At 36.3% G+C, this 144,179-nt stretch overlaps 6 protein-coding genes and 1 long non-coding RNA gene across 21 annotated transcripts in view; 5 read left to right on the forward strand and 2 right to left on the reverse strand.

Annotated features, from left to right (window-relative positions):
* LOC122307064 (MADS-box protein AGL42-like) overlaps window positions 1–13,899 on the forward strand; it is a 17,676-nt gene extending 3,777 nt beyond the window's left edge. The window contains exons 3-8 of the mRNA XM_043119685.1: window positions 11,060–11,141; window positions 12,569–12,630; window positions 12,734–12,833; window positions 12,980–13,021; window positions 13,116–13,157; window positions 13,525–13,899. Of these exons, the coding sequence (XP_042975619.1) occupies window positions 11,060–11,141; window positions 12,569–12,630; window positions 12,734–12,833; window positions 12,980–13,021; window positions 13,116–13,157; window positions 13,525–13,638 (442 nt within the window). The 3' untranslated portion in view covers window positions 13,639–13,899. The remainder of the gene's footprint in view (window positions 1–11,059; window positions 11,142–12,568; window positions 12,631–12,733; window positions 12,834–12,979; window positions 13,022–13,115; window positions 13,158–13,524) is intronic.
* A 12,321-nt stretch (window positions 13,900–26,220) lies between these two features.
* LOC122307065 (peroxidase 66) lies at window positions 26,221–36,398 on the forward strand. Its single transcript, XM_043119686.1, is given in 4 exon segments — window positions 26,221–31,402; window positions 34,361–34,503; window positions 34,589–34,777; window positions 35,730–36,398. Coding segments are annotated over 4 exon segments (1,017 nt in total). The 5' UTR covers window positions 26,221–31,302; the 3' UTR covers window positions 36,315–36,398.
* Window positions 36,399–40,700: 4,302 nt separating this feature from the next.
* On the forward strand, window positions 40,701–63,224 carry LOC122307062 (MADS-box protein AGL42-like). 9 transcript variants are annotated; one of them, XM_043119682.1, is made up of 9 exons: window positions 40,701–40,777; window positions 41,140–41,205; window positions 41,312–41,498; window positions 60,381–60,462; window positions 61,875–61,936; window positions 62,040–62,139; window positions 62,253–62,327; window positions 62,422–62,550; window positions 62,827–63,224. In XM_043119682.1, the coding sequence occupies exons 3-9, from the start codon at window positions 41,317–41,319 to the stop codon at window positions 62,938–62,940; spliced, it is 744 nt and encodes a 247-aa protein (XP_042975616.1). In that variant the 5' UTR covers window positions 40,701–40,777; window positions 41,140–41,205; window positions 41,312–41,316; the 3' UTR covers window positions 62,941–63,224. The 9 variants fall into 9 exon arrangements, with proteins under 9 accessions (XP_042975616.1, XP_042975609.1, XP_042975611.1 ...); XM_043119675.1 differs by lacking the exon at window positions 40,701–40,777 and adding an exon at window positions 40,784–40,954; XM_043119677.1 differs by lacking the exon at window positions 40,701–40,777 and adding an exon at window positions 40,784–40,954 and having other exon boundaries at window positions 62,422–62,463.
* LOC122307067 lies at window positions 61,751–71,589 on the reverse strand. 2 transcript variants are annotated; one of them, XR_006241629.1, is made up of 4 exons: window positions 70,793–71,589; window positions 68,894–68,995; window positions 64,842–65,018; window positions 61,751–62,194 (listed from the first exon to the last, which is right to left on the reverse strand). It is a non-coding gene; the product is annotated as an uncharacterized LOC122307067 (long non-coding RNA). The 2 variants fall into 2 exon arrangements; XR_006241628.1 differs by lacking the exon at window positions 61,751–62,194 and having other exon boundaries at window positions 64,621–65,018.
* Window positions 71,590–71,842: 253 nt separating this feature from the next.
* LOC122307297 (MADS-box protein AGL42-like) lies at window positions 71,843–102,829 on the forward strand. Of its 6 annotated transcripts, none has more exons than XM_043120079.1 (8): window positions 71,843–72,309; window positions 72,397–72,583; window positions 92,596–92,677; window positions 101,401–101,462; window positions 101,563–101,662; window positions 101,882–101,923; window positions 102,016–102,057; window positions 102,404–102,829. In XM_043120079.1, exons 2-8 carry the CDS (start codon window positions 72,402–72,404, stop codon window positions 102,467–102,469), a joined length of 576 nt encoding a protein of 191 aa, XP_042976013.1. In that variant the 5' UTR covers window positions 71,843–72,309; window positions 72,397–72,401; the 3' UTR covers window positions 102,470–102,829. The 6 variants fall into 6 exon arrangements, 5 of the variants coding, with proteins under 5 accessions (XP_042976013.1, XP_042976014.1, XP_042976011.1 ...); XM_043120080.1 differs by having other exon boundaries at window positions 102,021–102,057; XM_043120077.1 differs by having other exon boundaries at window positions 102,021–102,829.
* An 11,038-nt stretch (window positions 102,830–113,867) lies between these two features.
* LOC122306192 (uncharacterized mitochondrial protein AtMg00810-like) lies at window positions 113,868–114,596 on the reverse strand. The gene has a single exon (XM_043118631.1). The coding sequence runs from the start codon at window positions 114,594–114,596 to the stop codon at window positions 113,868–113,870; it is 729 nt and encodes a 242-aa protein (XP_042974565.1).
* A 27,511-nt stretch (window positions 114,597–142,107) lies between these two features.
* On the forward strand, window positions 142,108–144,052 carry LOC122307758 (gibberellin 20 oxidase 1-like). The gene is made up of 3 exons (XM_043120840.1): window positions 142,108–142,822; window positions 142,902–143,220; window positions 143,347–144,052. Exons 1-3 carry the CDS (start codon window positions 142,266–142,268, stop codon window positions 143,611–143,613), a joined length of 1,143 nt encoding a protein of 380 aa, XP_042976774.1. The 5' UTR covers window positions 142,108–142,265; the 3' UTR covers window positions 143,614–144,052.
* The last annotated feature ends 127 nt before the right edge of the window (window positions 144,053–144,179 follow it).

Consider the following 144,179-nt stretch of genomic DNA (forward strand, 5'->3'; position numbering starts at 1 on the left):
AATGGCATTGCCTAAGAAACATCAACTCTTCTGAAAATCTCATTCCACAATGTTCTTGTCACCTCACAATGTAATAATAAGTGATGCACTGATTTTCCATTTTTTTGCACAAGTAACACCAGTCTATCACAATGAGTCACCTCCTCCTTAAGTTGTCCGTGGTCAGGATGTTTCCAAGAGCTGTCCATACAAAAAAAGCTACTTTGGAAGGTACGCAAGACTCTAGATACTTTTCCATGGGAAAGACACAATACCTAGTGACTCGAGCATTTTGTAAAATGCCTTAACTGTGAACTTCTTGCTGCTTGTGGATCTGCATTGCATCCTATCCCCCTGTGCTGTTATCCTTCATGTGGAGTAAAGAACTCTAAAAAATTCTGCAACAGTATGCAATTCCCAATCATGATTATTCCTATTAAATAGGACATTCCACTTGCGAGAGCCATTAGAAAAAGCGAGTAGATCTGCCACTGATGCCTTCCTGTTGGTTGCAATGCTATAGAGGGCCGGGAAAGCTCTTTCAAGAGCATGCTTTCCACACCGAACATTATGCCAAAATCTGATTCTAGTGCCCTCTCCGGCTACAAAGCGGATGGGGTTTTCAAAACACGATAAGCCCCTCTTGATAAATTTCCACAAGCCTACACCCCCTCACTATTCTGGAACACCCGCCCCCCCCCCCCCCCCCCCCCCCCCCCCCCCCACCAAGCACTTCCGTATCGAGAGTCAATAACTTCCTTCCATAGCGAAACCTCCTCCGAACAGTTACCTCCAAAGCCATTTTCTCAATAAAGTTTTATTGAAAATCCTCAAATTGCGCACTCCCAAATCTCCACCTGAGATTGGGGAGCAAACTTTATTCCGCTTTGACAAGATGGAATTTTGTTTTCTCCCCATCCCACCCCACAAAAAAGTCCGGAATAACTTCTCATTTCTATTTGCCGCTTCTGTAGACAATGGAAATAGAGTTAAAAAAATATGTCGGAAGGTTAGAAAGAGTGCTCTTAATCAGAGTAAGGCAACCCCCTTTCAACAAATACATCCGTTTCCAGCCCGCCAATCTTTTCTCTACTTTCTCAAGAACCCCATCCCATATAGCTTTGGCTTTAAAAGTTGTCCCCAACGGAAGACCCAAATATTTCATGGGTAGAGAAGACACTTTACATCTCAAGAGAATCACCAGCCTGCTAATTCTAGGCACCACACCCACCACTACGATCTCATATTTACCAAGATTTACTTTAAGCCTCAACACGGTTTCAAAACATAACAAGAGTGCTCTTAAGGCTTGAATTTGCTCACGAGGGTTTGGGTGAGGATAAACTTGCACGGGCTCCCCTCGCCTCGCACTTGAACTGCTATCTCTGGCAGCAACTTAGCCATTGGCCTCTATGACTGTAGGCAAGGTCACATGAGCCTTCATTGGCACCGATGGCTCGTGCCCAGATGCCGATGGGCCAACAACAGCCTGCATACATCTCCTCCAGGCAGGGCCTCTCTGCTGATAGGGCTCGGGCTTCCCTCTGGGCTTGGATCCAACAGTTGGGCCCAAGAATTTTTCCTTCCCCTTAGGCCCACTTGACTGACCCTGGCCCAACAGCTTATCATTAAGCTGTGTCTTGCCATTGCCCTGAACCTTGGGCCCACCATAATGTGCATTTGCTTCTTTATCAACTTGGCCTAGCACCGCTTTCTCCTTAGCATGGCATATAAGCCATTTGACTTTATCAGTCAATTCATCCAGTTGGCTTTTCATCTCAGACAACAATTCCAACTCCATATCCTCATTAAGGTCGATAGCTCCCTTGCCACCTCCCTCACTTCGCTGAGCACCCGCTGAAAGAGTGGTGCCCCCTAACCTTTGCAAACCTACCTCTCCTGGTTCTCAAGGCAGCACCAGTGCCTCCTTGTACGACCGAGAAGCCATAGAAGCCGTCGCTACTGGTGGCAACCGAGTAGAACCACCTTCTCCTCCAGCTTCCTTCAATACTGCAGCTAGCTTCCTCTAGCCCATGCCTTTCCTATCCCCTGGAATAAAAATGAGATTCTGACGGCCTCCCTCACCATACTCCACCAGAACCACGTAAACGCCGTGGGGATTAGAAAAACGCTGGGCAATGAAGCCCCTAACCCCTTCCCGAAAAGCAAAGTAAAACTCCTTACCCCCAGCCTTTGCGCACACTCCAAAGCTCTAGAGAACCATCTAACTGTAGCAATCCCCAAGCTCATCTCCTTAATGCCTTTTCATCCTTTCTCAGTCAAAAGTACATAACATCCCTCCCTTGAAGCCTCAAACTACTTAGATTCGATTACCACACGTTTCGAAGAGGACATTTTTCTTCCAAAACAGCCAAAAACCCTGCTGTTAAACACCCACAAACACCATTGCTTACAAAAATGAAAGTGTACGGATGAGTATAGTACAGAGGGAGAAAGTTAAGAGAGAGAACCACTGTACATCCTATTTGTTAAAAGCAATGAATTATTTTGAACGTTAAGGGTCATTGTTTAAACCTAGTGTTGATGAATTTAGAAGTTATAATGGTGCTAACGACTAAGGGCTCGTTTGGGGAGTGAGATGTGATGAGAATTTTGTAAATAGTAGTAAGATAATTTGTGAATAGTTGTGAAATAGTTTGAATTGAATATTTTTTAGATTGTGGAAAAGGAGAGAAAAAGTCGAATAAAAAATACTATAAAGTTAAAATATTGTTAAAATATAGTTTTATAATATTATTTTTGTTTGGAGATTTGAAAAAGTTGAATTATTTTTTATTTTTTGTTTGAAAATTTGGGAAAGTTGTAGTGATTAATTTGAAATTTTTATATTTGAATTATATTTGGGAATGAGATGTGATGAGATGAGATGATATGAGAATTTTGGGATGATATCTATTTCCAAACAAGCTCTAAGAGACTTATACATCTTTATATCCACTCCTTCGTTTACGAACACGTAGCTCCAAGAACTACCTTTCCCAATCCTCCTACACAATCCTATACTCCTCTCTCTAGGTTTATTGAAGTGATACTAGAGTATTTAGTATTTAATCTAACATGGGACAATGAGGAGATCTTTACGGGTATATCAAAGGAAGCTGCTAAGTAAGGGCAGTTGTGAAGGGACATGCGTCCTTCCATGTGTTCCATAAAGTGTGCTCATTTCCATATTTTTTTAAAAGGAAGGGTGATGCCCCTCTTTTAGTCTACTAGAGCATTTGTATATATCCATATATAGGAACAAGTTCTTCGAATTTTAGTGATCATTGTCTCAACTAAATTTTTGATCGCCTAGCTAGCTAAATGTACTAACTAGGTTGAATTACCTACTTGAGTGTATAAAGTAATGATCACGTTCTAGTTAATCATTTGTTGATAAATTTCATCTATTGAATAATATCTAAACATATGCTCTAATGTTGGGGGTTACATTAATAACAAATTACCCAGCTACACGACCAACACTACATGTTAAGAGCACTTTGAGGGCTAAAACTAACCGCAACCAGCAAAATGTTATGAAGCCAGAAAAAACAATAAATAAAAAAAATAAAATCTCATTGAATTGTAAACCATGGTCATCCGGTTCAAGTCTATGACTCTCTTAGGGGATGCTTGGAAAATAAGATGAGATGAGAATTTTGAAAATATTAGTAAGATAGTTTGTGAATAGTAGTGAGATTGTTTGAATTAAGTGTTTATGGAGTTTTGAAAAATGAGAGAAAAAGTTGAATAAAAAATATTATAGAGTTAAAATATTGTTAAAATATAATTTTCTATAATTTGTATTTTGAAATTTGAAAAAGTTGATTTTTTTTTTATTTGAAAGTTTGGAAAAGTTGTAATGATTAGTTTGCAAGTGTTTGTGTTTGAATGATGTTTGGGAAGTAAATGAGATAGGATGGGATGTAAATTCTTTCCAAACGTCCCCCTTAACTTCTTCCTTCAATTCTCATTGCTACCACTACCATTCTCTTCCCTCAACTTCTCAAAAACTCCATTGTCAATTCGCCTCACCTCTCCGCACCATCATGACTAACACTCTTTCCTGTAATTAGATCTAACTCCAGACTTAAATCAATCCTTGGCACCATTTTGTCACAACTCAAGGAAATGCCAATCATACCTACGTTATACCCAAGGGATTACCATCATTCTCACACAAATCTTTGACTATTTTGTCGGGATTCATATTATAATGTGATCATGTGATATTAGAACATTATAATATGGATCCTGACACAAAGGTTTGCTAAGATATAAAATAAATAATAAAATCTACATTTTCCTATTTGTTTAAACTTTTAGGACATATAGTGATTTCACATAGTATACACCAATCTAATGAACATCAACCTCTCATGAGACAACACCATCAAGTTCAAGGCATAAGTCTTGGTCATTGCACCCCCACATGACTTCTTGTCACTGCTTGAAAAATCAGAATCAGGCTCGGAATCGGGTAGGTAGTGATTCATGACAATTTTGAATCGGCTACTTTCATGTTGATAAAAAAGAACTAAAAATCATATACAATGCAATTCAAGCATTTAATATTATGTATAAACTGTATAAAATATAAATTATTGACTAGTTTCAATAAAAATATGATATAAATCTAAATGGTATCTATGAATATGTAATTTATGTATTTAACTTAAGTTGTCGACATTTTTTGCCTTGTACGAAAAAGATAAAGACCGCTAACTTATAAGCACATAACAAATGTAGTACTTTATGCACAACCACAAATTGAATACAAAACACGATTCATCTACTAATCTTTTTGTTCAACTAAAAAAAATAAAGAATACATGTTTTATCTTTCAATTTTTATGTTAATACATATTTAGTTCTATCATATTTTTGTACAACAAATTAAAAAAAAACCCCAGTTGTTAGACAATGCAACTTAAAAATAACTATAGTTTTGAATTGGTTGGAATTGGTTCAAATCAGTCTTTAAGTCATTCGATTTTAGTAGTTCTGTGAATGATTAAAAAAATTTACTAAAATGGGTTCGGTTTCTGACCAGTTCAGCTGAATTGACCTGAATCGAACCGTTTCTTCGAGCCTTGCTTCTTGTTGATGCCATCGCATTCATTGTTTGGTCTGTCATTAAATCACTAGCGCATTCTTTATCCCTTTTTCAATAACAAAATCTGAAAGATTTATTCCTGAGGCGCTTATCTTGAGTTTTGTATTTTCTACTCACATTATTGTTTTTACCATCATTTTCATTTGGATTTATAAGAAGATATAACATATTTTGGATTCTTTGTAAACCGGCATGCATTTTTTATCCACCTAAATTTGAACTCTATGAGTTGCATATTTGAAATCTGATTTGCATTGCAAACAACCATGGTTTTCTGTTCTAATGTTTTACTCAGTTTTTCAAATCATACTTCAAAGGATTCCTCTGCAATTGCAGAAGTGTGTTGTCGGATGATTCATAAACTTGAATAGTTTATTGCCTTTTGGTAGTAGAAGAATAGATGGTAAGAAACCTCAATCTGATCTTAATTTAACTATAAGCCATGTGAATGAAAACAACTTGTCTTACCTGTACTTTTTCAAAATGCATTGTACTTTGTTTTATCTGGATGTTCCAGATTATGGAAGTTCTCCTGCTTTAACTTCTTTCAGCCTTACTAGTATCAAATCTTAAACAATAAGCTAAGCCCCTCGAAGGATGTTTTAAGTTATACTGTAATTACTAACATGATTAATAGAAATGAAATGAAATGAAAAAAAGTGGTCATGGCACTATTATGCTGGATTTGTACAGGAGATGGACTAAAACTAACAGAGTACTAAATTAAAAGAAGGCTGGTAGGCCAAGAAAGAGGAAAGGTAAAATTAGCAAAGTGTCTTAATCCAAACATTCCACAAATGAAAATTTTACTTAATGCGTTATCACCTCACTCCCATCTCACAATGTTGATGTTAAATTGTCCATCAACTTTTGACTGTTTTTCAACTGTTCATCCAAAAGTCAATGGATATTAGTACTTTCAGTTTAGCATTTGAGATGGAAACTAATAGGATAGGGTGTAGCATACATAACTCTTCCACAAAACACCTACTTAATTCTTTGTTAACCCTCCTATATATAAGCTTCTTAACGGTTACCTTTTTTAAGGTGAGTAATAATAATTTAATAGTATATGAGGAATAAATTAGAACCTGATAGCTAGGTCTACAATACCAAGGTAAAGAAACCGATTATTTTCAACAAATAAAGCCAATAATAAACTTCTGATATATTCATGTCAGAAAATTTCTAGTTACACCTATCGCAAAGTCTGCCTAGTTCTAGCTTTGGTGTCAAAATAATGGGCTCAAACAAATGCCTCCGTATTCATGCTATAATCCTTGTATTCTAAACCCCAAGGGGTTAGTCCAAGTGGTGAAGGTCTTGGTTTTGGAGTCTCACTCCCTTCAAAGTCCAAGGATCAACACTTCATGGGTGTAAACAATCCTTTGGAGCCATACTCCTGGTGAAAAGCCAGTGATTTAACCAGTTCCATATAGAGAAACTTTTGAGGATGTGGCGCACGGGACTGGATTTTACTCTGCAGGGGTAGTCCAAAGGACCCTGCCTTGAGGGGATCCCTGACATAAAAAAAAAAAAAAAATTAATAATAATCCTTGTATTCTAAACTTTTATGTCACACATATGTGTATTTTCTTCTGGACACGGAGATAAAATAAAAGAAAACAAATCTAATGCTATCATGAGATTTCGAGCTCAAATTTTTCCTCTCTCAGAACTCTAGAGCTCGGTTAAGTTTCTAGATTTCAACAACAGTTGCACCTATCGTCATTCATGAGTCCATCTTGTTTCGATTTTCTTGCTCTTTTTTATAATTCAAAAATAATTGTTAAGTTTTAACTTCCTAGAATTCCCTATTTTGTGTCATATATTTTTTATTTTTTTAATCATCTTTTGCAATATGATTCCTTCCTTCAGTTTGATACCTTTCAATTTGATTTCTATAAAACTTCTCTACTCTCATGACTGGTAAGAAAGCAACCTAATTAGGTATAAGTACTGAAGTCCCATTTCAACCGGTACGCTTAAAGGCATCAAATGCTACCACTTTGTCTAGGAGATGTCTAATTTTCAACATATTAAAGGAGCTTTTACACCAAAAGATTAATTAGCAGGTTAATCGATCCTTTTTTCCCACTAGGTAGAAGAAAGATATTTTTTATTGTTAGGAGGCACGTAGTAAGTAAAAGTGCAAGGTGCATGCATATTTCTATTACATTTCATAATCGTGAGTGTGCATATTTCTATTACACTTCATTTATTTTTCTTGATCTTCTCATGGGTGTGCGATGCACCTATCACTTGCCATATGAATTCGAAGACTTAATTTTTCCTTTTATTTGTCTATCCCTCCCACCCACGTTAATGACTCCATGCAGCTATGGTGTTTCAGATCTGAATTGAGACATGTCAAGTGTATCATTTAGATCTCACCAACAAGATACTATCTTTTGGCATCAGCGATATATGATTAACTAGTCTGAGTTATTGATTGGAAAATGCTATTATCAGCTAGGTTTTTTTCCCTTGGCTCATGTTTGGTCTAGGGAAACTTAATGTATGCTTTGTTTGTCATACATTCATTTGGATTGCAAACAAGTATGGAAAAGAAGATAGGACAAAACTATCGCACAAGAAAGTAAGATTTACATTGTTTGGCATGAAAGCCTAAGTTTATGACCAAAGACAAGGAAGAATGTTGATAAAAATCTACCCCCGTCCCAAACCTTAATAAACCAAAAGCTCCATTTTCTCACAATAGGAAAACTCAATCTCTCTGTGTGATGAACCAATGGTGTTAGCCACTTCTGTATATGCTAGATTCTAAAAGAGTTAGTGAAAGTTGAATATTATAGTTTCTTAGAATTACTTGTAAAGCCCGGTTCCGGACACCTATTAATTAAATATTCAATACGAAATTGTGCAATGCCTTTGCAAATTCACCCTCCAAATATGGGTCTCAAATGATTCAAAGTTGGACAAGTTGTCTCACCCAAATCTCTGATTTCTCATCAGGACCTACATTGCATTCAATCCTAGTTGTACATACTATTGTTAAGTTGGCTTTGATATATACCAAGAAATTGTTGTAACCGTAGAAAGCATTTGTCACATCTTCACTATAATCCACAATGACTGATCAAAGTAACAGTTGAAGCATTTTAACCTAAAAAAAACCAGCGTGAAGCTAAGTACACGTACAGTGTCATCACAATTCTTCAACTCTATGAGGGATGTCATAACAATTTGAGGCCTATAATATTCCCCACTCAAATACTTTACACACGAACCATCTTTCTATAATATCTTGAAAAATTCTATACATCACACTACAATTTCTCTTTCATCCCACTATGTAAGATGTGACATATTTATCACCATTGGATGATCTTTTATTGGATGATTCTTAGTGATAAATATGCCATATCTTACATAGTATGATGAAAATGAGATGGTGTAGTGTATAACATTACTCATAATATCTTAGTGTCTTGTGCAATTACTGGGTCAATTGTGGCCGCACCCCTTTACCATTACCTAGGAAAAAGCATTAGCACATCCCTGTTATATTTCGAAAAGAACAACACAAGCTTATAGTTGAAGATCTCTAGAATCACTTATATAGTCTGTTACAACTTGGTATTGCAATCATCCAATCCAAAGTGAACCTTAATCTTAATTTGGAGAATTACAATCACCCTTTCTTGAGTCATTTATATTCTCTTTAGGTAATACATCATGCTGCAATTTGATACCATTAATCACAACCCAAAGAAGTACTAGCCACATCTGCATTGAGGAAAAAGAAAGGGACTCATAAGGGCCCATGGCCCCTATCCCTCAATCCCTCACCCTCTAAATTTCTAGATCAATTTGTTTTGGTCCCCAAAATCAACTAGTCCCACAAAGCTTGTCTTTATAATTATAAGTCTTCTTCAAGTAGGGATTATAGACAATATTTTACATATTTATTAATATGGATTAAATTATTCTTCAAAACTAGGTTTAGTAATACTATGTGGGGACTTGGACACTGTAGTTTTACATGGGCCATGACAAGAAAAGTAACAATCTCCCTACTACACCCCTATTTATGTGTATATATCGTATACGCATGTCTGCATGTAGGAAAGTTATGTATATGTATGTGTACGTGAATCTTACATCTTAATTTCAACTATTTCATTTTCTAGATTTGTATTTGAAAATTCAGTGGAACATATCCCAAATACATCTAGAGAGAATGAATTAGTCTTTGAAAAAAAAAACAATGGAATAATTATCAACTTAAAAAGCTAATAGAAAAACATGTATAAGCAATCACAGATATAAAAATCAAAATCAAAGAAAGTAGTAAAAATAGTGAATATAAAGATTTTGGTTATGAGAGGAAAATTTTATAAAGATTTCTTCAAAAGATAAACTAAAACTCGATCTGGGTGCTCAGTTTTCGCCTATAAATCCACTATAGAAGAATATATTAAGTACAATCAATTTAAGATGTTGCAAAACATTGCAGACTCAAACGCCAAACTATAATCCTCGTAAATGATCCATTCGATCTTTGCCTGCAACATTTATCTGTCATAGAAAAATGTTCCCAAACAATATAATTCCAAAATATTCTCAACCAAACAAAACCAACATAGACTTCTAAAGAAATTCGTGGGCCTAATTCATCTTATAAAACCGGTTCAATAAGAGGGTTGCTTATTATCATGCCCAAGATTTTATCCATAGGTAATGTGAGATTTATTTCTTAACACCCCCGTTGTGCAGGCCAGTGTTTTTTTTTTTTGTCCTTGTTACGGGGTAAGTAGTGTGGGCTCCAATTCTTTCTGTGGTAGGTTCCGATACTATGAAGAAATTCATAGCCCTAACTCATCTCATAAAACCGGTTCAATAAGAGAGGTTGTTTGTTGCCTATAAACATGCCCAATACCTTGCCCACAGGCAATGTGAGATTTATTCCTCAACAATATCTGATTACAGGAGAAAGCATAACAAACCTACTCCATAACTGAGGCAAACTATAACCAGTAGGATCATTTTGGTAGAAAAACAAAAATCATATCATTGAAGCAATTCAACCCTGCATTTTAACTCAATAACAGCACAAAAAGCAGACCATAGAACACTACATCCAGCACAGTTGCTGTGGTAGACCTTGCCATTGAAGCGCTCAATATACTTTTTATAGTTAAGTAGCTAGAGTTCAATTGGACATTTAGTACTCAATCGGGACACATTGTGGTGAGATTGACCTTCATATATATATATATATATTTTTTCTCTCAATTCTTTTAAGTTCTTCTAACTTAACCCTTTCTTGTGCCATGATATGTGATAAAGTTGCTTTTACTAGATTTCCTTGAAGTGATATATATCAGTACAGTTTGAAATCCTCAATGCGAGGAGAATTTGCCTGAAATGTCCGAGGCATGTAAATACTTGAGGCTTTCATCTTTTTTTCCCTGATAGGAGGGTTCCACTAAATTTATGAAGATAACTGTTGTGGGTCAAGTTGAATTCTAACAAGGCATCCATGCAAATATAAAAAATGATCATGACTATCTGCTCTATGCATAAAAAAATATTTTACATTTATTAGCAATTGATTCGTAAGTAAATTATATGCTAAAAAAAGTAATAGCATTTGAAACCAGTAAGTAGAACGTTTTATGCACTATTGTTTGGATAACATTATAAGTGGATTAGAGGAACACATTTCATTTACATGGGATTCTTAATTGCCTAAATTTAACCCATTAATTGTGAAGAACTATAAACTAGATTTGAATTTTAGCCACTATTACAGTGATACAGTACAGAAAACTTCTCTGGTGAATTCGTTCCAACTTGGAAGCTCACATGTCCTATTTCATCTATGGACATATGGGTGCAATTTAGTTACATAATGTTACAGAGTTCCTCTTTTTCCTCCTTTAACAAATAAGTTACTTGTAATGATCATGATATCTTTTGCTTTTGGAACTTCAGCATTCAAGAGGTGATAGGACGATACTTTAACCAGGCAAGAGGTGGGCAAGGGAACTACATTGCAGTGGAACAATACATGCTGGTAGGTCTTCTTCTCGCACTTAGATATTAGGTGTCTTATTATTATTTAAAAATAATGGTATTGGTTGCTAAATAATGACATTATAAACTCCTAGGAGTTGACTCAAGTGGTAAAAGTCTTGGGATTGGGGGTATGCTCCCCTGGTCCAAGGTTTAAATCATTTTGGGAGCAAACAATCTCTAGGGGCTATTGGATTGAAGGATTTTCTCATTGAATTATTTGAGGTGAATTTAAGGGAAACTTCTTGCCGATAATTTATGCACTTTCGGGATTAGTCATAACGTTGTTCTTGGACACCTGATGCGAATAAGAAAATGACGATATTATAAATTATGAAAATATTGTTTAGGCATGTGCTAAAGCCCGCATGCATTGTTAGGTTGAATTGAGCTTAAATTAAAAATGATTTCAAGAAACTCCAATATAAATGAAAGTCTTTTGGAGGAATCATATTAATGATTACAGGTGGTTCCCGTTGTTACCATGGATGGCTCTTTTAGGATATCATGCACATGCACATGTGATGGTGCGTTTCCAAATCACAAAAATTTAAGCCACGTGAAGAGTGAGACAACGAGAGAATGTGGAAGCATATCCTTCTTTTGTAGACTCTAGCAGAAGGTGACGTAATGAGAGACTGATTGTACCTTAAGGCTGATTGGAAATCTGCTGACATTCCTTTAAAGGGTAGCCGGTTGCACTTTGGTAAAATTATGTTTGCTGGTTTGTTCTCGTGGAAGAAATGATTCGGGTAACTACATATGCTTAATGTTCAAGGAAAAAGTCACTGATTCTGATAACTTCCAAATACTTTTCTACTGGAATTGTTTATCTGAGGTTAAAGTTTATCATCTACGGAATTTAATGACTCGGGGAAAGGGAAGGAGCGTGTTTTAGGGTTGCTAGGGGGTGATAAAAGGCAAATTCATGGTGCTGTGAACAGTGTCTGGGTGAAGGAGATGTAGGGTTCATTTCTAAACCAAAAAAGTGAATTACTCAACATATTTCAAATGATCAAGTTTGTATCTTTATATTTTTGGCAACCATATGCCTTCACACCTCGGGAGTGACGAGCTGGAGTATATTTAGGCTTGACTTCGTGACCATGAATTTTGAAAGGAAGTATGCCGATGCTTCATCTCTAGCTATTAGAAATAGAGCAGAAGGATAAAGATGGTAATATCAATTTTGTCTTTATGTATAAAAACATTAAATATATAGTACAGAACAGTTCGTTAATTGCTAAGACAGATGTGTCTAGAATTATGATGCCAAATCAGCTCACCGTTCTATGAAAATTATGTTGCAATTTGGATGCTTGAGCTTGATGTCAAATTTAACTCAGACCTTATGACTACTCAATCCCATGAACAACACAAATCAGTTGCTCGCTTAGTCCTATTGTGACAAAAAGTTCCCATATGCAGCAATTGAAGCGTGGCAGTGCCAGCATGGCAAAGCAGATTGAGCTTCTTGATGCTTCTCAAAGGTTATTCTCCTGCTTTGAAGCTACTCCCTGCTGGATTTGTTACTTGGAATGTTAGTCTCGGTCTGATCTGGAATTTCAACACTTTCAAAATTGCTTGTCATAGGAAGCTTTTGGGACATGGTTTAAGTTCATGTACTTCTGAGGAACTTCAAGAGACCGAGAGTCAGCTGGTGCGAAGCTTATCCCTTATCAGGGGAAAAAAGGTACGTGGATTACAACCTGAACTGAACATGGCTTTCTTCTTGTCCTTACACTTCCCTGCATCTTGAAATTCCCAACAACCAAATATATAATTAGAAAATGAATATTTTGAAACCTAACAAGCAGAAAGAAATGGCCTAAATTACAGGCTCAGTTATGGACGGATGAAATAGAGCATCTAAAAGAGAAGGTATACTTTCCATGAAGATCAATAAATATGTTCTATTTTAACTATCGTCGCCTATATGTCTTAACTAAATTTAATGCCTTCTGTTGAAATTCAGGAGAGACTTCTGTTAGAGGAAAATGCAAGGTTAATCGAAAAGGTAAGGCTTCAAGGATTCTTGATCTGCTCAAACCTTCCACAACTTTTGAAAATGTTCGCTATCAGTTTACTTTTAACTTGTTTTAACATAATTGCATTTTTTAATTGGCTTCCATTGTGGGATATAAACATGAACAAAATTTCCTAGACCAAAAATGTTTTCTACCCCTTCATGCTTTCCGGGGCTAACTAGAACTAAAAGTACTTTATGTCTGTGGAAAGATAGCCTTTCCGATAGGCATCCCATCTAGCAAATCAGAAATCATGATGATTGATATATATACATATATATATATAAATATAAATATATAGTGTTTAGTATTTCCCAACTTTATAACAAGTACTGTGGTGCAAAAACTCAATGGCAGTTACCATCTCAAGAGAAAGGTATTGCACCCTACAGAAGCAAAAGTAGCCAGGCTTCAGACATAGATGCGGAGACTGAATTGTTCATCGGACTGCGAGAAATGCGCTGCTCATGAAAGAAGTTTTGGCATCTGCTCATGACCATGTTCTCCCAAAAATTCGAAGATTTCTCAAAATAAGAGGAAATAATAAACAAATGCATTATGATTGTATATTCCATGTGCAAGTTCATAAATATTACTGTAGCTTCCTATATATGGTGTTACCTAAAATTTGTCAGCTAGTTGTATGAAAATAATCGTATTAATGTTAGCTATGATTTCAGTACTGTAATATATTTAATCGTGGGAATCATCAATCTTAATCATTTTCGTTCATTATGTTAATTAGTCAGCTTAGTGCTGATTGAGACAAATTAGCATACATTAGTATCTTTTTCTTGTTTTAGTTTTTATTGCGTTACATTGGAAAATAATACTAGGGAAAATGTTATAAAAAATGAGGGAAAACTGATTACAATTTGGAAAAGAAAATGATAATATGACTAATAAATATGTCCACTTATATATTTTTAATTTTTTTTAATAGTTAAAGAAGTGATTTTTAGTAAATTTATATATATTTTTTAATAGTTAAGGATGTTTAAAAAATAATAATAATAATTTTTATCTGTACTAGCAGCCACTCTTGGCAATCATCTTAACATTGTTGGGAACAATGTAAATTACTAAATGGAGCTGGCCATCTCAAATATTTGCACAACTTCTGCCACGTACTCCTGAGATAAGTCTGACCATTACGTATTTTGACAACGGTAGACAATTAAACATGCAGACACAGAGAGCACGTTCGGTCCGCACATTAGACTCGTGAATGAATGAATTAATACCTTTTGGTTGGCTTTTTGCATTTGTGAAGGAGAAATATGAAAGATGAGAGTAATACTAATTATCTTTAGGATAGAAAATTTAGGGAAAAAAAAAAAAAAAAACCCTCTATCTTTTCATAATTGATTTCTTCAAAGAGTAACCACCTCCTAGACAGGTTACCCTCTTGCAACCCCAAGGTATAAAATTTCGTGTGTTGCCCACAAAGAGAAAAAAAAGAACCAGCCCTACTTACGTACTCTTAATTAGTACATCTGGACAATGTATATCCGTGCATAAAATGCTGAATCAAATGTTTGTAAACCTTTAAAACGTGTTAAATCGGTTCCAGCAGTCAACATAATTTCATTTTAATAAATAAAAAATGTGATAAAATATATGCTCCCCCTCTCCCAACACCAAAAATGGAAAAAAGATACAAAGAGGCCTTGGAATAGAGAGACCTCCATTATGGATATATTGAACATCAATTCTATACATAACATGATAACAGCTTTAATATAGCAGTAGTCATCCTATCCTTGGATACTAAAAACAAAGAGATATTTGCTTTTTCTGCACTTCCAGTTCCAGTTATGTATCTTTCAATTCAACCCAAAATGTGTTTCGACTTTTCATAGACCAGCTCCTTAAACTCACGAGAGAAAAAAGTAGGACAAAGCCAGGTTAACTTGGAAGTACTTTTGGGGTTGGGTTCCTACTCCGATAGCATCAGAATCCAACATGGCAAACTCTAACCCCCCAACTTCTACTTCAAGACTCCCTGAATCCAGCTTTGTTTCTCCTTCTTGGAGTCAGAATTCATTGTTAAAGCTTTCATTTGTTTACCAATTAACAGGTATCAAATGGAGATCTCTTTCACGTATCTAAACACAAGCAAATAAGGAAAAACCAAACAAATTCATCAAAATATCAATATACATCTATTCCAGAAACCATAACTGATCCTTAAATTAACATTTGAATGTTTAACAAACTAATAGCACTACACTAATTTACTAAAAAAGAGCAAAGATTCTATAATTTCTGTAATTTACCAAAAATCCACTCCAGCTTAAGTTCATATATTGAATGAAAAGTAAGAGAATCGTGAAGATTTACATGAAGGAGAAATTGCGGCCAGAATCAAAGCTTTCTAATTAACTCATTGTCGAAGTCTTCAAGCCAACTAGCAGTAACTTTTTCGTTGAAGCGGCATCTAAGCATTCAGCTTCGATTTGATGAGCTCGGCAACGTTGCCGGTTTGATTGAAGCAGTATGTGACTACCTAGCTACCACCTGTGATTGCAACTTGTGATCGTGGGAGAGGAAAAGTCAATGAATCTAGAGAGACAGAGGGATAATATTCATGGCTTTCTTGTACTCTGAAACAATCATGCATAGTTGTTGCTCTTATATATTTTCAGTGTACTTGGAATTATGCCTACTTCCTATCATCAATAAAATTAAAATGAGAAAATCTATTTATAAGTTTTATTTTTTCCACACCTAACACACCACTAATATAAAAGCTTTCCACATCAGCTATATTAGAAATAATTAATCTTTTGATTTTTTATTTGTCGATAAAAAGGTTAAATGGTGCTGTTTAGATGCGTAAAAAACGAGGCTTGAAAAATAACAGACTCGGCTTAAAGAAGCTCAAACTCACGACCTTGAATTATTTCAAATATGTGTTACCAACTGAGATTTACACCCTTGATCACTAGATCGGCCCTTTTAATAAAAACTGGAAAAATATACAAATAAAACATATGTAAATAATTAGCATATACTTTTGAGTAATATACAATATATAAAATCTTTAAACGATCTTTGATGGTAGTATCTTGATTTCATCAAGGTTTAGTTGAGCATCTTTGTCTTCTCTCTTCTTACTCTCATTAGGTTTTATGTTATAATTATGCAATAAATAAAATCTTTAAGGCCCCATTTTGGACAATGAGTTAGTTTGATCTTATTTTAACATCAAAACACTACTCAAACACAAATACTTTTTAATTTTAAATCTTAATTTTTTTTATCTAATCATTACTTAATCATTACAACTTATCCCAACTTCTAAACAAAATAAAAAAAATAATTCAATTTTTCTAAATTCCAAAACAAAAATAATATTAAAAAATTATATTCTAATAATATTTTTATTCAACTTTTTCTCTCATTTCCCAAAACACCATAAAACATCTTTAACTTAAAATCATTTCACCATTATTCACAGAATTCTCATCTCATCTCAACATCTAAACGAGGCCTAAGGGAAGGTTTGGTAAACATGTCTCAACTTAAAATTCTCATCTCATCATTACAACTTTTTCAAATTCCCACACAAAATATAATATACAATTCAACTTTTTCAAATCTCAATTCAACATTTTTAAATCCCAAAACAATAATAATATTCAAAAATAATATTTTAAACTTTCATCTCAATTCAAAATTCTCATCTTATTTACCAAATTTGCCCAGAGTGTCGATATTAGCATCTTCATTAACAAAATTTGCTTAAATAGAGTGATAAACCAAGAACTCCTTATATATGACAAAATGAGTGCCACCTGCCGCAAAACGCCATACCCCAAACCCAGGCCTCACCTAGGCAGGGTTTCCTTTTTTTCCCCAGTACCCATCCTTGTTGAATGGATAGGCAGGTTATCAAGCTCACCTTCCAACCCCAGAAACCAATTTCACATCATAAAAACCATCTCAAATCCAAATAGCTTTAAGAACCAAATCGATCGCTATCGAACAACCCTAAGAAATAAAAAAGGGACCCGAAATCTACAACCAACAGTCTAGAACCTTCGATACCCTTAGCCATGTCCATGGTAGGGCTGTGCAAAGCTTCTAGCAGCTCCAATTCCGGTCGGCGTCCACTCCAACTCCCGACGGAGTCGAAAAATTTGAAGTTTGGAGCCAAACTTGTGTCGAAAATTTTGGTCAGAGTCGGAGTCGAAGCTGATTTAGACTTCGACATCCGATATTTACACTTTATATATTTAACGTTGTAGTATAAATAATAGCCACTTGAGTGGCCTAATGGTGCACGTAGGCGTTTTGCAACACATTGACCTGCGTTCGAGCGCCCCATGTACGAGATAGTGTTTTTTACAATTTTTTTTCTAAGAAACTCTTAAAATGACCTCCTATAAATTCATCTTTTCTTTTAGCTAAACCTACGCATTTCCTCAGCTGACACTTGACAAAAAGTTTGTTTTCCCTCTTGAACTCTTACTCCGTTTTCTCTCTTTGTTCTACTTTGTCAATTGTGAAATCATTTCATTGAAATTTTACTCACAACACATACCACTACACTCTCTTCTACTACCTACTTATCTCTTGACACACTCTCCACCCAATCTAGATCTTGTCTCTGTCGCAAAACTTCCTTTTCAATCCATCCCTTTCTAGATCCCCCGTTTCAACTTAGTTTCTGAAGCCAGATTACGACTATTCAAAGATCATGTAGTGGAATTATTTTGATTTGTTTTTCTTTTTCTTTTGGCATGCTTTGCGAAACTCAATAATGGTGTTGACTCGAGAGTTAAGTCTTTTGATTTGTTTTTGTTTTTGTTTTTGTTTTGTTTTGTTTTGTTTTTTTATATGCTTTGTCTTGTTTGGAATTTTTGGATGTTGTTTGGATGTTAAGAAAGTGGTAAGAAAATTGAGAAAAAAAGCCTAACACTGAACAACCCTCCGACCTCCGACTTTGGCAACTCTGATAGGAGTCGGAGTCCACTCCTGATCAAAGTGAGAGCCCAACTTTTGTCGGAGTTGGAGTTGGAGTTGAAGTTGGACTTTCCGACTATGTCGGAGTCTGCTCCTGATCGGAGTGGGAGCCCAACTTTGCCTCCAAATTTTGTCGGAGTTGGGGTTGGAGTTGGACTTTTTGACTACATCGGAGTTAGAGCCTAGCCCTAGTCTGCAAGTCAAGAAGCTTCTAGACCCACGGCCCACGGCCAAGCCATGGTCTTGAAAATTTGAGGCAATGCATTGAGAATTTGAGAGCCATGGGTTGAGCTTTTGACTTTGAAAGAAACGAGAGGATGAAAGAAAGAGAAGATAACTCAGTGAGAAGGAGAGAAAGAGAGAAGAAGAGAGAAGAGGGAACGTGGAGGGAGGGAGTGAGAGAGCAGGCAAGTGAAATGTGCAAATTAGGGTTTTATTTTATATATCTGGATGCAGTGGGTGGGTGTGTAGTCCACTCGCCATGGGCCCCTTTAAAAGGTGTTTACTCTTGATCTGCCCACCCACTTGCCTAATAAACTGTGGTGTTGGGGGGATGTGTTGAATGGGCTAAGTATGGGGGCCCACCAAGCACCCCTAATGACTCAATAACTCTAGATAATCTTTATATTACTTTTTATTTAATGAAATGGATGAAAATGGACAATGTGGCTAAATAGAAGTAAAACTTCATTCAGTAGAATGGAAAGGTCTCGTTTCTTGGATTGCATGGAGAGAACTAAAAGGTCATTTTCTGCATTGGATGGAGAACTGAAGAGTCCTCCTTTTCTTTGAATTGGACAAATAATTGAATTAGGATCTTTAAATTGGATTGGATAAATAATTTAATGATTTTTTAATGCTTAAATTATAATGTTTATAAGAGAATGTGACAGTGTTATAGATATGCTCTTTAATAATTTCATTAAATTAAAAGTGGATTTGGGCTTAGTACTTGGAATTCTGCTGGAAGACTCCAAAGTTCCAAACTCCAACTCTTTTCTTTTTTTTTTTTTTGTCATAAATAAATATAATAATGATATATATATATATATGGTGAAAAATAACTTCAAAAACCAAAACCATATCGAAATGGACATGTCCATCCCCATAGCTGTTGCAGAAAGTTCTATTATTTGAAAAAAAAAAAAAAACACACGACCATGCTATGAAATCTATTGTATATGACATTAACTGACCATCAAATAACAGAAAATCTAAGCAATCGAAAACTACAGGGTTTAATCCAAGCCATTGACTTAATATTAAATTAAAAAATAGAAATAATATGAAAACTCATGAGAGGAACAGATGGGAAGGCTCTATTGTTTACAAGACTTCTAGTCACCTTTTAAATTCCTCCAGTATAAAAAAATGTGTTGCTGCAGCATGCTTTCTTGATCTATCAGAGGTAATAATGTGAAAAAAGAAAAACTTTCAAACAATAACCATTCACATACCCATGAAGCAGATATATACATCAATTGGATCAAGCGATCTTCACATAGCTTCTGCTCAATTGCTTCCTCGTCCTGCACACCCTGTAATCTTGCTTCCCATGTCTGCAGTACATAAAATAGAAGAACAATCTCATCGACTGAATAGGGACTCTTTAAGACAGCAATATGTACCCTACGTATATGAATCAAATTTCTCTCAGTTTCAGTATGGCCAAAGACCTTTTTGCTGTGAATATACGTCTTCATCCTCCCCGAAGTATTTTTACCGTTCAAAGCAGTGCTGTTAAAAGCACGAGTAAAGCCTACTCAACCTCCCAAACCTCTACACACCACATTATTTTAAGCTTTTAAATTTTTTAATATTTTTTTAAAAAAAAATTTGAGTTTATTCTTCTTAAACTAATTGAATTCTTTCATTCATTATCCATATATTAAATATTTGATAAAAAAAAAATTAAAAAAAGCGTGGTGTATGAAGGTTGTGTGAATAGTAGGAGGTTGTGTAACTTTTTTTCTAAAATCACTAGGTCCACTTAAGTTCAAATACTGTCTAGAGCCAAGGCTCACGCCTCACTGATGTAAAGCACATATTTCCAAAGTTAATGTATGCTAACAAAAACCCACAAAATACAAGAAAAAAAAGTTAAAACAGCGAGACGGTAATATCTTTGGCCAATTAACTCAAATATTATTCGATTAATCAATATGAAAATCAAAGTACTAAACTAATTACATAGATTCAGAAAATCTTGATCAAACACGCTTTTGCTATTGAGTATTTAGGTTTAATTAAAGATCCTGTACATTTTGTATGACTAATGTTCTGCAGTACATAAAATAGAAGAACAATCTCATCGACTGAATAGGGACTCTTTAAGACAGCAATATGTACCCTACGTATATGAATCAAATTTCTCTCAGTTTCAGTATGGCCAAAGACCTTTTTGTTGTGAACATACGTCTTCATCCTCCCCGAAGTATTTTTACCATTCAAAGCAGTGCTGCTAAAAGCACGAGTAAAGCCTACTCAACCTCCCAAACCTCTACACACCACATTATTTTAAGCTTTTAAATTTTTTAATATTTTTTTAAAAAAAATTTTGAGTTTATTCTTCTTAAACTAATTGAATTCTTTCATTCATTATCCATATATTAAATATTTGATAAAAAAAAAATTAAAAAAAGCGTGGTGTATGAAGATTGTGTGAATAGTAGGAGGTTGTGTAACTTTTTTTCTAAAATCACTAGGTCCACTTAAGTTCAAATACTGTCTAGAGCCAAGGCTCACGCCTCACTGATGTAAAGCACATATTTCCAAAGTTAATGTATGCTAACAAAAACCCACAAAATACAAGAAAAAAAAGTTAAAACAGCGAGACGGTAATATCTTTGGCCAATTAACTCAAATATTATTCGATTAATCAATATGAAAATCAAAGTACTAAACTAATTACATAGATTCAGAAAATCTTGATCAAACACGCTTTTGCTATTTAGTATTTAGGTTTAATTAAAGATCCTGTACATTTTGTATGACTAGAGTTGATTAGAAAGAGGACCCTTTGCTAATTTTTCATCCATCAATGTTAATTGAAAACACGTGGCAATTTCACAGATTGCCATGTGCCAATTTTAACTTTTTGAATAACTAAATTTTTTGTAAAAAAAAAAATAATAATAAATAAACTTTTTATAAGAACATATTTTTACTTGATATACACATATATGATATGTACAGCCAATCGTTAAGAAAAAAATTTTTGATAGTCATAATCAAATCGTTAACAAAAATTTTTTTGATAGTCATAATCAAATCCAGTACATGCTTAATCAAATTATACCAAAATGGTCATGATAAAAAATGCTTAAGAATTATAGTTATTGACTTCTACGCTAACATAAGCAATCAAATATCATTCCATCTAGATAACCAATTTGGACTATTATATAGCTCAGTTAAAAGCATATGTATCACATATGACATCATGTGGAGCTATGGTATGTAAATGATTTTCAGTATCATCTAGATACATAAGAATAGTTGTTTACATCATTTTCTGGGTCTTAAAAATGACAATTTATAGGTATAAAAAAAAATATGACATTTTATAAATTTTTTTTAAAACAACAAAAAATCCCAAAAAGTGCGCTTGGCTGTGTTTGCTTGGTTAAGTAATCTCAACCTATCTCAAATCAATTATTGATGGAGGACACAATACTTTTTCAATTTCTCAAAAAAATTTAAATCCATTTCAACCTATTTCATATATTTACACGCATATAATTTCAACATATTTACATTAAACACATCTCTATAGGTATTTGTACTAACGTAAATGATGTCAAAACGGTATTTGTACCATCGAAAGCGTATATATAAGTTTATTCTAGCATTAAATTAACAAACCTTTCGTGATTGTCCTCCCTTCAACTGGGCAAAGAGAATTCTCTCCTTTGGCATTCTATTCGGAATAAAACTTCTGAGAACTACCCTAAATGTTCTGCTCCAAATATAACCTTGTTAATGGAAATCTCCATAAATTTGAGGTCATCTGGGCATTTTAACAAACATCTTCAATGGCTTCATACGAATTCCACCAAGTACCTAAGCCCCGACAAGAGTATCAGAACGTTAGGCAGGCAAACAGAAGGGAACAGAAGCAAGATTGAAAGCAAAGGATATCCCCAATGCCAACACTCGGACGACAAACAAAAACAGCCTCCCCTACGTGGATGGTGACGCTGAGCCTCTTCCCCCATGGAGCTCTTCGAAGAAAAAAATTCCAAAATCCACCCAGTTACCAGTCCATGGTCACCGATCTGAGACCGGAGAAATGATCCGATGACCAATATCTGCCGTCAAGGAGGTAGTGGAGAACAGCCACGACGCACACTCCACTTCCAGAAACATCTTATCGAACAATGGAGGCCTTAAAACTAATGCAGGTCTTCGATTAAGGCCAAGGAGTCGAGTCCGTTACTGCACTCACTATTTCCACCTTCCCAACGGTTGTTCCCAATTTGTTTATCAGAAAACTGAGGGAAAGTGAGAGACTTCGATAAGAAAGGAGAAGAACTAACGTTGGGAGAAGAGACCAGCAATGTGTTTTCCTTCTAACCATAAGATTTCCAGCTTAAAGGCACCAAAGTCGCCATCGCCAACGGCATAATCCCTTCCGCAGAAGAACCTACTTGACCATAAAAGGAAATAAATAAATCTTTTAAAAAATACAAATATAAATGAAAAAAGAAAAAAAGAATGTGACCTGACCATCGTATAATCGAACCACGTGACGTGGTCGACATCCATTGGCTAAGAATCAGAGCTGCCGTCGTGTCTGCATATGACTGGGTGTTTGCGCACGTCACTGTACGATGATGTCGAGGTGGTGCTCTGACTAAACTTTTCTTTATGTCCGCAATTAATGAATTGGCAAGAACTTCGCTTCTTTACAAAAATAAAAACAATTACTTCTTATTTTCTTTGTTCTTTTGGTGGGTCAAGAACATAACTTGATGAGGGAGAATCTCGTCTTTGAAGACAGGGACCGATGAAACAGATGAATACATCCAAAGTTACGAAGAACCTCATCTCTTTTGTTTCTGCTCTCGGAATCTTTCTAGGTTTCCTAGGTTTCCAACTTTTTAACACTTATGATATATAGCTGGGTTTAATTTGCTTTCTAAATCTCGCCGGGGTCCACGTGTTCTGATCGCTTCTACCCGAAATTTCTATCGAGATACTCTCTTCCGGGTTTTGGTGATCTGTTCCTTTTGTAAATCTTTCTGGGCTTTTGGAGTTAGTTTTCAACAAAACCTTGACAAATTAGTTTTTATCCAGTTTCCTTTCGATTCTGGGTCCTCACAGTTTCTGGTTAAGTTGTAACCGTCATAAGCGCGCGTTTTCGGAAATTTCCCTAGAACTTGGTGAGATTCGGAATTATTTCATGTTGAATATCCCCTTTTAAGCCTTTTGATTAGTATGAAGCAGTTTTTTGTTCTTGTAATTTATAGAGGAGATGGTGAGAGGGAAGATTCAGGTGAAGCGAATCGAAAACGCGACGAGCAGGCAAGTCACCTTCTCGAAGCGCCGAAATGGGCTGCTAAATAAGGCTTACGAGCTCTCAGTTCTTTGCGAGGCCGAAGTCGCCGCGATCATCTTTTCACAGAAAGGCAGGCTCTCTGAGTTTTCAAGCTCTGAGTATGTAATTCTTTCATCGCCAAATATAAATTACACAAATCCTTTATAGTTTGTTTGTTTCAGTTTTCTTATGCTGCTTAATTCGATACCTGTATTCATATATTTTTGTGCACTTGTGCTCTTTTTTTGCCTTTTATATATATATATATATATATATACACATAAAAGAATTTTCACGGTTATGAAATACTTATGACTACTGAGTGATGTAGCAACAACGGTCTGGTAAATTGTAATAAAGGCCTAGTGTACGAGGAACTTGGCTGGACTTTCAGTAGTTTCTGTATTTCTGATTGATCTTTTGTTTCATCTCTTTTGGCTTGGTTGATAGCGAGCTATCTGCTTATACCTTCGGAATTCGGTTCATATTCGAAAACAAAATCCTCGTTGAAGTACTCCTCGATCTGACTCCCAGACATTCAGGCGATTGAGCTGGGTATATCTATATTTAGGAGGAAAAACAGCTATATCGAGTCATTTCCATGTTAATTACCGTTTTCTTTCCTTGCATCTTCAAGTGCCTGGAAAATTCTTGGTGGGTCTGATGATCTTTCTCTTTCTCTCACTACTGGTTTTGTGCCTCTTTTCATCTTTAGTGAATTTCCTGAACTGTACCTCTTAAATTGTCATGTTATGCAAGTTTTCATTAATTAGGGTTTCTCAAAGTTTGATGAAACTTGGTGTATATACAGCCAGCCAATTTGATTTTAGAACTGGGGGGTCAGCAGCTTGGCGTTGGTCCTTCTGCTTCATCCAATGGGATTTTCCCTAGACGGCATTTCAAATGCAAAATCTAAAACCTTTCCGCCTAACATTTTATGATAACAACTTCGATTACCATAACAGACTACGTGCGAGAATTGCATTCACGCATTTATATGCTGCCAGGAAATGTTGCTCGAGTCTAATTTTTGTCCTTTTTCTTTTAGCTGGGGCCGTATGACTGTAACTAAAAATAATTATTAGGGAATCTCAAAACGTAGTGGTCTCATCCTATTATACTATACTATGCCATGTCATTAAAACTAATTAATTCTTATATATGTGAATTTAAAAGCATACGTGACATTTTATGATAGGATGAAAGTGTAACGTGAGTTATAGTACTTTAGAGGTACCTAATAATATTTTTACAACTATAACCTTATAAGAGTATTGGCATTGGTTTTTCTATATGCATATGCAAAATGACCTCTTTTAAAGATTGATTTTGCCATTCAAGAAAAACTCCTATGTTGGATTATGCATCTTTGAGCCACAATAGTAATAAAAAATATTATTATTTTTTATTATTAATTTTTTACCTAAAATTATTATTATGATTATTTTTATAGATTTTGCAATTAGCATCCACTACAGATTCTATTATCTAACCTGTGTTAAAAAAACCAATTTCATGTGTACAAATTTTATCAATTTCATATATCAAAATGACCAAATTTATATATACACAAATTTCATCAACAAATATTAACATGTGCTAAAAAACATATCATCAACTTAATACAAATTTTATGTAGCAAAATCAACTTAATACAAGTTCCAAAAAGTTGATTTTGATACGAATTCATACACTTGATACAAATTTGTCCTAGTTGTCTAGAATACAAATTTCTAGTACCAAAACCAATATCAAGCAGTCAAAACAAGCAGAAACTCTACCAAAATGGAATACAAGGAGCAGCTCCAGCACACTTTCAACATAAGCAGTAGCTTCACCAAAATTTCCACCACCAATACCAAGCAATAGCTCCACTAGTTTGCAGTAGCTACAAGTCTTCCAGCAGCTCCACCGCACCAGCAAGCAGTAGCTCCACTAGCAACTAGCAACAACAAAATTGACCTAATCAAAACCCACTAGCAATCAACAACCATCAAAATACAGTTCCATCAAGAGGAACAAAAACTAATTTCCATTTGATAGCAACCAGCAGTACAACAATGCCCAAAACAGGTCACCACACAGTCAAAAAATTACAAAATACCAAAAACTAAGCATACAATTATGTATGCGATATGGTCTTATTCCTTTATTCCTCAATGATTTCCATTTGAAAATTATGGAAATACTCTTGCCGTACAGAATTTATGGAATCAATATCCAATTTCATAATTTTTATATCATTTTTTCTCTTCTTGAGAGCTACTAATTCAAATCTTTCTTCTTGAACCTTAATTTCCATTTCAAGTTTTTTCTTCTTAACAAGTAGTAACTTAGATCTATCATTGCAAAACTTTAATATTGATTCTCTTCTCTCTATCATACAAGTCTTTCTATCATCTTTCATTTGCCTTAAGACCTTATTAAATTTATTATCTTATGTTTCCTTACATTTTCATTATTTCTCTTTCTTTTTCAGCTTTCTTGCCCGGAGGTCTTTCACAATCCACGGGTACATTTTCCATGTCTTCTCCTAATCGTATTGAGTTTGGAGTAATACCTGAATGTGAGACATTGTCTTTTCTTCTTATGAGTTCCATGTGTGCTTGCCATTTCGGTTGGTGCCTTAAAACATTCCAACAATGATCCATGTTGAAGTTAGTTTTTTAAGGCTATTGGTATAAAAAAAATTTCCTTATCAATCTACAAAATAGTGGAACAATCAGCACGCTATGTTATTACAAATACTTAATAATTAGAACAATAAAATATTGAAAAAACCATTATACCTTGTCTAGATGGTCGCATTGTTTGGATGCATTCCTTCAACTTAGGCCATGGAACCACAAAATTTATTGATACAATTTTTAATGGTTGACCACCGATTGGTCAGAGAGGGTACAGATCGTTCTTAACCGTTAGGTTTTTTATAGGTGGAGTAATAATCATAAACTTTACTCCACAAATGTATGGAGGTTTGGTCAGTCTCTTGTATGGAGTCTATACTAATGTTAAGCCAAGCTGAAACAAGGAGAGCATCTTCCTCTATATTAAATGATACACCCCGCTGGGATTTTTGTTTAGGTGCCATTTTTTTCCCATTGGCGTTGTGTCACTTGGATATCAACATTTGCAGTATCCCTAAGGGGGTTGTTAATACCACCTTCATAACATTCCAACAATGAGGTGAAGAAGGGATTCTTATCAATTAAAGTGTTAATCCTTCAACAAAATGTTACTAAAACAGCACATTAAACAGTACCATTGTATTGAAGCACAAAGTGTTCAGCCTTTAACAGTATAAAGAGTGTACTCATAATCATATTGAAAATTAAATCAGCACATTATAATAGAAGATTAGCAAAACTAACAACAAACTACAATCAAACATCTTCAAAATAGTAACTGAAAAACCTCAAGATTAAAACAGTTTCCTAACAGCAACTCTAAACCAATTAAAACAGGCCAAACATTGTGATGATACACCAGACATTTATGAAGGAATCACATGCTAATTAGATGACAACAAGTGTACCAAATTTCCCCTTTAAGACATTCATTTGAAATTATATCCATACATGATTTCCAGAGAGCCCCATAAGTAAGTTAAAAATATTTACATATGTGCACAAACACACCAAGAGTGGTCAAAATAGCTATATGATCTTTGATTATTTCTGACTAGTTAGACTTTAGTTGTACTTATTAATCTAAACATCATAGTACAAATACATAATAGTAGCATAATCGAAACCCTAATCTAAAACTAAGAACGAAAAATCAAAAAGTAATCTAGATTAAGCAAAACCAGAGGACAAAGCAATTAAATACTCTGTTATGCTCCTACATGTTTACAAAAACTAGAGGACCCATTTACAAAAATCAAAAAATCGAAAATCTAAATTTATCCCTAAAATTAGTTTAGAAATCAAAACCCCAATCTAGATTAAACAAGGTATCCAAACAACAATTAGAAAATCAAATAAAATTATGCTATGCTATGTCATTAAAACCAATTAATTCTTATATATGTGAATTTAAAAGCATAAATGACATTTTATGATATGATGAAAGTATCATGTGAGTTATATTTCCGATGTACCTAATAATATTCCTATAACTATACACTTCTAATGACTTATATGACATGTGCGAGTCAAAGTTTTCCTTTTATTGCATGTGTATTAAGCACAAATAAAATTTAGAGCTTTAATGACGATATTGTTTCAATGATGGTTCACTACAATGGAAAAAAGATTCCTTCAAATTTTAACATGAATTTAGGGCTTTAAATAGAAGAGAGATATACATAAAATGAGTCTTCTTGATGAGACTTTGATCTTACTACAATAGTGTTTTTAAATTGTTTTGCTAAAGAACTTGAGTTAATATGTCTATTTTTAGCTTTTTGGTTTCCCTTTCTTCACATATGTAATTGTGTATCCATTTCCATAAATAAGTTAACATATTCAATTGAATTTGCTGAGGAAACGTATTAATCGATATTAAATATGTGTTAAACAATAACGTTAAAAACATCAATATAAATGTACACCAATACAATTTTTTATATAAGTAAATGATTATATTGATAAGAATAAAGATGGTATACAAGAGGTAACATCCATTTAGGAAGAATATATGGAAATAGGAAATTCATGAAAATCAAGGTTTGGTGCCTACTGTGGAGGAATGTTTAGAGTTGGGAGTTCACTTGGGTCTTGTCTAGGGATAGTGTTGTTCCCCTAACTTCTCTTACTCCGATAAACGATATAATGCGTTCACCATCAGATTAGGTTCTGAATAAAGTTAAAGGGTTTAAGCAAATCCTGGGGCTTTCACATGGAGAATATGAAGATCGATTTAAAGCACTACTCACTGTGATCGAGGGGAGCCACGCGCTTGAATCCAAATCAAATTTTAAGAAAAGTAGAGAGTTGAAGTGTCTTTTTATGGGCAATCAATTACGATGCTAAGGGAGGTAGCTCAAGTCAAGGAAAGACGAAAGGAGGGCATTTTGAAGAAGTTCTTGTAGTGGGATTTTCGGATAGAGGATTAGTTTTACGAGAAACAAGAGGTTGGGGTTGGGGAGGTGTGTTATGTTCCATTCTCCATGGACATTGATTATTCTGTAGTTGTGTGAGAGACTTATAAAAAGAACGAACCGAGAATGTACCATTGCCTGTAGGGTTGCTCTTTGAGTTCTCGATTTCATGGAGTATAGGAGACTAATAACTCCTCAAAGTTGCCAACTTCCTAGCTGCCCTAGTGAAATTCACATTCCATTGGACTAGTCATCAAATATCTCCATACAATTAGCCACTGAAGCTTCTTTTTCACATGCAATCTTGAAAAGTAGGTCACCAATACAAAGTAATTGCTTTACAAACTATAAAATTGTTTTACAACATGTATATCAAAAGATATGCCAATGATTAATGTATCTAAATGGTCCTTATTTGTGTATGTAATTGTGATAACAAGAAAATTTAAGAATATCTAAATAATTAAATATGAATTTATCATCTACTTTCACTTTATTTGGATTTATAAAAGAGGTTGCGATTCAGAAAAAATTAAAAATGCAGATAACAAGTGAAATAGAGGAACTCATGATCAGTAGCTATCCAAGGCAAGTATAGCAAATAACTCCACATAGAAACCCATACAAACACTAGGTATGCACATAAAGCTTCACAACAAAGCACAAGCCGAAGCCATCAATTCCCTGCATAAAACTACAAACGACCGCATCTTTTTTATAACCCAAAAAAAAGTACGAGTTAATACCAAAAGGCCACTCAACTTGTAACCTAGCTCCCTAGAAGTACTTATAAAGCTCAATTTCATTAGCTGTAAAGTAGCCCACCTATTTTAACCTAAATCAGTTTTGGAAGTCTTGCAGCTTTATCAGTTTTAGTGTTTTTTTTTTTTCAAATTAGGTTGAGAGGCCAGACATGTTGTAAATGTGTCCCATATTAGATCGATGTTTCTTCCATGCCTTTTAAGCATGCATGTTTGTTTAGTAAAAGCTTGAAAAGAGAGAATAAAAAATTGTTAAGGGGAAGAGAACGACAAACTTACAATAAAATGGATTATTTTACATTAGAAAATTTAATTTCAACGCTCTGGCATTGAATTAGTAACTACCCAAACAGGTACCATATTTTTTGAGAAATCAACCTTTTACATTTCCTCATATAATGCAACTTGGAAAAAAAAAAAAAAAAAAACTGGCTGCTGTTATTTCTTAATGATTCATATTGAAACAAATTATTAAGGCAAACAATATTAAGAGCCAACAGAAGATTAGGAGTTGATGAGAGATGTATAAAGATCAAGTTTAATTTATGCATTTTAAAAGGCTTGTATTTTTCTTCAAATTATTCTATTTCATTCTGTCAAACACTTTTAATGCAGTAATTATATCACATTTTCTTCCATTGTCATAGTTTCTTATTTTTCAAGTCATATTAGCCATTTCTCATTGGTCTGATCCCTCCTCCACTGGTTTTCCAATGGTATTCTTTACCGACGAAATCAATCAGCTATAAGCTGTAACCTTCAACTTAATAATATTGTTTATACTACATTATATAATATTGTAAAATAATGTATGGTTTTGTAACATTTAGCAAGATATAATGTAATTATTGTATATAATATTTAGTGCTGTATAATACAACTATATATAAGTTGAAACTTGGAACTTGAAGTTCAAGTTATGATAATTATATAAGTAAATTAAAGACATAAACATATATTATACAGTATATACCCAAAACTATAAAAATAATAATATACTCTATAGGATTATGTATTAACATCTGCATAATTCATTATAAATAAACTTTTTAATTCAAATTAATTTGGAGTCAGAGTCAAACTTTAAAAAAAATAGCAATTTTTAATTAATTAGGAATCCTCAATTCTGCCCAACTTGTTATATACTTTTTCACCTTTTAAAAATAAAGATCATACATTTAATTTTTATAAATACTATACTATAATCCGCACTATGTCACGTGGGCTTGCATTTTTTTGGTTCACAATATTCAGATTCACATTTTCAAACTTTTCAAAAATTCACACAAAACACAAATTAAACTTCACTGCGAGTATAATTTTTTTTTTATATAAGTAAACGATTAATAGGCATAACCCAAGTAAACTGGTATTCAAAAAATACACCTAGTTGGAGAGAAGTAAAAGAAATAAGAAAATCATACAAATTGAGGCCACAACAATCTATAGATGTGGCCCAAAGAAAAAGAGTTCTAACAAAAAATAATCTAAGTTCCAAATGTCCTGTCATTTTGCTCCTTCCATAGGCACCACATGATACAAATCGAGACCATTTTCCCCACCGCTGAGATTTGTGGAAAACCTCATATATATTTTATCCAACTGGCTTTGAGCTCTGTCACTGTGGCAAGCATAACCCGAGCTAACTTTATTAAACACTTCATTCCATAACATTCCAGCCACCTCACAATGCAATAGTATCTGATCTATATTTTTACCATTTTTCATACAGATACAACACCAATTTACTATGATCACCTTACGTTTTCGTAGATTATTTGTCGTCAAGATCTTACTTAATATTGCAGTCCGTACAAAAAATGTTGTTTTTGGAGGTGCCTTGTTTTTCCATATATTTCTCCAAGGGAATTGTGTATTATGTGATTTTGTGGGTGTTGGCAGCTTTACCTTTATCTGTGGGTATCCACCACATCTAATCTACACCTTGGATTTTCTGCCTCATGGTGTGTAAAAGAGCAAAGAACTCCCCAAAGCTGGCAACTTCCCAATCTTGGACGATTGTAGTGAAACACTGGAATTCACGTTCCATTGGACTAGCTCCCCAAATGACTCCATGCAATTAACCACCAAGGCATCTTTCTCACCTGCAATCCTAAAAGCTGATACGAATAAATCCTTTAGGGCTTGATCTCCACACCATACGTCAGTTCAGTATTTTATTCTAGATCCACCTATGCCGATTAAAGATCCCGCACCCCCTTCGAATATGTTTCCAAATTTCCATTCTATAAACCCCATGGACCTCCCTAGTGCCCCCCCCCCCCCCCCCCCCCCCGAAAAAAAATCTTTAATATTTGCAATCAATCATTGACTTCCATAGGGTTTCTCGTTCTATATTATATCTCCACAATTATTTCCCAAGCAAGGCTCAGATGAAAATTCTCAAGTTTCTAATACCTAACCCACCCGAAAATATTGGAGAACATACTTTATCGCACTTGAGTAGATGATTCTTGAGTTCTTCTCCTATCCCACTCCAAAGAAAATCACGATACTGCTTTTCAATACTGTTTACCACACTTGCTGGAATTGATAATACAGATAAAAAATACGTTGGAAGATTAGAAAGAGTACTTTTGATAAGAGTGATCCTATCAATTGATATCTTCCAACTTGTCAATCTGTGTTCAATCTTGTCCACCACTGTATCCCAATTGATATAGATCTTGCAGTTGCCCCCAAAGGAAGATTTACCCAAGTAATTTATGGGAAGAGAGGAAACCTTACGTCCAAGGATACTAGCTAGCTATCAGATGTTAGAAACATTACCCGTTGATAACAATTCTAATTTATCAAAGTTCACTTTCAACACGGACACCGCCTCAAGACAAAGTAATAATGTCCTTAGTGTTCAAATTTAGTGTTGTTCTACCTCACAAAAAATCAGTTTATCATTTGCAAACAATAAATGAGATAAGTTAATGGTGCCCCTATTAGGATTACCCACCGAGAATCTCTCGATAAAGCCACTATTCACCAAGGTTAGAATAATTTTACTAAGTGCCAGCTCCATGATAATAACAAATAGGAGGTCATCATCATTCCAACTTGTCAAACATTGCGAACGTGATGAATATTTCTGGAAAGTTGAAATCAATAGGTGTATGCTTTCATATATCTCTAGTGTACTTGGGTTGTGCCTATCTTTATATTAATGAAATATCTTATTACTTATGAAAAAAAAAGAAGTTGAAATCAAGACTTGAGGTATCTCTCCTTCACAACTTTCTTGAACTCTAGGCCGAATCAACTTGTGCTTGCCTTGGTTCTTGGGCTACAGGGACCTTGGTTGGCCTATTTTTTTTTCTTTTTAAATGTGGTCTTAAATGGTAACTATTACTCCCCTGCCCCAAGCCCCTGCTCAGAAGTTTCATCAACACACATCATCGGCTCATTTGCACTCAAGCTCAGTGACCATTTGAATTATGACCTTTAAACAGCACCATCTCACGTGCAGTTTCCTTCTAAGAAATATGTTGAAACTTTTGAGGCTCATGGAGCTACGATATGAAGTGAAGGACATTTGTGACAATCAAGGATAGTCCTGTCTTATTCCCGGGCATCTTCTATCTCACTGAAGTTGACATGTACCGACGATTTTACACTTAGCAATCCGACTACATAGTAACCAATCCTTATAAGGCATTAAGGCTTCTACCTATGAAATTGGTTCTGTAGTTGTTGCTCAATGACATTTACTTGCTTGATAAAATCTGACTGTTCTTTCTTCCCAAGTTGAAGTGTTGTTTGAAGTGGTGTAATTGTGCAACCAATCTCTGTCTCCCATTTTTTTTTCTTTTTTTTTTTCTTTTTCAATGCGTCTCTTCTCAAATATTCAGCCATATTTGGCCTGTTATTCACCATCAAAAACTATGATTTTAGATAATTCGCACCACATACTCGTGGCTTCAGATTGGAAGATAATCCATTATACTATACGTACGCTTTCTGTGAACTACTGCCACCTATTATTGGGCAACAATTTTGCTACTTAAATGAACTAAAAGACTCCAACTTCCCCCCTCACCCAAAAAAAAAAAAAATTATGCTACATATAGTCATTTTTACGTATTTTTCATGTACTCCAATGATATAATTGGCCAAAACAATTCTTTATATTAAAAAGAAGTGATGCAGCCAATCATATTAGTGGAGTGTATAAAGAGTACGCAAATATAAATACTTGTTAAAAAAAAGTCTTTCTGCTTTACTTTCTCTGCACCCAAACAACAATATTAGCTCCTTATTTGAAGAAAGAAAGTGTCGTATAGAGTTCTTGTACCAGCTTTCACCAACCGTACTTTGCGCTAAGCGACTAGCTATACATGCAACAACAATAATATATTTCTGTCTATAATTTTATTTTTATCTTAATTTTTTTTAATTTTTATTGTTCTTGTGATAATCTTTTGAAGTAATCATATGCAGTTAAATGACAATCACTTAACATATACCACATAGCGATATGATTTGGGGATGATAAATCTAGGCCAAGAATAATTGAAATAATTTCTTTGTTGATCGTACAAGATAAGAGCTTAGCTAGAGATACTTGATACCAAAGCAGAAGGCAAACAGGCTCTAATTTCTACGGGTTTGTACAACATTGAGTGGCTTTGAAGTATAATGTAATCTACATGAAAAAGATTGAAATCTTTGCTTTTTCTAAACCATGATTAACTATATATATATACTGTGTACTTCGGCAATCTTTTTATCATTGTTATTCACTCGTCATTTCTTAGATCTTTTTTATCTTTGCCTTAATCAAAAATCAATGGCTATATTAATTTGCACCAAAAGCTTAGTCTTTTACACAAACTTTCCTTCTCTTTCTAATGATTTCATTGTCAAGAGCGGGGCTTGATGCTCATTATTATGACCAAACATGTCCGTAAGCTGAGAAGATAATTTTTGGGGCAGTTTATAACGCATCCATGCATGATCCTAAAGTTCCAGCTCGAATCCTGAGGATGTTCTTCCATGACTGTTTCATAAGGGTACGTACGTATGATCTCTTTGGCTTTCTCTAGCTACTTTTATTGTGGAAATGGGAATATTTCATAATCTTCTCTATCTTGTTAGGGATGCGACGCCTCTGTGTTGCTGGACTCGACTTCGGGCAACCAAGCTGAGAAAGACGGTCCTTCGAATATCTCTCTTCGTTCATTTTACATGATCGATGATGTCAAATCTAAGCTTGAAATGTCATGTCCACATAAAGTTTCTTGTGCTGATATAGTTGCCATTGCAGCAAGAGATGCTGTAACCATGGTATAATTTCCTTGCTATCTCCCAGTCGATCGAGCTACATTTGTATATCATTAAGGCCCGATTTGAATATAAAAGTTATCTTAACTCATATTAATTCATCTTATCTAATTTTTATAATTTTTTCAAATTTTCACTTAAAATATAATAAATAATACAAGTTTTTCAAATATCAAAATAATAATAATATTATAATAATATTTTATTCAACTTTTATCTCTTATCTCAACTCACTATCCAAACCTCCATGATCCGCTAAAATTCTTAACCGAAATTTGAAGTCTAGAGCAATAGAAAAATAAACATAGATAAGTGAATTCTACATCACTTATAACCGTTCAAAATAATTTCTATGACAACATCAAATATTTAATAAATCTTATAGGACTCATTTTATGTATTAATTTCGTAATGGAGATATTCACACTAAGGGCATGTTTGGATAATGAAATAAAATGATAATTATATAAATAGTAGTAGAATGGTTTGAAGTAAGATGTTTTATTGAGTTTTAAGAAATGAGGAAGAAAAAGTTGAATAAATATATTATAAAGTTAAAAAATTGTTTAAATATTATTTTTTAATATTAATTTTTATTTTAAAATTTAAAAAATATTGTATTATTTTTTGTGTTTTGTTTAGAAGTTTGAAAATGTTGTAATGATTAGATAAAAAAAATTGATAATTTTATAATAAAAAATATTTTGCATTTGATTCTTTGAATGATATTTAAGAAAGAAATTGTGAAAATTTTTAAGACGATATCCTCTCATCTAAGTTCCCAAACAACTTTTAAATTGTTAAAAATTTTGCGTACTCTTTGTACACTTCATCGATACGATTAGTTAGATTACTTTTTTTAATACACAACTAATCACATAAGAAAAGTGACAAAAGAATATAGAAAAGTGCAAATAAAATTTTTAAAATTTAAAATCATATATAATTATGGTAGCATCTGTTTCTATTTTTTTCAGACGGGGGGCCGTATTGGAACATATTGAAAGGTCGGAAAGATGGAAAGGTGTCAAAGGCAGCAGAAACCATCAATTTACCAGCTCCAACCTTCAACGTAACCCAACTCATTCAAAGCTTTGCCAAGAGAGGTTTAGGAGTCAAATATATGGTAGCTCTTTTTGGTGCTCACAGCCTTGGCTTTACACACTGTTCTTCTTTCGAAGCCCGGCTGCATAACTTTAGTTCAGTGCATGGGACCGATCCCAATATGAATGATGAGTTTGCAGAAAATCTGAGAAAGAAATGCCCAAAACCAAACAAGGATCGCAATGCGGGAGAGTTCTTTGATTCGACCTTGTCAACTTTTGATAACGAATATTACAAAAGGATAATGGCAGGAAAGGGCGTGTTGGGATCGGATCAAGCACGGGTTGGTGATTACAGGAGTAGGTGGATTGTTGAAGCATTTGCCAAAGATCAGAGTCTCTTGTCTAGGGAGTTTGCTGCTTCGATGATGAAGCTGGGGAACGTTGGGGTGATTGATAGCGGCGAAGTGAGACTGCAATGTGGAGTGGTAAATTGAGAGAGTGAGAGAGAGAGTATGCCCAAATTTTTTATTCCTTCCAATATTTGTTCCAAGTTTATAATAAGGAAAATGTTCAGTCTATATAAACTCACTATAAAAGTAAGAAAAATATTTTAGCCCCAAAAAAAATATATAAATAAATTTATAAATTTACGTGATTTAATATAATATTTCATAGTATAAAGTTATTTTTATTATAAATTAAATATGACAAATTTTATAAAACTAAGTTAATTTATAAATTTACTTTTAAACAATCTATTTATATTTATAGTAAGTCTCAGTAAGTAAGTTACACAACGACGTGATATTTCTTCAATATCAAGTCAGGAGCTCGGACTTAGGAGTTTAGGAATTTGTAAAGTGTTAGAAAATGCTAAGAATATTTGTTTGAAAATTGAAATATTAGCGACACCTTTATGTGTAATTTGCTTTTATAGATGTTGTGTGTAGACTTAATGAAATGGTAGTTGAACACTTAATTTTGCTAGTGTTATTATAAATTAAACTACACCGGCCCATGAGCTACAGTAAATCTGAAAACAAATCTGACTTGTTACTGCAGCAAGGCCTTATCATTCTATATCCATTTTCTTATAATTCATATTTGCTAATTGTTTTAGGTTGTTAGGTTATGAAAATGAAATAAAAATTATTTTAAAAAATAAAAATATATTAGAGTAATGTTATATACAGTCGTAGAATGTGTAAATATTATATAATTATTTTGAAAAATAATAGAGTTTACGATTAAAAAGTTAATTTTTTTTTATTTTTTATTTTTATATAGATCTTATATTAATTTTTAAAAAAAAAAATACACGATATTTATATAATTAAGATTGTAAATATTATTTTTATTAAATAAATTTTAACAGTTGAGATTGCTAATCCGATAAAAATACTCTAAAATCACTTATAATATTTATTGATGCTCAAGTCAATGTTAAATGAATAACCCCACTTTGTCCGGCATTTGTCGGCACACTAATTACTAATTAAGAAAATCAGATATTCCATTAAACTTATAGTATAGATCTCTTACAAGAGGAGGTGGGGCTGTCGACCATTCAAGACGTACAGTTCGTTTGATTTGACAAATGAAAAGGCCATTAAAGAATCACCACGAATAATAAAAGACCATTACTACACATAAGCTACATCATATATTATATAAATATATATATATTTTTTAATTTTTTTTAAAATTTATTTTTCTTAAAATAATTAAATTTTTTTATTCATTATTTATATATTAAACATTTAATAAAAAAACTTAAAAAAAATATGATATGTAGTATGTTGACTTATGTTTAAAATTTTTCATAATAAAAATGTTTTATCCATCTTATTTCTATATCGTTAGTATACTTTTTTGAAATTTTTATATAAAATAAAATAAATAATTTAATTATTTTAAATTTTAAAATAATAATAATATTAGAAATAATATTTTAAAAATATTTTAATATTAATTTTATTTTAAAATTTGAATAAATTGAATTATTTATAATATTTTATGTGAAAATTTATGAAACTTATAATGATTATGTGAGATGAGATAAGATAATTTAGGGTTAGCTATCCAAACTAGAAGAAACATGCAAATCTAACCAACGAGCCTAACTACCGAAATTTGTTGATTCAGTTGTATTCTGTTTATGTCTTGTTTATTTTCATAAATAAGACAAGATGAATTAAGATTAAAATTGAGAGTTGAATAAAATATTATTAAAATATATATTTTTAATATTATTTTTATTTTGAGATTTGAAAAGGTTGAATTGTTTATTTTATTTTTTGTGGGTATTTGAAAAAGTTTTAAAAAAGGAAAAATCTAGTTGCAAGCACAACTGTATACTAATATGTGTACCAATCTAATGTAATTGGTCAAAAAGTAAATTTTATTGAAAACAATACTAATTTAAATTTTGAATATGAATAAATCATTATTGGTACGCAGAGTAATAAGTGGCTTTATTTGTACACAGCAAAACTCTTAAAAAAAAAAGTCACTCTTTTTTAGTACAATCTCTCTTTTGAAAAATTTCACCTTAAGCTGGTGCACACACTGTCTCACACTCCATATCGTACGACAATACTTTGATTTATAAGAAAATTATAAAATCTAAATTTCTTACAAATTAAGTCTTGCCATATTAATAGTATAGAATATGTGATTTATACACCAACTTATAAGTATAAGAACTTTTATTTTTTTACAAAAAATTTATATTAAAAATGACAAATACAAAACATCCATATTTCATAAAAGAAATGATTTGTACAAATCTTAAATAGATAAATTTAGACAAATTTTGTGCAATTTGTTTATAAAAAAGTAGAACTCACCTAAAAAATATATAAAAAACCCTATTATCTTAAGTAAAATCTACTTTTTTTTTACAAAAACATTTACATAAAACTTATCTATATGAAGCTTATATACAATATTACTTATCTAAAAAACTTACATACTAAGAGCACTCATAATAGATTTTGTAAAATACAACTTTACGTAAAATATAAAAAAAGATGGCCAAAAGTAATTTACATTGGGTTATCTATTATGTTTTTTTATACTACATTAAGCTACCATAAATCCTCTATATGTAAAAGGTTACTCTTCATTAATCTAAACATTTTTTTTATTATTATTTCTCTCTCATTTCATCATCTTTTATTTTTATCTTATTTTCATTTTAATCCTTTTATCATTTTCGCATTGGCCCCACTCTCTCATCTCTTATCTACTCTCCAGCACTTCCTTTTATAGTCCATTCGACTTTTATATATGCAAAAGTTTTGATCTTGTTAATAATAAAGGCAAGTATTATTTTAGAACATTTTATAAAATTATCGAGAATGTGTATTTTTTTAATATATTTTGACAATATTTTCATGATATAATCTCATTTTTTTAATTAATTTATATTTTGGTTTAGCTTATAAATTTGGATTAATGTAAAATATAACATAATTATATGATATTATATATTGAAAAATATTGCAAATATCAATAGATATGAGGATATTATTGGTAATTAGAGAAAATATTTATAATGAATAAAAAAAATTAAAATTATTATATTTAAATGATATAAAGAACAAATAGATAAACTGATAGATGATATATTGTAAAAGTCAGTACATAAAATAAAAAAAAAAAGTTTTTCGATGATTATTTTAAAAGATAAGATACATAAACCATTAGAAGTGCTCGAAGGTCTCGTTTGTTTACAAATAAGAGATGATAAGAAATCTGTAAATAATAGTAAGATAATTTGTAGATAATAGTGAAATAATTTGAATTAAGATTTTTATGGGATTTTGATAAAGGAGAAAGAAAAAATTGAATAAAAAAATTATAAGGTTAAAAGTGGGTTCAAATATAATTTTTTTACATAATTTTTATTTTGAAAATTGAAAAAATTGAATTATTTTTTATATTTTATTTAAAAATTTAAAAAAATTGTAACGATTAAATAAAAAATCTAAAATTGATGTTTGAATATTAAATTGAGATAAGATATGTCGAGATAATTTTAAAATTTTGTAAGGTTTGGTTCGATTTGGTAGATAAGATAAGATAAGATTGTATCATATAATCATTATAATTTTTTCAAGTTCATATATAAAATATAAAAAATAATTTAAAATTTTCAAATTTTAAACAAAAATTATATTTTAACAATATTTAAATTTAATTTTTAATTTTTATCTCATCTCATTTATTTTTATCTTTATAATCAAACTAGACCTAATACCAAACTGGGCAGAAACCAAATCATCTATATTAAAACGGGACCATAATATGATAAGGACTCGTTTGTATTTAATAAGTGTCTTATTTTATTTTAATTTTATATTTTTTTAAAATTTTTATTTAAAATATAATAAATAATCTAAAATTATAAAATTTAAAATAATAATATTAAAAAATAATATTTTATTTAATTTTTAATTTTTACCTAAAATAAATTGGCCTCATTTTCAAATTCGATTCAGTCTTAAACCAAAGATCAACAGTAAAATATCTACTCGAATAGGATAAAAGCACAGGCAACGCAAATTCCAGCTTCACAGCACCAAAAAGTCACGATCACCCCAATTGCAGTAATCACTTGCCCAATGTTGGCTGACTAGCCGTACAATGCGAACCACGTGACGCGGTCTCCTCCCATTGGCCAAGAAACGAAGCTGCTGAGGTGTCGCCATTTGATTCGGTAATTGTCAACTTCATTGTACGATGTTGTCCTCGTGGTGCTATGACCAAACTTTTCCATCACTTTATGGGGCCATTGCAGTGGTGCTCCACAGAGGGTGGACAAAAAATTAATAAATAATTATTTTATTTCTTGTATACTCAATCTGTCTAATTTCCTTAATTTCTTTTACCAAAAAAAGGCAAGAGATAGGGATACGTATTTTCCATATCCTGACATGTCGAATCATTTTTGGTAATTTTCTTTTTCTCTTTCTTTCTTTTTTCATGCGGTTTTTATGCTTTTCTTTTTTTGTGGGTAAGGACTTGAAGGAGGAAGACGAGGATTTACGAATAAGGAAAGAAACGGGATGTGGTCTGAGTCTAAAGAGACGACGAACTATACATACACAGCTACCAAGATCTTCTCTGTGTCTGCTCTAAGACCCTTCCTATAAATTTTCCATCTTTGTAGCGCTGGTTTGGTCTGTTCGTTTTGTAAATCTGTCCTGGTTTGAACTGGTGTTTCGTTTCAACAAAACCCTGATAAGTTTTTTTTTTTTTAATATAGTTTCTGTTTTGTTAATCTGGGTTCTCTCACCTTCTGGTTTGTACTAGTTGTCCTGTCGTTACTTCTCGAGCCAAAGAAGCATAAGCGTGTTTTGGAAATTTCACTAGAGCTTGGTGAGATTTGGAATTATTTCATGTTGATCCTTTTTAAGCCTTTTCGCCGATCTCGGTCAGGGTCATGGCATACTGATATGAAGCAGTTTTTTCTGGTCATTAATAGAGGACATGGTGAGAGGGAAGATTCAGATGAAGCTAATCGAAAATACGACGAGTCGGCAAGTCACCTTCTCGAAGCGTCGACAAGGGCTGCTAAAGAAGGCCTTCGAGCTTTCCGTTCTTTGCGATGCCGAAGTCGCCGTGATCGTATTTTCCCAAAAAGGCAGGCTCTATGAGTTTTCGAGCTCTGAGTATGTTTCTTTCATCATCCAATCCTCCATTTATTTTCGTTTCGATTCTTTTTTGCTGCTTCGATACGTGTAGTCAAATATTTATGGGCATTTCTTTGTATTTTCCCTAGTTATAAAAAAATCTTCACGCTCTTGGAATATTTATGACTGCGATGTAGCAACAACGTCTGGGAAATTGTAGTAAATGCCTTGTGTACGAGGAACTTGGCCTTTGATCTGTGTGCGATTTAGTTCTCTTTGTTTTATCTCTTTCTTCGTGTGTTCGTGTCTGATATCTTAATATTTAACATATTTCCTACGCAATGATCGATTAGATTTCACTTAGGGCCTTTATAGATTATCTTATACCTTTTCAATTCCGTCCATATTCACAGATTGATTAGAAGGAGAAACAGCTCTCTAGTGATTTCCACTACTCTGATCGCTTCCCCGTTTTCTTCCCATCCATTTTCGAGTTCCTGCAGTTTTCAGAACTATATATGTTCTCCGAGGGTCTGATTTCTTTCTCTCCCTCTTCCGATTTTTCCGCCTCTTTTAATCTTTTCTTAGTTTCCTAAACTGCCTCTCTTTAATCATCTTATTATGGAAACTCTCATTAATTAGGGTTTCTTAAAATTTTTTATGAAGCATGGGTATGTATATATATACAGCCAGCCAGTTTTGATTCTAGAACTGGGTAGCCAGGTTGCCGTTGATCATTCTGGTTCAACCAGTGGGACTTTCCCTATTCGGCATGTTCACTGCAATTTCGCTCTCCTAACATTTCATTTGTAATAACTTCGATTACCACAATAGAGATTCTGTGATTGGTTCGTATTCCACTACTCCAAATAGAACAAAGCCTCACATTACAATTACTTTTGCATCACTAAAATGATAATCAAAATGAATTAATTTCCTGTGAGCAGGCCAGTAAGTAAACGTACATTTAAATAAATTTTAAGTTCCTTTCGAGAACTTACAGTCTTTAAAGCTGGTTCATCTGACAGTACCATGTTTTTTAGAGGTGTAGTACTTTGTGGTTGATAAGATGTGATGTGATTTTATGGGGGAGGGGGGTGTGAAAATTAAAAGAAGAAAAACTATGGTTAATCTGTTGCATTCGCTTTGTGTTGAGAATTTGGTTCGACGTTCATTGTACTTTTTATGTCCAAGATATCATATCTTGCAAGAGCTACGTTTTTTATCACTTGCGCTGGATATTCCTTGTACACAACAAGAGATTAAAGTCATCTTTCCATGCCATTACAATTCGCATGAAAAGAAGTTAGGAGAACCTATCATATTTACATTCTGTCGTAACTTCTAACTTGTCCTGAACAGTTATTTTGTTTATGTTGCATGTTCTAAATTTAGATAAAGACGACTGTTAGGAACTGCATATGTAACGATCACCGTCTCTTTCACTTTGATGAACTCTAGAGTGTAGACCATTTTCTGATTTATGTCATGGTTTTCGTGAGTGTGACAGCTTCCTTCCCCCTCCAGTTCTGTGTACTATCACCATGATCACCTTTTCCCTTCCTTGATCTTAGACTTTTTTGTGCCGCCCCATAATCTTTCTATTGTCCCGGTCCTCCACACCAGTGACAGCCTGACCACCACTCTTACCTCCCCCTATCCATTGCATGAAAAACATCTAGCTAGTAAGGCCCTTATAAAAGCACATAGCCGGATATTCACCACTTCACATATAACATCCCAAATGAACTCGCCTTATAATCACGAATGTTGATCAGTTGTTGCTGCACAACATTGAATTAAAGGTTATAATGGAAAATGTTGAACTTCCTTTGGCTTAGAATTTGGGGTTCGCCTTGACATCACAACTCCATAATCATGACACAAATACGGGTTATGTCTCATATAACATGGCACATAACACAAGTTCAAGCCTTATCAAATCTATCACTCTTCAATTGATTTCCGAGCTAAATGTGTAACTCCCACTTAGCTTGTGGGTTTTTGCTAAGTGGTATCATCTTCTCGATCTACTAATGTTTGGGTTGCTGTGCGTATAGTTGTTGGTTTTAGGCCTGGTTTGAATAGATATGCTTTCATCTCATCTTATCTCATCTCATCTCAATATACAAACACCACAAACACAAAATATTTTTTAATTTTTAATTTTTAACTTTTTTATCTAATCACTATCTAATTATTACAACATTTTCAAACTTCCAAATAAAAAAAAAATTCAATTTTTTTGAAATTTTAAAACAAAAATAATATAAAAAAATTATATTATAACAATATTTGAATTTTATAATATTTTTATTCAAATTTTTTTTCTCATTTTTCAAAACTCTATAAAATATTTGAATTCAAATTATTCTAATTCATCTCATCTCAACTCAAATATTTCACTATCATTTACAAATCATCTCAATTCATTTATTTTCAATTCGCTATTCAAACTAGGCTTTAGTTTCTGGGTTGGTTTCAAGTTTTAACATTATACTTTTCCCAATCAGATTTCATGGATTTTCTTCCATAAATCATGTTTATGCAAGAACTTTATTAAAACAGGACTTTTAGCCGAGTAGAAGAGATGTTTATATCCACTGTATGCAGTAGCATGTTATGCCAAAAGAATTTATAACTAGTTGGTAAGTTTTTACTTTTACTTTTGTGTTAAGGTTTGGTCTAGTTCTTCTATTGTATTTTGTATCTCTGAATGTATAACATCCTTTTTTTTTATTTTTTTATTTTTTTTAATTTTAGTTTTTAAAATTTTTTATATAGGTAAAAGAACAATTATATTAATGAGAATGAAATAGGCAAAGTGTAAGTACATGGGAAGTATACAAAAGAAAGGAAATTGTGGACAGTAGTTCCATTAAGTACAATGGCTGAAAACCAAAGCAATAACGTATGTAACAAGAAATTCTGAAACTCTACCATAGTGCGTTCCCTATCTTCAAAACATCATGCATTCCTTTCCGACCAAGTACAGTACATAATGCACAACAGTATCATCTTCCATATTGCTGCCACCTGAGGGCAGCCATAAATGTCATGCCAACAAGCAAGTCAACCACCCTCAATGGCATTGCCCAAGAAACATCAACTCTTCTTAAAATCTCATTCCACAATGTTCCTGTCACCTCACAATGTAATAATAAGTGATCCACTGATTCTCCATTTTTTTGCACAAGTAACCAGTCTATCACAATGAGTCACTTCCTCCTTAAGTTGTCCGTGGTTAATATGTTCCCAAGAGCAGTTGTCCATACAAAAAAACTACTTTGGAAGGCACGTGAGACCTCCAGATACTTTTCCATGGGAAAGACACAATACCTTGTGACTCGAGCATTTTGTAAAATGCCTTAAATGTGAACTTCTTGCTGCCTGTGGATCTGCATTGCATCCTATCCCCCTGTGCTGTTATTCTTCTTGTGGAGTAGAGCACTCTAAAAAATTTTGCAACAGTATGCAATTCCCAATCATGATTATCCCTATTAAATAGGACATTCCATTGGTGAGAGTCATTAGAAAATGCGAGTAGATCCGCCATTGATGACTTCCTGTTGGTTACAATACTGTAGAGGGCTGGGAAAGCTCTTTCAAGAGCATGCTTTCCACACCAAACATCATGCCAAAATCTGATTTTGGTGCCCTCTTCGGCTACAAAGCGGATGTGGTTTTCAAAACATGACCAACCCCTCCTAATAAATTTCCACAAGCCTATACCATACCCCCTCCCTATGTTGGAAAACCAGCCCTCCCCAAGCACTTCCGTATTGAGAGTCAATAACTTCCTTCCATAGCGAAATTTCCTCCGAACAGTACCTCCAAAGCCATTTTCTCAGTAAAGTTTTATTGAAAATCCTCAAATTGCGTACTCCTAAACCTCCACCCGAAATTGGGGGGCAAACTTTATTCCACTTTGACAAGATAGAATTTTGTTTCCTTCCCCATTCCACCCCACAAAAAAGTCCGGAATAACTTCTCAATTCTATTCACCACTCCTGCAGGCAATGGAAATAGAGATAAAAAATATGTCGGAAGGTTAGAAAGAGTGCTCTTAATTAGAGTAAGGCGACCCCCTTTCAACAAATACATCTGTTTCCAGCCCGCCAACCTTTTCTCTACTTTCTGAAGAACCCCTTTCCATATAGCTCTGACTTTAAAAGTTGTCCCCAACGGAAGACCCAAATATTTCATGGGTGGAGAAGGCACTTTACATCCCAAGAGAATCACCAGCGTGCTAATTCTAGGCACCACACCCATCGCTACCATCTCATATTTACCAAGATTTACTTTAAGTCTCGACATGGCTTCAAAACATAACAAGAGTGCTCGTAAGGCTTGAATTTGACCATGGGAGTTTGGGTGAGGATAAACTTGCATGGGCTCCCCTTGCCTCGCACTTGAACTATTACCCCTAGCAACTACTCAGCCATTGGCCTCTATGACTATCGGCAAGGTCACCTGAGCCTTCACTAGCATCGATGGCTCGTGCCCAGATGCCGATGGGCCAACAACAACCTACATACATCTCCTCCAAGCAGGGCCTCTCTCCTGATAGGGCTCGGGCTTCCCTCTAGGCTTGGATCCAACAGCTTGGCCCAACAATTTTTCCTTCCCTTTAGGCCCACTCGATTGACCCTGGCCCAACAACTTATCATTAAGCTGTGTCTTGCCCTGGCATTGAACCTTGGGCCCACCATAATGTGCATTTGCTTCTTTATCAACTTGGCCTAGCACCGCTTTCTCCTTAGCACGACATATACGCCATTTGGCTTTATTAGTCAATTCATCCAATTGCCTTTTCATCTCATACAGCAATTCCAACTCCATTTCCTCATTAAGGTCGACAGCTCCCTTCCTCACTTTGCTGAGCATCCGTCGAACGAGTGATGCTCCCTGACCTTTGCAGACCTACCTCTCCTGGTTCTCAAGGCAACACCAATGCCTCCTTGTACGACCGAGAAGCCATAGAAGCTGTCGCTGTTGGTGGCAACTGGGTAGAACCACCTTCTCCTCAAACTTCCTTCAATACTGCAGCTAGCTTCCTGCAACCCATGCCTTTCCTATCCCCTGGAATAAAAATGAGATTCCGATGGCCTCCCTCGCCATACTCCACTAGAGCCATGTAAACGCCTTGGGGATTAGAACAACGCTGGGCAATGAAGCCCCTAACCCCTTCCCAAAAAGCAGAGCAAAACTCCTTACCCCCAACCTTTGCGCACACTCCAAAGCTCTAGAGAGCCATCTAACTGTAGCAATCCCCAAGCTCATCTCCTTGATGCCTTTTCATCCTTTCTCAGTCAAAAGTACATAACGTCCCTCCCTTGAAGCCTCATACTACTTAGATTCGATTACCACACGTTTCGAAGAGGACATTTTTCTTCCAAAACAGCCAAAACCTAACACCCACAAACACCATCATTTACAAAAATAAAAGTGTACGCATCAGAATAGTACATAGAGAAAAAGTTAAGAGAGAGAGATCGAACCATTGTACATCCTATTTGTTAGAAAAGCAATGAATTATTTTGAACATTAGGGGTCATTGTTTAACCCTAGTGTTGATGAATTTAGAAATTATAATGATGCTAATTTGGGGCTCGTTTAACCCTAGTGTTTAACTCCTTAGGGCTTGTTTGAGGAGTGAGATGGGATGAGAATTTTGTAAGTAGTAGTAAGATAGTTTGTGAATAGTAATGAGATAGTTTGAATTGAATATTTTTTGAGTTTTAGGAAAAGAGAGAAAAAGTTGAATAAAAAATACTATAAAGTTAAAATATTGTTAGAATATAGTTTTATAATATTATTTTTGTTTGGAGATTTGAAAAAGTTGAATTGTTTTTTATTTTTTGTTTGAAAATTTGGGAAAGTTGTAGTGATTAATTTGAAATTTTTATATTTGAATTATGTTTGGGAAGGAAATGTGATGTGATGAGATGAGATGATATGAGAATTTTGGGATGAGATCTATTTCCAAACAAGCTCTAAGAGACTTATACACCTTTATATCCACTCCTTTGGTTACGAACACCTAGCTCCAAGAACTTCCTTTCCCGAACCTCCTACATAATCCTATACTCCTCTCTCTAGGTTTATTGAAGTGATACTAGAGTTTTTAGTATTTACTCTAACATGGGACAATGAGGAGATCTTTACGGGTATATCAAAGGAAGTTGCTAAGTAAAGGCAGTTGTGAAGGGACATGCGTCCTTCCATTTGTTCCATAAAGTGTGCTCATTTCCATATTTTTTTTAAACGGAAGGGTGATGCCCCTCTTTTAGTCTAATAAAGCATTTGTATATATCCGTATATAGGAACAAGCTGTTGGAATTTTAGTGATCATTGTCTCAACTAAATTTTTGATCGCCTAGCTAGCTAAATGTACTAACTAGGTTAAATTACCTTACTTGAGTGTATAAAGTAATGATCACATTCTAGTTAATCATTTGTTAATAAATTTCATCCATTGAATAATATCTAAACATATGCTCTAAGGTTGGGGGTTACATTAATAACAAATTACCCAGCTACACGACCAACACTACATGTTAAGAGCACTGTGAGGGCTAAAGCTAACCCCAACCAGCAAAATGTTATGAAGCCAGAAAAAAAAAAAAAAACATAAAATGTCATTGAATTGTAAACCATGGTCATCCGTTTCAAGTCTATGGCTCTCCTAGGGAATGCTTGGGAAATAAGATGAGATGAGAATTTTGAAAATACTAGTAAGATGATTTGTAAATAGTATTGAGATTGTTTGAATTAAGTATTTATTGGGTTTTGAAAAATGAGAGAGAAAAAGTTAAATAAAAAATATTATAAAGTTCAAATATTTTTAAAATATAATTTGTTAATATAATTTTTATTTTGAGATTTGAAAAAATTGAATTGTTTTTGATTTTTTATTTGAAAGTTTGGAAAAGTTGTAATGATTAGTTTGCAAGTGTTTGTGTTTGAATGATGTTTGGGAAGGAAATGAGATAGGATGAGATGTAAATTCTTTCCAAACATCCCCCTTAACCTCTTCCTCCAATTCTTATTGCTACCACTATCATTCTCTTCTCTCAACTTCTAAAATATACCACTGTCAATTCTCTCGCCTCACCTGTCCGCACCATCATGACTAACACTCTTTCCTGTAATTAGATCTAACTCCAGACTTAGATCAATCCTTGGCACCATTTTGTCACAACTCAAGGAAATGCCAATCATATCTACGTTATACCCAAGGGATTAACATCATTCTCACACAAATCTTTGACTTTTTTGTCAGGATTCAAATTATAATGTGATCAATTGATATTGGAATATTATAATATGGATCTTGACACAAGGGTCTGTTAAGATATAAAATAAATAATAAAATATACATCTTCCTATTAGTTTAAACTTTTAGGACATATGGTGATTTCACATAGTATACACCAATCTAATGCACATCAACCCCTCATGGCACAACACCATCAAGTTCAAGGCACAAGTCTTGGTCATTGCACCCCCACTTGACTTCTTGTTAATGCTTGAAAAATCAAAATTAGGCTCGGAATCGGGTAGGTAGTGATTCATGAAAATTTGGAATCAGTTACTTTCATGTTGATAAAAAAGAACTAAAAATCACGTACAATGCAATTCAAGCATTTAATATTATGTATAAAAGAGTATAAAATATAAATTATTGACTAGTTTCAATAAAAATATGATATAAATCTAAATGGTATCTATGAACATGTAATTTATGTATTTAACTTAAGTTGTCGACATATTTTGCCTCATACAAAAAAGATAAAAGACCAATACCTTATAAGCACATAACAAATGTAGTATTTTATGCATAACCACAAATTGAATACAAAACACTATTCATCTACTAATCTTTTTGTTCAACTAAAGAAAATAAAGAATACATGTTTTATCTTTCAATTTTTATGTTAATACATATTTAGTTCTATCATTATTTTGTACAACAAATTAAAAAAAAAAAAACCCCAGTTGTTAGACAATTTAAAAAAAAACTATAGCTTTGAATTGGTTGGAATTAGTCTGAGTCGTTCGATTTTAGTAGTTCTGTGAATGATTAAAAAAATTTACTAAAATGGTTTCGGTTTCTGACCAGTTCAGCTGAATTGACCTGAATTGAATCGTTTCTTCGAGCCTTGCATCTTGTTGATGCCATTGCATTCATTGTTTGGTCTGTCATTAAATCACTAGTGCATTCTTTATCCCTTCTTCAATAACAAAATCTGAAAGATATATTCCTGAGGCGCTTATTTTGAGTTTTGTATTTTCTACTCACATTATTGTTTTTACCATCATTTTCATTTGGATTTATAAGAAGATATAACATATTTTGGATTCTTTGTAAACCGGCATGCATTTTTTATCCACCTAAATTTGAAATCTATGAGTTGCATATTTGAAATCTGCATTGCATTGCAAACAACCATGGTTTTCTGTTCTAAATTTTTACTCAGTTTTTCAAATCATACTTCAAAGGATTCCTCTACAATTGCAGAAGTGTGTTGTCGAATGATTCATAAACTTGAATAGTTTATTGCCTTTTGGTAGTAGAAGAATAGATTCTAAACTTTATGTCTCATATATGTGTATTTTCTTCTGGATACGGAGATAAAATAAAAAAAAAACCAAATCTAATGCTGTCATGAGATTTTGAGCTCAAAATTTTCCTCTCTCAGAACTCTAGAGCTCGGTTAAGTTTCTAGATTTCAACAACAGTTGCACCTATCTTCATTCATGAGTCCATCTTGTTTCGGTTTTCTTGCTCTTTTTTATAATTCAAAAATAATTTTTAAGTTTTACCTGCCTAGAATTCCCTATTTTGTGTCATACATATATTTTTTTTAATCATCTTTTGCAATTTGATTCCTTCCTTCAGTTGATACCTTTCAATTTGATTTCTATAAAACTTCTCTGTTCTCATGACTGGTAAGAAAGCAACCTAATTAGGTATAAGTACTGAAGTCCCATTTCAACCGTTATGCTTAAAGACATCAAATGCTACCACTTTGTCTAGGAGATGTCTAATTTTCAACATATTTAAGGAGCTTTTACACCAAAAGATTAATTAGCAGGATCATCCATCCTTTTTTCCCACTAGGTAGAAGAAAGATATTTTTTATTGTTAGGAGGCACGCAGTAAGTAAAAGTGCAAGGTGCATTCATATTTCTATTACATTTCATAATTGTGAGTGGGCTTGAGGCAAGTTAAGTTTTAATTTCATTTATTTTTCTTCATCTTCTCATGGGTGTGTGATGCACCTATCACTTACCATATGAATTCGAAGACTTAATTTTCCCCTTTAGTTGTTTCTCTCCCTCACTCCCACGTTAATGACTCCATGCAGCTATGGTGTTTCAGATTTGAATTGAGACATGTCAAGTGTATCATTTAGATCTCACCAACAAGATACTATCTTTTGGCATCAGCGATGTATGATTAACTAGTCTGAGTTATTGATTGGAAAATGCTATATTATCAGCTAGTTTTTTCCCTTGGCTCATGTTTGGTCCAGGGAAACTTAATGTATGCTTTGTTTGTCATACATTCATTTGGATTGCAAACAAGTAGGGAAGAGAAGATAAAACAAAAGTATCGCACAAGAAAGTAAGATTTACATTGTTTGGCATGAAAGCCTAAGTTTATGACCAAAGACAAGGAAGAGTATTGATAAAAATCTACCCCAGTCCCAAACCTTAATAAACCGAAAGCTCCATTTTCTCACAATAGGAAAACTCAATCTCTTTGTGTGATGAACCAATTGTGTTAGCCACTTCTGTATATGCTATATTCTAAAAGAGTTAGCGAAAGTTGAATATTATAGTTTCTTAGAAGTACTTTTAAGTTCGATTCCACCTATTAATTAAATATTCAATACGAAATTGTGCAATGCCTTTGCAAATTCACCCTCCAAATATGGGTCTCAAATGATTCAAAGTTGGAAAAGCTGTCTCCCCCAAATCTCTGATTTTCTCATCAGGACCTACATTGCATTCAATCCTAGTTGTACATACTATTGTTAAGTTGTCTTTGATATATACCAATAAATTGTTGCAACCGTAGAAAGCATTTGTCACATCTTCACTATAATCCACAATGACTGATCAAAGTAACAATTGAAGCATTCTAACCTGAAAAAAACTAGCGTGAAGCTTAGTACACGTACAGTCATCACAATCCTTCAACTCTATGAGGGATGTTATAACAATTTGAGGCATATAATATTCCCCACTCAAATACTTTACGCACGAACTATGTTGCTTTAATATCTTGGAAAATTCTAGACACCAAACTACCATCTCACTATGTAAGATGTGACATATTTATCACCATTGGATGATCTTTTATTGGATGATTCTTAGTAATAAATGTGCCACATCTTACATAGTGGGATGAAAATGAGATGGTGTTGTGTATAACATTACTCATAATATCTTAGTGTCTTGTGCAATAACTGGGTCAATTGTTTCCGTACCCCTTTACCATTACCTAGGAAAAAGCATTAGCACATCCATGTTATATTTCGAAAAGAACAACACAAGCTTATAGTTGAAGATCTCTAGAATCACTTATATAGTCTGTTACAACTTGGTATTGTAATCATCCAATCCAAAGTGGACCTTAATCATAATTTGGAGAATTACAATCACCCTTTCTTGAGTCATTTATATTCTCATTAGGTTCTACATCATGCTGCAATTTGACACCATTAATCACAACCCAAAGAAGCACTAGCCACATCAGCATTGAGGAAAAAGAAAGGGAGTCATAAGGGCATCCCCCCATCCCTCACCCTCTAAATTTCCAGATTAATTTGTTTTGGTCCCCAAAATCAACTAGTCCCACAAAGCTTGTCTTAATAATTATAAGTCTTCTTCAAGTAGGAACTATAGCCCATATTTTACATATTTATTAGTATGGATTAAATTATTCTTCAAAACTAGGTTTAGTAATACTATGTGGGGACTTGGACACTGTAGTTTTACATGGGCGACAAGAAAAGTAACAATCCCTACTACACACCCCTATTTATGTGTATATATTGTATATGCATGTCTGCATGTAGGAATGGTATGTATATGTATGTGTATGTGAATCTTACATCTTAATTTCAACTATTGCATTTTCTAGATTTGTATTTGAAAATTCAGTGGAGCATATCTCAAATACATCTAGAGAGAATGAATTAGTCCTTGCAAAAAAAAAAAAAAAAAAACAATGGAATAATTATCAACTTAAAAAGCTAATAGAAAAACATGTATAAGCAATCACATATGTAAAATCAAAATCAAAGAAAGTAGTAAAAATAGTGAATATAAAGATTTTGGTTATGAAAGGAAAATTTTATAAAGATTTCTTCAAGAGATAAAACTCGATCTGGGTGCTCAGTTTTCGCCTATAAATCCACTGTAGAAGAATATATTAAGTACAATCAATTTAAGATGTTGCAAAACATTGCAGACTCAAACGCCAAACTATAATCCTCGTAAATGATCCATTCAATCTTTGCCTGCAACATTTCTTTGTCACAAAAAAATGTTCCCAAACAATATAATTCCAAAATATTGTCAACCAAACAAAACCAACATAGACTTCTGAAGCAATTCGTGGGCTTAACTCATCTTATAAAACCGGTTCAATGAGAGGGTTGTTTATTGCTTATTATCATGCCCAAGATCTTGTCCACAAGCAATTTGAGATTTATTTCTTAACATCCCCCCTCACGTGCAGGCCAGTGTTTTTTCTAGTCCTTGTCACGGGGTAAGTAGTGTGGGCTCCCATTCATCCTGTGGTAGGCTCTGATACTATGAAGAAATTTATAGCCCTAACTCATCTCATAAAACCGATTCCATAAGAGAGGGTTGCTCACTGCTTATAAACATGACCAATACCCTGCCCATAAGTAATGTGAGATTTATTCCTCAACAACATTTGATTACAGGAGAAACCATAACAAGCCTGCTCTATAATTGAGGCAAACTATAATCAGTAGGATCATTTTGGTAGGAAAACAAAAATCATACCGTTCAAGCAATTCAACCCTGCATTTTAACTCAATAACAACACAAACTGCATTTTAACTCAATAACAACACAAAAAGCAGACCCTATAACACTACATCCAGCACAGTTGCTGTGGTAGACCTTGCCATTGAAGCGCTCAATATACTTTTTATATTTAAGTAGCTAGAGTTCAATTGGACTTTTAGTACTCAATCGGGACACATTGTGGTGAGATTGACCTTCATATAAATATATATATATTTTTCTCTAAACTCTTTTTAGTTCTTCTAACTTAACCCTTTCTTGTACCATGAAATGTGATAAAGTTGCTTTTACTTGATTTCCTTGAAGTGATATATATCAGCACAGTTTGAAATCTTCAATGGGAGGAGAATTTGCCTGAAATGTCTGAGGCATGTAAATACTTGAGGCTTTCATCTTTTTTTCCCTGATAGGAGGGTTCCACTAAATTTATGATAACTGTTGTGTGTCAAGTTGAATTCTAACAAGGCATCCATGCAAACATAAAAAATGATCAGGACTACCTGCTCTATGCATAAAAAAATATTTTACATTTATTAGGAATTGATTGGTAAGTAAATTATATGCTAAAAAAAGTAATAGCAACCCTTAAATTATGAAAATGTGGAAAGTTACTAGGATGTAATTAAGGTAAGAGGTGTCTCTCTCCGTACTACATGCATGCACACACCCTACCCTCCGGCGCCCCTCGCTGGAGTTGATCTCCTCGTTTCTCTGACTTCTCCTTCCTCAAATTTCTTCCCTTTTTTTCCTTTCTTTTTATTTCCTTTTACTTCTTTCTTGTTAATGATGGATGCGGCTAGGCATTTTACGATTGAATCAAAAACTTTTTTCTTCACTAAGGTGGGTGCTAACCTCTTTCGCATTACCAAAAGAAACAGATGTATGACTTTATTTTTGCTCATTAACGGTGTGACAGTTGCATGGGTGGTTAGAATGGTGGTGGAAGCCACGGATTCTCATCGGCGTGAAGGCTTTTTCAGAAAGTTAAGGATAGGCATCAGGGTCTTCATTCTGCAACTTCTCAAAAACTCAAGGGGATGTTATCTATTGTTGGAGGAGTTTTAACAATGACAGAAGAAAGGGCTCACTGATCATACCCGAGGGAGATAAGGGCAGTGGATGGGATGGTTTTGCTTACCACCTTAAGAAGGTGGTAGAGTCTGCGGTGGCTGAGCCTTTAAAACGTCAGAAGGTGGTGGCGCACATGGAGGGTGGGTCGCGTAGGGGAGGGACTGCTGGTGGTTCAAATATGGAACCAAGCACTTCAGCAACCTACGCCTCGTTCTTGGCTGGCTCCTTGCCAGAACGTGGAATCTCTTTATACCCAGCGGTCACTGGTGGGTCTACCGACAAGTGCACAAAGCTGGGGGACGTAGAAGGCATTTTATGGGCTGTCGGAGCTTCACTTTCAGGAGTCTTAGAAGATGTTTCCTTTTTGATGAAAAAGGTGGACCTGGGTTTGAGCATGGTGATGGGACACGGTAGGGAGGCTGAATTGGGCAGAAAGTATGGTGCTGAAAAGGACTTACAGGAAGCATCGGGAAGACAAGTGATTATAGAGGAGGCCGTAGGACAGAGGGAACCTATTTGCCCTCAATATCGGGCCTTAAGGCCCCAATTGCAGGCTGAAAGCCCACGGGCCACAGGCCCTAGCTGCAGGGCAAAAGGCCTAGCCCACAGAGCCCTACCCATGGGCGGGCTAGCTTCAAATGAGGCAGGCCCTGCTTGTCCTCAGGCCTAGGCCTCAAGGCCTCGCTCACAGACCGTAAGCCCACAGAGCTCGGACAGGCCCTCCAAGGGAATCCTTTACGTGGGCCGGCTCGTTTCAACTGAGGCAGGCCGTGCCTGTCCTCAGTCTTGGGCCTCAAGGCCTCCTTCTCAGGCCGTAAGCCCACGGGGCTCGGGTAGGCCCTCTAAAGCCGTAGACCTGCTTCTCTCAGACGGGTCGGCTACTCAAGGTTCGATCAACGTTTCTCCACCGGCGGTAACTCAGACCGACCACCCACTGTTGCAAAATGTCCCGCTGGTCATCGGCAAACCTTCTGACGTCGGTATGGAGAACACAGAATCGGACGAGTGGCATTCCCCATAGTTTCCACCGAAGAACACACACGGGCTGACTTCGAAAGACGCCTCATTGCCCACCGCCACAGAACAGGCCGATGGCCTCCGACGAAGCTGAGCTTGGCACTCTGGACTAGATTTAGATCGTGGAAAGCAGATCCAACGGGGATGGGCTTTCATCCGCACCTGGCCTAGACACGGGAGTAGTTCCCGAAGCCCATTTTCTCTCTATAGGTCTCTCTGAGACCTTGTCCAAGGTATTGTGCATGATGGAAGATGAGGTAGACACCTCTTCTTTGGGTGGGGGGTCTTCAAACGTAGGATCCCTTTGTGGGTCAGATTTACAGTTAGTGTGTAAAGAGTTAGGGGTTGGCATTTTGTCCACTGTACCAGATGAACCCGAGGAAGTACCTAGCCCACTTTGCTCATTGCCACCAGTAGATTGTTCAACTGAGTTACATTCAGATTGGGTCATCCAGAAGGTGAATGATATGCGGCATTGCTTGGGTATGTCATGAGAAGGCTTTGAGGACCAGTTGCAAGCTTTACTCATCGCTATGAGAGCAGGTCAGCCTTCTTTCGCTAAATCTGTTGTGAAGAAAGACAGGGAATTTAAAAGACTGGCTTGTTCCATAAACTATGATGCAAGGGAGGGCAGCGCGAGCAGGGGATGACTTAAAGATAGGGTGAATCTTGGTGATCCATGAAGCCAAAGATTCTAGCCTGGAATGTTCGGGGCTTGAATGACTTGAAAAAACGCCTCACAATCAAGAACTTATTACGGGAATGGAAGGCAGATGTTATTTGTTTTCAGGAAATGAAACTAAAATATGTCGATAGAAACATCGTTAGAAGCTTGTGGCATTGTCCGTATGCAGGATGGACCACTCTTGCTTCGAAGGGTGCTTCAGGGGGAATTCTGGTGTTGTGGGACAAGAGCAATTAACCTCGTAGATGAATGTGTTGGGAAATTTTCAATAGCTTGCTCTTTCTCTAATGTGGATGATGGATTTTGTTGGGGTTTTGTAGGTGTTTATGGGCCTAACTATGATAGTAGTAGGAAAGTTCTTTGGGATGAGATAGCTGGCCTTTGCAGTTGGTGGGATATACCGTGGCGTATATGGGGCGATTTCAACATCACTCGGTTTCCGAGTGAGTGGTCCGGGATTCCTAGCTCGGATTCAGCCATGGCGGATTTCTCCACACTTTTGTTTGATCTAGACTTGGTGGATCTCCCCCTGGTAGGAGGAGATTTTACCTGGTCAAATGGAAGGGCATGGTTGTGTTTGGACAGATTCGTCATTTCTTTCTCTTGGGAAACCCACTTTCCCACACTATGTCAAAAACGGCTCCCTCGCCTTTGCTCAGATCATTTTTTCCTTCTAGACTGTCGGGGTATTCAAGAGGGCCGATACTTTAAGTTCGAGAACATGTGGTTAAAGGCAGATGGGTTCGTTGAGAAAGTCAGTGCATGGTGGGCATCTTACTAGTTCAAATCCACTCCTAGCTTTATACTAGCTGGGAAACTAAAAGTTTTGAAAAATGATCTAAAAAAATGGAACCTGGAAGTCTTTGGGAACATCAACGACCAGCAGAAAAAAATCTTCATGGAGCTACAACATTTTGATGAAAAAGAAGTAGAAAGGACATTATCAGATGACGATAGGGCAAGAAAATTGACGGTTGTTGCTGAGTTGGAAAAAATTACTGCTATGGAGGAGATTATGTGGAGACAAGAATCACGAGCCCTTTGGCTGAAGGAAGGGGATAGGAGCACAAAGTTTTTTCATAAAATTGCAAATTCCCATCGAAGAAATAATGCTATAGAGGTTCTCCATGCGGATGGCAGAGTTTTACTGGGTAGAGATGTCATCAAGGAGCATATTGTCCAGTTTTATGAGAAGCTTTTGACGGAGTAATACACTTGGAGGCCCAAGGTTGACGAACTAGACTTTGATTCCATTGATCACTTGAGCGCGGCTTGGTTGGAGAGGCCTTTTGATGAAAACGAGGTTCTTGGAGTGTTAAAATGTATGAATAAAGATAAAGCCCCTAGACCTGATGGTTTTCCAATGGCTTTCTTTTATACTTGTTGGGACATTGTCAAGGAGGATTTTATGAAGGTTTTTATTGAATTTCATACTCATGAAATTCGAGAAGAGTCTCAATGCCTCTTTCATTGCCTCATTCCCAAGAGGGCAAGGTCAGTGGAAGTGAATGATTTCCGTCCCATAAGTTTGATAAGTGGGGTCTATAAGATCATTTCCAAAGTTTTAGCGAAGCGGTTGAGTGAAGTACTGGGCAAGACCATCTTGAAGTCCCAAAATGCTTTTGTGAAAGGAAGGCAAATTCTTGACTCATCCCTTATCGCCAATGAGTGCCTAGAGAGTAGAATCCGATTTGGAATTCCAGGTATCTTATGTAAACTAGACATGCATTGAGATTTTTTATTGTATATCCTTGGCAGGTACGGCTTTGGGGCACGGTGGTGCTAGTGGATAAAGCACTGTATTACAACAGCCAGATTCTCTTTTTTGGTCAATGGCACTCCTGAAGGCTTTTTCAACAGTTCTCGTGGCTTGAGACAAGGGGATCCTCTCTCCCCACTTTTATTTATTCTTGTCATGGATGTGCTAAGTAGAATGCTGAGAAGGGCGGTGGAAGGGGGTTTTCTCTTGGGTTTCACGGTGGGCGTTTCCACACATGGTAGCTTCACAGTCTCCCACCTTCTCTTCACCGACGATACATTGATTTTCTGTGACCCAGAACAGGAATAGTTCCGCTCCTTACGGGCACTTCTTTGTTTTGAAGCTGTATCAGGCCTTAAGGTGAATCTATCCAAGTCGGAAGTAGTCCCCGTGGGCTCAGTCGACAACCTAAGTATGGTGGCAGCCATCCTGGGTTGCAAGGTTTCATCCTTGCCTATGAAGTATCTTGGACTCCCCTTGGGGGCCCCTCATAAATCTAAGTCTATGTGGGAAGAGATCATTGAGAAGTTTGAAGGAAAACTGGCAGGATGGAAGAGAATCTACTTGTCTAAGGGGGGGAGAATCACACTTATTAAAAGTATGTTTTCTAACCTTCCATTGTACTTTCTTTATTCCCAGTGCCAGCAGGAGTGGTGAATAGACTGGAGAAGATTTGTCGGGATTTCTTATGGGGAGGATTAGAGGATACAAAGAAATTCCATTTGATCAAATGGAATACAGTATGCACCCCTCTGTCTTGCGGTGACTTGGGCATAAGGAATTTGAGAACTTTCAACAAGGCTCTCCTTGGTAAATGGTTATGGCGTATCATCTTGAGGGAGACGCTTTATGGAAAAAATATCTTAGAATGCAAATATGGAAGTGTGTGGGGTGGCTGGTGCACAAAGGAAGTAAGAGGAGGTTATGGTGTGGGAGTTTGGAAATTTATCCGGAATGGATGGGACGTTTTTCATGGTCATTGTAGGTTTCTGGTAGGAAGGGGCACACAAATTAGATTTTGGCATGATATTTGGTGTGGTGATGTCGCTCTAAAAAACTCTTTCCCTTCTATTTATAGGACAACTTTTGATCAGAATTCCTCAGTGGCTGAAAATATGTGTCTTATCGCTGATTCCATGCTTTGGTCTGTGAGATTCACTAGAGTAGCACAAGATTGGGAGGTGGGCGCCATCACTGACTTCTATAGCGCGCTACATGACTTGAAGATCAGGGCTGGAGGGGAAGACAAATTATTATGGACATGCACAGGGAATAAGAAATTTTTAGTCCGTTTGTACTATAAGACCTTGACGAATCACTCTCCCAACGCCTTCCCCTGGAAGAGCATTTGGAGAAGCAAGGTTCCCCTCAAGGTCGCTTTCTTTGGGTGGGTGGCTTCTCATGTTAAAATACTAACCATAGAGACCAGCTAAGGAAGCGTGGACTCGTCATAATGGATTGGTGTTTCATGTGCAAACACAATGCTGAATCAGTGGACCACCTTCTCCTTCATTGCGACACAGTAAAGGTATTGTGGTATGAGATTTTCTCAAGGCTTGGCATCGCTTGGGCCATGCCACGGAGGGTGATCGATTTACTGTCTTACTGGCAAGGGCTAAGAGGGAATCACCATATTGCAGCTGTATAGAAAGAGGGAATCACCATATTGCAGCTGTATAGAAGATGATACCTTTATGCTTAATGTGGTGCATATGGACCGAAAGAAATGGCCGCTGTTTTGAGAATAAGGAACGCTCTCCAGATGCTTTTCGAGCTTTTTTCTTTCACACACTACTCCTTTGGGCGTCTACTATAGTTTTGAATGGAACGAGTCTTAGTGACTTTTATGCTACTATCCGTAGCACTTAGATTGTAAATAGGCTTTTTCTTGTATACTTCATGTATACTGGGGCTTGACCTATTTACGTGGATCAATAAAATTTATTTATCTATAAAAAAAAAAGTAATAGCATTTGAAACTAGTAAGTAGAACGTTTTATGAATTATCGTTTGGATAACATTATAAGTGGATTAGAGGAACACATTTCATTTACATGGGATTCTTAATTGCCTAAATTTAACCCATTAATTGTGAAGAACTATAAACTAGATTTGAATTTTAGCCACTATTACAGTGATACAGTACAAAAACTTCTCTGGTGAATTCGTTCCAACTTGGAAGCTCACGTCCTATTTCATCCATGGACATATGGGTGCAATTTAGTTACATAATGTTACAGAGTTCCCCTTTTTCCCCCTTTAACAAATAAGTTACTTGTAATGATCATAATATCTTTTGCTTTTGGAACTTCAGCATTCAAGAGGTGATAGGACGATACTTTAACCAGGCAAAAGGCGGGCAAGGGAACAACATTGCAGTGGAACAATACATGCTGGTAGGTATTCTTCTCGCACTTAGATATTAGGTGTCTTATTATTATTGAAAAATAACGGTATTGGTTGCTAAATAATGACATTATAAACTCCTAGGAGTTGACTCAAGTGGTAAAGGCATTGGGATTGGGGTTATGCTCCCCTGGTCTAAGATTTAAATCTTCTTGGATGCAAACAATTTCTAGGGGCCATTGGATTGAGGGATTTTCTCCTTGAATTATCCGAGGTGAACTTGCGGAAAACTTCTTGCCGATAATCTATGCACTTTCGGGATTAATTAGAACGTTGTTCCTGGACACCTAGTGCCAATAAGAAAAATGACGACATTATAAACTATGAAAATATTGTTTAGGCATGTGCTAAAGCCCTCATACATTGTTAGGTTGAATTGAGCTTAAATTAAAGATGATTTCAAGAAACTCCAATGTAAATGAAAAATTCTTTTGGAGGAATCATATTAATGATTACAGGTAGTTCCCGTTGTTACCATGAATGGCTCTTTTAGGGTATCATTCACATGTGATAGTGCGTTTTCAAATCACAAAAATTTAAGCCACGTGAAGAGTGAGACAACAAGAGAATGTGGAAGCATATCTTTCTTTTGTAGACTCTAGCAGAAGGTGACGTAATGAGAGACTGATTGTACCTCACTTTATAGGGCTGATTGGAAATCTGCTGACATTCCTTTAAAGGGTAGCCGGTTGAACTTTGGTAAAATTATGTTTGCTGGTTTGTTCTCGTGGAAGAAATGCTTAATGTTCAAGGGAAAAGTCACTGATTCTGATAACTTCCAAATACTTTTCTACTGGAATTGTTTATCGGAGGCTAAAATTTATCGTCTATGGAATTTAACGACTGAGAGGGAAGGGAAGGAGCGTGTTTTAGGGTTGCTAGGGGGTGATAAAAGGCAAATTCATGGTGCCGTGAACAGTGTCTCTGTGAAGGAGATGTAGGGTTCATTTTTAAACAAATAAAGTGAATTACTCAACATATTTCAAATGATCAAGTTTGTATCTTTATATTTTTTGGCAACCATATGCCTTCACACATCGGGAGTGACGAGCTGGAATATATTTAGGCTTGACTTCGTGACCATGAATTTTGAAAGGAAGTATGCCGACACTTCATCTCTAGCTATGAGAAATAGAGCAGAAGGATAAGGATGGTAATATCAATTTTGTCTTTATGTATAAAAACATTAGATATGGTACAGAACCGGTCATTAATTGCTACGACGAATGTGTCTAGAATTATCATGCCAAATCAGCTCACCGTTCTATGAAAATTATGTTGCAATTTGGATGCTTGAGCTTGATGTCAAGTTTAACTCACAGCTTATGACTACTCAATCCCATGAACAACACAAATCAGTTACTTGCTTTGTCCTATTGTGACAAAAAGTTCCCATATGCAGCAATTGGAGCGTGGCAGTGCAAGCATGGCAAAGCAGATTGAGCTTCTTGATGCTTCTCAAAGGTTATTCTCCTGCTTTGAAGCTGCTCCCTGCTGCATTTGTTACTTGGAATGTTAGTCTCAGTCTGATCTGGAATTTCAACACTTTCAAAATTGCTTGTCATAGGAAGCTTTTGGGACATGGTTTAAGTTCGTGTACTTCTGAGGAACTTCAAGAGACCGAGAGCCTGCTGGTGCGAAGCTTATCCCTTATCAGGGGAAAAAAGGTACGTGGATTACAACCTGAACTGAACATGGCTTTCTTCTTGTCCTTACACTTCCCTGCATCTCGAAGTTCCCAGCAACCAAATATATAATTAGAAAATGAATATTTTGAAAGCTAACAAGCAGAAAGAAATGGCCTAAATTACAGGCTCAGTTATGGACGAATGAAATAAAGCATCTGAAAGAGAAGGTATACTTTCCATGAAGATCAATAAATACGTTCTATTTTAACTATCGTCGCCTATATGTCTTAACTAGATTTAATGTCTTCTGTTGAAATTCAGGAGAGACTTCTGTTAGAGGAAAATGCAAGGTTAATCGAAAAGGTGAGCCTTCAAGGATTCTTGATCTACTCAAACCTGCCACAACTTTTGAAAATGTTCGCTATCAGTTTACTTGTAACTTGTTTTAACGTAAGTGCATTTTTTAATTGGCTTCCATTGTGGGATATAAACATGAACAAAATTTCCAAGACCAAAATTAATGTTTTCTCCCCTTCATGCTTTCCGGGGCTAACTAGAGCTAAAAATACTTCATGTCTGTGGAAAGATGCATCCGTTCTATCAAATCAGAAATCATGATGATTGATATATATACAAAAATATATATATATATATATATATAAATATATAGTATTTAGTATTTCCCAACTTTTTAACAAGTACTGTGGTGCAAAAACTCAATGGCAGTTACCAGCTCAAGAGAAAGGTTTTGTACCCTACAGAAGCCAAATTGGCCAGGCTTCAGACATAGATGTGGAGACTCAATTGTTCATCGGGCTGCCAGAAATGCGCTGCTCTTGAAAGAAGTTTTGGCATCTGCTCATGACCATGTTCTCCCAAAAATTCGAAGATTTCTCAAAATAAGAGGAAATAATAAACAAATGCATTATTATTGTATAACCAGCTTGTTGATCACTTATTCCATGTGCAAGTTCATAAATAGTACTGTAGCTTCGTATATATGGTGTTATCTAAAATTTGTCAGCTAGTTGTATGAAAATAATCGTATTAATGTTAGCTATGATTTCAGTACTGTAATATATTTAATCGAGGGAATCATCAATCTTAATAATTTTCGTTCTTTATGTTAATTAGTCAGCTTAGTGCTGATTGAGACAAATTAGCATACATTATTTTTTTTTTCTTGTTTTAGTTTTTATTGCGTTATATTGGAAAATAATGCTAGGGAAAATGTTATAAAAAATTTGGAAAAGAAAATGATAATATGAACTAATAAATATGTCTACTCATATATTTTTATTTTTTTTAATGGTTCAAGAAGTGATTATTAATAAATTTATATATATTTTTTAATAGTTAAGGATGTTTAAAAAGTAATAATAAAAAAATTTATCTGTACTAGCAGGCACGCTTGGCCATCATCTTAACATTGTTGGGAAGTGGGACCAATGTGAATTACTAAATGCAGCTGTTCATCTCAAATATTTGAACAACTTCTGCCACGTACTCCTTAGTTAACTCTGACCAATATTAGGTACTTCGACAACGGTAGGCAAACATGCAGACACAAAGAGCACGTTCGGTCCGCACATTAGACTCGTGAATGAATGAATTAATACCTTTTGGTTGGCTACTTGCATTTGTGAAGGAGAAATGTGAAAGATGAGAGTAATACTAATTATATTTAGGATAGAAAATTTAGAAAAAAAAAAAAAAAAACCCTCTATCTTTTCATAATTAATTTCTTTTTAAATGACTTCTTCAAAGAGTAGCCAACCACCTCCTAGACAGGTTACCCTCTTGCAACCCCTAGATATAAAATTTCGTGTGTTGCCCACAAAGAGAAAAAAAAAAAGAACAAGCCCTACCTACGTGCTCTTAATTAGTACATCTGGACATAGTATATCCGTGCATAAAATGCTGAATCAAATGTTTGTAAACCTTAAAAACGTGTTAAATCGGTTGCAGCAGTCAACATAAATTCATTTTAATAAATAAAAAATGTGATAAAATATATGCTCCCCCCCTCCCAAAACCAAAAATGGAAAAAAGATTCAAAGAGGCCTTGGAATTGAGAGAGACCTCCATAAAGGATATATTGAACATCAATTCTATACATAACATGATAACAGCTTTAATATAGTAGTAGTCATCCTATCCTTGGATACTAAAAACAAAGAGATATTTGCTTTTTCTGCACTTCCAGTTCCAGTCATGTATCTTTCAATTCAACCCAAAATGTGTTTCGACTTTTCATAGACCAGCTCCTTAAACTCACGAGAGAAAAAAGTAGGACAAAGCCAGGTTAACTTGGGAGTACTTTTGGGGTTGGGTTCCTACTCCGATAGCATCAGAATCCAACATGAAAAACTCTTACCCCCCAACTTCTACTTCAAGAGTCCCTGAATCTAGCTTTGTTTCTCCTTCTTGGAGTCAGAATTCATTGTTAAAGCTTTCATTTGTTTACCAATTAACAGGTATCAAATGGAGATCACTTTCACGTATCTAAACACAAGCAAATAAGGAAACACCAAAACAAATTCATCCAAATATCAGTATACATCTATCCCAGAAACCATAACTGATCCTTAAATTAACATTTGAATGTTTAACAAACTAATAGCACTACACTAATTTACTAAAAAAGAGCAAAGATTCTATAATTTCTGTAATTTACCAAAAATCCACTACAGCTTAAGTTCATATATTGAATGAAAAGTAAGAGAATCGTGAAGATTTACATGAAGGAGAAATTGCGGCCAGAATCAAAGCTTTCTAATTAACTCATTGTCGAAGTCTTCAAGCCAACTAGCAGTAGCTTTTTGGTTGAAGCGGCATCTAAGCGTTCAGCTTTGATTTGATGAGCTCGGCAGCGTTGCCGGTTTGATTGAAGCAGTATGTGACTACCTAGCTACCACCTGTGATTGCAACTTGTGATCGTGAGAGAGGAAAAGTCAATACATCTAGAGAGACAGAGGGATAATATTCATGGCTTTCTTGTACTCTGAAACAATCATGTATAGTTGTTGCTCTTGTATATGTTCAGTATACTTGAATTATGCCTACTTCCTATCATCAATAAAATCAAAATGAGAAAATCTATTTATAAGTCTTATTTTTTATACACCTAGCACACCACTAATATAAAAGCTTTCCACATCAGCTATATTAGAAATAATTGATCTTTTGATTTTTTATTTGTCGATAAAAAGGATAAATGGTGCCGTTTAGATGCGTAAAAAACGAGGCTTGAAAAATAACAGACTCGGCTTAAAGAAGCTCAAACTCACGACCTTGAATTATTTCAAATATGTGTTTACCAACTGAGATTTACAACCTTGATCACTAGATCGGTCTTTTTAATAAAAGCTGGAAAGATATACAAATAAAACATATTATAGGTAAATAATTAGCATACTTTTGAGTAATTATACAATATATAAAATCTTTAAACGACCTTTGATGGTAGCATCTTGATTTCATCAAGGTTTAGTTGAGCATCTTAGTCTTCTCTCATTAGGTTTTATGTTATAATTATGCAATAAATAAAATCTTTAAGGCCCTGTTTGGATGTTGAGTTGGTTTCATCTTATCTTAACATCAAAATACTACTCAAACACAAATATTTTTCAATTTTAAATCTTAATCTTTTTTTATCTAATCATTACTTAATCATTACAACTTATCCAAACTTCTAAAGAAAACACAAAAAATAATTCAATTTTTCTAAATCCCAAAACAAAAATTATATTAAAAAATTATATTCTAACAATATTTTAATCTTACAATATTTTTATTCAACTTTTTCTCTCATTTCCCAAAACACCATAAAACATCCTAACTTAAAATCACTTCACTATTATCCACATAATTCTCATCTCATCTCAACATAAGGTTTGATAAACATGTCTCAACTCAAAATTCTCATCTCATCAGTACAACTTTTTCAAATTCCCACACAAAATATAATATACAATTCAACTTTTTCAAATCTCAATTCAACATTTTCAAATCCCAAAACAATAATAATATTCAAAAATAATATTTTAAACTTTCATCTCAACTCAAAATTCTCATCTTACTTACCAAACTTGCTCTTAGAGTGTCGATATTAGCATCTTCATTAACAAAATTTGCTTAAATAGAAAGATAAACCAAGAACTCTGTAGATATGACAAAATGAGTGCTACCTGCCCCAAAACACCCTACCCCAAACCCAGGCCCCGCCTAGGCAGGGTGACCTTTTTTTCCCGAGTACCCATCCTTGTTGAATGGATAGGCGGGTTATCAAGCTGACCTTCCAACCCTAGAAACCAATTTCGCATCATAAAAACCATCTCAAAATCCAAATAGCTTTAAGAACCAAATCGATCGCTATCGAAAAACCTAAGAAATAAAAAATAGACCCGAAATCTACAACCAGCAGTCTAGAACCTTTGATACCCTTAGCCATGTCCATGGTAGGGCTGTGCAAAGCTTCTAGCAGCTCCAATTCTGGTTGGCGTCCACTCCGACTCCCGACGGAGTCGAAAAATTTGAAGTTTGGAGCCAAACTTGGTCCGAAAATTTTGGTCGGAGTCAGAGTCGGAATTGATTTAGACTTGGACATCCGATATTTACACTTTATATATTTAATGTTGTAGTATAAATAATAGCCACTTGAGTGGCCTAATGGTGCAGGCAGGCGTTTTACAACACATTGACCTGCATTCGAGCGCTCCATGTACGAGATAGTGTTTTTTACAATTTTTTTTTCTAAGAAACTCTTAAAACGACCTCCTATAAATTCATCTATTCTTTTAACTAAACCTATACATTTCCTCAGCTGACACTTGACAAAAACCTCGTTTTCTCTCTTGAACTCTTGCTCCGTTTTCTCTCTTTGTTCTACTTTGTCAATTGTGAAATCATTTCATTGAAATTTTACTCACAACACGTACCACTACACTCTCTTCTACTACCTAATCTCTTGACACACTCTCCACCCAATCTAGATCTTGTCTTTGTCGCAAAGCTTCCTTTTCAATCCGTTCCTTTCTGGATCCCTGTTTCAGCTTAGTTTCTCAAGCCAGATTACCACTACTCGAAGATCATGTAGTGGAATTATTTTGATTTGTTTTTTTTTTGGTATGCTTTGTGAAACTTAATAATGGCGTTGACTCAAAGTTAAGTCTTTTGATTTGTTTTGATTTTTTTTTTGTTTTTTTTATATGCTTTGTGTTGTTTGGAATTTTTGGATGTTGTTTTTATGTTGAGAAAGTGGTAAAAAAAATTGAAAAAAAAAGCCTAACTCCGAACGCCCTCCGACCTCTGACTCTGGCAACTCTGATAGGAGTCAGAGTCCGCTCCTGATCGGAGTGAGAGCCCAACTTTTGTCGGAGTTGGACTTTCTGACTACGTCGGAGTCCGCTCCTAATCGGAGTGGGAGCCCAACTTCGCCTCCAAATTTTGTCGGAGTTGGGGTTGGAGTTGGACTTTTTTACTACGTCGGAGTCAGAGCCTAGCCCTAGTCCGCAAGTCGAGAAGCTTCTAGACCCACGGCCAACGGCCAGGCCATGGTCTCGAAAATTTGAGACAATGCATTGAGAATTTGAGAGCCATGGGTTGAGTTTTGAACTTTGAAAGAAATGAGAGGATGATAGAAAGAGAAGATAACTAAGTGAGAAGGAGAGAAACGAGAGAATAAGAGAGAAGAGGGATCGGAACGTGGAGGGAGGGAGTGAGAGAGGAGGCAAGTGATATGTGCAAATTAGGGGTTTATTTTATATATTTGGATGTAGTGGGTGGGTGTGTGGTCCACTCACCATGCATGGCCCCTTTAAATGGTGTTTACTCTTGATCTGCCCACCCACTTGCCCGATACACTGTAGTGGTGTTGGGGGGATGTGCTGAATGGGCTAAGTATGGGGGCCCACTAAGCACTCCTAATGACTCAATAACTCTTGATCATCTTCATATTACTTTTTATTTAATGAAATGAATGAAAATGGACAACGTGGCTAAATAGAAGTAAAACTTCACTCAGTAGAATGGAAAGGTCTCGTTTCTTGGATTGCATGGAGAGAACTAAAAGGTCATTTTCTGCATTGGATGGAGAACTGAAGAGTCCTCCTTTTCTTTGGATTGGACAAATAATTGAATTAGGATCTTTTTATTGGATTGGATAAATAATTTAACGATTTTTTAATGCCTAAATTATAATGTTTATAAGAGAATGTGACAGTGTTATAGATATGCTCTTTAATAATTTCGTTAAATTAAAAGTGGATTTGGGGTTAGAACTTGGAGTTCTGCTGGAAGACTCCAAAGTTCCAAACTCCAACTCTTTTCTTTTTTTGTCATAAATAAATATAATAATGATATATATATATGTGATATATATGGTGAAAAATACTTCAAAAGCCAAAACCATATCGAAATGGACATGTCCATCCCCATAGCTGTTGCAGAAAGTTCTATTATTTGAAAAAAAAGAAAAAAACAAAAACACACGACTATGCAATGAAATCTATTGTATATGATATTAACTGACCATCAAATAACAGAAAATCTAAGCAATCGAAAACTACAGGGTTTTATCCAAGCCAGTGACTTAATATTAAATTAAAAAATAGAAATAATATGAAAACTCATGAGAGGAACAGATGGGAAGGCTCTATTGTGTTCAAGGCTTCTAGTCACCTTTTAAATTCCTCCAGTATAAAAAAATGTGTTGCTGCTGCATGCTTTCTTGATCTATCAGAGGTAATAATGTAATTAAAGAAAAACTTTCAAACAATAACCATTCACATACCCATGAAGCAGAGATATACATCGATTGGATCAAGCGATCTTCACATAGCTTCTGCTCAATTGCTTCCTCGTCCTGCACACCCTGTAATCTTGCTTCCCATGTCTGCATTACATAAAATAAAAGAATAATCTCATCGACTGAATAGGGACTCTTTAAGACAGCAATATGTACCCTACGTATATGAATCAAATTTCTCTGAGTTTCAGTATGGCCAAAGACGCTTTTGTTGTGAATATATGTACACGTCTTCATCCTCTCCGAAGTATTTTTACTGTTCAAAGCAGTGCTGTTAAAAGCACGAGTAATGCCTACTCAACCTCTCAAACCTCTACACACCACATTTTTTTTTGTTTTTAAATTTTTTAATATTTTTTAATTTTTATTTTAGTTTTCTCTTATTAAACTAATTGAATTCTTCCATTCATTATCTATATATTAAATATTTGATAAAAAAATAAAAATTAAAAAAAATGTGGTGTATAAAGGTTGTGTGAATAGTAGGAGGTTGTAACTTTTTTCTAAAAGCACTAGGTCCACTTAAGTTCAAATACTGTCTAGAGCCAAGGCTCACGCCTCACTGATGTTAAGAACATATTTCCAAAGTTAATGTATGCTAACAAAAACCCACAAAATACAATAAAAAAAAGTTTAAAAAGCGAGATGGTAATGTCTTTGGCCAATTAACTGATCAATTATTAGATTAATCAAAATGAAAATCAAAGTAATAAACTAATTACATAGATTCAAAAAATCTTGATCAAACACGCTTTTGCTATTGAGTATTTAGGTTTAATTAAAGATCCTGTACATTTTGTATGACTTGAGTTGATTAGAAAGAGGACCCTTTGCTAATTTTTCATCCATCAATGTTAACTGAAAACATGTGGCAATTTCACAGATTGCCATGTGCCAATGTTAATTTTTTGAATAACTAAATTTTTTGTAAAAAAAAAAATAATAAATAAACTTTTTATAAGATAAACATATTTTTACTTGATATACACATATATGATATTAACAGCCAATCGTTAACAAAAAGTTTTTTGATAGTCATAATCAAATCGTTAACGACAATTTTTTTGATAGTCATAATCAAATCCAGTACATGCTTAATCAAATTATACCAAAAGGGTCATGATAAAAAATGCTTAAGAACTATAGGTATTGACTTCTACGCTAACATAAGCAACCAAATATCATTCCATCTAGAGAACCAATTTGGACTATTATATAGATCAGTTAAAAGCATATGCATCACATATGACATTATGTGGAGCTATGGTATGTAAATGATTTTCAATATCATCTAGATACATAAGAATAGTAACCCTGAGGGGTAGCTCAATTGGTCAGGCCTTGGGTTTGCTCTCCAATGGTCACTAGTTTGAGTCCTCTCAGGGCCACTGGAGGTTTACCTGGCCGTTAACTTTAGGGCCCTGTGGGATTAGTCGAAGTGCGCGTAAGCTGGCCCGGACACCCAAGGATATAAAAAAAAAAAACATAAGAATAGTTGTTTACATCATTCTCTGGGTCTTAAAAATGACAATTTACAGGTTATAAAAAAATATGACATTTTATAAATTTTTTTTTAGCACAACAAAAAATCCCAAAAAGTGCGCTTAAAGAGTGCTTTCGTAAATGTGCTTAGCTTTTGATAAGCAAAGTGCTTTGGCCTTGTTTTTATGCGATCTTGTAACAACACTGGTTCAAAGTCTCAAATTTAACTTGGAAATTCACTACATAAAGTCAGCGCCTTACGTAAAGTTTTCTAAAACCAACAACAATTTTCCTATCAATCTCAATAAGCAGACATCGGTCACAAACGTAAATGATGTCAAAAGGGTATTTGTACCATCGAAAGCGTATGAATAAATTTATTCTAGCATTAAATTAACAAACCTTTCGTGATTGCCCTTCCTTCAACTTTCAAAGAGAATTCTCTCCTTTGGCTATTCGGAATAAAACTTCTGAGTGTTCTCCCTAAATGTTCTGCTCCAAATGTAAGCTTGTTAATGGAAATCTCCATAAATTTGAGGTCATCTGGGCATTTTAACAAACATCGTCTATGGCTTCATACGAATTCCACCAATTACCAAAGCTCCGGCGAGAGTATCAGAACGTTAGGCAGGCAAACAGAAGAGAACAGAAGCAAGAATGAAAGCAAAGGATATCCCCAATGCGAACACTCGGACGACAAGCAAAAACAGCCTCCCCTACGTGGATGGTGACGCTGAGCCTCTTCCCCCATGGAGCTCTTCGAAGAAAAAAAATTCCAAAATCCACCCAGTTACCAGTCCATGGTCACCGATCTGAGACCGGAGAAATGATCCGACGACCAATATCTGCCGTCAAGGAGGTAGTGGAGAACAGCCGCGACGCACACTCGACTTCCAGAAACATCTTCTCGAACAATGGACGCCTTAAAACTAATGCAGGTCTTCGATTAAGGCCAAGGAGTCGAGTCCGTTACTGCACTCACTATTTCCACCTTCCCAACGGTTGTTCCCGATTTGTTTATCAGAAAACTGAGGGAAAGGGAGAGACTTCGATAAGAAAGGAGAAGAACTAACGCTGGGAGAAGAGACCAGCAATGTGTTTTCCTTCTAACCATAAGATTTCCAGCTTAACGGCACCAAAGTCGCCATCGCCAACTGCATAATCCCTTCCGCAGCAGAACCTACTTGACCATAAAAGGAAATAAATAAATCTTTTAAAAAATACAAATATAAATGAAAAAAGAAAAAAGAATGTGACCTGACCATCGTACAATCGAACCACGTGACGTGGTCGACATCCATTGGCTAAGAATCAGAGCTGCGGTCGTGTCTGCATATGACTGGGTGGTTGCGCACGTCACTGTACGATGATGTCGAGGTGGTGCTGTGACTAAACATTTCTTTACGTCCGCAATTAATGAATTGGCGAGAACTTCGCTTCTTTACAAAAATAAAAACAATTACTTCTTATTTTCTTTGCTATTTTGTTCGGTCAAGAACATAACATGATGAGGGAGAATCTCGTCTTTGAAGACAGGGACCGACGAAAGGGATGAATACATCCAAAGTTACGAAGAACCTCATCTTTTTTGTTTCTGCTCTCGGAATCTTTCTAGGTTTCCAAAAGTTTTCCAGCTTTTTAACACTATGATATATAGCTGGGTTTAATTTGCTTTCTAAATCTCGCCGGGGTCCACGTGTTCTGATCGCTTCTACACGAAATTTCTATCGAGATACTCTCTTCCGGGTTTTGGTGATCTGTTCCTTTTGTAAATCTTTCTGGGCTTTTGGAGTTAGTTTTCCACAAAACCTTGACAAATTAGTTTTTATCCAGTTTCCTTTCGATTCTGGGTCCTCACAGTTTCTGGTTAAGTTGTAACCGTCATAAGCGCGCGTTTTCGGAAATTTCCCTAGAACTTGGTGAGATTCGGAATTATTTCATGTTGAATATCCCCTTTTAAGCCTTTTGATTAGTATGAAGCAGTTTTTTGTTATTGTAATTTATAGAGGAGATGGTGAGAGGGAAGATTCAGGTGAAGCGAATCGAAAACGCGACGAGCAGGCAAGTCACCTTCTCGAAGCGCCGAAATGGGCTGCTAAAGAAGGCTTACGAGCTCTCAGTTCTTTGCGAGGCCGAAGTCGCCGCGATCATCTTTTCACAGAAAGGCAGGCTCTATGAGTTTTCAAGCTCTGAGTATGTAATTCTTTCATCGCCAAATATAAATTACACAAATCCTTTATAGTTTGTTTGTTTCAGTTTTCTTATGCTGCTTCGATACGTGTATTCATATATTTTTGTGCACTTGTGCTCTTTTTTGCCTTTTACATATATACACAAAAGAATTTTCACGGTTTTGAAATACTTATGACTACTGCGTGATGTAGCAACGGTCTGGTAAATTGTAGTAAAGGTCTAGTGTACGAGGAACTTGGCTGGACTTTCAATATTTGCTGTATTTGTGATTGATCTTTTTTTTCATCTCTTTTGGCTTGGGTGATAGCTAGATATCTGCTTAGACCTTCGGAATTCGGTTCATATTCGAAAACAAAATCCTCGTTAAAGTACTCCTCGATCTGACTCCCAGACATTCAGGCGATTGAGCTGGGTATATCTATATTTAGGAGGAAAAACAGCTATATCGAGTCATTTCCATCTTAATTACCGTTTTCTTTCCTTGCATCTTCAAGTGCCTGGAAAATTCTTGGTGGGTCTGATGATCTTTCTCTTTCTCTCACTACTGGTTTTGTGCCTCTTTTCATCTTTAGTGAATTTCCTGAACTGTACCTATTAAATTGTCATGTTATGGAAGTTTTCATTAATTAGGGTTTGTCAAAGTTTGATGAAACTTGGGGTATATACAGCCAGCCAATTTGATTTTAGAACTGGGGGGTCAGCAGCTTGGCGTTGGTCCTTCTGCTTCATCCAATGGGATTTTCCCTATTCGGCATTTCAAATGCAAAATCTAAAACCTTTCCTAACATTTTATGATAACAACTTCGATTACCATAACAGACTACGTGCGAGGATTACATTCACGCATTTATATGCTGCCAGGAAATGCAGCTCAAGTCTAATTTTTGTCCTTTTTCTTTTAGCTGTGGCCGTATGACTGTAACTAAAAATAATTATTAGGGAATCTCAAAACGTAGTGGTCTCATCCTATTATACTATGCCATGTCATTAAAGTAATTAATTCTGATATATGTGAATTTAAAAGCATACGTGACATTTTATGATAGGATGAAAGTGTAATGTGAGTTATACTTCAAAGTTATCTAATAATATTCCTACAACTATAACCTTATAAGAGTATTGGCATTGGTTTCTCTATTTTGCATATGCAAAATGACCGTTTTTGAAGATTGATTTTGCCATTTAAGAAAAACTCCTATGTTGGATTATGTATCTTTGAGCCAAAATAATAAAAAAAATATTATTATTTTATTATTATTAATTTTTTACCTAAAATTTTTATTATTTATTTTTATAGTTTTTGCAATTAGCATCCATTACAGATTCTATTATCTAACCTGTGCTAAAAAAAAAAAAAACCAATTTCATGTCTCCAAATTTTATCAATTTCATATATCAAAATGACCAAATTTATATATACATAAATTTCATCAACAAATATTAACATGTGCTAAAAAACATATCATCAACTTAATACAAATTCCATGTAGCAAAATCAATTTAATACAAGTTCCAAAAAGTTGATTTTTATACGAATTCATACACTTGATACAATTTGTCCAAGTTGTCTAGAATACAAATTTCCAGTACCAAAGCCAATATCAAGCAGTCAAAACAAGCAGCAACTCTACCAAAATGGAATACAAGGAGCAGCTCCAACACACATTCAAAACAAGCAATAGCTTCACCAAAATTTCCACCACCAATACCAAGCAATAGCTCCACCGGTTTGCAGTAGCTATAAGTCTTCCAGCAGCTCCACCGCACCAGCAAGCAGCAGCTCCACCAGAAACCAGCAGCAACAAAATTGACCTAATCAAAACCCACTAGATACCAACCACCAACAAAATACAGTTCCATCAAGAGGTACAAAAACTAATTTCCATTTTATAGCAACCAGCAGTACAACAATGCCCAAAACAGGTCACCACACAGTCAAAACAATTACAAAATACCAAAAACCAAGCATACAACTATGTATGAGATATGGTCTTATTCCTTTATTCCTCAATGATTTCCATTTGAAAATTATGGAAATACTCTTGTTGTACAAAATTTATGGAATCAATATCCAATTTTATAATTTTCATATCAAATTTTCTCTTCTTGAGAGCTACTAATTCAAATCTTTCTTCTTGAACCTTAATTTCCATTTCGATCAAGTTTTTTTTTCTTAACATGTAGTAACTTAGATCTATCATTGCCAAACTTCATTATTGATTCTCTTCTCTCCATCATACAAGTCTTCCTATCATCTTTCATTTGCCTTAAGGCCTCGTTAAATTTATTATCTTGTCTTTCCTTACATTTTCATTATTTCTCTTTCTTTTTCAGCCTTCTTGCCCGGAGGTCTCTCACACGGGCACATTTTCCATGTCTTCTCCTAATTGTATTGAGTTCGGAGTAATACCTGAATGTGAGACATTGTCTTTTCTTCTTATGAGTTCCATGTGTGCTTGCCATTTCGGTTGGTACCTTAAAAGATTCCAACAATGATCCATGTTGAAGTTAGTTTTTTTTAGGGCTATTGGTGTAAAAAAATTTTCCTTATCAATCTTCGAAATAGTGGAACAATCAGTACGCTATGTTATTACAAATACTTAATAATTAGAGCAAGAAAATATTGAAAAACCCATTATACCTTGTCTAGATGGTCGCACTGTTTGGATGCATTCCTTCAACTTGGGCCATGGAACCACAAAATTTATGGATGCATTCCTTCAACTTGGGCTATGGAACCACAAAATTTATGGATGCATTTTTTAATGGTTGACCATTGATTGGTCAAAGAGGGTACAGACCGTTCTTAACCTTTAGGTTTTTTATAGGTGGAGTAATAATTATAAACTTTACTCTACAATTGTGTGGAAGTTTGGTCAGTCCCTTGTATGGAGTCTATACTAATGTTAAGCCAAGTTGAAACGAGGAGAGTATCTTCCTCTACAGTAAATGATATACACTGCTGGGATTTTTGTTTAGGTGCCATTTTTTCCCGTTGGGGTTGTGTCTCTTGGACATCAACATTTGCAGTATCCATAAGGGGGTTGTTAATACCACCCTCATAACTTTCCAACAATGAGGTGAAGAAGGGATTCTCATCAATTAAAGTGTTAATCCTTCAACAAAATATTGAAGGACAAAATGTTACTAAAACAAAACATTAAACAGTATCATTGTATTGAAGGACAAAGTATTCAACCTTTAACAGTATCAAGAGTGTACTCATAGTCATATTGGAAATTAAATCAGCACATTATAATAGAAGATTAGCAAAACTAACAACAAATTACAATTAAACATCTTCAAAATAGCAACTGAAAAACAGTAACAACACATTAAACAGTACCATTGTATTGAAGGACAAAGTGTTCAGCCTTTAACAGTATCAAGAGTGTACTCATAGTCATATTAGAAATTAAATCAGCAGATTATAATAGAAGATTAGCAAAACTAACAGCAAATTACAATCAAACATCTTCAAAATAGCAACTGAAAAACCTCAAGATTAAAACAGTTTCCTAACAACAACTCCAAGCCAATTAAAACAGGCCAAACATTGTGATGATACACCAAACATTTATGAAGGAATCGCATGCAAATTAGATGACATCAAGTGTACCAAATTTCCCCTTTAAGACATTCATTTGAAATTATATCCATACATGATTTCTAGAGAGCCCTAGAAGTAAGTTAAAGATATTTACATAGGTGCACAAACACACCAAGAGTGGTCAAAATAGCTATCTGATGTTTGATTATTTCTGGCTAGTTAGACTTTAGTTATACTAATTAATCTAAACATCATAGTACAAAGACATAATAGCAGCATAATCGAAACCCTAATCTAAAACCAAGAACAAAAAATTGAAAACTAATCTAGATTAAGCAAAACCAGAGGACAAAGCAATTAAATACTCTGTTATGCTCCTACATGTTTACAAAAATCAGAGGACCCATTTACAAAAATCAGGAAATCAAAAATCTAAATTTATCCCTAAAATTAGTTTATAAATCAAAACCCCAATCTAGATTAAACAATGTATCCAAACAACAATTAGAAAATCAAATAAAATTATACTATGCTATGTCATTAAAACTAATTAATTCTTATATGTGTGAATTTAAAAGCATACATGACATTTTATGATATGATGAAAGTATCATGTGAGTTATACTCGAGAGGTACCTAATAATATTCCTACAACTATACCCTTCTAATGGCTTATATGACATGTGCGAGTCAATGTTTTCCTTTTATTGCATGTGTATTAAACACAAATAAAATTTAGAGCTCTAATGACGATATTGTTTCAATGATGGTTCACTACAATGGAAAAAAGATTCCTTCAAATTTTAACATGAATTAAGGGATTTAAATAGAAGAGAGATATACATAAAATGAGACTTCTTGATGAGACTTTGATCTTACTACAATAGTGTTTTTAAATGGTTTTGCTAAAGAACTTGAGTTAAATATGTCTATTTTTAGCTTTTTGGTTTCCCTTTCTTCACATATGTAATTGTGTATCCATTTCCATAAATAAGTTAACATATTCAAATGAATATGCTGAGGAAACGTATTAATCGATATTAAATATGTGTTAAACAATAACGTTAAAAATATCAACATAAATGTACACGAATACAATTTTTTATATAAGTAAATGATTATATTGATAAGAATAAATATGGTATACAAGAGGTAACATCTATTTAGGAAGAATATGTGGAAATAGGAAATTCATGAAAATCAAGGTTTGGTGCCTAGTGTGGAGGAAGGTTTAGAGTTGGGAGTGCAGTTGGGTACTGTGTCTGGGGATAGTGTTGTTCCCCTAACTTCTCTTACTCTGATAAACAATATAGTGGGTTCACCATCGGATTAGGTTTTGAATAAAGTTAATGGGTTTCAGCAAATCCTGGGGCTTTCACATCGAGAATATGAAGATCAATTTAAAGCACTACTCATTGTGATCGAGGCGATCTACGCACTTGAAACCAAATCAAATTTTAAGAAAAGTAGAGAGTTAAAGTGTCTTTTTATAGGCAATCAACTACGATACTAAGTGAGGTAGCTCAATTCAAGGGAAGACGAAATGAGGGCATTGTGAAGAAGTTCTTGTAGTGGGATTTTCGGATAGAGGATTAGTTTTACGGGAAACAAGGGGTTGGGGAGGTGTGTTATATTCCAATTCGAGTTTGGTGTATTTTGGGTAGTTTCATAGGCTTTTTGGGTCATTAAGGACTCTCTAGTATGAACTAGGTATTTTATTGTATACGTGTAGTGTACTTGGTTACTCCTATTGATATATATATAATATTCTTACTTATCACAAAGGAAAATCGAGGCCACTAAAATGTACAGCTGTGGCCTATAGGAAGATAGTGTTGACAAAAAGTCAGATAAGTTCCTCTAATGAGTACTCATTGTCTTCAAACATTTGGGCATTTCGCTCATTCCATAGGCACTGCAGGATATAGGTCGGAGACATTTTCCACAAGGCTGTGATTTGTGGAATACCTTGTAAATTTGTCCAGCCAAAAGCTCAACCACTATGGCGGGCATAACCAAAGTTAGCTCTACTCTGTTAAACGCTTCATTCCATAGCATTCTAACAACCTTACAATGCAATAGAAGATGATTAATAGTCTTACCACTTTTCTTACACACAATGCACCAATCTACTATTATCACCCTGCATTTTCGTAAGTTATCCATTGTCAAAATCTTATCTAGTGATGCTGCCGAAGCAAAAAAAGCCTCTTTGGGAGGTGCCTTATTTTGCCAAATCATTCTCCATGGACATTGATTATTCTGTAGTTGTGTGAGAGACTTATAGAAAGAACGAATCGAGAATGTACCTTTGCCTGTAGGTACCCACCACAACATGTTGCTCTTTGAGTTCTCGATATCAAGGAGTATAGGAGACTAATAACTCCTCAAAGTTGCCAACTTCCTAATCTTGTGCTGCCCTAGTGAAATTCACATTCCATTGGACTAGTCATCAAATATCTCCATACAATTAGCCACTGAAGCTTCGTTTTCACATGCAATCTTGAAAACTAGGTCACCAATACAAAGTAATTGCTTTACAAACTATAAAATTGTTTCACAACATGTATATCAAAAGATATGCCAATGATTAATGTATCCAAATGATCCTTATTTGTGTATATAATTGTGATAACAAGAAAATTTAAGAATATCTAAATAATTAAATATGAACTTATCATCTACTTTCACTTTATTTGGATTTATAAAAGAGGTTGCGATTCAGAAAAAATTAAAAATGCAGATAGCAAGTGAAATAGAGGAACTCATGATCAGTAGCTATGCAAGGCAAGTATAGCAAATAACTCCACGTAGAAACCCATACAAACACTAGGTATGCACTTAAAGCTTCACAACAAAGCACAAGCGGAAGCCATCCATTCCCATAAAACTACAAAAGACCGCATCTTTTTTATAACCCAAAAACATGCAAGTACGCGATAATACCAAAAGGCCACTCAACTTGTAACCTAGCTCCCTAGAATTACTTATAAAGCTCAATTTTATTAGCTGTAAAGTAGCCACCTATTTTAACCTAAATCAGTTTTGGAAGTCTTGTAGCTTTATGAGTTTTAGTGTTTTTTTTTTCAAAGGTTGAGAGGCCGGACATGTTGTAAATGTGTCCCATGTTAGATCGATGTTTCTTCCATGCATTTTAAGCATGCATGTTTGTGTAGTAAAAGCTTGAAAAGAGAGAATAAAAAATTGTTAAGGGGAAGAGAACAACAAACTTACAATAAAATGGATTATTTTACATTAGAAAATTTAATTTCAACGCTCTGGCATTGAATTAGTAACTACCCAAACACGTACCATTTTTTGGAGAAATCAGCCTTTTACATTTCCTCCTATAATGCAACTTGAAAAAAAAAAAAAAAAAAAAAACTGGCTGCTGTTATTTCTTAATGATTCATATTCATATAAATTATTAAGGCAAACAATATTCAGAGCCAACAGAAGATTAGGAGATGATGAGAGATGTATAAAGATCCAGTTTAATTTATGCATTTTAAAGCCTTGTATTTTTCTTCAAATTATTCTATTTCAATATTCTGTCAAACACTTTTAATGCAGTAATTATATCACATTTTCTTCCATTGTCATAGTTTCTTATTTTTCCAGTCATATTAGCCATTTCTCATTGGTTTGATCCCTCCTCCACTGGTTTTCCAAGGGTATTCTTTACCGACGAAATCAATCAGCTATAAGCTGTAATCGTCAACTGAATAGTATTGTTTATACGACATTATATAATATTGTGAAATAATGTATGGTTTTGTAAAATTTAGTAAGATATAATGTAATTATTGTATATAATATTTAGTACTGTATAATACGACTATATATAAGTTGAAACTTGGAACTTGAAGTTCAAGTTATGATAATTATATAAGTAAATTAAAGACAAAAACATATATTATACAGTATATACCCAAAACTATAAAAATAATAATATACTCTATAGGATACAGTATTAACATCTGCATAATTCATTATAAATAAAATTTTTAATTCAAATTAATTTGGAGTCAAACTTTAAAAAAATAGTAATTTTTAATTAATTAGGAATCCTCATTTCCGCCCAACTTGTTATATACTTTTTCACCTTTTAAAAATAAAGATCATACATTTAATTTTTATAAATACTATACTATAATCCGCACTATGTCATGTGGGCTTGCGTTTTTTTGGTTCACAATATTCAGATTCACATTTACAAACTTTTCAAAAATTCACACAAAACACAAATTAAACTTCACTGCGAGTATAATTTTTTATTTTTTTTTATAAGTAAACGATTAATAGGCATAACCCAAGTACACAAACTGGTATTCAAAAAATACACCTAGTTGGAGAGAAGTAAAAGAAATAAGAAATCATGCAAATTGAGGCCACAACAATCTATAGCTGTGGCCGAAAGAAAAAGAGTTCTAACAAAAAATAATCTAAGTTCCAAATGTCCTCTCATTTTGCTCCTTCCATAGGCACCACATGATATAAATCGGGACCATTTTCCCCATCGTTGAGATTTGTGGGAAACCTCATATATATTTTATCCAGCTGGCTCTAAGCTCTGTCACTGTGGTAGACATAACCCGAGCTAACTTTATTAAACACTTCATTCCGTAACATTCCAGGCTGCACCTCACAATGCAACAGTATATGATCTATATTTTCACCATTTTTCATACACATACAACACCAATTTACTATGATCACCTTACGTTTTCGTAAATGATTTGTTGTCAAGATCTTACTTAATGCAACAGTCTGTACAAAAAATGCCGTTTTGGGAGGTGCCTTATTTCTCCATATTTTTCTCCAAGGGAATTGTGTATTATGTGGTTATGTGGGTGCTGGCAGCTTTACCTTTACCTGTGGGTATCCACCACATCTGATATGCTCCTTAGATTTTCTGCCTCATGGTGTGTAGAAGAGCAAAGAACTCCTCAAAGCTGGCAACTTCCCAATCTTGGGCAATTGTAGTGAAACACTAGAATTCACATTCCATTGGATTAGCTCCCCAAATGACTCCATGCAATTAGCCACCAAGGCATCTTTCTCACCTACAATCCTAAAAGCTGATGGGAATAAATCCTTTAGGGCTTGATCTCCACACCATACGTTAGTCCAATATTTTATTCTAGATCCACCACCCAACACCAACCTAGTATGCCGATTAAAGATTCCTTACCCCCTTCGAATATCTTTCCAAAGTTCCATTCTATAAACCCCATGGACCTCCCTAGTGTACCCACCCACCCCCCCCCCCCCCCCCCCCCCCCAAAAAAAAAAAAGCTTCAATATTTGCAATCAATCACTAACTTCCATAGGGTTTCTGGTTCTATATTATATCTCCACAGTTATTTCCCAGGCAAGGCTTAGTTGAAAATTCTCAAGTTTCTAATACCCAACCCACCCGAAAATATTGGAGAACATACTTTATCCTACTTGACTAGATGATACTTGAGTTCTTCTCCTATCCCACTCCAAAGAAAATCACAATACTGCTTCTCAATACAGTTTACCACACTTGCTGGAATTGGGAATACAGATAAAAAATACATTGGATGATTAGAAAGAGTACTTTTGATAAGAGTGATTCTACCAAATGATATCTTCCAACTTGTCAATCTGTGTTTAATCTTGTCCACCACTGTATCCCAATTGATATAGATCTTGTAGTTGCCCCCAAAGGAAGATTACCAAAGTAATTCATGGGAAGAGAGGAAACCTTACATCCAAGGATACTAGCTAGCTATCAGATGTTAGAAATATTACCCGCTGACAACAATTCTGATTTATCAAAGGTCACTTTTAACACGGACACCGCTTCAAAACAAAGTGATAATGCCCTGAGTGTTCAAATTTGGTGTTGTTCTGCCTCACGAAAAATCAGTTTATCATTTGCAAACAATAAATGAGATAGGTTAATGGTGCCCCTATTAGGATTACCCACCGAGAATCTCTCGATAATGCCACTATTCACCAAGGTTAGAATCATTTTACTAAGTGCCTCCATGACAATAACAAATAAGAGTAGAGACAAAGGATTCCCTTGTCTTAGACTCGAGAGCTATTAAAGAAACCATGTGGGCAACCATTCACCAATACGGAAAACCTCATTGTTGATGTACACCATCTAATCCATGAGCATCATTTCTCTCCAAAACCACACCCCCCAAGCACATAGAGTAAGAACTCCCAATTCACATGATCATATATGCTTGCTCCATATCAAACTTGCATAGGATTCTCAGTTGGCCAGATTTTAGCCTTATGTTTAGGCATTTATTAGCAATGAGGACTGAATCTAGAATTTGCCTATCTTTAACAAAAGCATTTTGGGGTTTGTAATGATCCTCCCCAAAATCTCTCCTAAGCGATTAGCAAGCACCTTAGAAATAATCTTATATATCGCATTCACAAGGCTAATGGGCCGATTACCCTTCACCTCTGATGCCCCAATCTTCTTAGAAATGAGTGTAATAAATGTGACATTGAGGCTTTTCTCAAATTTTCAAACTAAAAAGAATTCTTGAAACATTTTCATTAAATCCGCCCTCACCACATCCCAACAAGTTTGAAAAAATCCCATGGAAAAACCATTGGGGCTAGTGCTTTTATCTCTGACCATTCTCCTTACCACGATTTAGACCTCTAGTTCCTCAAAGGCCGCTCCAGCCACAAAACTTGTTGTTGATCAATGGACTCAAGGCTAGTCCATTGAGTTTTGACCGCTATCCCACCTGTTCAGAAAGTAAGTGTTCAAAAACTCCCACAGTATGCTCCCTAATTACAGAAGCCTCCATACAGTCAACTCCATCTATTTTCAACATCTCAATGGTGTTAGTTCTCCTATAGGAGTTGGCCACTTTATGAAAGAACTTTGTGCTGAGGTCGATTTCTTTCAACCATAAAGCTCTTGATTTTTGATGCCAACAGATCTCCTCTAGTAACACAACCCTTTCTAATTCTGCTTTTAGCTCAGCCTTTCGAGATGCTTCCTCCATAGAAAGAGCCCTCCCTTCCTGAGTCCTCTCTACCTCCTGAAGCTCCTCTAGCATGGACTTTTTACGATCTCCTACATCACCAAACAATTGAGTGTTCCATAACTTTAAATCATTTTTTTGAGCTTTCAATTTACCTACAAAAATGAAGTTAGGAGTGCCATCAATCTGATTAGAATCCCACCATTACCTAACCCTTTTCACAAACCCTTTAGTGTTTAGCCACAAGTTTTCAAACTTAAAATACCAACGCCTCCCCTAACTACCTCCACAATCTAGTAATAGTGGGAAATGATCTTAGCATAGATGAGGTAACCACTTTTGATAAAGCTCTAGATAGTGTGTTTCCCAATTTGGTGATACTAAAAATCTATCCAATCTAGACTACGTATGATTATGGACCACGTATAGGCACCACACATGAGAGGAATATCCATCAATCCCAAGTCAGAAATACATTTCAAAATTCTGTTCTTGCAGGTCGTAATCTGCTGTCACCAGATCGTTCACTAGGAAACCTTGTAACATTAAAGTCACCACTTATGCACCATGGTAAGTTCCACCACCTATGAATTCCAGCAAGTTCTTCCCATAACATTCTTCTGCTGCTGTCTATATTCGGTCCATAAATACCATCAAAAGCCCATAAATAATTATCATCAACATTCCTAGAGGAACATGCCACAATATTCTCCCCAATAAATTCCTCTAATTTCACCATGACCCTTCTATCCCAAATCACCAAAACGCCTCCTGAGGCCTCGTCAGAAGCAAGTAAACCTAATCCAAATAAGTATAGCTCCATAAACTCCCAACCACTATAGGGATAAGTTTCAACTTGGTTTCCTGTAAACACACTATGTCCGCCTTCCACTCATGAAGCTTGTTTTTCATGCGAAGGCGTTTATTTGCCTCCTTAAGCTTGCGGACATTCCATGATACAATCTTGGGCTTCATAAAAATGGAGCTGATCCCAGCCCCTAAGCTCTTTCTCTACTTGAACTTGAACTGCTCTCATAGTTTAGAGTCCATGTTAACCTCTTTAGCTCCTTGTTTTTTAGGATTTGACTTCTTCAATTGACAATGTCCAACTTCAATGGCTGTTAGTAAAGCCATGAATTGTTCCTCAAAACCCTCGCACTCGATTCGAATATAGTACTGGATCTCCTTTACTTTACGCAGCACCCACTCTGAGACACTAGTCAGGTATGGCAGTAGGTATTTTAGAGGTATCAGATCCCCCCCAATGTCCATCTCATCTCTAAATATCCAATGTGGCTTCATCAGTACATCAAGATCTTCCGCAGGACAACAAATCTTTCATCCCTCTCAAAGGGGTCATTTGTGACAAGTAACATTCGAGAACACCCCAAATCTTCCCCCATCGCGTTCTATCTTTGAAAATGGGACTCGGGCTACTTTTAGAGGTTGTAAATCAGTCGTTGGCATTGTTGCTGGGGAAGTCTCGAGAGGAGGCTCAGCCCTTCTATCCATCGGCATTGTCTATCCAAGATCAGCCTGAGAATCTACCCACAACTCCGCAACATAGGCGTTATCTCCAGCTACAATATCTCTGGTGACTTCAGTCTCTTCCAGCGACGTTATCAACATCGTCTCCACTTGCTGACTCATTGTTGGAAACTTCTCGATCGGGATTGAGGGCTTCTGTAACGCCTACCCTTGCTGCCTCCAGTTGGTGGATGGGCCAGCGTCACCTCCCCCTCTAGCTCTCCACACGGGCTGGTTGGAGTTTGCCTTTGCCCTTGAAAGGCTCCACAGGCTTTGGCCCATTGCCCTTAGCCAATGTACTGTGCATATAGGTTTCACCTTCCGACCTTGGCTAGTTGCCTCATGGGCTTTGTCCTCCCTCCTGGTCCAGGCCTATGCCCCTGGACTTGTCCTAGGCCTAGGCCCACCTCAGTTCCCTCCTCAACGCACTGTATTAGTAAACTAACTTGCTCTTGTAATGCCTTCAACTGGTCTTGCATTCTATGTAATGTACTGTGCATGCCATTTTTTGACTAGCTAACATAGGACTTACCACCACCTTTTTCCTTCCGCAATCGTACTATGCACGCCGTGTTTGTACCTCCACATCTGTTTTGCTCCCTAGGCTATGCCGGCACCTTTGATTGCACTAGTCCCTCCCTATTTGATAGAGACTGCATACCAGGCCTCACCTCCGGCAGCCTCAATGAGCATCCTCTCCTCTTCAGTAAATTGCACTTTGTTCATTTAAGGAGATCTCTCCCAGGGCAACAGTCATTCTCCTCCATCTTCTCCCCTCCTTATCTTTAGGGATGAAGATGAAGTTATGTCTTCCGCCTCACCAGTGCCATAAATCTTCACTGGGCATTTGAGCACGTTTGTGCTATAAAAATTTTATCACCCTTCCTTGTCGTCACATACAACTCCTTCATCCCACTCCTCAAGCTTTCCTCCAAGGTCTTGATAAACCATTTCACCACAACTTTCTCAAGTCTTTAACTCTTTCATTAGCCGCCAGCTCCTCTTTGAAATGAGCACTAAGCCTCCCTCCTTCATCATAGTGAAGGTTTTTGATTCAATGACTAATCTTATCGGACCCCCCATGATCAACAACTAATATCCTATATGTTCTAATCAACCTCAGAATGCCCCTACAAACCTCATTGAAAGATGAATGTACGGAGAGAAAATACAAACTTCCAATAACTAAAAAATTGATGCTTAACATTATTACATTTACCTTTATCTGGCCAGCATTCTAATTAAAGAGTTCTAAGAAAAATCTATTCCTTGTGGCATTTATTCGAATACCCTCATTAATTACCTCATCCAAACATCCACACTTGGCGCATGTATATCCATAGGAGAATTCTTTAATTATAATTTTCTAATATCTTTTCATTCCCAAAGGTCTCATTGAATTTGTAAACATCAAGGAGATTGAAGTATTCTTGACTATTTTGACTTCAGTGAAATTTTTGTTACATTCTAAATGCATTTCCATTATCGATAAACTCTCAAACATATATTTATAGGACAAGAAAGTAGCCTCTAGGCTTAGTTATTGGAAAGAAAATGTAAAAGATATATTTTATTTTACGACTCTAAAGGGGTGGCGTGTATAGTGATTTTGGAGCGAGCCTTATTGATTACGAGTATTGGGTTGAAATCTCCATTACCCTTGGGGCTCTAATATTGGACAGGTAATTTAAGGGCAATTTTTCCTTAAATTATCCAGGATACACTCGTAGAAAACTTTCTGTCGAGGGCATGTACAAACTAGAAATTAGTCAGGTTTGTTCCAATTTTATTGAGAACAAGGGTAGGGGTGTAACCCACAAACACAATAAGTATACAAAAAAGATACACATAATTAAGATGAGCAAGAAGAAGCATAATTCAAAATTGAGAAAAATTAGAAGAAAGTACCATTGTTAACTTTTGTAGAATTTTAAAAAGACGCGAGCATATGGCTATTTAGTTAAGAAAGCATTCTTTCATCTATAAGACCCCGATAGAAGGCCCAAACTGCATGGCATATACTCTCAAATGATTAGTTAATGATAAAATTGGAACCCCATTGGAACATAAAAAGAGTAAGAATTTATCATTTCCAAGCAATATTGGATCTTATATACCATCTACTTTTATCACTTATTAGAATGGGGTATCACAATCTCTACCCTTTATATTCTCGATGTCCTCACTAGGCTAGTCCGTCTTAGGTGGCTCGGCTCAAGTTTCACATTTTTGGTGGGATAAGGTTCTGATACCATTTTTAACACCCCAATTAAATGAAATGCCCAAATCACATGGCCTATACTCCAAAAGATCTAGTCAATGATATAATGGAGCCCCATTGGAATATTATAAAGAGCAAAAATTTTCATTCTCATGTAATGTAGGATCTCATATACCAATTCTCCTTATCACTTATCAGAATGGAGTATTACATCATCATTTTTACAAGAAGTATACAAAAGAGATGGGCGTAATCTAAATACACAAAGGAGTAGGGATATACCAAATTAAGATGAGCAAGAAGAATAATAATTCAAAATGGGGAAAAATGAGGAGAGTATTGTTGTCAGCTTTTGTGGAATCTTATAAAGACTTGAGCATATGACTATATAATTAGGACGCGCTACCATGCTGCCCAGCGTGTACCGCTGGTGCAAATTACACTTTTTTAAAAAAATCTTTAAACATTATAAAAAATATACCAATACACTAATAGTCATTTTTTTAATTATTAAGCAAAAATAAAAAATAAATAAAATACATGAGCAGTCAAAATGAGGGGGCAAATCCATAAGGCATACTATTATTTTCTATTTAATTATGGGAACATTCTCATAATTCTCAAAGTCGCGGGCATTTTTATCCCTCTAGTAAATATTTTATACTTCTAAGTAGGTTACCAATAACTCCTCCATTATTTTGAGCATTGTCTAATCAATCCCTCAAATATAATTTTTTGATAAGCAATAAGTATTATATAAATCAATAGGAATAAACAAGTACACTGAATGTATACTAGAAAACACCTAGCCCATACTGGAGAGCCCCTAATGACCCAAAAAGCCTGTAAAAAACTACCCAACATATATATTTTTTTAATAAGTAAAAATATTTTATATATCAAAAGGAGTAACCAAGTATACTGAACTTATACAAGAAAACACTTAGCCCATAATAGAGCGTCCCTAACGACCCAAAAAAGCCCGAGAAAAAAAACCCAAAATACACTAATCCCAAAATACCCAAAACCTCAACCCCTTTTTCCCGCATAACTAATACCCAAGCCAAACCCCAACCCCTTGTGGTTCCCGTCTTCACATTGCCCTCCCTACCCAACATATATCAAGTTCGAATTGGAATGGAACACGCCTACCCCACCCCAACCCCTTGTTTCCCGTAAAACTAACTCTACCTGAAACTCCTTCTATGGGAATGTCTTCACAATACCCTCCCTTTAGTCTTTCTTTAACTTGAGCTACCACCCTTATTGTCACAATTGATTGTCCAAGAATGACGTTTTAACTCTCTACTTTTTTTGAAATTTAATTTAGTTTCACGCCCGTGGCTTGCCTCAATTGCAGTGAGTAGTGCTTTAAAGTGGTCTTCATATCCTCTATGTGAAATCTCTACTATGTGCTGAAACTCGTTAACTTTATTTAGAATCCAATCTGAAGGTGAATCCGCTATATCGTTTGTCGGAGGAGGAGAAACCAGGGGAACAACATTATCTCCAGACACATTACCCAACTGCACTCCCGACTCTAGACATTCCTCCATACAAGATACCAATGAGAAAACCCGAGATTCTGTCACCATTAAAGGTTCCCCCCTCCATCGACGAGGACATTGCTTGTATGTGCACCATCCCCCAATGATTCTTTCAGTGCCACTTTGTCAAACTCGACTGCTCCTTCAGGAGGCATAGAACAGGTAGGGGAAGTGCTACCTCTTGTTACCCCATTTTCATCTTCTAAAAGAGGCTCGTCTGTTTTGTCATAAGTACTCAAGACCTTGGAAGGACCCCCATCTTCAACTGAAAGTGAATCCTGGAAAAAAGTACCAACTTTATTTGTAATTGGTGACTGAGGGCCTACTACTCCCTCAAGAGGCACAGACAACAAGCTATCGATGTCCTGAGGGACATCGGTGTGGACAGCAATACCGGTGTCCAACGATCCTATCTGAGACAGCATTGAAACGCCATTTGTTGGCACACTAGAGGCCTCCAAACCTGTAGGATCTACCCCCCGCCTCCCTTGTCCGTTTTTGACCCACCACCGAAACCCATGACTAGTTTTAGCCCCTTTTCCACTTTAATCATTAGATCTCTCACAGTCTACTTATAAAAAAAATCTCTCACATAGTCCATAACTCATGTCAATTGAGCTTTGACATCCCACAAGACCCCCTCCACTTCTCCCAATGTCGCTTGACAACCTTTATCTCCTACAAGTGCCTTACCTTTTCTTTTTGCCACGGAGCTAATCTCGGCAGGGCTATTCACCAAAGACCTCAACACTGCTGTGTACAAGGCACCTTTGAATGCTGTAGGCCTTCCCACTGTCTTTCCTTCAACAAACTCCACTTTATTTGCATGCTTCAAAATAGTGGCTTTGGACCTAGTAACGCTTTGAATGGACTGCAGAAAACCTTTCCATCCAATGCCATTTGCACCTTTTGGAATCACCAACAAACCTTTCCTCATTCAATTCCAGAATTTTGAGAGTTGCAGAAAACTGCCCCTTGCATTAATATGATGTTGGATAAAGATAACTCCATTACCCATCCTAAGCTCTTTGAAAAATCTTTCATGACAGTTAGGTTCTAGACAATCCTCCATCTCCTTAGCCACCCACAAAATTGCTGACCCACCTAGGCGCATGAACTTAATCATCCTTTTACTACATTTAGAGATACGATAACCATTACCACCCCTTTTGTAGAAACAAAGGTTTTAGATTCCACCTTCAACCACCTCTCACCTTCCAGCTGAGCTGAATTCACATCTTGTGTCATCATCGTTTGATCCTATCCCACCAGATCTGCTTTCCCTAATGGCATATCAAGATTCAAACCCACCAGATCTGCCATCCCACCCAAATCACCAGATGGTCTAGATCTGCGCCTACAAAGAAGAACAAATGAAAAAAAAAACCCGTCAGAGCCCCCAATGTGGAAAACCAAATAATGTAGAAACTCCCGGTCGCCAGAGGAGGATTGACGTTGGAGGCCCCTCAAAGGAGTCGCCAAAGCCTGTCGATGTTGTCTGTGGTGGTGGCAGTGTCGATGGTGGGGTGTCACTCGCCGGTCTAGGGTGGGTGCAGGGGTGGCAGGTTGGGAGCCTTAGGGTTTTCTCTTAGACGACTCATAACACCCTAGCCACTTCACCATAAAGCAATAGATAATCACTCATTTTAGCACTTCTTATCTTTTTCTCCTTTTTTTATCTTCTCCCTCCCCTCTTCTCCTCTGCCTATTAATCTGATTCTCCATTGTAGGCAAGATCCACCACTTGGGCTCAGGTGTCCCCTACATAGATCTCCCATGAGCAGGTCTCCCTAGTTTCCAGCTAGAACCAGTTCTAACTTTCCATAGTTCACTTTTAAGGCATGGACGGTGTAAAAGTCTAGAAGTGCCCTTAAATAGCATGTGTTTTTTTATCCGCCTTGCAAATATCAACGAATCATTTACAAATAATAAATAAGAAATGTTGATCAGAGTGCCTCAGTCAGTATCCTCCACTGAGAAATTCAAAAGAAAACTTTTTGAGAAAAATTCAAAAGAAAACTATCCCCACTTTTGTCTACTAAAAGCTTCCATGGCAAAGACATATAAAAGAGTCGCCCTGTCTTTGTCCACAGTATTGAAGAAGTCAGCTGGAGAATCATTTGCCAAGACTGAATTGTAGAAACACAATACATCAATCCAAAAGTGCCACTGCTCCTTGAAGCCACACACCCCAAGTAATGCAAAAACTCCTAATGAACATGATTGTAATATCTAGTTTTGCATAATATATATGGTTCGCCTAATTTAATTCTACTATATATCCATCCGTTAGCAATGCAGTTACCATCAATTCCTTTTAATTAACATCCCACGCAGGACAATATCCATTTAACGTCTTCACAATTCACTCCTTTAAAAATTATCAAAATCTCAAGCCATTGACTGACACCTAATGTGGTACTTTATGAAGTTTAAGGGCCCACCAAACCCGACTTAAATTTTTGGTGATGCCATCATATTTATTTGGTCTACCATTAAATTATCCCTTTATCTTAATAATAATATGTTAATAAGCATTTCAAAAAAGAAATAATATGTTAATAAGGGTATTGCGAGATATATTCTCGAGCCACTCAACTTGAGTTACATTTTTTTTCTACTTATATGATTGTATTTATTATCGATTTCATTATCAGGTTTTATAAGACTAGAACATCTTTTAGATTCTTTGCGAACCTGCATTTATTATATATTCAAATATGAATTATTTTACGATTGAGTTTCTTATGTGAAATCTACTTTGCGTTGCAAACAACCATATTTTTTTGTTCTATATTTCTGACTCATTTTTTCAAATCATATTTCAAAGAATTCCTTTAGAATTGTACCAGAAATGTGTAGTTGAGTGCTTCCTAAACTTAAATATATAGAAAACAATCAAGGAAATTCAACGTGACCTTAATTTAATATATATGAATGTGTGAAACAACTAAAATATATTTTGTCTAAAGACATTTGTTTTTTTAAGCTAATTAACTCAGATATTTTTTTGTCTGCATGTTCAGATAACGGAAGTTCTTCTGCTTTAACTTCTTTTGAAAATAAAACAAACCCAACAAATGATTTGTTAAGTGCTAATTATTCTTTTGACTAATAGCTAGATAATCAAATGTGGGAATTTCTCTTGAATGGAATAGGCAAAAAGTAAAACATGTGACTTTAATCAAGTTTTAGCTCTACCTTTGCCTAAGCCAATGAGAATACTCTTAACAGTCATCATTAATCAAGATCTACATGAATTAGTAGGTCAATTTTGATATAATTTATTACAACCAAGGGGAATGCAAGTAGCATGTTCCCATATGTTTCAAAAGAACTAAACTTAATCACGATCTGAAGAGTTATAATCTCCTTTTCTCAAGTCTCATATAGATACTTATTTCTTAGGGCTTACATCACGTTACAATCTGATACGGCTTCCAATCATGACCCAAAAAAGCACTAGCTATATCTGCGTTTAGGGAGGCTAAGAGGGGCCGGCCTAAATGGGACCATATGGCTTCCAAAAGTTCTGAAATCCCTCCTTACCTCAAAAATCTCTAGAAAATCCATTTTAGTAGTCCTACATAATCATATTTTAAATGATTTTGAATAAATTATTTTTGCTGCTTAATTACGAAGTTTCAGACTAAGATTAAAACTGCGTTAATAATGCTACAGAGGAACTTGAACAGTACTGTAGTTTAACGTGGGCCCTATTAAGTCGCTTCCTATACGTACATTTTTTTAACTGATACTGGGTGATTGGGACAAAGTTTCAACTAATCCTAAAGATGCATGGATCTTCCTATATGTACATGTTACATCTTATTTACTATTGCATTGAAGGTCAAGATTTTTAGCAAATGGATCATGTTAAATCTGTTGCCTGGAGGGGCTTCATGCACTTACTAGTAGGCCGTCAAGATGTGTACTGTTGTTTTTGCTCGCGCCCGTGCTAAGTGGGCTGTGGAATGATACATTGTGTCTTTCTTTTTTGTAAATTAAACGGAAAAAGAAAAAAAAACTTGGAACATCATATGTTGTATTTCAACTTAATATTGACATATAATTGCAATTTAGTTACATCATAACATTGCAAAGTTCCTTTTTTTCCTCTTCTAAAATATAGGTTACACGTAGTACTGATGAGAATTTGTGTTTTGGAAGTTCAGCATACAAATGATTATAGAGCAATACCTTAACCGTACAAACAGTGGGCAACTCAACAACATTGCAGAGGAACAATATATAAAGGTAGGCCTTTATCTTGGAATTAGCAAGAAAAATACTCGGTGTCGTGTTATTAATGAAAAGAATAGTATTGCTCACTTCATAATGATTTGATAAATTGTTAAGCCTGCCATCAACAACAACCAGAAAAATGATGCTGCTGAAACTTTCTTACACATGCTTTGTTTTTAGCCCTTTGAGTAACTGTTTAGTTAAGCTCAATAATCATGTCTTTTTTCATGGGTTTATATCATATATGTGATATCATGGAATATAAAGAAGTGTTAAATTTCCACAATGAGTTGATAGATAATGGGAGATGTTTAGGCATGTGCTAAATCCTACATAGGTTGTTTACCATGCAGAATTAAGCTTTGATGATGATTATAAGAAAGTCTAACTATATTTATGACTAATTTTGGGGAGGAATCACACTAGAGGTGAGAGGTAGCTCCAATGGTAATTTTGACAAGTTATTTTAAAATATCAGATAGATATTGTGGATAATCTTTCCCTAGTCATGAAAACATATGCTACATGAAGGGTGAGATGAGTAGGTTTTGGAAGTATAGATATCTGTGGTATAATCTAGCAAAAGGTGACATAATGAGAGAATAAGTGCTTCACTTTGGTCCTATTTTTGTTTGTGTGATTCGTGTGGCAAAGCATTCTCAATTCACTCCTTGTAACAAGGTGATTGGAGCTAGGCTGGTGACTAGGGAATCACCAGCAACTTGGAGGCGCAGGAGGAGGAGGAGAGTAATTGATTCGGGAGGAAGAGCTTTGGGAGTTTAGGGCTCCCTTTGGCTGGGCTCGTGGGTCAGTTAGGCTTGGCTCATGGGCCATGGATTTGGGTACTTTGAGTCAATTGTAATAAACTGAATTAATACGGGCTGGGCTTAGTACAGTACATTGTTGTGAGCCCTCTATGCAAGGACGTAGCGTGATTAGTATGTCTGTTATTTTCCTTTGTTATGAGTATTGTAGCCTTAGCTTTACTGCAAGGTAGTTACAATTCTGGAAGCATAAAGCTTCTGTGGGTGGGATGATTCCCGATTATCGAATATTCCAATACAACAGAATTTATTCTTCTTTTTCTTTCTTGCTCTGGAGGTCCTCACCCTCGAAGTGAGTCTTTACTTTTTTCTAAATTCCAGCAGGCGTATAACAATTGGTATCAGAGCCAGGTTCTCCTTGGCTGCTTCATTGACGATGGTGGAAGGTACTAGAATGAACCAGTTGTAGGATGGCTTGAATGGGTTGAAGAAGTCCATAGAATCACAATTTAAGACCTTGGAAACATAGGTGTTGGCATTGAAAAGGCAATCTGATGCAGTGGTCTAGCAGCTCGCAGCATTGACATTGGAACTGCAAAAGAAGAATGCGGGGTATCAGCACCAAGAAGAATCTTCATCAAGAACACGTCATAGGCAGGAGGATACGGGGTAGAACAATGGTGAGTTAATTACAAGGTCAGTAAGGTTGGAGTTTCCTTCTTTCTGTGGGGAGGACCCTTTAACTTGGCTGTATAAAGCCAACCAGTTTTTCATATTCTATAATACATTACCCAACCAGAAACTTAGATTAGCAACCTTTCACATGGAAGGGAAGGCTATGGTGTGGCTTCAGGATATGGAGATTTCAGGGTCCATAACAGATTGGGAAGGCTTTGTTAGGGCTTTCCTCATTAGGTTTGGCCCTAGCACATATGATGATCCTATGGAATCCCTAACTAAGCTAAGGCAAACTGGGTCAATAGAAGAGTATAAGGAGGAGTTTGAAAATCTGTCCAATAGATTGCTTAGGCTGCCAAATCCATCTAAGCTAAGTTGCTTCCTAAGTGGATTAAGAGATGAGATTAGACTATCGATTAAAATGTTTAATCCACCTGATCTTCTAACAGCCTTCAGTTTGGCTAAGATTCAAGAAAAGTTGGTGAGAGTTGGCAAAAAGGTTTTCAGAAACCCCTCGGTTGGAATGGTGGAATCCAGTCAATTTGAAGGAGGTGGTCACCAGGCTGGACAGAATGTCAGTAAGGCCATAGTGCCTATGCAAAAAATTAATTCAGGGCAAATGAAGGAAAGAAGAGAGCGAGGGCTGTGTTATTATTGTGATTCCAAGTGGAATCCGCGGCATAAGTGTAAAAGTCCCAAACTGTTCCTTATAGAAGAGGTGGTGGATGAAGAAGAAGAAAAAGATGGAGAAAAAGAGGTAGTAAATCTGGTGGAGGAAGGAAAAGAATTAGTGGAGCTTACGGAAGTGGGCAAGAAGCCTAAACTATCATTACATGCCTTACTTGGGTCCAATAACCCAAAGACTACGAGGATAAAAGGGAAGTTGGCTGGTCAGTGGGTAGTTGTCCTAATTGATTCGGGCAGCACTCACAACCTCATTGACACTGCGACAAGAAGAAAGTGTCGGCTGAAGGTTTGCAATGAGGACACAATGAAGGTGAAGTTGGCTAATGGTGCAGGAGTAAGGGAGTGCAGATTAAAATCCAAGAAAAATCATTCACTATGGATTTTTTCTTGCTGGAGTTAGTGGGGTGTGATGTTGTCTTAGGGGTTCAATGGCTACAAACTCTGGGCACTATCTCATGGAACTTTAAAAAACTTACCATGCAATTTAACCATCTTGAGCAGGAGGTTCTGTTGTAGGGAATGATGTCCACATAGCTACTGGAGGAGAGTTCCTGTAGTGAACTCTGCAAGTTAGAGAAGAAGGGAACAATACTACAATTAATCAATGAACCAGAGATCAGTACCCCTACGCAGAAGTGCCCCCAGAAGGTTAAAAAAATGTTGGACCAGTTTCATGATGTTTTCCAAGAACCAAAAGGGTTGCCACCATGTAGGGAGCAAGACCATGCAATCAACTTGTTGTTAGGAACACAGCCAATGTCAGTGAGACCATACATGTACCTTTTTTTCCAAAAGAATGAGATTGAGAGAATCATTAAGGAGCTTTTGAATTCTGAGGTAATCCGGCCCAGTCAAAGTCCTTATTTATCCCTTGTTTTATTGGTAAGAAAGGCTGATGGTACAAGGAGAATGTGTGTGGATTATAGAGCCTTGAACCAAGTAACTGTAAAAGATAAATTTCCCATTCCTGTAGTAAAGGAGTTGCTGGATGAATTAAATGGGTCTAAGGTGTTTTCTAAACTAAATTTGAGATCCGGTTACCACCAGATTAGAGTGAAGCCTGAAGACATACATAAAACAGCTTTCCGAACCCAAGAAGGCCACTATGAGTTCTTAGTCATGCCCTTTGGGCTGACTAATGCCCCAGCTACCTTTCAGAATTTGATGAATGAAGTTTTTAGAACTTTTTTGAGAAAATTTGTGTTGGTATTCTTTGATGACATCCTAATCTATAGTAAGGATGAGGAGGAACATTTACAGCACTTACGGGTAATCTTAGAGACCTTGAGGAAGCATCAGTTATTTGCTAAAGGGTCTAAGTGCTGTTTTGCAAGCTTGGAGGTGGGATATTTGGACCATTTAATTTCGGCTCAGGGGGTAAGAACTGATCCTGAAAAATTAAAGGCCATGGTGGAATGGCCAAAACCCTAGTCCATAAAGTCCTTGAGGGGCTTCCTTGGGTTGACAGGGTATTATAGGAGATTTATAAAGAATTATGGAGTGTTGGCTTCCCCATTAACAGCACTGCTTAAAAAGGATAATTTTCATTGGGGGGAGGCAACGGATGAAGCTTTTGTAAGATTGAAACAGGCTGTGAGCAGCCCATCAGTGCTAGCCCTTCCTGATTTTACCAAGAAGTTCGTGATAGAATGTGATGTCTCGGGTAAGGGAATTGGGGCTGTACTCATGCAACAAGGACGGCCCATATCTTTTTTCAGCCAAGCACTCAAGGGGAGGGCCCTCTCCCTACCTACCTATGAAAAAGAGTTGTATTCTCTGGATACAGCTATTCAAAATGGAGACCCTAACTTTTAGGCAGGTCTTTTGTGGTGAGAACTGACCACCATAGCTTAAAATACCTTCTAGATCAGAAAATTGGTACTCCAATGCAGCAAAAGTGGTTGAGTAAAGTGATGGGGTATGACTTCGTGGTGGAGTTTAAAAAAAGGGCTGAAAACAGAGTTGCAGATGCTCTATCTAGACAAGGTGAGGAAGAAGAATTTTCTGTGGCCCTACTATCAGTACCGAGTTTAGATTGGTTGGAAGAGATTAAGGAATGGTATAAGGGTGATCCTAGAGCCCTGGAAATACTGTCCAAGTGCCAACAAGGTCAGGAACCTCAGCATTATTTGGTTAGGGAAGGTGTGCTATACTACAAAGACAGGGTTTATATTGCTAGCAACTCGGAGTTAAAAGGAAGACACTTGGAATTTTTACATGGTAGTTCATGGGGCGGCCATTCGGGAATGGATAAAACCATTCACAAGGTGACCCGAGAATTTTATTGGCCCAAATTGAAATCTGAGGTGAGGGCTTTTGTTAGGAATTGTCCAATTTGTCAGCAGCAAAAAACTGATCATACCCTTCCTAATGGGTTGCTACAACCCCTTCCAGTACCCTCTCAACCATGGACTCACCATGGACTTCATTGAGGGGTTACCAAATGCTAGTGGGTTCAGTCTTTATGGGTGGTGGTGGACCATTTAACTAAGTACAGTCACTTTGTGCCCTTGGGACATCCATACACAACTAAGTCAGTAGCCCAGTTATTTGTGAAACATGTGTTCAAGCTTCATGGATTACCCCAATCGAATGTTTCAGATCGGGACAGTACATTCACTAGTAATTTTTGGAGGGAGCTATTTAAAGCTCAAGGGGCCAAACTAGAGTTTAGCATGGCATACCATCAGCAGACAGACGGGCAATCTGAGGCTGTGAACAAGAGCCTTGAAACTTATTTGAGATGTTTTGTAGGGGATTGGCCGAAGGATTGGGTCAGGTGGGTACCATTAGCTGAGTGGTGGTATAACACCACTCAACACACATCTACAAGGCTCACACCCTTTGAGGCTTTATATGGTTACCAACATCCCAAGCTCATCTCATACGTTCCAGGAACCACTAAGGCAGAGGAAGTTGAAATTGAACGACACAACATCAATAGAGCCCAAGAATGAATGGTGAAATATGCTAATTTAAAAAGGAAAGAGCAGACCTTTACCGTGGGAGATTGGGTGTATTTAAGGTTACAACCTTACCAACAAGTGTTTGTATCATAGCGACGGGATTTGAAGTTAGCACCTCATTTTTATGGGCCATTTCAGGTGGAGGCTAGGGTGGGTGAAGTAGCCTACAAACTGAAACTGCCGGCGTCTTCACAGATACATCCAGTGTTTCATGTCTCACAGTTGAAGAGGAGCTTAGGGGACCGAGTGGTAGTTGCACCAGTACTGCCGCCAGTGAATCAACAGGGAATCCTGCAGTCGGAACTAGTAGAAATATTAAATCGTAGGATTCGGCCAGTGAACAACCGAACCGTGGTGGAATTATTGGTGAAATGGCACGGACAAGAGGAAGAAGATGCTACCTGGGAGAACTACTATAAGCTGAAAGCGGCATTTCCCCACCTTAAGGGCAAGGTGTTTTAAGGGGAGGGCATTGTAACAAGGTGACCGGAGCTGAGGGTGGTGACCAGGGAATCACTAGCAACTCGGAGGCGTAGCAAGAGGAGGAGAGTAATTGATTCGGGAGGCAAAGCTTTGGGAGTTTAGGGCTCTTTTTGGCCGGGCTCGTGGGTCAGTTGGGCTTGGCTCATGGGCCATGGATTTGGGTACTTTAAGTCAATTGTAATAAACTGAATTAATACAGGTTGGGCTTCGTACAGTACATTGTTGTGAGCCCTCTATGCAAGGACTTAGCGTGATTAGTATGTCTGTTATTTTCCTTTGTTACGAGTACTGTAGCCTTAGCTTTACTGCGAGGCAGTTACAATTCTGGAAGCATATAGCTTCCGTGGGTGGGATGATTTCCGATTATCGAATATTCCAATACAACAGAATTTATTCTTCTCTTTCTTTCTTGCTTTGGAGGTCCTCACCCTCAAAGTGAGTCTTTACTTTTTTCTAAATTCCAGCAGGTGTATAACACTCCAACTTGGAGATCAGGTGACTTCCGAAGATAGGGCCAATTGGAAATCTGCCGACGTTCACTAGCTTAATAGGTGGGCTGAGTTTAGTAACAATTATAATTAAGGGCTTGTTATTGTGGAAGAAATGCTTTGTGGTTGTATACCGATTAGAGATCATTGGCTACGCTCAAGGTTTGAAGGAAAAGTCAATATTGATTTTGATGAACATTAGATTGCGTTTCAACCATGATTTTAAACCTATGATTTTGAAAAGTTTAAAACCCTAGTCTGAATCCAAATCCAGATTTAATATATAATCCACATATAAGGGATTTGGATTTTAAAGACCAAATCCAAATCCTTCTGATCTCCAAACCCAGCCACCCCAACACAGTACCATAAAAGAACTATCTCTGGAACTTCTAGCTACACAGCATTAATGATTGGAGTTATGCTATTGTTCATTGGGGCAAAAGTACAGCAAATATTTAATGAATTTAAGGTCTGATTGCCAGAGTGTAGGCGGGAGGAGTGCGTTTTGGGGTTGCCAAGGGGTGATGATAGCTAGGCAAGTTCATGGTGTTGTGAACAGCAGCAGTTTGAGTTAAGAAGAATATGTAATGCTGCTCATATTCAATGTTATGGTCTTAAGAGTTAAACTTTTAACCAAATTAGTACTCAACAGTCTTAAGGCTTTTGGATGATCAATAGTTGAGTTTTTAATAACTGGTATTAGATTAGGGACTACGTCACGAGTTCAATTCACGAATGGGGCAACCTATAGGCTAGATTAAAATCCCTTGGTACTATGTATGGACATGGTATTAAGTCATTGAATACTAATAGATGAGTAAAATCGTCAAAAGGTAAAGGGCCATTACCAGGTTAGTGTCAATAGAGTAGGCCGCCATGGAGTACCACACAACATAGTTCAAATACTCTGAATGAAATACAAAACAAAAATCATGTCCATTTTGCATAAATTGTGTTTACAACATAGATAATTTTAAATTGTGTTTAGAAAAACAAATATTGTTCCTTTGAATGAAGAACTTTGTAAAACAGTATAAAACATCGTTTATAAAAGCTTATGCTAATAATTTACTTTGAGGTTGCGTTTGGATAGAAGAATTCGGATTTAGGTTTGAGTTGGATTTGGATTTCAAATCGACCATGATTTTAAATCTAAGATTTTGAAAAGCTTAAAATCTTGTTTAACTTTGATGCAAAAATTAACGAGAAATTTGGATTTTAAAGCCCTAAATCCGAATCCTCCTTCAAATCTATCCCATCCAAATGCACCATAAATGAAGAGCAAACTTCTCGCTTCGTAACTTTTATTTATATTTTTTTATTTTTTGGCATAGAATACCTTGTCATCTGAAATGATGAGTTTGGAATATCTTTAGGATTTATTAGTTTTTTTTAAACAAACTTGCATTGAAATTAAAAGAGAATACAAGAGTTGAGGGCGGGGGAACCCTGGCAAAAACCCTTTTACAGAAATTGCAATACATGATACAGGACCCGGTCCCTTTTTTCTTGGCCAAGCCAAGGAGGGGACCGCTACAATAGCGGTTATAAAATCTATCTGGTAGATTTTTTGAATCTGGTGGTGATCTGCATTGGTGAAAGAGGCACTGCAACCATTTATTCTAGAGTGGTCGATGAAGATCTTCATATCCATTTTCTGTAGATTCTTGGTTAAGGAAAGCTGAAACATAACTGGACAGCTAGAATCGGATGGTCCATATTGCTAGTGGCTGTATTTCGGAGGAACGTGCACTTGCTGGCAGGGATGGGGCAAAGGGATTTGAGATCTGAAGGATCTAGAGATGGGGAATCCAACTGTGCCGATAGTGTGGTGGAAGGATACCGGAAAATGTGCCGATGTATTAAAAAGTCTCGTGGCTTGGGCAGCGCATGCATGCCAGGTGTCGGTTGTTTGGCAGCTCCTCCACCTGGGTTTTGAAGATTGGCAGCTAGCTAGCACAGTGGTGGGGCATGTGTGACAATCCGAAGGCCGGAATGCGACGAATTGGACATTTTCAATCAAGTGGAAAAGGAAAGGAAAAAAAAAAAAGAGAAGAAAAAGAAATTGTGGACTAGCTGGAGAAAAGAAATTGGAAAAAGCCACTATGTAGTGGCTGAGGAGGAGGAGAGGGAGGGGCTGGGGCTCCCCCTCCCTTCCAGCAAAGGTTTACGGTGGGTGTGGGTTAAAACTCTCTCTTGGGCACTCGGACTCTAGGGCTCTCTCTCTCTCAAGGAAAGCACTGTGTACAACTGATCAGACCTTTCTTAATTGTTCTTTGAGATTGTATTTTTTAGGATTTATTAGTTACTTTCACCTTTAATAGATTATTCTTTTTCAACGACTGAATATAGAAAGTATGCTAACGCTTTATAGCTAGCCATGGCAGTTAAAACATAATGATAAAGATGATAATACCAATAATGCATTTAAGTATCAAAACCAATAACATTGAATGACTCCAATAAATCTTATTCGATGTATGTATCTATTATTACGATGCTGATATAACACTGTAATTCCATGCTAATGATCTAACAATTAAATTAGGCACTTTGAGTTTGATGTGCAGGTTTAACTCTCAAGAACACATATATTTTGACTCCTGAATTCCACAAACAATAAGAATCCATCATTTACCTAATCCTTTGTCATAAAACTATTGCAGGAATTGCGAAGCGAAACTGCCATCATGGAAAAGAAGATTAGACTTCTTGATGTTTCTCAAAGGTTCTTCTCTTGCTTTGGCACTTCTCTCCTTACTATATTTGTTACTTGGATCTTTGACCTGATCAGTCTCATCTTCCACTTTGAAATTTGCTTGTTGTAGGGAACTTTTTGGATATGGTTTAAGTTCTTGCAATTCTGAAGAACTTCAAGAGATAGAGAACCAGCTGGTGCGAAGCTTACACCGGATCAGGGAAACAAAGGTATCAACACAGTTTTCTTCCAGAAATTTTTGACCGGTTGATTTGAAAGGGGGGAGGAAGCTGAGAAGCTAGAAGCCATCTTTTTCCTATATGCCATTCTCAGCAATCAAATATATATTGAAAGATAATAAGCACAACCAAATATCTATCATTTTTCATATGCATTTATAAAACGAATATTATAAAAGCTAACAAAGGGGAAATGGCCTAAATTAACAGGCTTGGATACTGATGGATCACATAAAGCATCTAAAGGAAAAGGTAATATGCCATTGAAGACCAATATATGCTCTCTATTTATAACTTTTTGTTGCATGTCTAACTAATTTCTAATACATTCATTGGAAACTCAGGAGAGACTTCTTTTAGAAGAGAAGGCTATGATCAGCGGAAAGTTGAACCTTCAATATTTCCCTTTAGTACTCACGGCCTATTCATACCCTGCAACTACAAGATACCGTTGACGTGTTTACTGATCTTAGTTCTCTTGCAACTTGGTTTTAAAGTGAATCTGCATGTTTAATTAGTTGGCTTCCCTTCTGGGATTGATCATAAAACAACATTTCCAAACCAAAAATGATATTTTTGCTCTCTTCTCCTGTTGGCAAATCAGGAATCATGACATTTGATATATGGTTGCATGTTGTGTAACTGTGTAGTATTTAAGTTATATACATTTGAGATAGAGTTGTTAGGGATGTAAGTTTTATCACTTTCTTTTTCCAACCCTGGTGACATCAGTGCGGTGCAAAAGATCAGCAGCAGTTACCAGGCGATCAAGAGAGACATAGTGACACTAACCAGTAGGAGTCATCGTCCTAGTAGCCAGGGTTCGGACATAGATCATGCGGAGACTGAATTGTTCATCGGATAGCCAGAAATACGCTGCTTATAATTATAGAAGTGTCCCCTTCGGATCACGTTCTTCCAAAACCCCGAAGATCTGTCATTTCTGATCAACATCTAATATTCTCGAGTCAAGGAGAAGTAGTATACAATTATCGTGTCCCATGCACGGGCCGTATAATATGTAATAACAAGAAGTCAAACAATACTGTTCACTTTGTGACTATTGACTTTATCTCAAATATGTCAGCCTGTTGTGTAATATATATTGCAAAAGTAAGCAATGGTATATAGAAACGGTTTCCTCTCATTTTATCATTATAATTTTTTTAAATTTTTACATAAAATGTAATAAATAATTTAACTTTTTTAAATTTCAAAACAATAATAATATTAAAAAATAATATTTTAATAATATTTTATTTAATTTTAAATTTTTGTTTTAAATAATCTTATCTTATCTCACTATCTGTTCATAGGTTCTTTGTAGGGTTATACACTAAAAACCTCTATAGAGTCTAGAGCCAAAGGTTGTAACCAATACTTTGTGCCTAATTTTGAACTTGTAGGATGTTAGACAGTCGAGGAGTAAGGCGAGTCACCCCCTCTCTCATAGCCTGCGATTTCTAGGTAAACTTGTTGACACGACAAGGGGCTTACACCTATGTTTAATCTCACTACTAAGCAACATTAAATATAAAGAGTAAGAGATATGCAAATTCAGTATTTTAATAAGGTTCAGCCTCACTACTTATATTCGTGCCTCAAACTATCTTTTGAATATTTTCAGATTCACTTTAATGAGGTAGAGATACAAACTTACACCTTTGAGTAATACTACTTCAAAAAAATTGTGTAAAACACTTTCTACATTTACAATTACTTTCCAAGTGGTGATTGAACTATTGTCCATGTAGAACTCATACTACACTCACAAGAATTACGCACACTATTTTACTGTTTATATATGAGCTGATACTTGGTAGGTTATCAGAGTTTACTCCTCAATAAGTGAAATGAAAATAGTACAACACAAACTATATATTTATCAAAATGAACAAGTATTAAGGCTCAATGATAGAAAATAGAGATTGAAAATTTTTGATGAATAAATGTTGTAAAAAGTTTGAAGTTGTTGTGTTATTTTGAAGATCTCAAATGAACTTTTTTTAGACATATGAGACTTCCTTTTCAAATTTCAAGCTTTTAAACATATCGTGCATATGTGAAAAATGATAATCAATCATCTTTCAAATTTCAAATATCAAACTTTTGAACATATTATGCACATGTCAAAAATATCAATCAATTATTTTTCAAATTTCAAACTTTTAATCATATTGTGCACATATTGAAAAATGACGACCAATCATTTTTCAAATTTCAAACTTCAAATTTCAATTTCAAACTTGAAATTTTCAATCATATCATGCACATATGAAAGATGAAAATTAATCATATTTCAAATTTTTAAATTTTAAACTTTTAATCAATATCGTGCATATGTTGAATATGACAATCAATTATTTTTCAAATTTTAAAAAATATCATACACAAAAAATGCAAATTAATGTTTTATGAGAAAAAATTCTTTTTGAGCCTTAAAACTTTTTTGAATTTTGAAAACAATATACAAAATTACTCTTTAAGAATTTTATTTGTAAGCTTATACATTTTCTTGCTCATGCTTGATTAGCTGATGTCCTTGATTCCTTTTAAGCATGAAACTCTTTTATGCTTGAATTAGTATTTTATCATCAAAATCCATAAGTAAATGTAGAGTTAATGATGCTTGAAACCTTGAGTTTAATACAAACAACATCAAACCAAAAACAAAGTAAACTTAAAAAATATAATATAAAAATAGTATATCAAGGAGAACGAGGAGGATGAGGAAAATATGAGGAAGGAAGAAAGGGAGGAGGAGGAGAGAAGAAGAGAAGAAATTAATAATAAAAAGAATATAATAAAATCTTTTGCAGCAAGATTATTTGTAGTAATAATTGACAATAAACACCTTATAATATACATTGCAAACATAATGCCTCAATGGACACAAATATATAAATAACAAAAACCACAATACATCTACAAATCCCCTAGAAAGTACATAAACATAGCAAGTTCTATCTCTCAAGAATCCCTACAAAGTTCATTGTTATACTCTTAAAACTGCATCAAACATGGAAAATCTGCACTATTAAACTAAACCTATATAACCACAAATTTTGAAACTAAAGGAAGAGTATGATTAATCAACAAGGAAAACTAACAAACCTTGAGTGAATGAAAGACAACATTTGAGCTTCATTGCTACCAAAACGAGCTAAAATAAAATAAAATAGAAATATAAGTATATACCCAAGAAATCTACCGTCAATTAGAACTAGAAAATAGAAAAATAAGTACCCAAAAAAAATCTTTTTTTCATCCTTTCATCTGAGCATCAAAATGAAAGGTGTTCATGAATGAAAGGCTAAGACTTGTAAATAATATTTTGTACAATTAAAGAATGAGTAGAAAATGTCATCTATAGACCTACAGAGTGTCTGCCTCCATTGTTTCATACCTGAAGGCTGCCAACTATGCATAACCAATCGAGGTTGTAGATGCTAATGCCTCTTCTACAAATCTCAAGATTTGCCAACTAAAATTGGAACCCTTAAGAATTGGAAAATGAGTACAAAATTTCTAATCATGTCTAAACAAAAACAGTTTAATCTTTTAAAACATAACATACAAATAGTACTAAGAGGAGAAGGAAGATGAGGAGGATGAGGAGACTAGAAGAGAAGGAGGATGCGGAAGAGTTAAAGAGAAGGAGGAAAAGCAAAAGAGGAGCAAGAGGAAGAGATGAGCAGGAGGAGGATAAGGAAGCGATGAGGGCGTAAGAAAATATTCTACTATCATATTATTTTTAGCAGTAATTCAATAGAAGAAAATTACTTCATAATATGCCTAAATAGTGTCTCATAAAGAACACAAAATAGATAAACAACAAAAACCTAAAATGGTTACTTGGCCTTATAAAATACATAAATATAGCAAGTACTTTTTGTAAGAAATCTGTACAAAGTTCATTACTACATTGTTAAAACTGCATCAATTGGTATGCAAAACCTACAATTATTAGACAAACCTACAAAATTACAAATTTTGCAACTTGTGGAAGAGTTATGATTAATGAAGGACAAAGTTTGACGTTCATAGCTATCAAAACCATATAAAAATAATATAAAATTCAAAATTCAAGACAACAAGCTCAAAAGAGACATAAAGCTTCTAACATAATATGTTTGCTTATTTCCTGCGCAAAATATGACCATTGTCATGTCATAAAATAGTTGTTGAAAGGTTTTAGTATAAAGTGTGCAACTACCCTTTATCATCGTACAACATATCTTATCATACAAAGATTGATAAAACAACACTAATTCTAAAATATGTCGTCAAACTATTTACCTTTATCGCCTAATGATTATGATTTCAACTAGAAAATATAAATTTAAATATCCTTGACACCTTTTTGCATCCTTTTATCTTAGCATCAAAATGAAAAGTCTTCTTGAAAAAAAGCTGAAACCAGTAAATAGTATTTTAAATAAAAAAAATGGGTATTACAAAATATAATCTACAGACTTAGAGAGCGTCTACTTCCTTTGGATCAAAGATTAAGGTTAGTCACTAAGCCTATTCAATCAAGGTTGTAGATGCCTAAGGCCTCATCTAGAAATCTCAAGCTTTTGCAATTAAAATTTAAAACCTGTCAGAATCGAAAAGTAAATTATAAATTTCTAAATACATCTAACTACAAACAATCTATTATGTAAAAATATAATATACAAATAGTATATCCAAGAGGAGAATGATGAGGACGAGGAGGGGGAAGAGGTGAGGAGAATGAGGAAGAAAAGGGGAGGTGGACGATGAGGTAGAGATGAGGAAGAGGAAGTGAGAATGATGAGGATGATGAGAAAGAGAGGAGAAGGACAATGAGAAAGAGATAACGAGGAGGACGAGAGGAAGAATACGATTAGGTGGAGGAAGAAAGGAAGAGAAGGATGAGGAGGAGGATGACGCCGGACAGAATAGCGATTATCTTGCAGGCTAGTTCCAACAGATGATTCACAGGAGAAAAATCGCCCAAAACCAGAGAGAAAAGTCTCTAGGGTTTAACGGAATATTATAAAATCAAGCAATCATCCAAATCAGTCCACAAGCCGGACTGTTATAGCCAAAATTCGTGTTTATCCGAATTTTGTCAACAATAGCAAAATCTCAGAAATCACTCTAAATTGAAATTTGAAATAAAATAAGCAATCTGCAAAAAATCCAGCCCAAATCGGGTTTAAAATGACTTCCTAACTGATAAGCGAAATATTACCATAAATAGTAAAAAATAACTAAAACTAGTAATTCGGAGGGGAAAACAGCAGAATTTGAGGTCCAAAAAAAGGCACATGGAGCCAAAGTTATGGCCAAAAGACTGAAACACACTCAAAATAGCTTTCTGAATTGGGGTCTTATGTGCGATTCTGACACACGTAGCCAAAGTTATGGCCAAAAGACTGAAACGCACTCAAACGGCCCCAATGAGGAACACATCACAATCAATTCCCGCCTTTGCGCTGATCTGCCAACTCATGGTATCTCAGCGCCATCAAGGTACAATCTGACAGCTCAGCATCATCTGTCTCGAATCGCCCTGCATCAGTCGCCCTGGGTTGGAAAGAACTCGTCCTCGAGTTCAGAGTAGTGTCATCAGAATCGACAAAACAAGGACTTAGGTGCTTCACATTAAAGACATCAGAAGTCTTCAAGTGACTGGGAAGGCGCAACCTGTAAGCGTTATCATTGATCTTCTGCACGACCTCACAAGGTCCAATCTTCCGATCCTTAAGCTTATTATACTCGCCAACAGGAAAACGATCACGAGTTAATACAGCCCAAACAAAATCACCAACATCAAAAAGTACCTGACGACGATGACTGTCAACCCGAGTCTTGTACTTGGTATTGCTCTCATGAATGGTCTGTTTCACCTGCTCATGGATACCCCGAAGATGCTCTGCCATCTCATCTGCTTTAGGATTTAAACGTCCTATACATGGAATAGGGGCTAAGTCCAGCACCCCGGATGGGTTCTGACCATAGACAATTTCAAATGGGCTTAAGCCTGTGGTTCTGTTTTTTGATCTGTTGTAGGCAAATTCTGCTTGAGGCAATGCCAAATCCCACTGCTTCGGCTTAGTTCTTGCCAAACATCTCAAAAGGTTGCCCAAACTCCGGTTCACCACCTCGGTCTGGCCATCCGTCTGGGGGTGTTAGGCACTACTAAAATTCAACTGTGTGCCCAGTTTCCCCCACAAGCTCTTCCAGAAATGACTGATGAACTTGGTATCACGATTTGAAGTGATGGATCGAGGAACACCATGTAAACGCACAATCTCCCGAAAATAAAGATGGGCAATCCGGACAGCATCCATAGTCTTCCTGCAAGCCACAAAATGGGCCATCTTGGAAAACCTGTCAACCACAACAAAGATAGAATCCGAGGCCCTTTGGGTGCGGGGTAAGCTCAATACAAAATCCATGCTGACATCGAACCAAGGAGCTTCAGGAACAGGTAAGGGAGTGTACAAGCCCGCATTGGTGAGAACTCCCTTAGACCGCTGGCACACATAACAACGGTCCACATAATGGGCCACATCACTAGTCAACTTGGGCCAATAAAAGTCAGAAGAGATGAGGGCCAAGGTCTTATCTCGGCCAAAGTGTCCCTCATTATGAAGCTCACTTATAATTTGCTGTCTCAATGAACAATCTGGAATGCACAACTGTAATCCACAAAACAGATACCCATTATGCAAAATAAAATCATGACGATGACCATCAGTTACCTCCTGAAATATCCTTCCAAAGGAAGGATCAGCTGCATACATATCTGTGAACGTCTCAAAGCCTGAAACTTTGGTACTCATGGTGGTGAGGAGTAAGGTACGACAGCTCAAGGCATCTGCGACGCGGTTTAGACTCCCTGCTTGGTGCCTCAGCGTAAAGGTGAATTCTTGCAAGTATGTCACCCACTTGGCATGACGTCTACTCAGCTTGTGTTGGCCATTGATGTACTTCAGGGCCTCATGATCGGTAAACAGAATAAACTCCTTCTGTACTAGGTAGTGACGCCAATGCTTCAGGGACTGAACTATGGCATAGAACTCCAGATCATAAGTGGAATAATTTTTTTGTGATCCCGATAGCTTCTCACTGAAAAAAGCAACCGGACGACTTGCCTGACTCAGAACACCACCAATGCCAACGCCAGATGCATCACAATTTACCTCGAACACTTTGTCAAAATCAGGGAGTGCCAAAACTGGTGCCTCGGTCATCTTCTGCTTGACCAGTTGAAAACTGGCCTCTGCCTCCTCAGACCACTGGAAATCCCGCCCCTTGAGGCACTCTGTGATAGGGGCAATCAGAGTACTGAAATTTCTAATGAACCGGCGGTAGAAAGATGCCAATCCATGGAAACTTCGAATGTCATGTAAGGTCCTTGGTCTGGGCCAGTCCAAGACTGCATCTATCTTTGACTGATCTGCATGAACACCATCAGTAGACACAACAAAACCAAGAAAAGTCACAGAAGTAGTGAAGAAAGAACACTTCTTCTGATTGACAAACAGGCACTCCGTTTTCAGCATCTCAAAAACAGCACAGAGGTGATCGAAGTGTGAAGCCCATGTCGGACTATAAATGAGGATATCATCGAAGTAAACTACAACGAATTTCCCCATAAAAGGCCGCAAGACCTGATGCATAAATCTCATGAACGTGCTGGGCGCATTGGATAGCCCAAAAGGCATGACCATCCACTCATACAACCCTTGTGGCGTCTTAAATGCCGTCTTCCACTCATCTCCAGGCCTTATTCTGATCTGGTGGTATCCGCTTTTAAGGTCAATTTTTGAGAAGACCTTAGAACCGGATAGCTGATCCAACATATCATCTAGACGGGGAATCGGAAACCGGTACTTCACTGTAATTCTGTTGATCGCTCGGCTGTCAACACACATACGCCAAGAACCATCTTTCTTTGGCACTAGCAGGGCAGGGACTGCACATGGGCTTATACTCTCTCGGATATAGCCCCTCTCCAACAACTCTACCACTTGTCGCTGCAACTCTTCAGCCTCCTTGGGACTGAGGCGATATACTGGTCAATTCGGCAAACTTGACCCAGGAACAAGGTCAATTTGATGCTGAATATCCCTCATAGGCGGTAGCCCAGGAGGAAGATCCTCTGGCATCAAGTCAGAGAATTCTGCTAGCAGCCGCTGCACCTCTACTGGTAAATCTGTATCCACGTCTACTGCACTATTCTTGCAAGGTAGTAAAGCATAGACCACGCCTCCATGCTCAATCTCATCTAAAAACCTGGACATTGAAAGCAGGTTAGTATTATTGGCTACCGGGGTAGGAGTGAGTCCTTCCTGCCGGGGCGCCAACACAATCTTTTTTCCCTTGATGTTAAGGGAATACGTATTCTTCCGTCCATCATGAATGACACTGCGATCATACTGCCAAGGTCGACCCAACAATACATGACACGCATCCATAGACACAACATCACACCAGGCATTATCGAAATATTTTCTACCAATTGAAAAAGACACGAGGCATCGCCTATCAACTGTTACCTCACTGCCTTTATTTAGCCATGACAACTTGTATGGCTTAGGATGACGGTCCGTCTTCAACTGCAATTTCTGGACAACCTCCTCGGACACTACATTCTCACAACTGCCGCTGTCAATGATCATTTTACAGACTTTATCTGCAACTGTGCAGGTCGTGTGAAAAATATTGGTTCTTAACCAATCGTCCCCTGAATCGCCCTTGGGAGTCAGTAGACTCTTGCGAACGACCAAAGTCTCATGACCATCTCCATACAGCAAATCATCAGTCTCATCATCGTCATACATGGGCTCGCCACTCTCCTCAGTCTCGTCTACCACGTTTTCCTCAATCAACAAATGTTTGCCCTTTTGATTAGCAGGCTTCCTGCAATCAGTCGCCCTATGCTCCTGTTCACCACAACGAAAACATCTAATAGTAGGGTTAGAATTACCCTGCGGGGATTGCTGGACAGGACGGGAATCCTGAGGGCGAACTGGCCGGCTGTTTTGATCGCTCCTAATCACTGGTCTCCTGTTTTGCTGTTTTTCAACAGCAAGTGCACGCTGGTAGGCCTCCGAAACATTCCACAGTGAATGAAGGCTGAGGACATCTTGCAAGGGCTGGCGCAAACCCCCCAAATACCGCGCCACCATCTGCTCCTCCATCTCAGATAAATCGTTCCGGGCGACCAATTGGTAAAACTCCTCCGTGTAATCATCGACTGATCGCGCGCCTGCCTCAACGCATGAAGTCGCTGAAACAAGGTTTGCGTGTAGTCGAAGGGAAGGAAGTGACCCTTCATCTTCTTCTTCATCTTCTCCCAATCAGTGATCTTGGCCTTGCCCTGCCTGTCTCGTGAACGTCGCAACTGCTCCCACCACGCAGATGCTCTGCCCTTGAGTTTGATGGCGATCAGTTTCACTTTCACACGATCGGGGACTTCCTTATAATAAAAAATACGCTCCACTTCATTAATCCAATCCACGAATCCCTCGGCCTGTAACGTACTAGAAAACTCAGGCAGATCGACCTGAAAATCGAGGTCTCCATGACGCTCCTCCCGACCACGGTGCTCCCGAAATAGAGCACGATTGTGATATGGGTTTTCGAAAGTGGAATTAGAATCGTGATCAGAGGCCTCACAATCCTCGAAATCCTGCGCCGCCAGGCGCTGGGTTAATTCTTCAACTTGCCTTTACAAATCCTCAATCATCGCATCCTGAACGTTGCGATCACGGCGTTGGGCTTCCTCATTCGGAACCTGCCCACGACAACCACGACCACGACCACCAGCCATTGAAACTGGTGAAATTTCCCAGGAAGATGTTGAAGCTCTGATGCCAACTGACGCCGGACAGAATAGCGATTATCCTGCAGGCTAGTTCCAACAGATGGTTCACAGGAGAAAAATCGCCCAAAACCAGAGAGAAAAGTCTCTAGGGTTTAATGGAATATTATAAAATCAAGCAATCATCCAAATCAGTCCACAAGCCGGACTGTTATAGTCAAAAATCGTGTTTATCCGAATTTTGCCAAAAATAGAAAAATCTCAGAAATCACTCTAAATTGAAATTCGAAATAAAATAAGCAATCTGCAAAAAATTCGGCTCAAATCAGGTTTAAAATGGCTTCCTAACTGACAAGCGAAATATTACCATAAATAGTAAAAAATAACTAAAACTAGTGATTTGGAGGGGAAAACAGCAGAATTGGAGGTCGAAAAAAAGGCACATGGAACCATGCTCAATGTGGACAGCGTATGCGCCGAAAAGAGCTTTTCGAATTGGGGTCTTATGTGCGATTCTGACACCCGTAGCGCCAAAGTTATGGCTAAAAGACTGAAACGCACTCAAAACGGCCCCAATGAGGAACACATCACAATCAATTCCTGCCTTTGCGCTGATCTGCCAACTCATGGTATCTCAGCACTATCAAGGTGCAATCTGACAGCTCAGCATCATCTGTCTCGGATCCCCCTGCATCAGAGGAGGAAGAGAGGAATATGACAATGAGGAAGAGAGGAGGAAGAGAGGAGAGGAGGAAGAGAGAAAGAAATGAGGAGGAGGATGATGAGGATTGGAAGCGACGAGAAATAAGTAATAAAAAGTATACAAGAAAATCTTCTGTTGTTATTTTATTTTAGCACTAATTGACTATAAAAAAAATAATAAAAAATAATAAAAAAAACAACACCTTATAATATGCATTGTATACATAATGTCTAACAAATAACACAATAGATAAACAACAAAAACCAAAATATATTTACTTAGCTTTATAAAATATATAAACATAGCAAGTACCTTTTGTCAAAAAATTTTATGAAGTCTATTTCTATAGTGTTGAAACTGCATCAATCGGCATGAAAAACCTGCACTATTAGACAAATCTATTGAACCACAAATTTTGCAACTTGTGAAAGAGTTATGATTAATAAAGGACAAAGTTTGAGATTCATAGCTATCAAAATAATATAAAAATAATATAAAATTCAAAGTTCATGACAACAAGCTCAAAAGATCGAGACATAAGCATCTAACATAATATACCTACTTATTTCCTGGGCAGAATACGACGATTATCTTGTCATAATATAGTTGTTGAAAGCTGTTAGTATAAAGTGTAACCTTTCATCATCGTCAAATATATCTTATCTTATAAAAAATAATAGAATGACACTAATTCTAAAATCTACTGTCAAACAAATTTACCTTTACCCTCTTAAAGATGATTATAATTTCAACCAAAAAAAAAACAGAAATTTAAATACCAAAAATAACTTTTTTGCATCCTTTCATCTTAGTATCAAAATGAAAGGTCTTCATAATGAAGGGCCAAAACTGTAAATAGCATCTTATATAAAAAAACCATAGCCTCCACCCCTTCTTCCACTCAGCTTCTTCCTCTCCTGGTGCACCATCATTTGTGTACGGAAAAATGTGTTTTTATGTGTTAGAAGAAAATCAACACAAGTCGATGATTGAGAAATCTCACCACACTTCTACCATGAGAGTAGTATTGTATTTATATTCAAAGATTGTGTACAGAGACTGTATAAGCTATAGCTATACATGGTAATAGACAGTTGTGTATTCTAAACAAAGTAAGACTTAACAAATTACAACAGCAAATTACAAGGAGTAAAATCTGCACTATAATCAGTCTGCTACACTCTCGGCATCCATATTTGTCATGTTGTCATCCATATCAACAGTTTCTATTTCAAGAATATTGTTGATTGAATGATGAATGTTACCATCCGCCCTCAAACTATGCTCAGTAACTAGGCATAGTTTATGCTTGAGCTTGTCCAAGTCATATCGGGTTTGTGGCTTGGTGAAGACATCTGCAATCTGAGTTGAAGTTGAGATATGTCGAGTGGTTAACAATTCAAGAGAGACTCTTTCCCTGATATAATGATAATCTAACTCAATGTGTTTACTTCTAGCATGAAACACAACATTTACAGTCATGAACAATGAACTTAACTGGAGGTTTCATCAATGTTACTTGAAGATCACGGAGAATAAAAGTAAGCCATGTGATTTCTGCAGCAGTTTGGGCCATGGCCCTGTATTCAGTCTTTGAGCTTGAGCGAAAGAATGTTGGTTGTTTCTTTGCACTCTAAGAAATAATGTTACTGCTAAGATATGTACGTACAGAAACTAGTTGTGGAACATCATATTTGTGGATAGCCAGCCCAATCAGCATCCGAGAAGGCATAAAGATCCAATGTACTTGAGTGCTGAATATGCAAACCATGGTGGACAGTCCCTTTGATATATCGCAAAATCCTTCTTACCATTGTGAAATGGTCTTGTGTTGGAGCATGCATAAATTGAGAAACATAATTAACACTAAATGAAATGTCAGGACGTGTGAGTGTTAAATATTGTAATGCACCAACTAGAGATCGATAGGTGTGAGCATCACAAAGTGCTATTGAATCCGTGACTGTTTTGAACTTTTGAGTCATTGGATTATGAATTGGTTTGCAATCTCTCATCAATGCACGATCAAGCAGATCAATAGCATACTTAGATTGGTGTAGTACAAGGCCATCTAAAACAGAAGTAACTTCAATTCCCAAAAAATAATGAAGTGCACCAAGGCCCTTCATTGCAAATTTAGTGTGCAACACAGCTATGAACAGATCAATTAACTGATCTGAGGAACCCGTGAGGATGATATCATCTACATATAAAAGTAGTACCAAGGTGCCATGAGCCGAATGTTTGATAAATAGACTTGGATCAACTGTACGGAAGAAAAAACCAAATTCAAGTAGAAATGAGCCAAATCTATCAAACCAAACTCTTGGAGCTTGCTTTAACCCATAAATAGCCTTATGAAGTAAGCACACATGACCATATTTTTCCTGGTTCACAAAGTCAGGAGGCTGCTCCATGAATATATTTTCTGACTAGAGTCCATGCAAGAATGCATTTTTCACATCTAACTATCTAATACTCTAGTGTTGTATTATTGCTAGTGAGATGATTATCTGAATAGTAGTTGGTTTAACTACAGGAGAATAAGTCTATGTGAAGTCTACACCATCTACTTGATGAAAACCTTTAGCTACCAGCCTTGCCTTTAGGCATTGCAATGATCCATCAGGGTTGATTTTGGGTGTTAGTACCCAACCTGAGCCAACCACATTCATTGTGGAATTTCTTGGAACAAGAGACTATGTCTCATTTTGCCTCAAAGCTTCCAATTCCTCTTCCATAGCTTGCTTCCAGCAAGGATGCTTAATAGCCAATTGAATTGTTCTTGGTGGCTTTGGTATGCTACCATAATGATGAATTAAAGCATACTTAGGATTAGGCTTATGAATACCTGATTTTGCACGAGTTTGCATAGTGTGTGAAGGAGCAGGCAGTATAGAATTTTAAGACTCTTCATGAACTATCACGGACTGATCAGTTAATCCATGTTATTCGTATTGATCCAGCATAGCTGGAACAATATTGGGCTGTAGTTCTGCACCAGAAACTAAATCAGAGAGAATTAGTTGTTTATTCAATGGTGCATCAGGAGTTGGATTTTCTGTATTTGCTAATGGAAGAGAATGAGAACATATAGGAGCTATTGAAGAATCCCATTCAGTGAAAGTAGTCACTAAAAAATCTGAAGGAGACGTATTATGGGAGACTTGATTTTTGAAGTGAAGAGAGTCCTCATCAAATGCTACATGTCTGGAAATAAAATTCCTTCTTGTAGGTGGATAATAACACCTATATCCTTTATGTCGATCACTATAGCCCAAGAATACACAAGGAAGAGACTTTGGATCGAATTTACTTGTCTTTTGGTCCCAAACATAAGGATAACATCTTGAACCAAAGACACGAAGAGATTCATAATCTGGTGTTTTGTGATAAAGCATAGAGTAAGGGGACTCCCATTTTAAAGTGACAGTAGAAAGTCTGTTGATGAGGAAAACAGCTGTTTCAACTTAAAAACACTTAGGAACATTTGCATGCAGCATCATTGTAAGGCCCAACTCTCTAATATTTCGATGTCTCCTCTTAACAAAGCCATTCTGCTCAGGCGTGTATGGACATGAAATGTGATGTAAAATACCAGAATTTTGCAAATGACTAACAAATGCATGGTTCAAAAATTATCCCCATCCATCTGTTTGTACTACTTTTATGTGTTGCCCAAATTGCCTCAAGACATATTTTTGAAATAGTGAGAACTGAGTAAAGAAATCTGATTTCTTTTTTAAGGGAATAAGCCAAATGAACTTGATAAAATCATCCACAACGACAGCATAATAATGAAATTTATTCATGGAAGGAACAGGAGCAGGTCCCCACAAGTCAATGTGAAGTTTATAAAAAGGAGCAAATATACTAGACACTGAAGCAGTAAATGGAAGCTTAGACATCTTCCCTAGCTGACAACTCTCACAAACTTTATTTTCTAACTCATTGGACAATACTTTAATACAACCATTGCTTTGCAGATTGGAAACAAAAGCTGCTTGAGGATGCCCGAGTCTTTGATGCCATAAGTCCCTTGTTACTGCTCGAAACCTTCTTGAAAAGAAAGCAGCTGGTGAAGCCCGAATGGTGTAGAGATTATCCTGCTTGAGGCCCTTCATTAGCACCCTTTGTGTCACTCGATCCTTGACCACAAAAGTCTGATTAGAAAACTCACAATTTACTGGGTAATCAATGGTCAATTGTCCAATAGATAACAAATTTTTCTCTAAATCAAGGACCAACAGAACATTATTTAAAGTGAGCTTTGAAGATCCTGTCCCAATGGTAGCATCTCCAATGTGTGTAATTTTGAGAAAATCTCCATTGCCAATTAACACATTATCTGAACCAACATAAGGTTTTAAGTTGTGTAAAATACCTTCATGAGAAGTCATGTGAGCAGAAGTTCCTGTATCAGAAATCCATTCTTCAGTGCTGGTTTTTGAGTCAATGTTGAGAGTTGCAAATGCTTTTGGCAAGTTGTCAGGTTAAATTGAGTGGTTAAATCTATGCCAACAACGAATTGCAGTATGACCTCGTTTGTCACAAATTTGACATAGAAGATCACGATGAGACTCATGGGTAGAATTAGTTGATACATTTGGAGAACCTTGATTAATTGGCTTCATAGTTGCTTGATTAGCAGGAGAAAAACCTTTACCATTTGATGAGAAACTACCTGATTGTGGAGATCCCTTGTTGATGAACTTTGAGTTATTTTTCTAACCATAAAAGGCAGTGTAGGCTATTGAGTTAGGGGAGTACAAACTAATTCTGGTTTCATAGCTTTGCAATAAAGGCACTGCTTCTGCATAACTGGGCATAGGAGGTTTAAGCATAAAGGTGGTAAAAGGTTCATACCTTGCTCCCAAGCCATTTAACAGAGAGAATACTTTAGTTTTGTCATCAACAGGGAAGCCAATAGTTGATAGACTATCACACACACCTTTGAATTTACGTAGATAGTCATTCAGGGGCATATCAGAATCTTTCTTCATGTGATTGAGTTGCTGTGTAAGTTGAAAATGTCGCTCCTGAGAAGATTGAGCATAGGCTTCTTTAAGAGCTCTCCATACCTGTGCCGAGGTATCTAGTCCAATGACAATCCCAAGAGCCTCTTCAGATAAGGTGCCAATGATCCATCCTCTAAGTAGTCGATCAGCAGTATTCCATCTTACAAAATCTGGGTTAGAAACAGATTGATGGTTTGAGCCCTCTGAAGGTGGAAGTACACTCTCAGGGATAGGGACTTCTTCCATAAGATAGGCCACCAATTCTTGACTTTCTGCTAAAGCAAAGACTTGCTCACGCCAGAGAGGATAATTTTTAGACTTGAGTCTGAGTGTGACAAAATTGCCAACGTTCAAAGATACTGAAGACATGTTTGTGGGAAAAAAAAAATAGCCCTCCTCACAGTATGATTTCTCTGATACCCAGAAAAAAATCAACACAAGTTGATGATTGAGAAATCTCACCACACTTCTACCGTGAGAGTAGTATTGTATGTATTTATATTCAAAGATTGTGTACAGAGATTGTATAAGCTATAGCTATACATGGTAATAGACAAGGTAAGACTTAACAAATTACAACAGCAAATTACAAGGAGTAAAATCTGCACTATAATTAGTCTGCTACACTCTCAGCATCTATATTTGTCATGTTGTCATCCATATCAACAGTCTCCATTTCAGGAATATTGTTGATTGAATGATGAATGTTATCATGCATGTCTGAATTTATGGCTCAACAAGGTGTTGCATTGTTCAGTTAAAAGATTGATTCAAATATCTTCAGCGTGTTTATTGTGTGGGAAGAACCATGTTGAGTGTCATCGGAAGCCTCGATTGTTGTTCTAAATATTAAAAAGAATAACATTCTAGTTGTATACTTATTTTCTAAACAGCCTGAAATATGCCTAGTTCTTATCAATAAAATTCTTATTTACTGATTAAAAAAAAAAAAAAAACAAGAATAAAGTTCCTAGCAATTCTACATGGTATACTCGTGAAAGTTCAAGCCTTTAAAAGAAAGTTGATACTTTAATGATCATTCTGTTGAAACTTTTCTTCATTTTGATTGCATCCTCCTAGTGTTAACTTTGGGTTGTCATATTTATCTTCATTTTAGATCGCTGAGAGACACTCCATTACTCATCTTAAAGAATGTGCAGAATTACAGTAGCTTGTGCTGTCAACTAACTGTTAAATAATTTTTTAAATTTGTTTTGCAGATGACCATGCTTTGTCTGTTATGTTAGATACTTATGTAGATCATTGTTCATTCTTCTCATTCTTTCAAAATGATTTTGTTTTTAAGTTCTGACAAAAAATATGAAGACATTAATTGCAAAATATTTTGAGCTACAACTTGATATTTTAACTACTCCTTTTGCTTTTAAGCAGCATAAGTATTTTGTATTTTTTCACTTTTCATTTACATTGAATGTGTTAGTGTTTTTATCATAATGCTAAAATTTTGTAAGTTCAATGCAAATTAATGAAATAAAGTTGGGATACATTCTGTACATTGACCTATCTCGTCTTGGAGTTAAATATGGGAACTTCAGTGTTGAAGTAGTAGACCCAATTTCTAACTATTTGGAGACTGGGTGTAGGAAAAAAATATATGCATCTTTTGATCCTCGAGATGAGAAATCATATCAGCTTAGAGCAGTAAAATATATGGGCTTTTGTGCGGTGTGTATTTGATTTCTAGCTTATTGAAGCCTTCTTTCACAATCAAATTTTAGGTATATTGTCCTCAATCTAACTGGGTCATATATTCAATTGGATCTATTTGGGGAGTCGGTTACTCTTCAATTGCTCCTTCTTGTCTTTTATTATTTCCTTAACCCGAGAATTAAGGCTATCCATTTCACCAACTAGTGATGGAGAAAGTTAAAGCTTTTGTAGAAACTTAAAGCTATGTTTGTGTGATGGCCTTCAATAAAATTTGGCAACTGACCTTTTTCTCTTATTCATGATTTTAGTTCTTCCTGCCTTCATATTTTGTTATGCCAGCGAAGAAACCTTGCTTTTCAATGTCTATTTAGCACAAGTTTTCATAATTATATGAAGGATACACAAACATTGAAATATGAAATTTCCATCCTGCCTCTATTACCTAAACCATCAATTCCCATGTGAAATGACTTCGATATCTCCATATAACAAGGCTGTCTTAACTTGGCTTTCAATAATTGCATGCCAAAACAAAGACAGAAACTAGGCTAGAAGTTAGTTTCTATCTCTAATGTTGTGAAGGAACATGGGGCAACTTATGTAAGGAATTTCTTTTCTAGATATGACTATGAAGTAAGCCATAATCTAATTTTAAATCAAAGTTGCACAATGTTTATGATTTTACTCCAATATGCATGTTTGAATCTTCATACCAGATTTAGTTTGTATTGTATTGTGCCTGATGCATTGGTTAATCAATTTGACTCCTTAAGGAGTGTGGATCTGTAGGTGCGAACAAAATGATACTATATCTTATAGATTTAGTCTCCAATAGAGATTGGTGAGAAAATACAGTAAGTACTATCGAAAGTTTTTCATAGCATCAATACTTCTCCCCAATAATATTTGGATCCTGAAAATCTTTTTATAGGAAGTTACATCCAGCAATTTATGGATGATTTTACGTATATAGATCCCGTAACTTGTTGGGGATAGACCAAATAAACAAATGCTAAGATGAAGAGAATAATAGTGAAAGCAAACAAAATAAACAAGCACATAAAGAACACTGAGATTTAAGTGGTTCGGCTCAATGTAAGCCTGTGTCCACTGGAGGGGTCTTAAAACACTCCTTAATCCCAAATTCCCAATACACCCAAATGAGCTCTCAAGCTCATAAATGAAATTCACAATGAGGTCTATCTGTTGTTGGCTTTCTCTCTAAGTTGTGGCCGCACAAATGAACCCAAAAGAATCACATAATTCATCAAGAATATGATGTATTTATACAAAACGGCACAAGTACCCTAAAACAGAACATTCGCTTGAGCGAAGGGTCAAGCACAGTTTAGGTCACTCGCCCGAGGGGACTATTAAGCAAGTATTAAGCGAACTCTCTGTTTGTCATACCGCTTGAGCGGACTATCGAGCGAGTGTCGAACAAACTTTCTGTTTCATCTTCGCTTGAATGAGTTGTAGAGTGAACTCTCTTTTTGCTTCTTCACTTGAGTAAATTGTCGAGTAAAGTGTCGAGCCAACTGAGGTCAAGCCAACTGAGGTCAAGCCAAGGTCGAGCAATAGTCAAGCCAAGCCCCTCAAAAAATGGCATTTTAGTATGAAATCAAGCCAAACTCAACATAACTTTTAGCCTCATACATGTTTATTGTCTTGGTTTAGTTGTGACTTCAGGGAGCCATTAAAATTGTCCTTGCTCAAGATGTTTAACTAGTGCACCAGTTTGTTTTGCACGTTGATGAGCATTGTGTCGAAGCAAGGTTTCCAATTTGTTTTCATAGATGGATTGAGGATCACCTATTCAGTAAGTGCCAGCCAAGACAACCCCCCCCCCCTCTTTAATCAATAATATCGGGGATACATCTATGAAGTGGAGTAACTTTAGAATATCTACAGGTAATTGGTTTCAAATGTGCAACTGTTAGAGTTTACATCGAACAATTTGAATCAGATGTTTCAAAACTTGATGTTGTGGATGCCTAAATAGCCCAAATCAATAGGTTTGACCATTTCCATTTTCATCTATTTTATATCATTTGGTGCGCATGCTTTAGATTTGGCACTATCTATACCGAAGTTTGAAGGACTTTACAGGAAGGGAGTATTGAATAGGTCACCTCCAGCTCACAAATGACTCAGTAAGACTCTACCAAATCAGCCGATCCTCTAGAAGACTATGGAGTAATGTAGATTAGACTAAGAATATATCCTTGTGGTTGTGTTGTAATAATTTGATTGGTTGTATTGTAGTGCCCTGAAATATTCCAACAAACTTTATAATGTGCTCTTGTACAACAGCGCACACCAGCAGCATCAATTTATTGTTAGCAAATTGTTACTGGTTGACTTACCAGCATCAATTTGAGGGAGGATGTTACCGTATACAATTTTAGGAGTTTATACACTTTAGGACTCTATTAATATTAGATGTACAGATTATATCTTACCATGTATAGATGCTGAATATTAGGAATTAGTTAGACTCTATGTATAGCATATACTTCCATGTATAGATGAAATTTGAATATAATGAAAGTGGTGAACTCACAGAGGGTGGTTTCCCCCAAAATTTCTCTATGTATTCTCTATTTTGACATGGTATCAAGAGTAGTGTCATAGTTTCCCTATTTCTACAATTTTTTTAGAGTTTGTTCTTGACTTTTCCTTGTGACTTTCGGCGCTGTCTATGTTGGTTTGGTGCTATTTCAATTTTTTTTCTCCCGTTTGTAGAGGTGTGCTTGGGGTCTGAGTTTGTGGCTTTCGACACTTTCTGTTAGTGCTCTTGTGGGTTTCGGCCATTTTTTTATTGGTGCTCTTGTGGGTTTCGACTCTTTCTACTGTTGTGTTTGTGGGTAATGGCACCATCTGTTGCTATTTTTGGAATTTCTGGTTGTGTTTTGCACTTCGATGCACTCTGTCGTGTTGCTAAGGAGACGTTTCTGGCCTCTGTTGCTGTTTTTGGCCTCTATTGGTGCCCTCTATCACAATTTCTGGCCTTTGTCATAGTTTCTGGCTCTGTTCAGTACAATTTTTCTGTTTCTTACGTGGTTTATATTTTCAGTAATTTTGTTTGTATTTTCTGGTTGGGTGTTCTTGGCACTATATATATATATATATATATATATTTCTTCTCTGTGGTGCATTATGTCATCTGATAAGTTAAAATCGTTTCATATTCAATTTAATGGCAAAAATTATTCTGCTTGGGCGTTTCAATTTCAATTATTTGTCAAAGGGAAAGAATTGTGGGGTCATATTGATGGGAGTGTTCCCACACCTCGGGATGAGACCTTGTCAAAGTGGGAAATCAAGGATGCTAGGGTCATGACCTGGATCCTTGGCTCCGTTGAGCCTCACCTTGTTCTCAATCTGCGGCCTTATGAAACTGCTGCTGACATGTGGAATTATCTCAACACGGTTTACAATCAAGATCACTTCGCTAGGCGATTTCAATTGGAATATGAGATGGGTAATTTCACACAAGGAAGTCTTTCCATTGAGGAATATTATTCTGGTTTTCAAAACCTTTGGGCTGACTATTATGATATTATTTTTGCTGGTGTTCCCGCTGCAGCTCTTGCTACTGTCCAAGCAGTGCATGCAATTAGCAAGCGAGATCAATTCTAGATGAAGCTACGACCCGACTTTGACATTGCACGTTCTAATCTGATGAATCATGCTCTTGTTCCATCTCTGGATGCTTGTTTGAGTGAACTTCTTCGTGAGGAGCGGCGTCTACTCACTCACACTTCGATGGCACATCAGGGTCTTGCTAGTGCACCTATTTCTGTGGCTTATGTCACATAGGGGAGGAATAAGGGTAGAGATATGTGTGTTGTCCAGTGTTTTAATTGTAAATTTTTGGTCATATTGCTCAGGATTGCCCCAAGAAGTTCTGTAACTACTACAAGAAACAGGGTCATATCATATATGCTTGTCCTATTTGACCTAAAAGGAAGCAGGATACTGCTTATCATGCCTTCGTTGGTGCCTCTAGTTCTGCTGCCTTGCCGGTTGTTCCTATTCTTGCTCCTACAGCCTTAGCAAACCCGAACACACTTACTCCTTAAATGGTAAAACATATGATCCTTTCTGCTTTTTCTACTTTTAGGCTCTCATGTAATCATAAAGTTTCTGCTAAGCCATGGTATTTTGACTCCGGTGCCTCTAACCATATGACCAATATTGTTGTTTCTCTTTCCAATGCCAAAAATTATGGTGGAAATCTGAAAATTAACACTGTTGATAGCAGTTCTCTGCATATCAGTGCTGTTGGTGATCTTTCATCTTCCTTAACTGATGTTTTTGTGTCTCCTGAGCTCTCCACAAATCTTATTTCTGTTGGTCAATTGGTTGATAATAATTGTAATGTTCATTTCTCTTGTTCTGGTTGTGTTGTGCATGATCAAGTGTCAAGGAAGATGATCGCGAAGGGGCCTAAAGTGGGACGACTCTTTCCTCTTCACGTTTCTCCTTCCACTATTATTTCTAGTTTTCCTTTACTTTCTTTTGCATGTAATGTTGTTGGTTTTGGAAACAAGATGTGGCATAGACGTCTAGGCCACCCAAACTCTTATATACTTCGTACTTTGTTTAACTCTGGATTATTGGGAAATAAAGCATGTTCTTCTCTTGATCTTTCTTTTGATTGTACATCATGCAAACTTGGCAAAAGTAAAGTTCTACCTTTTCCTCATCATGCATCTCGTGCCTCACAATATTTTGATATTATTCATAATGATGTTTGGGGGATTGCACATGTTGTTTCTCATGCGCATTACAAGTCATTTGTTACTTTCATTCATGACTTTAGTTGCTTTACTTGGGTTTACTTCCTCCAGACTAAGGCCGAAGTTTTTTCAGTCTTTAAGCACTTTCTTGCACTTCTTGAGACTCAATTCTCCGCTAGCATCAAGATCTTGCACTCTGATTCTGGCGGCGAATACATGTCTAATGAGTTTCAGGATCTTTTTCAAAACAAAAGGATCATCTCTCAGCGTTCTTGTCCTTCGACACCACAGCAAAATGGTATTGTTGAGAGGAAAAATCATCACCTTCTTGATGTGGTAAGAACTCTTTTACTTGAATCATATGCTCCTTCTCGTTTTTGGTGTAAAGCACTTTCTACTTCAGTTTATTTGATCAATCGCTTACCCTCTCCTATGTTAAATCATGTTTCTCCTTTCTTTAAGTTGTTTGGTCATTCTCTTTTATATTCTGATATTCGTATATTTAGTTGTGCTTGTTTTGTGCATCTCCTTACTCATGAACGACATAAACTTATTGCTCAGTCGGTTAAGTGTGTTTTTCTTGGTTATGCTATCCCTCAAAAGGGTTAGGTTTGTTATGATCCCCTTGCTCATCGTATACAGGTTTCTAGGAATGTAATTTTCTTTGAAAATCAATATTTCTTTCCATCTCATGTTGAGCTACCATCTGCATCTTTATCTCTTCTACCTAGTTTTTTTGATTCCCCAACAATTGTGGAAATGTTTAAACCTGGTTTTGTGTATGAAAGACGTCATCGACATGCATTTGGTTCTACTTCCTTTGTGCCCCCTTCCGATCTTGACTCGGTGTTTGATCCTGATCATGCTCCTGCTTCCACCACTCTTTATCGATTTACTCGTCCTTCTTGACCCCCTAATTGGTATGGTTTCTTCTCTCCTGTCTCTCTTGTCGCTAATTTATCCACTATTTCCATTCCCTCTTGCTACAAACAGGCCATGGAACATGAGTGTTGGCAAATTGCAATGCAAGCAGAACTTTAAGCATTTGAGGAGAATCATACTTGGGATATTATTCCTTGTCCTCCTACAGTCAAACCTATTGGGAGTAAATGGATTTTTTTCTATAAAACTTCATTCTGATGGCTCTTTGGACCGATACAAAGCTCGCCTTGTAGCTCTGGGTAACAAGCAGAAATATGAGGTTGATTATGAGGAGACATTTGCTCATGTTGCCAAAATGACCATGGTTCAAACCATCTTAGCTATTGTCGCTTCACAGTCGTGACCATTGCATTAGATGGATGTGAAGAATACATTTCTTCATGGTGATCTCTAGGAAGAGATTTAGATGAAACTAATCTCTGGTATGACTACTTATTCTCCTCATGATGTCTGTAAGCTAAGGCGTTCTCTGTATGGGCTCAAGCAGGCGCCTTGGGCTTGGTTTGAGAAGTTTTGCAGTACACTTATTTCCTTCAGCTTTACACAAAGTCAGTATGATTATTCTCTCTTCTTCCACACATCTGCGTTGGGTATAGTCCTTCACTTGGTTTATGTGGATGATATTATCATTATTGGCACTAACTGTGGTTTGATTACTAAGCTTCAGCAGCTGTTACATGCAACTTTCCATATAAAAGATCTTGGCCAGCTCACATATTTTTTAGGATTGAAAGTTCATCATCGGTCCAATGGTATTTTCGTGAACCAACATAAGTATATTCAAGATCTTATCACTTTGGCTGGTTTATAGGACACTTCTTCTGTTGATACTCCTATGGAGGTAAATGTCAAATACAGGAAAGATGAATGGGACCTTCTAGATGATCCTACTCTCTATCGGCACTTGGTTAGGAGTCTTAACTACTTGACCACTACTCAACCTGATATCTCCTATATTGTTCATCTGGCCAATCAGTTTATGTCTTTTCCTTGGCATCTCCATCTTGCTGCAGTTCGACGCATCATCCGCTATCTCTGAGATTCACCTACTCGTTGGTTGTTCTTTCCTACTGACTCTTCTCTTCAACTTGTTGCCTATAGTGATGCTGATTGGGCTGGGTATCCGGATACACGTTGATCTACTACGAATTAGTGTATGTTTTTAGGTGATGCCTTAATTTCTTGGAGATGTAAGAAACAAGATCATGTTTCTAAATTCTCTACTGAGGTTGAGTATCGTGACATGTCTACTTCTTGTTCTGAAGTTGTGTGGCTACGCGGTCTTCTTGAGGAGCTTGGGTTTCCTCAGAATATTTCTACCCCTCTTCATGCTGATAACACTAGTGCTATTCAAATTGCCACCAATTCCGTTTTTCATGAACGCACCAAGCACATTGAGGTTGATTGTTATTTTATTCGAGACACCTTAGAAAGTGGGGTGATATCTCTCTCTCACATATCTTCTGATCTCCAAGTGGTTGATGTCTTCACCAAAGTTATGACTCAATAGCGGCATCAATTTCTTGTTAGCAAATTGTTGCTGGTTGACTTACTAGAATCAATTTGAGAGGGGATGTTACCGTATACAATTTTAGGAGTTTATACACTTTAGGACTCTATTAATATTAGTTGTACAGATTATATCTTACCATGTATAGATGTTGAATATTAGGAATAAGTTATACTCCGTGTATAGCATATACTTCCATGTATAGATGAAATTTGAATATAATGAAAATGATGAACTCACAGAGGGTGGTTTCTCCCAAAATTTCTCTATGTATTCTCTATTTTGACAATGGAAACATACCTAACTGTATCCTAATGAGATACAGATCTCTGAAGATAAAGCCAAGCAAGATATTTGCACTGGATATGCACTATTAACAGTTGAATCATGCCAGAGAATGTAACATATCAAAATTGGGCACCGAGAATAGTGTCTATAGTATCTTATAATATTAGGTCAACTCAACCTTTATAAATAGTCGTTGGATGCATACCATTGATTCATAAATTGATCAATTATCATAAGAGCATAACTTTTTTTCTTGACTCGGACATCGGAAGCATTCTCCAGCTTCTCCACTAGATACCCTAAGCTCTTCTTTCTGGTCGCAGGTTGTTAGGGCACACCGCAAGCATACTTTAAATTGCATCAACAATATAAAAAGTATATACGAGCGTCCAGCTACACAAGTGCAGAGCCATCTATGTATTCCCACTTTTTGGATGTCTTTTCTTGCTATCATTTGACTTTATGGAAAGACCAAAAGCAGAAGTAACTAACAATATACATCCATTTTGAACAAGTTTTCATTTCTGAGGATGTACGAGATATGAACATGGAGTAGATCGAGATCTGCCATTGCAGAGAACAGCAACACACGACTGTGGTCATTCTTTTGAGACATAATAATAATAATAGATAATAGAGCAAGTAGTGACTCAGCACCAAAGGAATATTTGGCAACAAATTCACAACAAACAGAGGACGTGCTGGAATAGTGTGGAATAATCTAGAAACTTCTCTTGTAACCGAATTCCTTATTTTTTGTCTGAATATAGACTAAATGAAGTCTATAAATAGTGCATTGTGTTGGTATTGCTGTATTAAGAAAAGACGATTCATGAAATACATTCTTTAGTCTGAATTCCTCTCAGTGGCATTTTATCAAATAGATAAAATGCAATTCTGTTTTTACTCTGTTATGGTATCAATCAGCCGTTAGGACCCCCGTCTGTCTCTTTCATTCCTCATGGCTCTTCAAGTTCTCCCAAAACCCAATCCCAATATCACTTCTTCCGCCGCTCATACCATCACAGTCAAACTTACATCTACAAATTATCTACTCTGGCAAGCACAAGTAATTCCATTCCTCAAAGGCAATCAGCTCTATGCCTTCGTGGATGGATCGTGCCCCAAGCCTCCTCCCACTATTGATGATGCTCATAACCCCAACTATGAGAAATGGGTTCTTCAGGATCAATTATTAATTTCTGCACTTACCTCCACACTATCTGATAGTGTTCTTGCTCAGGTCTTAGGTCGCTCCACTTCTCATGAAGTATGGACGACGCTTCATGGCCTCTTTTCTGCCCAAACTCATGCTCATCTTATGCAAACCCATCTCCAGTTGGCTACACCCAAAAAGGGAAATGAAACTATCACTGAGTATTTTAATAAAGCCACGACACTCTCTTCGCCCCTCACTGTTGCTGGTTTTCCGATCTCCTCTACTGAGTTTCATGTGTATATTCTAGCTGGCCTTGGATCTGACTATGAATCCTTGGTCACGTCCATCTCAACCAAACCCAACCCACTCACCACAAATCAAATCTTTAGCTACCTACTTAATCACGAATCGCGCCTCACTCACCAAACAAAGTCTCTGCTCTCTAACAGTCCACTAGCTGCGCACTCCACCTCTGTTCGCCCACCCATTTTTCCATCTCCACCAAACCGAAGCCATGGTCGTGGCTTTCAGCGTGGACGAGGTAGAAATCGTCCACATTCCTCCTCTAATTTTTTCTACTCTCAATCTTCAAATCGCCCTATGTGTCAAGTTTGCCATAAGATAGGACACACGGCAATGGATTGTCACCATCGTTTTAATCATTCCTATCAATCCTCGCCTCCTCAGTCCTTCTCGGCAAATAATACGACTTATTCATCCTTGCCCAACAATCCGAACAATTGGTTCCCTGATACTGCGGCCACCAATCATTTCACTTCTGATCTTTCCAACTTAAGTTTGGATTCATCTCCATATCAAGGCACTGATCAAGTTTGCATTGGTGATGGCTCGTCCCTCCCCATACAGCACGCTGGCAATGGCATTCTCCCCACCTCACATGGCAACTTTCTTCTTCGTCATTTGCTTCACGTTCCTTCCATTTCTCGCAATTTATTATCCGTCCATCAATTTTGTTCAGATAATAATGTTTTCTTTGAATTTAACTCTACTGGTTTTCTTGTGAAGGATGTTTGCACTTAGGCGGTCCTCCTCCGTGGTCCCGTTAAAGAAGGCTTATATGTGCTCCCCGATGATGCTCCGGCTATGTCTACTCTATCCAAACAAGCTCTCATTGGTGAACGCACCTCCTCTCAAATTTGGCACTCCCGACTGGGTCATCCTTCCCCGCGTATTACAGCTTTCACTATTCGGCATTTTCAACTTCCAGTTACCACCAAAAATAATGTGTCTCCATGTTCGGCATGTCTTCAAGCCAAATCTCATGCACTCCCACATCCACCCTCCTCAACTCGATCCACTCAGCCTTTTCAACTTTTATTTTTAGATGTTTGGGGACCAGTACCTGTGCTCTCCTCTAGTGGTTTTTGCTTTTATTTGTCTATTGTTGATGATTTTAGTAAACATATTTGGTTTTTCCCTCTTCGTGTCAAATCTGATGTTATTCCTATATTTCTTGCTTTTATCAAATATGTCTCCAACACCTTTTCATCTAAAATTATTGAAATTCAAACTGATTGGGGAGGTGAGTTTTGTCCTCTTCCAAAAATACTTCAAAATTTTGGAATTTCTCATTGCATCACATGTCCATATTCTCATTCTCAAAATGGTAGTGTTGAACGGCGTCATCGTCATATTGTAGAAACCGGTCTGTCTTTACTAGCTCAGTCTTCGGCTCCTATTAAATATTGGGTTGATGCCTTTCAAACTGCTATTTTCCTTATTAATCACATGCCTACTCCCATTTTACAACACAACTCCCCTTTCCAAACTCTTTTTCATAAAGATCCTTATTATTCTTTTTTACGTATTTTTGGCTCCGCTTGTTGGCCTAATCTACGTCCTTTTAATAATCATAAAATGGATATGCATTCTAAACTCTGTGTTTTTCTTGGCTACACAGCTGACCACAAAGGGTATAATTGTCTTCATCCACCCACTGGTCGAATTTACATCTCACGGGATGTTTATTTTGATGAAAATTCCTTTTCGTTTGGTACCGGCACAGGTCCTCCCTCGTCTACCCCTTCTTATACATCAACAAATTCTAGGCCTTTACATACTCTTCAGCTTCCTATACTCCCTGGATCCACCTCAAACCCACGACCCACCAGCCCAACTTCAGTTTCACCGGCTCATTCTCCCCCGACCCAGACTTCTCTCTCGGCCCAACCTCACAGAATCCCCAACCCTCTTCAGCTCAACCCGATACCTCTCTTCTACCTCCAACGTCGTTCGACTCTCACTCAAACCCTAATATTTCTTCTCCATTTCAAGTGCCGCCAGCACCATTTCTAAACCTTCCTTCCTCCTCTAATCCCAATCCAAATCTGAGTCCCACCACTCTCATATCTCAGCCTCATGTTTCTTCTCACAATCTGGTTCCCCATTTCAGCTCATCCGTGCCGTCCACCTCTAACTCCCACCCTATGATCACTCGAGCAAAAGTCAATACTCACTGTCCCTTGCTGTGCTCCGACAGTACCATACCGTGGCCCTCTTCCAAACCTTCCTCTCATCTTACTGAATCTACACCCATTCCTGAAGAACCCCACACATACACTGAAGCCTCCAAATTTGCTGACTGGCATGCTGCCATGGCCAGGGAATTTGAGGCTCTCCTACACAATCACACATGGATCCTTGTTCCATATCATCCCTCTCAAAATGTGCTTGGTTCAAAATGGGTGCTCAAGACTAAGCGTCATGCTGATGGCACTCTAGAGCGAAGTAAAGCTCGTCTAGTTGCTAAAGGGTTTCATCAGCAGGCTGGTCTTGATTACTTTGAGACCTTTAGCCCTGTTGTCAAACCTGTAACCATCAGGTTGCTGCTCTCCATTGCTGTTTCTCATCACTGGCCGTTGCATCAACTGGATATTCAGAACGCCTTTTTACACGGTGACCTCGAGGAGGACGTCTTTATGCAGTAGCCAGTAGGGTTTGTAAATCCTAACTTTCCTCAGCATGTTTGTAAACTCAAAAAATCCATCTATGGGCTTAAACAAGCCCCAAGAGCTTGGTTTTCCAAGCTCAGTTCGAAATTAATTGATATGGGTTTCCATGCATCTATTTCGGATTTATCTTTGTTTATTTACACTTCAGATTCTGTTTTCATCTATGTGCTTGTTTATGTAGATGATATCATAGTAACTACTTCTAAGTCATCTCTCATTTCTGATTTCATCAACACATTACGTTATGTTTTTCCAGTAAAAGACCTTGGCATGCTACATTATTTTTTAGGAATCCAAGTATCTAGAAACTCGGCTGGTCTGTTTCTATCACAGTCTCGTTATATTTCGGACCTCCTTTTGCGGACTAATATGCAAAATTCCAAACCTGTTTCTACGCCCATGTCTACCTCCACCAAACTTAGTGCTATTGATGGGTCTACGTTTGAGGACCCACAACTCTACCGTAGTATAGTAGGGAGTCTCCAGTATCTCTCTTTTACAAGGCCTGATATCTCCTATGCTGTAAACAAAGTTTGTCAATTTATGCATTGTCCTCGTCTCTCTCGTTTAACAGTTTCCTTTGCCCTACATTTTTCTGTCAACTCTGTGCCTAAACTCCATGCCTTTCTGATGCTGATTGGGCTGGTTGCCCTGATGACCAGAAATCCACTGGTAGTTTTTGCATCTTTTTTGGTTCACATTTAATATCATGGGGATCCAAGAAGCAACCTACAATTGCTCACTCTTCAACCGAAGCGGAATACAAGTCGGTAGCTAACACTGCTTGTGAACTGTTATGGCTACAATCTGTTTTAAAAGAATTAGGCATTTTTCTTACTGCCCCTCCTACTTTGCTTTGTGATAATCTAGGTGCTACTTATCTCTCTATGAATCCTGTTTTACATTCTAGAACAAAACATGTAGATTTGGATTATCACTTTGTAAGGGACCGTGTTGCTGCCAAGACACTCACTGTGTCCTTCGTCTCTAGTCATGATCAACTTGCTGATATTCTCACTAAGCCCTTGTCATCAGCCTGTTTCTCCTTGTTGTGATCAAGTCTTACCATACTACCTATGCCGCTTGAATCGAGGGGGGCTAATAGAGCAAGTAGTGACTCAGCACCAAAGGAATATTTGGCAACAAATTCACAACAAACAGAGGACGTGCTGGAATAGTGTGGAATAATTTAGAAACTTCTCTTGTAACCGAATTCCTTATTTTCTGTCTAAATATAGACTAAATGAAGTCTATAAATAGTGCACTGTGTTGGTATTGCTGTATTAAGAAAAGACGATTCATGAAATACATTCTTTAGTCTAAATTCCTCTCAGTGGCATTTTATCAAATAGATAAAATGCAATTCTGTTTTCACTCTGTTAATAGAAAATGTTTATACAAGTCGAGACATGCAAATTCTGTGCATGGCGTTTAAAAAAAGTAGAATCTGTATGAAAAAAATTCCCTTTTTTAAGAATAGGTTTAACCTTCTTTTAAAGAGATTACAACTATTGCACACCATAACTTGTATATAGTATTACTCTAAAGATAATAATATATTGACTTACTTCGTAATAATAATATATTGACTGACTTGGTAGCTTTTCACGAAAAGCTAAAGAGGATGGCTCTACAAAGCCAACCGTGGGCTGATGATGATCGGTTCTCCATGAAAATCAGATCACCCAATGGCATGTCCCCGACCATCTTTTATGGAAGCTGAGTGTACAACTGGCAAAACAAGACCACCAGCTTCTATCTTTGGTGTAAGTATAATGGGGAAGAGAGAAGAAAGCAAGGCTTTTTGTCCAAATTAGTCTTCTCTCTCCCCCAAAGCAAACCAGCATACTTATTTCCCATCCAACAAACCCAAAGGGAGATAATGGCACAGCAAGGACTCAAACGTGGGACACTATTGTTCGTCCTTCAACCCTCAAATGTACTATCAAACAAATAGTCGGTCTATCTTCTAGGATGTGACTTTGTCAAGTTGGCTTCCCAAGACTAGAATATTATTCCTTTATGCTCAGATAGAATAATTGGTTTCTGAAAAAAGAAACCTGCCAATAAAGATCTGGAAAGCTCTGTTTGTGTTTGTCCTCGGTCCTCCTGTTCTCAATTTCTCTCTGTTTGCTGCAGATGAGAGTGTATGAAAGCAATATGCTAGCCTCAGCCTGCACACTTGCATGCGAGATCAGTACTTGGTGATTTGATGGAGGAGGCAAGTCTTAGCAAATAATACAGTACATACCACTTAGAAAACGTAGTTTATGTCGGTTTTGGGCTCCTTTCTTAGTTATTATGACAAAGTACTAGTTCTTAGTTATTTCAACGTAATCAAAAAGTATTAAGATAAACATAAATATCAGTTCAAAATAAAGTGACAACTTAGTTGATAAGATATATTATGCAAACATACATAAAAGTAGTTATATAATGGATCTTCTATTCCAAGTAGATTTTAAAATAATTCTCAATCTCCTAACTTAGTCACCTTAGCATCCATATATATGTAATTATGACATGCTATCATTTTAGTACTGCATCAACCACCAGCTTGTCTAATCTTTTATTTGAGCAATAACACGTATCACCAATCCCTTCTAAGAATCTCAGTAAGATCCTAAGAGATTCTAGCTATAAATTGGATCTAAACCACCGTTCAAAAGGATCCAAAAAACCAGGGAAATGTGTTGTTTGTGTTATAAAACCTAACCAGGTTTAATCATAACTTTTGCCAAAACAAAGAAAACATGCTTTTGTTATCAGCCGGCCTTTTCCTTCAAAAATCCAAGACCAAAATCAAGTTTGGATTGTCTTTGCCCCCCATTTCTAATATGAGCTAAAATCTCCACCTGACCCACCAACTAATAATGGAATAGGGCAAGGAGTAAAGTAAGCAACCTTTTTAGTGGATAAATAAGAAGATAGAATAGTGTTTGTCCTAATGTGACACACTTTAGTACTGAAAAAAATATGTGTATAGATCCAACCTCTTGGGGTCAATCAGATCATGGGATTCGGTAATCGAGAGAACTCATTTGCTACACACTTTTATCTGCATGACATGGTGACAAGTCCACCATCATGTTAGTTGCCTCCAGTGATGGGTCCTTTGTGTTCCCCCCTCCTCTCTCCTTTTCCACCTAATGTTCTCTGTCGTCTTGTAGTGAAGGATTTCAAGACTTGGGGGAAGTTCATAATTCAGCAAAGCATCCCAGTTCATTTGAAAGTTATGGACCAAACCAATGTTTGGGAAACAGACAACTATATTGCTGGAAATTAAAAATTGGGAGTGCTTGCTTGACAGCGACCATGCCAACAATTTAAGATGCGTCGATTCTTCACCTCCTGCAAACTTTTGCCCTTTGATTGGTTGGTAGCACCATGGAGAATAATGTGATTCCCGAGTGGGTAGAAATCTGGAAACCATGCACATACTTACATCTTCGAACTAATATGAATCATTCAAGAAGTGAATAAGATTTAAAAAAAGTAACCAAAACAGAGAAAACAGAAAAACACGCACACACAAGATGTCAAGATGCATGTTGTTTGCTTTGAAAGCCTACATTTGTGGATGAATCACAGTAATAAGAAATTCTTGTCAGATAGGGCAAGAATAAGAGTGGAATGCAAGTAAATCTTCACATTGGCTTTTGTTCCATCAAGTCATACATGCAGAATGAACATCTCAAGACTCAAGTTGCCTTCTCTACTAATCCGCAAGGGGTGTAATTCAGATTCTATGAATATCAATAAAGTCCAAGCAATTGAACTAAGCCACGAATAGGCTTAGTTAATATATCTTTTGTTTTTCTATGGCCACCGTCCTACTCACTGAGATGGCACTTTGTTTCATAATCTCCCTAAGGAAATGATATCTCATGTTGAGTCCTTTGCTCTTGCTATGTTAATATGGTGTGCCTCTGTGATAAGCAAAGCAAACTATCGATTTTGATATAGCTCTTCAAGGAATAGCACGATTATAGAGAGTAAAACCATAACGTGCCATGGATTTTAACTTGTCCAAATCACCAACATGTTTGAATCAACATGATCAGTAACATTGTAGCTGATGTCATAAACCAAATTAATATCTATAGTCCTATCAAATATAGAAGTATAAATTAAAAAATTAATATATTTCAATCTAGAAGGGTGATATGTTTTTCCTGTCAACCTTTCTGGTTGATGCATGTGGAAGGTATATTCCAAGCTTATGGCATTGAAACACAGTTTTTCCATCGATCTGCTTGCCTTCTAAGCCAAATATGGCAATCACGACGACTCACTTAGAGCATTTATTCAAAACACGTGAGAAAACCTCATTGAAGTTTACACTCTGTTTTTGACTATAACCTATTACAGCTAAACATGTCTTGAATGTAGCATATTCAGCTATGAAAAGTGAAAAATCATTTTATAGCCAGCAGTTTTCACACCCACAAATAATTTCATCAATTCGATCTTAAGTATGGTTCTTACTAAGCCATTTTTAATCACCTCAAATATAGCTCAACCCAAGATGCAAATTCATTACCTGTGACAACTTCTCGATATGTGTAAGGCTCTTAAACTCTAATTTATCCACCTTACTGCAACCCTGTTCCTTTCCTTCAAACATATTGCGTAAGCATGGCAGATTAAATAAAAGAACATCTCCACAGATTATAAACTTGAACTACAATCTAATCCTTTCCTCTCTTTGGCATACTTAGTAAATATGCTCTTCTTTGGCCTAAGCTCAAGTTTATCCGCACTCTTTGTTAGGTAGTTTTGGGTCTCTCTCAACCTCAAAAGCTAGTTCAAGAAGTGAGGCTTTCCTTCACACTTATAAACTAACTATTAGCCCCTTCCACAACTGATGTAGAATAACACCAACAATCTCCCCCTCACACATCGGACTCTGGGTCGGAGCAGCGACAACCCGTTTCTCCCGTGGACTATTGGGTTTGAGACTGTTGGTAAACTTGGGCCCTGATACTAGCGTTGGTGGTTTTGGGTTTCTCTCAACCTCAAAAACTAGCTCAAAAGGTGAGACTTTCTTATAAACTGACAACCAGCCCCTTCCACAATCGATGTGGGACAACACCAACACTCTCATAGCAATAAGCGGGACACTAAAACAAAAAAAAATCCTTAAATTAGCATAAAATAAAACTGAAAAATCAATCCCCTTGCTTAATCCAAATGCATCGATTCTTTCCATTTTTTACATTGCTGATAGCACATTCTTCATTTTTTTAACAAGCCCATTTGAAATTACAATTATACCCCATATAAAAAAAAAAAAGTAAAAAAATAAATGAAAAGATAAATCTTTTTTTCTAAGAGATCGTCTATGACATACCCCTCTTTAAGGGTGGCCATGAGCTTATGAGACTTCTTCCCCTAGCAAAATGGGTGGTTGTGGCCCCTCTTCGGCCTCCTCTCCGCCATCTTCTTGACCACCCTTGAACCATTGCTTGGAGGTGGTGAGTCGCTAAGAGGAGATACCCCTTTAGAGGCCTCACCTCCACCCTGGTAAGGGTAGAGCCAATTTTTTTCCTAAGCAAACAATTTAGTATTCATTAGATGCTAGGAAATGAAATACAAAGGTTCAGCTCAGGGCTCTATACAGTGTTGCATGCTTATGAGATTCAACCATGAAGCATCCCTTTCTTTTACCTCCTACTCACAAAGCAAATCCAATTATGTGTGCTGTGGTCTCTAAATTTGGATCGTTTGTAGACACATATACGGCAATTAGCAACTGGACTTGTCATTGAACTGACACACAGAAAAAATGTCCAAAGAGTTTTTGCAGTCTCTTTTTACTCTACTTTCATCTGAATACCTTTTGGCATCTATCCTCACTTAAATTCCACCTATTTCAATAATCTTGCATGCCATTTTATTATTTCCCGACCGAGACTTCTCTTTTCAGTCTTACACCAAACAAAAAGAGTTAAGACTTCAATTGTTCTCTTTTATTAAATATGTATGTTATATATATATATATATTTAATTGGATTTATATCATAAGACTTTGAACCTTAGTTATATAGTAACTAAGATGATTTGTGCTAGCTCAAATCGCTAAGTTGCTCTAAAATGAGAGAGGCACGTGTAGATACATCTGAAAGTCAATTTCTAGGATCCGTTAGAATCGTTTTTTAAAAGAAAAGATCCAACTAAATGAAGATTTATATGGAGGAGCTAAAATATATCAGTACAGCCCTAAGTTTTGGATTTTGAAACTAAAAACAGCAGAAATTTCTATGTTGTTCTTATGTTTTGTTGAAGTGAAATGGAGAGGATCCTTGTCCGCCTTTCAGTTTAAGCCTATAGTTTAGAAAGGCTAGAAGAGTTGGGAATCTCCGGCCGAGCAATTGATATCTATGACATGAACTTGACATCTTTAGCAGTTCATGTACTAAATGGAGCTTAGTGCAACACAACTTGATTTATTGAGCATTTGGAGCAAACCCACCAAGATCTTGTCGGGATGTTATAAATCCATATGATTACTGCACTGTTAAAGATTTTCTGATTCTTAGGTTTTGAAAGTAATTTGACTCTGGTTAATCTTATGTTCTAATGTTCATGTCTCAATCTCACACACACTGATCATAAAAGGTCATGTCATTTCATGATTTTTGGCTCATCTCTTGTCATTTACCTTCTTTCTGACTGGTGTTGATTTCACCTCCATTTACTAAAAAGAAGAAACCTCAACCCTAACTGATCCCCCATGCTCCCACATTTTCCTTCATCTATCACTCCCTCTTTTCCAATGTCTGTATTTTATGACTAAGTTCTCAATTTCTTTTGAGCATGATGGAGTTTGCATTTACATGCAACCTACTATAAAAATCAATGGATCCACTGCTGATTCCCATGGATTTGGTCATTAATATATAAATATGGGTCATTATGACATTTCTATAAATACAGAGAAAAATAATATATTTTGCTTTCCTTTTATTTTTTTCAATTTTGCACAATGAACTTACCTATCAAAACTGTCAATTTGCACCATAAAAAAACTAACAAATTTTCACAATTTAATTAATAGTCAGATCTCGATTTAGGGTTCAGTTTGACAATTTTGGAAATGGTAGTTCATAAGGCAGAATTTGTTATTTTTGCATGAAAATACATGGCAAAAGGTTATAAGGAATTAGGAATTCGAATAACATTTGAAGGGATCGAGGTAAAAAGGAAGGAGTTCAGAATTCTTACATTCTCAACTACACCCTTTTTAAGCCAGATTTTCTTCCTCGTCGATCTAGAAGAGCTTGAAGCCCCCAAACTTCTACCATTTCCACTACATAAATGCAACCGGTGTCTTCCCATGTCATGAAATTACACTATGTCCAGGAAAATGAAAGGAAAAATAAATAAATAAAGGTAGGTACTGTGCAGAATATGTAGAACATGACACCAAGAGGTTTTTGTACCAATTAAATAAGTGAAGGGAAAGTGAGTGTGACCAAGACTACTACTCCCTCAAATGCTTTCAAGTCATAGTCATGAGGATGATGTTGTTGTTGTACCTTGGAGAGTGACATTTTTGGCCACGAAGATTTTATAGATTGCCAGAATCATGCTTTCTCTAATGCTTTTCACTTTTCAGCACGTGTACTGGGAAACAATTGGGATAACGTATGCGTAAGCTTTCTGTTCGAACAGGTTTACCCATTACTAATTTCTTGCATGGCATAATCACAGTGGTAATTGGGTTTTCTTGGAACATAATATATAGTGTTTTGTGGGCACTCCCCATCTAATTCTACATCTTTTTTTTTTTTTATTCTTATTATTATTTTATTTCCCATTTTCCAAAAGAAATTTTTGTCTATATCATAGTGGCAAAATTGAATTTTATTAGGCATTTTTTTCAATTTATTAATCCCTTTCTCCTAATTATATGAACATTGAGAACCCTAAAATGAAATTTGGTTGATATCTTTTGGAAGCCATTTACATAAAAAAACCAAATTTCTTTCTAAAATTGTAGCCCCCAAAAGGGCCCACCGGCAAATGATGGCACAAGTAGGGCAAAAAAGCTAGCAATCTTTTTAGTGGATTATGAAAGCGCTTAAACTAGATTGTCTTGTACAAATGGTAGCACTCATGTTTCCAGTTGTAGCTGTGACATCCAACCTAGTTGTTTTGTGTCAATTACAAAGGGAAATTATTTTTGGAGAGTCAAAGGCTCCTCCTCCTCATATATATGCAGTACACTGTGTTAGCTAGTCCCACCACTACGCACTAGTTGCCATCTCCTATTCCCCGCCCCCATCTAATTGCATGATTTGGGATTTCAATCTTCTTTTAGGCAAAATGAGAATTTCTTAAAAAAATATTGGAGGGTTTTGTAATATAGTTATTTCATTCTCAAATTAGTTTGTAGAGCCCACAATCCACATTAGTACTTAAATAATAATATTTCATTTAGAGCTTTACTACTCATTATCATCCTTACACATCATATACCATACTTTTTTTTTTTTATTCTTGTTAAACTAATTGAATTATTCTACTCATCATTCATACATAACGCATTTAGTAAGAGAAAAATAAAATAAAAAAGTGTAGTGTATGAGATGATGAATAAAATTTTTCTTTAATTTATATGATTTATATAGATTTTATTTTTCAAATCAAATTATGTCATATAAGTACATTACTAGATGTACTCTACACATCGGTTTGAAAATATGATTTTTCTTTGCGATATTTGTAACCCGCCCCTGTCCGCACCCCTTCCCTATTTAATATAAAAAATTATATTTTTAATATTTATATAAATAATTTAAATAAATATATTGTATATAGATATATACAATTTGTTAAAAACTTGAAATTGAATTCAAGATAATGGATTGCCTTGGCCTCCTAGGCTAACCTTTATATAGGAGGCTAAGGCAACATAATAATCATACTTAAGCAATACGAGACTTAATAAAGGTTGGCCTCTGGTCTAGGAGGCCAACGCGATTCAAAATAAACTCTAATGAGTTTATATTCTTTTTGAATATATAATTTTTAATTTAAAATTTAAATTATGTTATAATTTGGGTCTAAAAAAAATAGACCTAAACATAATTTATAGACTTCATGGATAATTGGTCGAGCGGGGTAGGGCGAGGTACCCGACACTACATGAGGCGCAGTGCGAGGTGCGGGGTGGGGGCTACCCCGCACCTTATGGTGCAGGTAGCACCCCTAGATATTTGTTTACCCATCTGTTTTAGTAAGAAACCCTTCCAAGTATTTTAAAATGATCCACATTAGGTTTTGAGATAAGTTGAAACGCACTGTATGCAATATATAATACCCTTTACGGGGTCTTTATAGTTTTTATTCAAATGGGGGCGCTTCTTCTTTTTAAATGATTTGTTTCTATTATCCTATGGTTGAAAATGGGACGTGAGTGAAGAATAATAACTAGTTCTTCTAAGGGCAGTTGGGGTGCGCAACAGTGGAGGAGTTGGCTGACATCAACTGTTATATTTAAAAATAAAATAAAAGAAATCGATGAAATCTGAAGAAGAGATTCAAAGTCGGCTTTGTGTGGTCTTTGGCTTGTTCTTCAAACAAAGATTTTTCTTTACATCTTGAGTTGGCTTCCTATGGTCTTTGGCTTAGTTTTCAAATAGAATTCAGAGCTTATTCTTCGCATCTGCCTATATGCACTCAAACTTGTGAGCTTCATGCTTCTGACTTTTTGACTCAACCAACCTAAAATCCATCAATTAGGAAACTCCTAATAAATCAATTTTCAAATCATTTTAAAAAACAAAAACCCATTAATTTTGCATTACAACTAGGAGAAAAGTAGTTTCAGATAGGAGAGGAATGACATGATCTTTGAGATCGATCCTCCTTCTTTGTGGAAAATTGCAATTTGAAAACTCTTCAAAGAATAATTTACCTTTTTCCGAATTGAGTTATCAATAACATTAGAGTATTAGGTTTTTCTTAAAAAACAACTATCTTCATGGCTCGGAAGATGTGGGGAAGACGAGGGAGAGGCAAAGTTTCATGATTTTCGTGTGGGAACAAGAGGGGCTTCATGGCTCGGAAGATGAGGGAAGATGAGGGAGAGGCAGAGTTTCATGGTCTTCGTGTGGGTTGTCAATTTCATGTGGGTTGTCGTGTGGGAAGAAGAGGGGCTTCTTGACTCAGAAGATGTGGGGAAGATGAGGGAGAAGCAGAGCTTCATGGTCTTCGTGTGGGGTCTTCGATTTCGTGGGAAAGACAGAGGGAGGGAGACTGGAGAGCTGAAGAGTTCAATTTCATGGGACTTCAATTTCATGGAGAAGACAAAGGGAGAGAGGGCAAATTTGAAATGTATAGTTTTGTCACTATACCAAACGAATCGTTTCATTTCCACAGGGGAGTTGCGCAGTCCGACTGTGTTAAGCATTCATTTGAGACTTTTTTTTGATCGGATCCAGAAGAAGTCTTCTTTATCAAAAAAAAAAAAAAAAAACGGAAGAAAAATATTCAAGTGAAAATGAAATTGCACTTAAGAAAGTACAAGATTTTGAAAAAAAAAATTATATTGATTTAATTAAAAGAATTGTCAAATGAGATGCTGACTATAATTTTGTAAACCATGAAAGAGGTTGCCATCAGTGGAAGATATTTTGAACCATAATATAATATAAAAAATGATACATATAATTGTTAGTGTATAAATATCACGCAATCACTTTTAAAAAAATAAATACGGGACTTACATAAAAAAATTAATTTTTTAATAGTGAACTCTACTATTTTTTAAAATAACTATATGACATTTATATATTTCATAACTATACGTAATATTATTCATATAAACATTACTCATATAATATTGTATGATATTTTTCCTAACATACTACAGTTTACATGCCAACAAATTTTGCCCCATTGTGACTTTCTCTTTCTGCCTCTCTCTTTTCTGAAGAGGCAAGGTGCCTTTCTTAGTTGGGCGTTTAGTGTATAGATATTTAGAGTATTGTTAGATATAGTTTTAAAATATTTAAATTTTATATAGTTTTTTTTTAATTTATGTAAATTTCAGATTCATTAATTTTTTTAAAAGGGTATAATTTCTTTATTGTTTCTATCGCTGACATTATAAGAGCGCAGTTGAAATAGAAATATAAAAGTAAATTTTTTAAAATTCTTTAATATGATCTGTGAGTACTCATAGATAGAAATATATTATATATAAACTATTTTGTCCAAGAAAGTGACACTAGCACTTATTTAGTACGTTAAAACTCTATATATATATAGTTATTTTTATATATTTTTTATATACTTTATTTATATAATTAATTTGTTATTTTTTTAATATAAAATAAATGTTTTAATTCCTATTATAAAAATATATATATAAATAAATAGTAAAACTATTAACAGTCATCCGTTTGTCCAAAACAGCCAATGCCACATTGGGAAAACATTTCCTGCAGCAATAAAAGGCATTAACTCTTCTGGAAAATAGAGCATTGTCTAATTTTGACAATTCAAAGCACCAAGCTGCAAACACACTACAGTACAAAGTCCTTCATTGCTAATAAAAAAAAATATATATTAATTTAGATTTACAGAGAGAGCACGAAAGACGTTGCTATAAGATTCCAATGCTTGTTCACCGATCTCCCCAATGAGAACCGCCTTGGCTTTTCTTTGATCGCCATTTCTCAAACTTTTCTATCTCACTTCTTCTTCTTCTTCTTTAATATTTTCGCATAACTACTCTCTCTCCCCATCCACAGATTCTCCATTAATGCAATGGCCATTGACTGCATCACGAGCATACCGTCGATGCCTGCTCACCCTCCAAAAGTAGAGCAGCGAACTGAGCAAAAACACCTAGTTTTTGATGCGTCAGTGCTAAGATACCAACCCAATATCCCAAAGCAGTTCATATGGCCGGACGAGGAAAAGCCTTGCCCTAATGCGCCGGAACTTCCGGTCCCCCTTGTCGACTTAGGCGGCTTCCTATCTGGCGACCCGGCCGCTGCAACCGAAGCCTCGAGACTCGTTGGCGAGGCGTGCAGAAAGCATGGATTCTTCCTTGTTGTCAATCATGGCGTGGATGACAAGCTAATAGCTTATGCTCACGGCTGCATGGACGACTTCTTCGGATTGCCTCTGTCGACAAAGCAGAGGGCTCAGAGGAAAGTTGGGGAGCACTGTGGTTATGCCAGTAGCTTCACTGGGAGGTTCTCCTCCAAGCTCCCTTGGAAAGAAACACTTTCCTTCCGCTATTCTGCAGACCAAACCTCATCCAATGTTGTCCAAGAGTATTTATGTAATACAATGGGTCCAGATTTCGAGCAATTCGGGTATGAAAATAGTATTACCATTTTTATTTTTTAATGTTGCTTGTTCTTGAAGTTTGAATTCTTTTTTTCTTGTGAACAGGAGGGTTTACCAGGACTACTGCGAGGCAATGAACACTCTTTCTCTAGGGATCATGGAACTCCTGGGAATCAGCCTAGGCGTAAGCAGAGCCCATTTTAGGGAATATTTTGAGGAGAATGATTCGATAATGAGGCTCAACTACTATCCAACATGCCAGAAACCTGACCTAACTTTAGGTACCGGTCCTCATTGCGATCCAACATCGTTAACCATCCTTCACCAAGACCAGGTAGGTGGGCTTCAAGTGTTTGTAGACGAGTGGCGATCTATTATCCCAAATTTCAACGCTTTTGTTGTCAACATCGGCGACACCTTCATGGTAAGAAAGTTTACAGTTTAGCAGACTTTTTTTTTTTTTTTCCCTTCTTTAATTCTGTAAATCTGGGTAATTTTTATTTGTTTAGCTTTCATGAAGCTTGATTAGTGGCCGGGATAATCTTTGCAGGCACTTTCAAATGGAAGATACAAAAGTTGCTTGCATCGGGCAGTGGTGAACAGCAAGAGTCCAAGGAAATCTCTAGCTTTCTTTTTGTGTCCAAGAAATGATAAGGTGGTAAGCCCACCAAGTGAATTGGTGGAAAGCACTGTTTGTCCAAGGATATATCCGGATTTCACATGGTCTATGCTGCTTGAATTCACTCAGAAGCATTACAGGGCTGACATGAATACCCTCGAAGTCTTTTCCAACTGGCTTCAACAGAAAAACAGCTGAAATTCCAAACAGACATGGCCACCTTAATGATCATTCTTCCAAACAAAATGACAATGATTAGAAGGGGAGAATGGAGGCAGAGAGAGTTGGAGTTTTTTTCCTCAAAAGAGATGGGAGGAAGACAGGACCAAAGTTGAAGGAAAAAGACAGTTTTTATGTTTTATGGTTTGGCACAGTAACTTTTAAGGTTATGAGCGAAAGCAAGAGAAAGAGATCTAGAGATATATAAGGAAGTAAGGAACCAATAAAGGGCTGTATTCAACAGCTATTTTTTCTAATTTCCTTTGATAATATAGAAGCTTATCAATAGTCTACTGTCCCAAACACCTTCTATTTACTTTATAGTCTGTGCTGGTAGGGTTGGAAAGGACCTGGTAGAAGTGGTCAAGGACTCAAGGGAAAAGAAAAAGATCATAATTATATATCCATGTTATCATGATTTCAAAACGACCAGAGCCCACCATTGATTGCAAACGGATTCTCTTTTTATTCACTTGCATGATTTACCCTTTTTGTGTATTCCTTCGTGAAAACTATAGTGAGGGGGTAAAAAAGAAAGGATTCTA

Source organism: Carya illinoinensis, chromosome 4 (genome assembly GCF_018687715.1).
Source record: "Carya illinoinensis cultivar Pawnee chromosome 4, C.illinoinensisPawnee_v1, whole genome shotgun sequence".
Classification (NCBI taxonomy): domain Eukaryota; kingdom Viridiplantae; phylum Streptophyta; class Magnoliopsida; order Fagales; family Juglandaceae; genus Carya; species Carya illinoinensis.

Bases quoted from the DNA above. Each gene is read 5' to 3' on its own strand.
- LOC122307062 (XM_043119675.1), top strand. From the start codon at position 40,810: ATGCGGTTTTTATGCTTTTCTTTTTTTGTGGGTAAGGACTTGAAGGAG. The intron at 41,206-41,311 runs GTGAGATTTGGA...GGTCATTAATAG, and splicing joins GGAAATTTCACTAGAGCTTG to AGGACATGGTGAGAGGGAAG. The intron at 62,140-62,252 runs GTACGTGGATTA...ATATTTTGAAAG, and splicing joins CCCTTATCAGGGGAAAAAAG to CTAACAAGCAGAAAGAAATG.
- LOC122307297 (XM_043120077.1), top strand. From the start codon at position 72,402: ATGGTGAGAGGGAAGATTCAGGTGAAGCGAATCGAAAACGCGACGAGC. The intron at 101,463-101,562 runs GTTCTTCTCTTG...TGCTTGTTGTAG, and splicing joins CTTCTTGATGTTTCTCAAAG to GGAACTTTTTGGATATGGTT. The intron at 101,924-102,020 runs GTAATATGCCAT...AACTCAGGAGAG, and splicing joins TAAAGCATCTAAAGGAAAAG to ACTTCTTTTAGAAGAGAAGG.
- LOC122306192 (XM_043118631.1), bottom strand. From the start codon at position 114,596: ATGGAGCAGCCTCCTGACTTTGTGAACCAGGAAAAATATGGTCATGTG.
- LOC122307758 (XM_043120840.1), top strand. From the start codon at position 142,266: ATGGCCATTGACTGCATCACGAGCATACCGTCGATGCCTGCTCACCCT. The intron at 142,823-142,901 runs GTATGAAAATAG...TCTTGTGAACAG, and splicing joins CCAGATTTCGAGCAATTCGG to GAGGGTTTACCAGGACTACT. The intron at 143,221-143,346 runs GTAAGAAAGTTT...TAATCTTTGCAG, and splicing joins ACATCGGCGACACCTTCATG to GCACTTTCAAATGGAAGATA.